This window comes from Cydia amplana, chromosome 24 (assembly GCF_948474715.1).
Source record: "Cydia amplana chromosome 24, ilCydAmpl1.1, whole genome shotgun sequence".
Classification (NCBI taxonomy): Eukaryota; Metazoa; Arthropoda; class Insecta; order Lepidoptera; family Tortricidae; genus Cydia; species Cydia amplana.
Window position 1 is genome coordinate 2244666 of NC_086092.1, and position 124080 is coordinate 2368745.

General features: G+C 37.3%; 2 protein-coding genes, 1 long non-coding RNA gene and 2 other non-coding genes across 6 annotated transcripts; 3 read left to right on the forward strand and 2 right to left on the reverse strand.

The window, feature by feature from the left end:
• Positions 1-14933: 14933 nt before the first annotated feature.
• LOC134659178 (serine proteinase stubble) lies at positions 14934-41122 on the forward strand. 2 transcript variants are annotated; one of them, XM_063514810.1, is made up of 9 exons: positions 14934-15599; positions 23885-24064; positions 30839-31162; positions 32572-32749; positions 34489-34588; positions 37207-37299; positions 37732-37836; positions 39111-39218; positions 40909-41122. In XM_063514810.1, exons 1-9 carry the CDS (start codon positions 15272-15274, stop codon positions 41086-41088), a joined length of 1596 nt encoding a protein of 531 aa, XP_063370880.1. In that variant the 5' UTR covers positions 14934-15271; the 3' UTR covers positions 41089-41122. The 2 variants fall into 2 exon arrangements, with proteins under 2 accessions (XP_063370880.1, XP_063370881.1); XM_063514811.1 differs by lacking the exon at positions 30839-31162.
• A 6751-nt stretch (positions 41123-47873) lies between these two features.
• LOC134659185 (cuticlin-4) lies at positions 47874-120220 on the forward strand. Its single transcript, XM_063514818.1, has 11 exons — positions 47874-48187; positions 89219-89296; positions 99130-99283; positions 101551-101692; positions 115239-115411; positions 116578-116656; positions 117737-117879; positions 118731-118887; positions 119215-119340; positions 119942-120134; positions 120201-120220. Exons 2-10 carry the CDS (start codon positions 89227-89229, stop codon positions 120128-120130), a joined length of 1233 nt encoding a protein of 410 aa, XP_063370888.1. The 5' UTR covers positions 47874-48187; positions 89219-89226; the 3' UTR covers positions 120131-120134; positions 120201-120220.
• Positions 79336-79407, reverse strand: Trnad-guc (transfer RNA aspartic acid (anticodon GUC)). Its single transcript has one exon. It is a non-coding gene; the product is annotated as a tRNA-Asp (tRNA).
• Positions 88859-88930, forward strand: Trnad-guc (transfer RNA aspartic acid (anticodon GUC)). Its single transcript has one exon. It is a non-coding gene; the product is annotated as a tRNA-Asp (tRNA).
• Positions 120026-120259, reverse strand: LOC134659193 (uncharacterized). Its single transcript, XR_010097787.1, has 2 exons — positions 120201-120259; positions 120026-120134 (listed from the first exon to the last, which is right to left on the reverse strand). It is a non-coding gene; the product is annotated as an uncharacterized LOC134659193 (long non-coding RNA).
• Between the last annotated feature and the right edge of the window lie 3821 nt (positions 120260-124080).

Below are 124080 nucleotides of genomic sequence, written 5' to 3' on the forward strand. Positions count from 1 at the left end.
TTACGTGTGAAATATTTTATTTTTGGTTAAGGAGGAAAAAGGTTGCGCGCTACTGGTTTTCGGTTTGTTTTTGTTGTGTTGTGTGCGGTAAGTTGTATCGATTTTAGTGTGTGTGATGTGAAAATGATGTAATAAATAATTTATTATGATTATTAAAATGAATAACCATGAACAACATTCTCAATATAACTGAAAATCGAAATTAATCTAGTCCATAGTAAAATAAATATACAATACAAATTACCTATAAACTATTTGAGATCATTCTCAAATAATTTAAAATTACCGCGGTAAATACTAAGAAAACATCGTAAAAAATATAAAATCAATATAATAATATATAAGGGTTATACTTTTAAGGGTAGGAACAAACCCTGGGGGCCTAGACAAGATGACAATAATACATTGATTCTACTAATAATCATGGAGAATAGAAAATATTTAGAAGTGGAATAGTTATTTGTTTTACAAGGAGGCAAAGTTGTTTTTTAACCGCTCGTGCTAATGTTGATACCCGAGCAAGCGAAAGATTCCAAACTAAATCAAACCAAATCAAAAACAAAACCAAATCTTGAGCGTTGCGAGGGTTTCAAAGCACGAGGGTTAAACAAAATCTGTCCCCGAGTGAAACACAAAATTTTTCACCACACCAATCCGAAGAAAATATTAACTGTTAGATATCAAACAAAATCAAATTAAATGAAATCCAAATGAATGTTATTAAATATTTATCATTCCAATTCATCATTTAAAAGTCAATTCTACCAGCAAACATAAGAAAACAACTCAAAAATTGCATTTGATTACTTTGCCTCACATGTGAATAAAATGCAACTTTGCTATCAGTTTTTGAACAATCAAGAGAGCCTTTACCAGTTGGTGTGGTGAAAAACATTTTCTCTTTTTGTATTAGACGAGTAGGTTAAGTAGGTATAGGTACTTACGTAGTATTCTTCCCTCCTTAAGGTAATATCGTAAGTTTATCAAGATAAAGCAATTTCACACCCAGCTATAAAAGCATCCTGAATAGGGCCTGGGCCGTATAAAGTGGTCGTTGTAAATCTTTCATTGGTCGTCAATATCTAGAACGTTTCTAATTTTCTACCATTTACTTTCAAATTTATTCAGAAAACTTGCGGGAAACACTAAATAGGCTATAAATAGGGGTGCCGTTCAATTTTAATACAAACATTTTGCATAATTACATTTAACTACTTTTAAAACTCATAATAAACATAATGTATAGAAACAAAATCCATAATATTATTCGTTATAACAATTAAATTACAGAATGTTCTATGATCATAAAAACGTTGTTTATAACGATCATTAGGAATAATTTTCCTTGTTATAACATACAGTTAGTATTATGATTAAAATGTAGAACCATATTTTAACGAATGATCGGGTGACATCATATAATATATGACATAAATTATAAAACAACTTTAGTACATATTCTACCTTAAGGCAGGTCGCCGTTAGGTACGACGACGAGCGAAGCGAGGAGGAGTGTTAGGCAGAACTGCGACCCTACAGCGCGCGAGCCGAGCGAGCGAAGCGAGCGTGCCGCGGCAGCGGCCGGCGAAGCGCCAGAACCGACTTATTTTATAATACGCTTTATTACCCTCTCGATTAGTCTCGATCATGAGAGGAGGCCTGTGCCCAGCAGTGGGGCGTTTATATTTTGCTTATCAATTTTCAGTAGGCATTTATATTCTATGAACATTATATCGTTATGAGCATTAAATAGTATACAAAGTGATAATTATACTGATTGCCTGTTATGCAAATACATTACTATGCAACTAAATTATTATTACTACTGAAATTATGAAATTTGTTCTTATTCATTTTGTTTTTATACTAAATAATCATTTCTGCTTTCAAAATTATGCAATTCGAATTATGCAAAATGAAAATTCGAAAATAGTTGTTATTAAAAACATTACACACCCTATAAATAGATCTAGTTCATAAACGTTTGATCCTCTGTAACGGTAAATTATGTTGCCCCTGTAAATTCACTGCCATCTTTTGACAAGAGATTAAAACTGTTAGAACGCCATTTGACTTTGACCCTTATTCTTTCACTGATATGTGTTAATTTGTTGTACTTAAGAAGGCCAAAGGTTATGGCGCCATCGCTCGAAAATATTGCACCATACCTTTGGCCTATAGTTCGTTTTTTTAGCATTAGAAAGAACTTGCAAGAAGGTAAGCGATCTTGACATGTCTTTTAATTGAAAAACGCTTTTTAAAAATCAAAAACTATTACTTATGAAAGCAGAATTAAGAATATAAATTTTATTTTATTTTATTTTAGTACATGGAAAACCAACAGCGCTACATATATCCAGAAATTACAATAGAATCACAGAGCCAATTATAGGTTCTCACTTATAGAAATACAATAAATTATAAAAAGTTTTTGCCCAACTTAGTTACACGTATGTGTCTTTTTGTGAACTTGTATAAGTTCACAAAGCATAAGAACAGATGATCTATATGTATATGATCTATGTTTACAAAAATAAGTGAAGAGAAGAAAAAAGAAAAAACCTTTTGCGAGTAATACACATTCAATAATGCACCGAGCCCTGACCTGCGACAGAATTATTGTCACCCATGAAGTATCTAATTAATTTATTTTTTATTACTGGTATGCTATCACTATATATGTCAATATCACAATTTATAAGAACTTTATTTAAACTCATGCCTGCTCTGCATATGAACTGTTTTTTCTATATCTAGTAGCAGCTTGGTAATTACTACTAATGGGACGAAAATGCCTAAGCCTCCTTGACGGAACATTAAAAAATATCTTATTAAGCAAATTTGGACAATCTACATTACCTTTTATAATATTTACTAAGTACACTAGGGTAAAGGCACCAGTAGTCAGCCTTATAACGACTTTTTTAAGTTTGAACGTTCGGCATTTCTACAGGATTAGTCGGATAATTAAACAAATGACATGGTTAGATCAATTGTTTATCATAGTTTTAATACACAATATTAAAAAAAATAACAATCCTCTTTAAAATATATCTAATTAAGTTTAAACAAAAATTGGCACTTTTCTCCAGTAGTCAGCCTCCAAAATCCAGTAAGCAGCCTCTGTGTACCCAGTACTCAGCCTATATAAACTATTCATAATAATTAGATCAAAATCACTAATATTTATATCAAAATCAACGATACCATAATATTTATTTTTTCTTTATAATTTTTGTTATCGTTATTGTAGTTAGTTGTAGTTTTTAATTTTAGTTTATATTTTTTTTGCATATACATATGTATTACTTACTTGCTTGCTTACTTATTTAATAATAAAAATTCTTATGACACGAAATTTGTTGGATGTACTTAATTAACTAACACTATTCTTGTAAACTAAGAATCGCAATATTTATTTTCTAATAATTAATCCATCAAAAATTAATGAGGTAAATCAGGTAATATATAATTATGTTCCTAGTAGGTATTCGGTAAAAAATAATTAATCGAGTCTATGCAGATCTAATTATCATTAATAAACAAAGTCATATACCGACCAGGAAAAAGCAAAATGATAGTTATGTATAGTTAACGTCAAAAATATGTATACACTTTTGAACCTTACTTCAATGAGATAGGGTTTAAAAATGTGGACATATTTTAGGCGGCGACGTACCAAGCAAGGTCAATGGCTGAGTACTGGATCCGCGAAACCCAGTGCTCAGCCGCATTAAAACGTTATTTCAAATGGGGCTGACTACTGGGTTTTACTTTAAATTGACTAGGGCATGCCTAACTAAATTTGAAAATGTAAATTTAACGGTCCTAACGGTCGCATTGGCTAGAAAATAATAAAATAAACGAATAACCCAAAGGTCAGCCGTGGGGGGCTGGGCACTGGATTCTTTGGAAAAAAGTGTTATCCAGTGGCCAGCCCCCTCAATTTATAAGTGAAATATTGATATTTTCATTCAAATATAATGCAATTTAATAGATAAACTAATAAATAAACCAATCATATACAAAAACAATAACTTTTAACATTAAAACATAGTTTTTCTTGCCTGTTAAGAGAACACCACGTGCAGTAAAAAATATGGCGGACATGACACTATTGCACTCGTCGACAAACACCACCTCTATGAACGAGTATATTTCTTCCCCCCGTTCCCTCACCGCACCTGTCGTGTGACGTATTAACCAATAAGGAATCAAAGCTCCTATTTGAGTACTCGCGATTTGTTTAAACGAATATACCAGATATTTATGACCAATAAACGACTCAAAAGGCTGACCACTGGTACCTGGCTGGCCACTGGTGCCGTTACCCTATATCTGCAATTTCACGGCGCTTAACAAGTGGGATCAAATGATGTTTCTTACACAGCTTGAAGTAGTTGGTAGAACTATAATTAATTCGCATTTTGTAACAAAGAAATTTGACGAATTTTAACTGCAATCTCTCAACCCTATCAACATAAATTTGATATTGAGGATTCCATATCTGAGATGCGTATTCTAGTTTGCTTCTCACGTAAGCGCAATATAAAATTTTGAGAGTTTTGGGACGGGTAAAACAAACTGAATTACGCATTAAAAAACCAAGTGACCTGGAAGCTTTACCTACTATACTATCAATATGCTCACTAAACATAAGTTTGGAGTCATGAATAATACCTAAATCTCTCATGCTTGCTACTCGCTGAAGTATGTTACTTTTTAGTGAATATGGGGTACAAATATTATTTGATTTACGAGAGAAGGTTACTGTAAAACATTTAGAGGGGTTTAAATCTAATTTGTTTGTGATACAATAGGTATCCAGTCTTCTTAGATCAGATTGTAGCGCGTATGCATCAGCCGGTGAGGCAATTTTAGCAAAAATTTTCATGTCGTCAGCAAAGCTGAGCAATTTAGAGAACTGGAAACAAGTACTTATGTCATTAACAAAAATGTTAAATAGAAGTGGGCCCAATATAGACCCTTGGGGGACTCCACTTGGTATAGATACCCAGCTCGACATGTAATTATTAATCACCACTGACTGACACCGATTTTTTATGTACGACTTAAACCATCTTAAAAGATCCCCTCTAATACCAATCAAATAGAGCTTAGATATTAAGATATCGTGATCAATACGATCGAAATAAAAAAAATCAAAATGATCGTATTAGATTCATAATTGTTACATATTTGCCGTTACTTATTTTTAAAATGTGTTTTTCAATTAAAAGACACACCAAGATTGTTTATCTTATTTCTAATGCTAAAAAACGAACTATAGTCGAGTAGATGGCGTGAATTTCAAAATTAACAAATCAACACATATCAGTGAAAGAATAAGGGTCGAAGTCTAATGGCGTTCTGACAGTTTTAATCTTTTGTCAAAAGATGGCAGTAATTTACTGGGGCTATAAAGTCTATTTTTTTATTCGGTAGACTGAAATTACATTTCATAGTATGAACATAAAATGTCATTTCATACTATGAAATGTCATTTTAGTCTACCGAATAAAAAAATAGACTTTAATTTACTTTATCTAATTTCACAAACGGGTCTACCGCGATATAATTCAAGGAAAACCGTTTGTGAAATTAAATGTGTGTATACAAAACGCGAGAGTATAAAGTGTTATAATTTACTTACTTTGACAATCCGCCTCTATTTCAAATTCTCCTTGATAAAACTATGGAAAACTAAAGATAAATGCCACTAATAATATTTTAAAAGCATGATTAGGCATGGCATGGCATGAAATCAGGGGCAGTGGGGACCCGAAATGCTCCGTTTCGCCGCCACGAGAGGAAACAGAGTGTGACAGACAGATGTGTAACTAGTGGCGTAATGTAATCTTTTCTTTTTGCTCTAAGGGCTAGGGTTCTGCACAATTCATTTACCATGGCAGCTAGTAAAGGTATTCTTTAAATGTTGATGAGAAAGTTTTTATTCACAAGAGTGGCAAAGTGGGTAATTATAGTTGGCCAAACCAAATTGTCAGTAAATAAGAACAAAACAACTATACTCATCCTTTTCTTTTGGGTGCTAGTACTAGTGTAAGACAAAGATAGTATGATTCTCTCTGTCTTTGTTTGAAATGAGACAGTCCTTTGACAAACTATAGATATATGCTACTAGAATTAATTTTGTACCAAGCAGAAACGTCTGCGAACGATGCTATTAAGCTGAGAAACAAATTAAAAGTGGAAAAATTCACTGTCTTGGGTGGGACTTGAACCCACGACCATACCCAATACAGCGAATACAGTGAATTTTTCCCCGGCTCGTACCAATGAGTTTTCGGAACTTATGTACGAAATATCATTTGATATTTACCAGTCGCTTTTCGGTGAAGGGAAACATCGTGAGGAAACCGGACTAATCCCAATAAGGGCCTAGTTTACCCTCTGAGTTCAAAGGTCAGATGGCAGTCGCTTTCGTAAAAACTAGTGCCCACGCTAATTCCTGGGATTAGTTGCCAAGCGGACCCCAGGCTCCCATGAGCCGTGGCAAAATGCCGGGACAACGCGAGGAAGATGATGATGACTAATATGTTTTGTATGCTACTAGAATGTTCATAACAATTCACATCACATGCAAAGATCTAAACTGCAGAGATTTTCGCAATCTCCCGCGGAACCCCGACGCGAGAGTTTTGCAAATGTCATTGTTTGTGACCGGATGCGCAAACGCACGTCTTGTTTCGAACGCCCCCTGAGTAATAGTCAAAACGTTACTCATGAACGCCTATACGTAAGCCTAGCGGCCTAGGTGTCTTATATAAAGCACTAGCTTTTGCCCGCGACTTCGTCCGCGTGGTGTTAGTAATTTAGATAGTTTATTTTTGATCTAATCTGCTTTTTATCGATTCCCCCTACAAACTTCCACCCGCCTTTCCACCCCCTTAAAAGATAACTTCTGGGATAAATACTACCATTATACTACCCTATGCCCTTCCCCGGGACTCAAACTATCTCTATACCAAATTTCAACTAAATCGGTTCAGCGGTTTAAGCGCGAAGAGGTAACAGACAGACAGACAGACACACTTTCGCATTTATAATATTAGTATGGATTTACCAATGGTTAAGTACGTTTAAGAAAACTATGTAAATGGCTTATTAACTCACATTTATAGACGTGATCAAACTTTTTCATACACTTTTCGTCGGGTAGCTCAAATCTCTGTTTTGACATTTTGCTGGGACATCAGTTAGCCACGACCATGACCAGTGAGACCTGTGTCGAAACGTCGGTAAATAAAGGTAATAAAATTAATTTCGCGATAGACCCGTCTATAAATGTGAGTTAATGTGTTCAAAACGCGAAAGTTTTAAATACTAAATGGCTTACTTAGGTAATTTTGAAAACAGTACGACATAAGTAAAAGAAAAAAGATGATGCATATTTGGGCCATTATCTATGAAAAGGGACCTTATTGTCGATGGCGCTTACGCCGCACAGCGACAGGCGGCATTGTATTTGTATCTGAGCATCGTTAATAATGGCGTAAGCGCCATCAACAATAAGGTCCCTTTTCATAGATAACGTCACATTTTATTTTCGCAACCTCTCACATAAGCTCAACGCTAGAAGGCGAGAGTTTTGCCAATGTGATTGTGTTACCGGATGCGCATGCACATGTGTTCCTATCGCTCGCCGAGCTAACGTAGTCGTACGCGCATCTCAACCAGTATACATTTGGCTTCAGATTATCATCTTCCTCGCGTCCCGGCATTTTGCCACGGCTCATGGGAGCCTGGGGTCCGCTTGGCAACTAATCCCAGGAATTCGCGTGGGCGCTGGTTTTTACGAAAGCGACTGCCATCTGACCTTCCAACCCAGAGGGTAAACTAGGCCTTGTTTAACTCACATTAAATTTATAGACGGGTCTATCGCGAAATTTATTTTATTACCTTAATTTACCGACGTTTCGACACAGGTTTCACTGGTCGTGGTCGCGGCTAACTGATGTCCCAGCAAAATGTCAAAACAGAGATTTGTGCAGGCCTTGTTTGTAGACAATGTTTTCCTTCACCGAAAAGCGACTGGTAAATATCAAATGATATTTCGTACATAAGTTGCGAAAAACTCATTGGTACGAGCCGGGGTTCGAACCCGCGATCTCCGAATCCCGTAACGTCACGTCACGCTATCGAATAAAATTTGCACACAGTTTTACGATCACCGGTGGCGTAAGAAGTGACCTCATGGCAGGCGTGGCTCACTCCGCGATTTCGTCGCTTTGCTACAGGTAGCTAAAAGTACATCCGTTCCACACCAATTTTGGTGGCTAGCCACAAGCCGCGCGTGGCGCTGTCGCCACCTAGCGGCCATATCTGTCCTGATCGTAACAGACGCGTTTTGTTAGAGAGTGAGTCTTCTGTACCTAGTACTATTATTTATTCTGTGCTCATGGCTCATGGTCCGACTCTACTTAATTTAGCCACTATTTATGGTTGGAACAACATATGTATGTCATTTCATTGTTTTATGTTTCGACACAAAACGACCTCGGAAGGACCTTTTCTTGAATAACATATTATTATACTTGAGAGAAAATGACGGTTTGGTAGGACTATGTCCGCTTCAAAACTATTTATTTGTGCCAACAATCCATAATTATGTAAATGTGTACTTTAACCTTTTCAACGCCAAGAGCCACTAAAGTGGTCGAGTGCTGTCGTGCCCATGACGCCAACAGCCACTATAAAGGCTATGACGGACGCTGTCAAAGCAATTTTCCTGCTGACAGATAAGGTTTATTTTCGCTCTTCATATTGCAACCATTTTGCATTTGGCGTATAAGCCACATTTTAGCATTTTTTTTAATACCACATAGGTGGCAAACAAGCATACGGGCCGCCTGATGGTAAGCAGTCAGCATGGGACGAAAAGCGTTGAAAAGGTTAAAAAACATAATATTTACATAAACATACTACCTGACGATCATAATATAAATTCGGAGGTATATATTAGTGTACAATAGTGAGAGACAGAGTGAGAGATGTCCTTAAATCGTCTGATATAGACACATGTCATTTCAGAAAGTCTAATTGTATCTCACACCAATCAATTATCATTCATCATTCACACATTCATTCATCAGCTCAATCATCTCAACGAGCACATTAATCTAATTTTCTAGTAATGCAATGTTAATTAGGTGATCGTATTTAATGACGAATTATGCAACATCATTAGATGTTGTGAGAAATTTATCGGATCTTTTGTTTAGTTTAAAATAATTAATAAAACGTAGGAAAAACAAGCAATATGCAATTTGTATAACATTCTTACACGAGAAATAAATGCAAGAAAAAAATTGGGGGATTAAAAAAAATGTTTTTAATATTATTTAATAAATAAGTACGTATGAATTAGAAAAGTAGTTGAAATGTGTAATAATGCCTGTATCTATTAAGGTATTGACATATTTTCATTGTTTGCTAAATTTAAATTTCTGAGCACTTTTCCTAAAGAAAGTTCGGCAACTTCTAACAATGTACCTAAATAGGTACCTACCTTATTTATTACCTGGACTAATTTCTGTCTCGGAAAAAAGTAAATTGTAATTACGCTCTTTTTTATTTAAATGGCCTCTTATACCATCTAATTTCGATAGCAATCCTATTTCAATTAAAAAAAAATTTTTCAACATCGATATTAAATTGTTATTTATTAGACAAAGCCAGAACATTCCATTATGAGACGTAACAACATACTGTTAAAATTGATTTTCGTTTAAAAACCAATACGCAGTTGATACATATTTTCATTGGAGGATACAATTTGCGAGCGAAAGTGAAAAGCAGTGAATCAGCTGGCGTGTTATTCCTAATGCATGCATAATCCAGGCGATTCAATTCTTTCGTTAAACCAGCAAAGCGCTCCAAGGTCAAGTCGCTTTCGTAAAAACTAGTCTACTAGCCTACGTCAATTCCTGGGATTAGTTGCCAAGTGGACCCCAGGCTCCCAGGATGAGCCGTAGCAAAATGCCGGGACAACGCGAGGAAGATGGTGATTGTCTTTTAGCTAGGCCCCCAGAAGGTCTTAGGCAAGTCTTAGTGTAAGACCTGAGTGGACGCTCGAAGCGGAGCGTTCGGCGGGGCGTGCAGCGTGGCGTCGGGAGGTCAGGAGTAATTTGAGCAGCGTACTTAGTAAGGCCAGGGCCCTGTTTAATAAACATTACAAATTGTAAATTGTAGTTGTACCTGACAGGTTACAACTCTACAAGTTTCTGTTTAATAAAAATTATAAGTTACAAATTTGTCATAGTGGAAAATTTACAAAATTGTTTAATTTTAGCTACAATTTTACATAATTCTGTTTAATAAACATTTTCACCTCACAGGTGATTGTTTACAATTTTGTATGGAAATTTACTCTATTAAACACATAATTGTACTGACAAGTTTACATATTTTGTAAATTGTAATATAATTACGACAGGTGTTTAATGCTGTGTCAAAACTTGATTTGAAGTGTGCTTTACGATCGGAATAAGAAAAAAACATGGTTCTAACAACAAGTAGTGACAGTAATAGTGAGGATAGTGATAACGAATATGTAATTCAACGGAATCGGCGAGTTTTTCGTAAAAGGATACATTTTACTTTTGATGTAACGGATTTTTCGTTCAACGAAAAATTTCGGGTGAGCAAGACTACCGTCGAATATTTTAAAAATAGGGCATGATCTTGAGCATGATACAAAAAGAAATGCAGCCCTTACGCCGACTGAACAGATTTTGTGTACATTGCACTGGATGGGCTGTGGCTCTCAGTACCATGTAGTAGCAGATGCACATGGAGTAACCAAAGCAACGGTACATAACTGCATAAAAAATGTGTCTAGATTATTGGTCAGTAAATTATTTGGAGAGGAAGTCCGCTGGCCTGCAAATTGTCTCGATATCCCCAGATCGTTTATGAAATATAATATACCAAGAATAGCAGGCATTGTGGATGGTTCGCTTATTCCAATGGATGCTCACATGTCACAATGGATGTCACAATTCTCATAATATGAATGGATTTTGACTAAAATATTAGTTACGCAAATAAATAAAAATACGGGTACCATTAAATAGTTAGTGCCTTCTTTCAAGCCATACAATAAAAAACAGCACTTAAAATATGAAATGTTGTCAATTACGGTTTATGACTGTACATATTCGCCTTACTTAAGTATAATTAAATTACTTACGATAGTCCTTTTTCTAAAATTTTGCCATGTTGTGTCACGTAGGTACTTCCAGTCTTTGTTATAAATACTCAACGATTTTAGTTGTTCGGTAATATCTTTCCACTTCGTGATTTTCATATCATGGGTTAATTTTTCGCTAAACCGGCCGAATAATATATCTTTATTCTCGTATATTAGAGATAAAATTGTAATTTTGTTGTTGTTCTCCATGATTTCAATAGGTAAACCAATTTAATAATTTCTTAATGAGTAACAAATAAGTCTACCCTCATTCATTAAGAACTTGTAGAAAAAACTTACATTTTATGTAAATTGTACTTCACAATTACAATTTTGTAAGTACAATATTGTAATTGAAAGCGACAGGCGTTTTCTACATATGTAAACGTTTATTAAACAATGTTTGCAATGGTAATAATTGTAAGTTATTTACTTGTAAGCTTCTTACTTATTTGTAGGATTTATTAAACAGTACTTGTACATAAATTTAACAAATATGTTACTTTTTAACAAAATTGTCGAATTGTAACGTTTATTAAATAGGGCCCTGAGTGGACGCTCGAGTTGGGCGTGCAGCGGCGCGGGGCGTGCGGCGTGCATGTTAAACAAATGCAAGCGTATAGGAGCGGCCTTAGTACACGCTGCTCAAATTACTTGTGAGCCCGACGCCACGCTGCACGCCCCGCCGAACGCTTCGCTTCGAGCGTCCACTCAGGTCTTACACTAAGACTTGCCTAAGACCTTCTGGGGGCCTAGCTAAAAGACAATCACCATCTTCCTCGCGTTGTCCCGGCATTTTGCTACGGCTCATCCTGGGAGCCTGGGGTCCACTTGGCAACTAATCCCAGGAATTGACGTAGGCTAGTACTAGTTTTTACGAAAGCGACTTGACCTTCCAACCCAGAGGGTAAACTAGGCCTTATTAGGATTAGTCCGGTTTCCTGACGATGTTTTTCCTTCACCGGAAAGCGACTGGTAAATATCAAATGATATTTCGTACATAAGTTTCGAAAAATCATTGGTACGAGCCGGGGTTTGAAGTTCAAACCCCGGCTCGTACAACTTGAACCCGCGACCTCCGGATTGAAAGTCGCACGCTCTTACCGCTAGGCCACCAGCGCTTCCTAGCAAAAGGACAATCGTTGATAGAAAATGCTCCTTACTCCAGGCTATACTGGGGTCCATTTCTCGAACTGTATTAGCGGTATTAGTCTAATATTATGTATTTTTTTCTCTATGAATATTATTAGAGTCAGTCCATGAAAAGTCTGCAGCGGATTTGATAGCCCACGCAGTGCACGTGTTATTTTAAACGTCAAACTTCTATGAAATTATGACGCATAAATGACACTTGCACTGCGTGGGCTATCAAATCCGCTGCAGACTATTCTTGGTCCGACTCTAGTGTGTTTCCATAGTCCCAGTACGACTTGACAGTTCGTGAACTAATATTATTAGTCTAATACCGTTCGAGAAATGGGTCCCTGGTTTTTAGTCTTCTGTACAAAACTTTGTTCACGGAACACTTATGGGATCACTCTGGTCTTGCAAATCGGTTAAATGTGTTTTTCTCAGAAACCGTTTGACGTAGATAGCTAAAATTTGGAACAGTTATAGCAATTACCACCACTAAACATTATTAATAAGTCAAACCCGCTTGTTTATTATTTTAGGGGAAAATTTGGGGGTCGGGTCAGCTGAAATTATTTGTTAGTGGGTTGGTTGCGTGAGTTTAGTGAGTGATTGGAACATGGTTCGTTTATTTTGTCTGAGGTGCGTTCTGAATTCAAATCACTTTCGATTTCTGTTCGCGGTTACGTAGTGGTGTTACATACATTCGGCCACTTGACATTGTTGTACTACAACAGTGGTGGGCAAAGTAGGGCCCGCGGGCCAGATCCGGCCCGCGAAAGGATTTTATCCGGCCCGCCGCCGGTCCTTCGAAAAAATGTGTAGGTATATGATCTATATGACCAGCGATATAATAAAAATGCCTTTTTGCTGTAAATCTGGCCCTCCTCTGAAATTCCTTCAAGTATTGGCCAATTTGTCAGTAAATAAGAACAAAAAAACTATACTCATCTTTTTCTTTTGGGTGCTAGTACTAGTGTAAGACCAAGATAGTATGATTATCTCTGTCTATGTTTGAAATGAGACAGTCCTTTGAACATTGTTATACTAGGTGATTTGTCATATTTATTTAATCTTTTAATATAATGCCATATGATTTACAGGTAGAGAATGTCTAGAGGCATTAAGTCCGCCTGTTGTACTTTTTTACGTGCAATAAAGTATAAAATAAATAAATAAATATGCATTTTTAAAAGCCTAAGCTAAGGCTTTATAAATTAAATTATTTTTAATTAATAATTAAAATTTGGCTCTGTTGGTAAAAAAATTAACCCAAATTTTGATTAGAAAAGTATGATTTCAATTATTATAATTTTGAAAGTTGTGCACGGTTAAAAAGTCGAGTCCTTCAGTTGCCTTAATTACGATAAGTAAAACAAAGTAAATAATTACTATGAATGGGCCTGGGCCATATTACCTATACCGAATGATTTAATATTTAAAATTTAAGACTCGAAAACTTATATGACAGCTCAAGGTTTTAATAACAAATTAACCGTTTATAAAACGAAATAGAGCTTTACATAAGCAATTATATCAAATACAACCACGGGTACCTAATATATTATACAAATTAACGCTACAGAGCCTTTTATTGTCACTCTACCATAACACCTTTGCCAATTCCTTCAAAATTGGACCTTATTCAAAAACGTCTAAGGTCCAATTCAAAACGTATCTAACAAAAGACGCAAGCAGTTTTGAAGAGTCTCGCAAGGCGCCAACTTTCGCTCAGCTTTCCAAAACATTCGAACACTGGCCTACTAAACGTAATAAACGCATTAGTATTCAATCAGAATTCAACCTTAACGTTAAGATAAGAGAGTACAATTTTCATTGAACTATATTCTCACTTAATGTCTTAATTTTCTAAATTGTCATTCGAATTTCGAATTTCAACTTTATGGAATGGGTGTAAAGTTGATCATCAGTTGGTGTTTTAGTAAGGCCTTTTTTTGTTGACTTTATTATCGGTTTGAATTGCGTAAAATTGGCAGCTAATTGGTATTTGATAGGGCCAAAGAAATTGGCAGGAAAGGGGCCAATTTCACAAAGGTTCTGTGGAATTAGTGAAACCGGAAACGGTCGTTATTGTCTTTTTAGGCAATTATAGGGCCCAGAAAAGTGGCATGTGTTTTTCCATTGAACGAATACTTAGAAGATTTTTCGTACAACTGTTATACTTTATGGTTAAATAGATTAAATATAACGTGTAGATAAATGGGCAAGGAAGATTGCATAGTAAATAAATAATGCAATATGGAATTATCTTATACTTTTTATTTATTTATAAAACAGTTTTTAAAGTAAGACTTACTGCAAAGAGGTAGCACTACCATTGAACAAATTGAATGTAGGTATGCCTACATATAAAATTGAAGATATATAATGCAATATAATTAATATACGGCCATTCAGCGACGTAATGCCGCCAGTATTTTTGGGACATTTGGTTCGGGGGATAATCACAGTGGGGGGAATATTTTATTCGTTTAGTTATTTAGTTTTACTCATTCATAAATTTCTTTGATAAATAAATATGTTAATACTTATAGAGCTACTGAAATAAAAATAATAATTAAATTTGCGACAATTATGCTAATCACATCACGCACACTAAAACACAATTATCAAGGAAATAAAACGAAAGCGATTTACCAACCTCGTTAATTTTACAGGTAATGTTATAAGCCATTAAATAATTATACTAAATCAGTATGGCAACATAACAGGAAAATAAGTCAAGAAAGTGAAAAGGAACTCAGTCGCAGCGCGGCTGTTACTTCCGATTTCCCAAGCCTAGCGCGCGGACGCATCGCTTTAAAAAAAATAAAAAGGTCTTTTATAGTCCGCACTCCGGACGGCCGACCGCGCGAAAACCAACAAACTCACCCTCATAAAAAGCCTAAAATGGAACGTTGAACAGTGATGTGTTGTGAAAACCGAACCAATGGATACGAAATTAAAAATAAAAATTTCAAAATTAGAAGAAGAAACGGTGCAATGGGTATCAAGGTGTTTTTGTTGTTCGCGATTTTGGGTGTTGTGTGTGCTGAAATAGAGAATGATGTGTTGACGCTGCAAGACGATTTGGACCTTAAGGACGAGGAGATAAAGTCGGAAAGGAGACGGCCGGCGAATGAGCAGGAGAAGGATATTTTATTGTTGGATGCTTTGGGGCGGAGGAAGGGGTCATACCATAGTTCGTATGGCGCCTCGCAAGAAGATGACTCCATTATGGATTTGTTGGGGAAAAGTGAGTATTTATTTATAAACTTCAATATTTTGTTTTAATATTAATATAGTCAATAATAAAGTAATACATAAGGTTTAAGAAAAATATTATAACTTCAATTCATACATTAAATTTGAATTGAATTTGAGTTAATATTATGTGACAGTTTTGTTACGTATGTTACACATACGGATCGTCTAACTAAACGGACATACAATAGGTACATTTTTATATTCTTCAATTATTAATCTTTTAATCAATTAATCAATCAAGTGATTTTTTAATCAATTAATCATTCTTTTATTATTTTAATCAATTAATCAACACCTTCTTAATTCTCGTCTATCTAAATTTCACGCAAAGGCCATCAAAATCATTGTTGTCATAAATAGTTCTAAATAGCAATTTTTTTTATCATCACAATTTTTATTAGTATTTTATCCTCTAGAGTCTAGCTCTAGGCTCTAGCTGCCCAGAGTCCTATAAAAAGGCCTCCCATTTCACTCTATTTTGAATCTATGTTTTAACAAATCCAAAATTGCATTAAATTGCTAAGATTTGAATTGTGGACGGCAAGAGGAGAATACCTATATGTAGATGTATTTTATATTAATAAGGCCCACTTGCACAATCCCAGGGGTTAAGCGGTTAAACCGTTAACCTAGTGCCAAATTGTACTGGTAACATGGTAACCCCATGTTTAACCTGCTAACCCCGGGTAAGTGGAATGGTGCAAGTGGGCCTTAATGTATTAGTAGAACTATAACTGCAAATTTTCACTACTAACCTGAATACTGCTTTTTATGAACACAGTGTTCCTTAAGAGGCAACAGGAGTGGTCATTTCTCCATACAAACGTACTCGACTGTTTCCTCCGTGGGTTTTGAAGCTAGAGCAATGATTTTTTCAACACAGATTAATATTGTCAATATCTGTGTCGGACCGTTTTGCTTTTTTTGATATTTTTGTTTTTTAAGGCGCTAGAGCCCTTCAAAAATGGCCAAAATGACCTAATTGACTATGCCGCAATGAGAGGCGTGGTATTCAAAACTGATATCAATTAGCCAAAAAATCAAAACGGTCCGACACAGATAATTTCATAATCATTTAGATTTCCAAATTTGGTTACGATTGGTTAAGTTTTGGAGGAGGAAACAGTCGAGTACGAAACCTCGATTTTTGAGATTTTTACGCAGGATTTTTCGCCTTGTCCTTATCGCACTAGTTTTAGCAGCCGCTTCCGTTAGCGCGACGGGTATATTTACCTAAAATATTTAAATCTCAGCTCCTGTTTCGTCTTAAGAGCCCATCAACGTGCACACTAGCGCCACTGCTAAATAATAGTGATTATTTTAATTTAACGAAAGATATTTAAAAATAGGGGGCCGCTACGTACTGTATCTTGTATTAAAGTAACTTTTGAATACATCAAACTCGTTTCTATGTTGCTGGATTCGTCAATCTATAAACTCAAAACAAAAACGGCCGTTTTAACTTTGGACGCAGCAGTGGCGCTCTTAAGGGTTGAAACACCCTGTACGTAAGAACATATATAGAATGCGCACATTATTAAATAGGTAACTTTAATTTACAACAACCTTATTAAAACTATATTAGCATAACTTTCACATAATAATGTCATTACGAAATTATCGGAATCGTCTGGATTGCACAATTAAAATCGAATTAGAGCAAATTGCGAGTAACGACATCCTTTCTCTAATTTGTTTATAGGAAACAAATGTTTTACAACTAGATAACAGTAATCTAAATCATCCCACAGAATAAATAATAGTACTATCATCCCTACAAATATTACGAATTCGGTAGTAATTTTGTCTGTCTATCTGTCTGCCTGTCTGTTAGCTGTTCACGATTGAATGCACGATTTACTTAGAGCACAGAGTTAGAGCCACCCCACACTAGCGTCTCTCGAGCGTCGGCGTCTAGTCAGAGGGGCTACCGCGAAAACCGAATTTCGCAAATTGCGGGGATCTTTCTCCTCAAAAAACTCAATGTTATTTGACATTTATGTTGCGGACTCCTTTTCAAGACTCTTTACCTATGTTCAAATAATTTGACGTTGTCATGGCAGTATGTAAATAAACATGTCAATGAAAAAGTGTGATCTTATTTGAGAATGATAATAATATATAATAAATAAATAGAATACCGCCTCTAAACGTATGTATCGTGTTACCGGGCGTCGATAACATAGTGAGGTGAGTTTTCACTTCTATCGGCACTCCCGGAGTGCAACCGTTGTTGCTTGTTTATTAGGGCCTCTACAAACGTTACCGATAACTGCACTTATCAGTGGGGAGACACCCCTGACTTCGGGTATTCTCGGCTTTGTTCGGCTTAGCATTGCTCCGAACAATTAATTATAGTTGACACAACTTGACGTCCCTTAGCGTGCACGACCACAGATAAGATAATGACTTGAATTTTGACAATCCTAAATAGCCGAAAGGGATAGTTAAGTTTTTTTTTTTTATTATTTATTTAATTAATAAAGTACAGTGATATTCTTAACTATAATCATAGCCCCGCAAAACTCAACAATGAGTTTGACTGTGGGGTCATCAGTCTCTGGTTAATATGTAACTTAATGTAACTTAAAGTAGGTAAATTAATTACTACAATGTGTCATGGTAATGTTTTTTTAACATAGATTTAAATTTGGACTTCTTGTTTTCGCGTCTTATAGCTTCAGGCAAACTATTGAGTAAGTATGGAATTCTTTTTCTAAGTGTTCTATCCCCGTAGTAGTTATTAATTCTAGGAACGGATAGTTTGCCTGTAGTCACAGCCTTTGTGATGTATGTATGATTAACTGGTGTTAAGGAATCCGCTGAGTTAGACTCTTGGTAGCTATGGTTATTGATCGCGAGTAAGTATTTATGTTTTAAACTAACTGGTAAAATATTGCAAATTTTAAATAGTAGTCTGTAGTTACCTTTACATTTGAGTTTAATTTTATGGTTGACAAGTAATTTTAAAAATCTGATCTGCATAGTCTCTAGTTTATCGATATTGGTCTTAGTTGTGAGCCCATAGCTGTCAAGAGCATAACTCAATATTGAATCTACAAGTGACATGTATAGACATCTAAGTGTGCTAATAGGAACTTTGAATTTTAAGTGATAGAACTTACCTAATAAGACTCTAAGTTTTTCATAAATAAAATTAACATGATACGACCAGGATAGGTGCTCGTCTACTTTGATTCCAAGGTAAGTAATACATTCTACTTGTTGAATAGGTTCACAGTTACAGTTATAGTTGTTAAGGTGAAAGCAATGGAAAGTATGGGCATATAGTTTGGAAGGGATATTCTTAATTGGTAAGTACGGTGAATGAATTAGCAAGAACTTGGTTTTATTGGAGTTGAGAACTATTCCATTGTCGTGAGACCACTTAATGACCGAGTTAATGTCTTGCTGAACTAGACGGAAAGTGTCCTCAAGGTCAGTGCCCGCGCGCAAGGCGCATAGGTCGTCTGCGAACATGTGCGCTGAGCAATGCTGCAGCACACCGCACAAGCTGTTAACGTGCATCAAGTAGCAGACAGGACCACAGCCCGAACCTTGAGGCACCCCACACTCCACGGCGCACTCACGACTATAGGAGTTCCCGACCCTGACCTTGTAGGAGCGCGAGGCGAGATAGTCGCGGAACCATGTGTTCAGCGGCTCGCTCACTCCGCACTCGTGCATGGCCTTCAATAAGGTGTTCGATTCTAAAGTATCGAACGCCTTTTTGAAATCAAAGAATACGGCTAATACAATTTTTTTATCATTCAGGTAGTTATTAATTTCATCTGTGAAATTTGACAATAAAGTTGAGGTACTTTTTCCTCTTTGAAAACCGTGTTGACTGGGAGTTAAAACATCATTTTTACTAAGATAGGTACTAAGCTGGTCGGTTATACATTTTTCCATAATTTTATCAATGCTGGATAATATTGCAATGGGTCTATAATTAGAAAAAGATTTACGATCTCCTTTTTTGTAAATTGGACGAATTATAGCTTCTTTTAGCTTACTAGGGAATTTATGATGTTTGACAGATAAATTAATCAATCTGGCAAGAATAGGACTTATTTTGTCTGCGACGAGTTTTATGTCAGACATGCGTATCAGATCGCTGCCCGGAGATTTGTTTGCGTTCATGTTTTTGACAGCTTTTCTAACTTGGTGACTCTTCACGGGCTGCCATCTCATGCACACGTCTGACTTTTTAACATAATTATCCCTATCAATCCAGGTATCATTACACATATGTTTAATCTCTTTGATCTCGTCCGTATAAGTAGAGGCGAACTTATTACATATATATTTGTCATCTCCCATATCTTGCATGTTAGAGTGTATTATATCATCTAAATTTTTACTATTTTTTCCCAACAATATATTTATCCTTTCCCATATTTTCTTAATATTATGATTACACTCTATAATACACTTTTTATCGTAAAATTTTTTACTTTTATTTATGGCTTTAGTACATTTATTCCTATACCTAGTATAACTAAGTCGCTTTAGCATATTCTTTGGCTCATGGCACCATATGTGAAATAATCTATCCCTTTCTATTATCATATTCTTCAAATTATCGTTAATCCAGGGTTTATGATTTCTACTTGTGTTACACTTGACCGTTTTATTTACATAGCAATCGTTGTATATGTCATAAAATATTCGTGTTAATGCATTATACAATTCTACTGGGCAATTTAATGACATTAAGGCATCAAAATTAATGTCTAAAAGCATTTCTCTGACCTTGCGGTTGTCAAGGACACGTCGCGACTCAGCGCGGGCTAAATGTTTCCGTTTTGTGCCACCCGTACCACCGAGGGCGCCACTGCCGCGCGACACCGGCGAAGCGCCGTTGCTATGGGCGCCGGCGCGGCCGGAATCGCTCGCCGGGGCGCGGTTCCACTGCACCACAGCTGACACAAAATAATGGTCCGATATTTTATGCTCTATAACAGCTGAGCTGAGTTAGAAAGGGATATCATGATTCGACCCTGATTCGCTGTCAAACTTCTGTTTTGCAGGAAGTCTGGAAGTGTCCTCTCTGTACGGCAGTACAGTCAGCAGCAGAAGTTGCTAAGCGGGCGAGGTGTTCAAAATTACCTTGACGCCATTGACATATATATTTCAGGACTAGCCTTACGGGCAATAAGAGTGGAGCGTGAATGGGGCCAGTATACAGCGGTGTGAAAACACTGCAACGCGATTGGTTGATGAATTCGCATCAACGCGCGCGCGGCCGCGCGATTGGTCGCAACTAGTTGCGTTAGACTACACGATTGGCTCGCATTCGTGAGTGACACCGCTGAACCAGTACCATTTTAAATACACGTAAGGCCAGTCCTGAGATAAGTATATATATGTCAATGCTTGACGCGCTCTTATTCTATTAACAATAAAGTCGCGTCAAGATCATATTGAACACCTCGCCCGCTTAGCAACTATTGTTCCTGGCTGTATTATTACTTATTATGAGCCATTACGATGTGTTACGAGTGATTACGATGACAGTTCGGTCATCCGTCACAATTACGAATATCGGTAAAAGTTGACAGGCTCTAGTAGTTAGACAATAGCAGAAACAAAATAAAAGGTTGGTTAGCAAAAATGTGAAGACCTAAAGTCTATTTTTTTATTCGGTAGACTAAAATGACATTTCATAGTATGAAATGACACATGATGTTCATACTATGAAATGTCATTTTAGTCTACGGAATAAAATAATAGACTTTAGACTTAAGGCGATAGTGATAGTTTTTATACCATTTTGTTTATTTTCAATTTTGATTCCCTTGAGAGTGTCGAAATATACGTTTTCTGCGGTATAAACGGCCGTATCTTTTTCTACGTTAACTTAAAAGTTAATTTTTTTTACAGCTTCAAGGGACTGTCGACTTGAGTATATTGTTTTAATTTCAACTAGATACCTCCACGCGTTCTCGAGATAAAGGGTCTTGACAGACAGACGGACAACAAATTGGTCCTATAAAAATTCATTTTTTTTTCCTTTTGTGGTACGGAACCCTAAAAAAAGTCGATTACAATGACACACACAAATGCCATCTTTAAATTACGTAACAACGTGTACAGTCAGCAGAAGTTGCTAAGCGGGCGAGGTGCTCAAAATTACCTGGACACACTGTTATTCTCTTAACAATAAAGTCGCGTCAAGCTCATTTTCAACGCCTGGCCCGCTTAGCAACTTCTGCTGCTGACTGTACCGCAAATGTGAGTGAACATTGACATAGATATCTAGGGACTGGCTTTACGGGCAATAATAATGAGGCATGACAGGGCCGACAGGGGCCAGTACAGCGGTGTGAAATCGCTACAACGCGATTGGTTGATGAGTTCCATCACGCGCGCGATTGGTTGACGAGTTCGCGTTACGCGCGCTATTGGTCGCAACTAGTCGCGTTAGACTGCACGATTGGCTGAAATTCGTGGGTAGCACCGCTGAACTAGTACGATTTTTAGTGCCCCATTAGCCCGTCCTTAGATATTATACCGCAAATGTGAGTGAATCATCTTTTTGCTGTCACTCGTTGCCATAGTTACTGTCTCCTGGGTCACTCTTAAAACCCTGTACGGTTACCATCAGTTTGTCACTGACATAAACGCCGTCGAGAACGTAATTTACTTTCTAACATCTCGCTCACACTCGCATATTCGTGCAAACGGGATGTATAGAAAGTAAATTACGTTCTCGACGGCGTTTATGTCAGTGACAAACTGATGGTAACCGTACTGTTCACTATGTACTTAGTAAACGCGTAGTCAGTATTTTACATACGTTTACTAATATAACAGAGCCCGTACCATGAGTCACTGACAGTGTCAAAACTGACATAAACGCTTTCGAGAACGTTTTTTACTTTCTATACATCTCGCTTACACTAATATGCGAGTACGAGCGAGATGCATTAGAAATTAAATTACGTTCTCGATTACGTTTACGTCAGTGCCAAACTGGTGGTAGTGGTACAGGAATCGACCATAACCATTATTACTTAAATCACGTAACGCTATGCGCACGCAATGATCTATAGATCAATATGGCGGTGAACGACCCTCGTTCGTTTCACTATCGCGCGCACGGGCGAGAGTATTATGATCTATAGATCTGTAGATCATGCAAATTATAGGATAATGAAGTTATAGGCATATTTTATGCTTGATGGAGCTTGAACTTTTCAGGTTGTAAATAATGGTATTCTAAATTACTAGGTATATCGCCTGAAAATTTCCGATAGTGTGAAATTGCCACGGATAAATTTCGGAAATTTCTCATATTACTTAAACAATTCGAGAATTTCCATTTCTTAAATGAAAGTGGCCGTTGTTTCCTGTGAAAATTTCGTGAATAATTTCCTAATCTCTGCTCTAATTATTAGCATTTACTAAAAGATAGTGAAAAAGTGGAAAAAAATCACGATTTCGGGTGTAAATTTAACTCGTGACCATTAACAAAAACGTCACTTTTGACATTGACAAGTATAGATAGAGATCTAATTTTTGATGTTTATTAATGTTAGAATCGTGCCGATAACTCCGATAAGCACTTTATGTTATACCTACTTGTGCTTTTGTTATGATTAGGTATTTTTATTGTTTATTATTTTTTACTTTATTATTTTAATAAATTATTGTTATCTTCTACAATCTGACGACCTTTTTATGAGTTCATGTAATTTAGAAACATTTTGACATTGTTAAATATAGTCTGTCAAGCCGGGTCAGTAGCAATGTAAAGCAACCTAAAGTATGGTATCCCTCAGAAAAGAACAAAAAGCAGCAATGTACATCGAACAACGATGAAATGTAAACAAAACAGTTCCACAGATAATATATAAATGACACCTTTTTCTACTGACTCGATTTGCTTGACCAAGTATATCATGTTTCGTAAAAACTAGAGCCTACGTCAATTCTTGGGATTAGTTGTCAAGCGGACCCCAGGCTCCCTTGAGCCGTGGCAAATGCCGGGATAACGCGAGGAAGAAGAAGAAGTATAATTATCATGTAATTTTTAATAAGAAATCAATTGATCTATCTACGAGTATCTATCTACAGAAATATACTGTACCTATATATACTTGGTCAACCAGATCTTGACAGTAGAAAAAGGCGGCAAATTTGAAAAATGTAGGCGCGAAGGGATATCGTCCCATAGAAAATTTGAATTTCGCGCCTTTTTTTACTGACAAGATTTGGTTGACCAGCTATATATTACATTTTATAATAACCCTAATATTCTCTTTCCAGTGATCCCCCAGACATGCCGTTACCGGGGCTCTCGGTACCCCTGCGGCCTCAGCATATCCTGCGTGCTGGGGGGCGGGAAACCCATGGACCTCTGCTCTGGAGGCATGATATGGGCCTGCTGTGTGGATAGGGAGACCACGGAACGGCCAGCGGAGGTCGCTCCTACCATTCATAATGCTAGTAAGTCTTTAAAGTGTTTTATCCTTCTAAGGCCTAGCCATGTAAACGAAATATCCTAAATTTGCCACTTAAATTTGAACCTGAATTGTAGGAAATAGAGTTGATTTTGCGTTGTTTGAAAATTGAACGAAACAAAGCAAAAGCGACTCTGTTCCAATTGAACATGGTTTAAATTACATAGAACTGAATAGGTACTATAGGTAGGCCCTTGGGTCTTAGGAGGATAACCTCCTAAGGCCCAACATAAGATAAAAGATAGTTTATTCCTAATGAAGATAAATGAATAGTACATTACGATAGAACAGAAGTGCGAAAAGTAGAAAGTGCGAATTACCTTTTCGCACAAGTATTGTACAGCGTTGTACAGTACATATGGCCCTTTTTCGACATACGTATAGTGCTAGTTACCGCACTAGGGCAGTAAAGTAGCACCATATTACGAATTACCTCCCGTGGTTTGTATAAAGTTTTACGTCTTGCCTTGGCCAGGAAGCGAGATTTTCTTCTCGCGTAGCACCTCTGTGCTGTGGGCATATCCTGCGTACTAATAGGGGGAGTGGGGATCCCTATGGATCGAAGTGTATTCACATGGGCCCCCGAACAACATAAGATAAGAATAGGGGGAGGGAAACCCATGGACCTGATGGGTCTATGCTCTAGCTAGGGGTATGATATGGGCGTGCTGCGTGGATAAGTAGACGACGGAATCTTTTGTATATGTCTCTCGGAATCTAAGAAAACACACATAATATGATACAATTGGTCTCTGGGCTATCTGTCACTCACTTTCAATAATATGGCCCTAAAGTAACTCATATTTAACTTAAAGCTAATATAGAAAGAGGCCAGGGGCAGAAATCGTGCCCTATTGTTCTGAATTTAGGGCACAGATTTAAGAGATTCACCGAATCTTATGTCACATGACACGTGATGTGCAAAACCATTGTTTCGCAATGAAGAGACATTTGCACACAACAGGTGTATAGTAAATATAAGTTCGAGAGTGAGTGCTTTCTTGTGGTGTAAATTAAGAGAGGTAGCGTGTTCGTGAGTCAATAGTTTGAGTTATACAAGGAAGGAAACTATTAAAACGGATTATATCGCGTATCTAATCTAATAATATGTATGTATGGAATGTTATTTAATTTTATCTTTTATTTAATTTTACCATGTTATTATTATTTGACTATTTCTTTTTTACACACTGATTACGATAGATATGTTATGGATATGTTATGAAATGTTTTATAGGTGTTAGATAGTAAGCTAAATATTGTGTGCCCTAACAGGGTGTCATGAATTTACCAACTTAACTGTAACATCTTATTATATAATTTATGTTCATGACTATGCAATAAATGAAATATGAAATGAAATATGAAATAAGTACCTTTAAACGAGCAATTCTTGCTTATTTATTTATTTATTTATATGTTTATTTATATATATATTTCGGGGATCTCGGAAACGCTCTAACGATTTCGATGAAATTTGCTATATGGGGGTTTTCGGGGGCGAAAAATCGATCTAGTTAGGTCTTATCTCTGGGAAAACGCGCATTTTCAGTTCAGTTCAAATATATTTATTTCTCTAAGATTATAAATCACTTATACGAGAAACAAACAAAGTTTTAGTAATATTAACATAAATTACAGGTAATCCATAAACGAGCATAACATTTTTTTTTTTTAATAAAAATGGATGTCGGTATTTTTAAATTCACTTAATTATAACAACTTAGTAACATGTTGGTTAGCGACAGCATAGCCGATAGCGCGCGGCGAGCATGCATTGAACCGGTTGTAGCAACTATTATAAGGCGGGATGCATACTAGGGATAAGTGCATTGTTATGATACTTGTAAATTATATAGTTTAAGATGGCTTATACGTTATTAATAATATTTTAATAGTCATTGTTAATATTTTAATTAGTAGGTTATATTATTAATGGTAATTAGGTATATACGTTAAATATTATTATTGTAATTTTTACTTGATTAGGTATTTAAATATATATTTTTGCTTGATTTTTTATTGCACTTATGATTATTATGTTAAGTATGTCTGAAGTATTATTAGATAGGAGTTTTTTTTTATATACATATATTTATGAATAGCTAGGAAACGAGGTCTCATCTAGTCATCTTACATGGGGCCTTTAAAAATGTGGCATTTAAGTTTCTTTTTGAAAATAGAAATTGACTTAGAATTCGTTATATCCTTTGGTAGATTATTATAAAACTTAGCGCCTTCATAAGCAATACTTTTCTTGCCATAGTTTGTTGTTCTTGGCATTTTCAGACAAATATGGTGAGCACGTCTCGTTAGGTGTTTTAATATGTTTTTAGTGTTAGCTTTTATTTCGAAATTAATTTGTGTGTGGATGCTCTTTTGCAATATTTTATGTACCAGGATGCATGTGTTGTATTGATAATTTTGGTTTATATTCAGAAGTTTTGTTTCTTTGTATATTTTATTGGTTGATGTTAAGTGATGATAGTGAAATAGTAATTTTATAAGTTTGTTTTGTGCTACTTTTGAGTTTTTATATGTTTTCCGAGCAAAGCTCGGTCTCCCAGATATTACTGAATTTATACTACATCCCGATAAGCGATATAATCCGTTTTAATAGTTTTATTTCATGAGTAACTATCGCGGTAACCGAAGACAATACTTTATTCAAGGAAGCTAAGAAGCTCCATCGTGCGAAAAATCGATCTAGCTAGGTCTTACCCAGGGCCGGATTAACCCTAAGGCAGAGTAGGCAACTGCCTATGGGCCCCGCCTCGGCTAGGGGGCCCCGGCGGCCCCGCGCGCGCCAAAAAAATTTGTGTTTCATATGGCCAAAATTCATAAATAATTTTTTATGGTACCTACTTATACCTAATGTCCAATATCAGTTTCTCAGACACACAATCATCAAATGATTATGTAAATTATGTTATTTTATAGCTTTTAAAGTCTGTAAATCGAGCTCGATTTTCAGGCTCCCGAGGGCCTAAAACCTCATTAATGAAACTTCGGCCCTCCGAGTAACTGATGATTGGTTCGTATCAGAGCGCTGCTTTCTTACAGTTCGACCTTCGGCGTCGCTTTTTAACAAATATAAACATTGATTTCAGAAGCTTAGCCTTTTGCCTCGCATGAAAGCTCACCTCGCTGGTTATAAGTACGCTTCGGGCTTGTTAAGTATGTGGAGATTGCTGAGCTCGATCTTCAGCCTCACTTTTTACCTCAATTTTTGGTTCGTCTACCAAATCTCTTCTTCAGCTTAGCCTTTGGCCTCGCTGCGCCAAGCTCGGCCTGTCGCTTTTTAATACAATGGACATTGGTTGGCGTCTGTGATCTAGCTGAGCTTATCCTGAAGCACGGCTTTGACCTCGTATGAAAGCTCGCCTCACTGGGTAACTTCGGATTTTTAGGCTTTTTTAACACGCTTTCACAATTTTTTCACAAAAAATTTCGCGCTCGCTGTGCTCGCGATTTTTATTAATTTTCCGATTTACCCTGTACTTACATGCTAGTTTGACTGGTTAATGAATAATCATTTAAACACATGTAAAATATTTAGGTATTATTAGGTTAATTTGGTGGCTCGTATGGGCGGACTATCGCTGTTCAGCCTCGCAAAATATTTAACTACTTATTAAGAAAAAAAGAGCTCTCCTAACACTGGACGCAAGGAGGAATCGGCAAAAACTAATATTAAAAACCTTTATGTCCATGCAAGAGCGAAAAAGACATCGTTCGGCATGTTCGGATCCGCTCAACCGACACCTGAAGGTTGAAATTAAAACCGCAAACTTACTTGACTGTACTGAACAACTGAACTTATGTATGCAGAATTAATTGTAAGGGGGCCCCGAGCATTGCACTGCCTAGGGGCCCCGACATGCTTAATCCGGCCCTGGTCTTACCTCTGGGAAAACGCGGATTTTCGATGTTTTTGTATGTTTTCCGAGCAAAGTTCGGTCTCCCAGATATTAGTAATAATATCTCAATGGTCTCGCTTCAGCTTCTAGCTTGGACCGACAAAATTCACGGGCCGGTAAACACCGCCATTACCTTCCGGGCACTAATTCAATCCATTACGCAACTCTTTGTTTACTTTCGCGTAAGAAGACTCTTATAATTCGCGAGTTTTATTTTAATATTAGATAAAAATCGGCAATCGGCTGAATTGTATAGCCAAAAACCTCACCAAATATCACAAAGGGGTCAAAAAGTAGCCGAAAACACCGCGCGTGATTTGTGCACAACCCCAAACATGCAGATTTTTGTACAAATTTTTAACAAACTGTAGCTCACAAACGGTTAGAAATATTAACGTGATTAGTAAGTAAAAAATAAAGTAGGTACGAAGCCTAAACAATTCCCCGTTTGCATAAAAGACCCTCATTCTGTTCCACCCGATATATATATACATGGCGGACGCAGCAAAACACCTATTATAGTTGGTCAAACCAAATTGTCAGTAAATATGAACAAAAAAAACTATACTCATCCTTTTCTTTTGGGTGCTAGTACTAGTGTAAGACAAGGATAGTATGATTCTCTCTATGTTTGAAGTGAGACAGTCTTTTGACAAACTATACATACAATATATATTCCCGTCTCCCGAGCCTCGAGCAGTGAAACCGAGTGAAAGTACTCCAGTGGAGCGTGCTGGATAGCTTTATTGTTCCGAGTATCTTACTCAGCTATTAGTCAGACTGTGTTGTAAGTTAGGGCAATTACTCAGACAGTGTTGGGAGTTAGACTGCGTTTCGACCAGAGATCCGGGTTCTAGCAAAATTATCAGTGCTTCACCCGAAAGAGTGGAGCGTATTACTGAGCCTGAACCCTTTTAGTTTACTGCAACGCACACAGCAAACCTAAAGTGTCATTCAATAGAACTTGCTAACTATGTAAACAAACCGCCATACTAAAATTGACACTGAATATCAATTTACTAGTAACTTTTGTTTACATAGTTAGCAAGTTCTATTGAATGACACTTTATTGATGCTTCTTGTACTTTATTTTATTTTTAGATTGATATTGTTATGGTTTCAATTTTTGTTGTCAATATGTGTGTCTTGTGGCAAGCGAATAGATGGTTTATCTATCAGATGTGCAAAGATGCGTAGCGAGGGATGTGTTTGTTAAGAACTAAAAGAATCACTTCATTTGTTTTCCTCGTTCAGCGATTCTATTGATTCTTAAAAACACATCCCTTGCACACCTATCCTTGCACATCTCTGGTGGAAACGCAGCCTTAGGGTGCGTACAAAACGTAAGGCGAGTGGAATGGAAAATACGAAAAACTGCATTAGGATATACGATGGGTGATGGTTATCTTGGAATATAAATACTTGACATAATTATGATTTTCGTCACGTTTTTGATCTTTTCACAGGTTGTACAATTTTGTAGCCATGCTTAACGTCCTAAGATTCTACAATAGTTACTCTTACCATAGAGAAAATAATACATAGATTGCTCACTCTATACATCAGTTTTGGTACCAAAAAGACTATTAATTTCAGTGTCTACATCTAGCATCGAGTAGCGGAACTATCAGTACTGCTACTTGACAATAGATGTAGCACCGACCGGAAAGTCCAATGCTCAACAACATAGACTCTATTGTCAAGTAGCATTATTGATAGTTCCGCTACTCGATGCTAGATGTAGACACTGAAATTAATAGTCTTTTTGGTACCAAAACTGATGTATGGAGTGAGCACTCTTGTCTTACTATATTTCTCTATGCTCCTACACAGCTCTTAGTCACAGCAGGAAACTAGCATAACGAACCGTAACGATTGCGTTGCTCTTGAATAAGTCGAGTAACGCGTTTCCCGTTCACGTAACGTTACGTTATCTGCTTACCAATAAGTTCCGATAAGTATGTTTATAGCTTAATTACTCAATTAGCGTGGTTTTAGCAAATTTTGCATGTTAACACTTTTGGTTACGTGGAGTGAAGTCATGTGTGATCCTGATACTTATTACGATACAAACTTATCTAAACTCAGTGTTAAGAATAATAGTGGTTCTGTGAGCTGTAGACCTAGTAAGCCCCTGCAGCTCCGCCATTTTGGAAATAATTTGAAAAATTTCAAATCTACATTCAGTTGACATACAAACTGTACTCCTAGTTTAAATGTCATTCTATAGCGTGACGTGACGTACCTACGCGTTTGCGTTGTGTCATTTTGTATGGGATTTTGAGGTTCCAAAACGTCCCGCTTGGCGCGCTGTCAAAATCCCATAACCCAACGCGAACACTCGTCTCGCCATCACATGAAATTTACACTAGGGGTTCTTAAAACTGTTTATTTATAATCTCTAGGCTAATCAATAATCATTCATGTATACTTGTCAATAACATCAAGGCGCCCACAGCGCTTCACAGTGACTTACAACCTAACAGAGGGATCGGCAAACTTTTGAGAACAGGACTCAATAAAGGAAGACTCACGCTAGACCAGACCGGGCCCGTACCGAGGCATCGACATGTCATTTTCTATGACGATGATGGCTGATCGGTGATCACGTGGTGCTTTCCATATTAAACGAAGCGCCGGAAGCTCCGACCAGGCCCCGGCCCGGTTAAGCGTGAGTCATCCTTAAGTCACCAGTTCTAGGAATGATAATGCGTAAAATGTGATAATTATTACTTTTCTGGGGCTTAAAGAGCCACAATCGTAGGTACCTCCAAAGATCTGAGGTTTGCCGGTCCCTGACCTAACATCACGCACACTACAATCATAACAATGAACCACAGGTGACCTAATCGAACTCATCGGAACATTCCCCCACGAAATCGACTACCAGAACACAAACCAGTTCGAGGACCCGGTCATCGTGTACACAGACCACCACAAACCCCACAGACCCGACAAATGGGACACCCAGAAACCCTGGGAGACCCAGAAACCCGACAAATGGGACCAAAAACCCTGGGACACGGAAAAACCGTGGGACACAGACCAAAACCACTATTTTCACGTGAAGCCTTCGTACCATGAGAGTACGACGAAACCGTATTATGGTGATGATGATTATGTGCCTGTAGTGACGAATGAGCACACGAGACCTAGTTATCCGGGTGAGATTTTGGGTTTTTTGGTTTTTTGGTGGCGGGTTTGCTCAAGTGTTTAGTTTTTTATTACGATTTTTTATACATATTTTTTGGCGATTTATGATTATGCAATTACTTCAATTGTCAGCACTTAATAAAAATAGGAACTTAAAAAAAATCTGCCACATTTTATATACATTCGAGTATCAACAAGTAATACAATTCTGTTCTTTCTCATTTAAAATTTTATTAAAAAGATATCATTTTTTACGTACCTAAGTTTTTTAATACATCAAAATATATTAGAAATTTAAAAAGTAAAAAAAAAATATACCAAAGAACTTTTTTTTTCTTTAATATTTTTTGACTTATTTATAGCAAAACACTTGAGACAACTCGCCATTTTCTTTCTCGCTTTACCTTCAGCACTGCGTTTTCATAATCATCACGCACCTATTTTATTTGTACAGTCAGCACCAGAAGTAGCTAAGCGGGCGAGATGTTCAAAATTACCTTGACACGCTCTTATTCTCTTAAAAATAAAGTCGCGTCAAGATCATTTTGAACACCTGGCCCGCTTAGCAGCTTCTGCTGCTGACTATAGCACATACGATAAATGCACACGCACTGACGGTTTTGGGTCAACGGTTGACTTTTGAAAGATTTTTTAGAGTCGGGTTCGCGGGTTGCAAATCTTTTTTGTTTTTAGCACGCTTTTCTGTCAAGTCTATTCCAGGGTACTTACTTATTTATTGCTAGTAGATTTTATAGAATGGTTTGTAGTTATACTAGAATTCTTGTTCTTAGCCTATTTGAATGTCCCACTGCTGGCCATAGGCCAAAAAAATTTGTTGAAAAAAATATTTAAAGTAATATAGTAAACTATCACCTGGAATAACCTAGACAGCTTTGTTTACGTGTTGCTTGGTTGTATTTTGTAATTAAAATATTAATTTTGGTAATAATTAAATGTGTTTTATAGAAGGCACGAAGTAGATACCTACTAGTTTTACGTTGGTTCATGTAGGATATGATATGTAGTACCTAGGAGTTAGGAGTATTTCTGTTTGCTTGTAGTAAATAAGTACTTTTATATGTCTGTTTTGTATAAACGTAAATCCACTCAAGCACAAATTCATGAATGTTTGCAAAATCTATCACAGTATTTAAAATTTTACATTTCAGACTCAAAACATACAAGCATATTACGAAGAAACTTATACTTTTACGCTACCCACACACAGATATTTTCAAATAAAGTATAATTTTGCAATATTGTTTATTCTCTGTATTTTCTGTAGGTATCTCATACTTTCCAGTATGACATCTATATAAATCTTATATCTCTGATTTTATAAGAGATCTCTTTTCTTTCTAAACGAAGATCATGGACATATTCAAGTCCTATTTACTAAAGGACCCCTCACACGTTCCAGGTTGCGGCGAGCATTTCACACGCTCCAACCGGATCGTCGGCGGGCACTCAACGGGTTTCGGGTCGCACCCGTGGCAAGCGGCCCTCATCAAGTCGGGTTTCCTCAGCAAGAAGCTGGCGTGTGGAGGCGCCCTTATTTCCGACCGATGGGTCATCACTGCGGCTCATTGTGTTGCTACGTAAGTAATAACCCGACTGTAAAAAAATATATTAGAAAACTAACAAAAACCCGACTGTAAAAAATAGAGTTAAATTTAGAAAACGAACTAAAAACCCGACTGTAAAAAATAGTAATTAATTTTAGAAAACAAACAAAATCGGATCCAGTAGGTACTAAAGTCTCATGTTATCGAGTATTAGCTTGACTCTGCATGGCATTCGTAATGACGAAGTGAGCAAGTGGCATTATTAATGTCAAATTTATATGATAGGTAATATTTTCACAATTAAAACCATCTTTCTTCAGTTTTCCGATGGCTATCATTTTAAATTCACAATTCTTGTTTCCACACTATTTAACCTATAGCCTGACCAGTAATATATGATAATTGTCAAGAGGGCGCTGTTATTCTCATGTATAGGGTAACAATTCAGTGTAGTATGAAAAAATTAGTTCCAGTGAAATTCCGCAACATGGCGCACCCGCAATAGATCCTGGTTCACCTTTACATGTGTTCCATCCATTTATCACTCACTCCATTTGCTTCTTACTAAATTAATAGTACATTACGAGACAAGTGCGAATTACCTTTTGGCACGTGTATTGTACAATGTTTTACAGTAAATATGGCCCTTTAAGTTTTCCACATAGTCACAGTCACATACGCATGTATAGTGCTAGGCGCACTAGGGCGGTAAATTAGCACCATTGTACTGTAAAGATTGTTACTCACAACACCTAATAACCAATAGGTACTCATTACCTACGACGTAATTGCCAGTCACTTTCACACTCCACTAATGGACGTATTACCGAATGCAATTGTAAAATACGATTTGCTATACTTTCTCCATTACTGTTTCGTAACGCTAATTGTATGAGAGGTATAATTTAAGCTAATTTATACTTATTTATTTGAAGGAATATTGCGAAAGGAATGTGTGCAAAATTTGATATTTTGCAATGTCTTTGTATTAGGTAACATTAGAGTTAAAATAATGATAATGTGAGAATATGTTGGTCTGTCATTCTTTTAATCAACTAGTCGCATCATTATACAACTTAAAATTAAAATACTTACTTACTGCTGTGGCGCAACGACCCGAAGTGGATCTTGGCCTCCGACACCAAAGACCGCCATGCTACTCTGTCCAAAGCCGTTTCTGTCCAGTCGAGGGCGCCGAGTTCGCTAAGGTCTTTCTGCACTTCGTCTCTCCAGCGGTACCTAGGGCGTCCAGACGATCTTCGGCAATTGATACTCCAGAGCAGGGATGTTGCGGATGCTGATTATTTCAAATCCGCGGATGCAGATGCGGATGTCAAGATAGATACATAAAAAACGTCAAATATTACATTTTAGTAATTTTTATTTCAAAATCCGGCCAAGTGCGAGTCGGACTCGCGTTCCAAAGGTTCCGTACATTAAGTCCTACTCACGCTTGACTGCTCATTTCTAATAGGTTTTTTTGGCTAATGACTAAATTACCTAGCAGTCTAGCATTTACGCCGATGCTAAGACGTTCCTGTACCGACCTATCCGCATCCGCATTAAATCCGCATCGATTTTATGCGGATGCGGATGCAGATGCGGATGTTGAAAATAATGCGGAATTTCCGCGGTTGCGGATGCGGATGCGGATATTCGCAACATCCCTGCTCCAGAGTACGCCCTCCAGACTGTGCGTTCTTCACCCATACGAATAGCAAAATTAGAATCGATCTGCATGTAATGTACTGATGAAATGTTTTTTTTTTCAGCACACCAAACTCCCAGCTCCGCGTCCGTCTCGGCGAGTGGGACGTCCGGGATTCCGGGGAACGATATTCACATGAGGAGTACGCCGTGCAGAGGAAGGAGGTAATCAATAAATAACAATCTATAGACAAATCTTCGTTTTTTAGCATTATACATCAATATCTGGGAGACCGAGCTTTGCTCGGAAAACATACATATGACCCAAAAATGCGGGGTCTCAGAGATAAGACCGATTTAGACGACCTAGCCCACAAACGGGTCAGAACATGGATGTTGTAATGATATGTACGGTCAATTATTCTCAAAAGTAGTAGTGGAATTTGAAAAGAGCTTTCCAATCAAAGTAATAAAAGCAAAACAAACATTTAAATTCAGTGATTGGGCGACTCCAGGGATTAGTAAAAGCAGGGAAAGAATGTTTGAATTGTATGAATTAAAGAACTTACTTCAAACAGAAAGCTGCTCCGAGTATGTCAAAATGTACTCAAAAATTTATAAAAAAGTATGTAAAGCGGCGAAATCTAATTATATTAAAAATAAAATTAAAATGTCTCAAGACAAAATAAAAACAACTTGGAACATTATTAGACAAGAAGCGGGAAAGATAAAACCGCCTTGTAAAGATATTGTCCTCAATACTTCCGATGGATTAATCAGTACAAATTTCGAGGTAGCTCAAGCATTTGAAACATTCTTTACAAATATTCCAATTGCAACAACTAAATCGTTAAACTCCTCTCCAAGTAGGGCTATCACCATGTTGAGTGCTCATGTAGCTGAATGTAAAAATAAATTTAAATTTGAGTACATTGATGCCAAGGTTATTATAAAAACATTTAAACAAATAAAAGTTAAATCTACTGAGGATTTATGGGGAATGTCTGTTAAAGCTTGCACTGCTATTATAGTTACCATTGCATCTTATTTAAGTTCAATATTTAACAAATGTATAGATGAAGGCACGTTTCCTGACCTGATGAAAGAAAGCAGAGTGATACCTTTGTACAAAGCTGGTGACGCCAAGGATGCCGGTAACTTCAGACCTGTCTCTATCTTGCCTGTACTCAGCAAAATTTTCGAGAAGGTTATGCTAACACAACTTCTTAGTCATTTCAATAGAAATAAATTGTTTCATAAACATCAGTACGGATTTACTAAGGGTCGATCCACTTTGGATGCTGGCGTAAGTTTAATTAAACATATCTTTGAGGCATGGGAAGGGAAAAAAGATGCCATTGGCATTTTCTGTGACTTAACAAAAGCGTTCGACTGTGTGAATCATGAGACACTGCTATCAAAATTAAATTATTACGGGATCGAAGGACAGGGTCTGGAGTTATTAAAGTCGTACCTGGTGGGTAGAAGTCATAAAGTAACCGTAAATGGAGTTATGTCTAAGGGGTCGCAGGTTAAGATCGGTGTCCCTCAAGGATCGATATTGGGCCCCCTTTTATTTCTCATTTATATGAATGACCTTCCATTTATGGCAGAGCAATTTTCAAAAATTGTCCTATTTGCTGATGACACGTCACTTATATTTCATGTCAACAGAGATTCCGAAGACGTTGCCAGTATAAATCATGCTATAGAACAAGTACATGAATGGTTTACTGCTAATAACTTAGTTTTAAATGCAAAGAAAACTAAATGCGTACATTTTAAGCTACCTAACGTAAAACAAGGTGTACAAGGATTGGCAGTTAAAAACGAGGCATTAGATATTACGCAAAAAACCATTTTTTTAGGAATAACGGTAGATTCTAGTTTACAATGGGATCCTCACATTGAGGCACTGTCAAAAAGATTAAGCTCAGCTGTATATGCAGTAATGAAAATTAGGGAGCTAACCGATGAAGATACTGCAAAGATGGTATACTTTTCTTATTTTCATAGCTTAATGTGTTACGGCCTATTACTTTGGGGCAGAGCTGCTGATGTTGAGAGTATTTTTATCTTACAAAAACGAGCAATACGTGCGATCTATGGCTTAAAAAGCCGTCAGTCTCTAAGATAATTGTTTAAAACAATAAATATTATGACATTGCCTAGTCAATTTATATATGATAATATAATGTATGTGAGAAAGAATCTTACACTGTTTAAAAAAAATGTGATGTACACAATTTTAATACCAGGAATAGGAATAATTTATTAGATATAAGAACTAGGCTAAGCAAAGTACGAAAATCATTTTTGGGGCTTTGTACACGTTGCTACAATAAGATACCCGATCATATTGTGAATATGTCAGAAAACAAGTTCAAAACTATAATAAAAGATACTTTAATAAAGAAAGGCTATTATAGAGTAGACGAATATTTAATAGACACACACGTATGGTCGGATACCTTATCTACAATCAAGCGTGGCATATATTAAGTTATAATTTTAATACACATGTATATTCTATGTAAATTATTCTCTACAATTTTTGACTTTCAAAAAGTGTTCTGTAAGAATCTATTTTGAATAAAAATATTATGATTATGATTATGATTATGATAGCTAGATCGATTTTTCGCCCCCAAAATCCCCCATATAGCAAATTTAATCGAAATCGTTAGAGATCCCCGAAATGTATATATAAATAAATAAACAAGAATTGCTCGTTTAAAGGTATTAGATAGATTAGATGATTTAGATGTAGCATTATAAACCGCACCATAGAGGGTCTATGATATGTACTTAAATAAAATTGGTAAAATGTTGAAAATTTTCAGGTTCACCCGTCTTACGAGCCAGCCGACTTTAGGAACGACGTGGCGCTAGTGCAGTTGGATAGAGGGGTTGTGTTCAAGCAGCACATATTACCGGTATACCATATTATAATTTATAACTATTACATTATTTTTTTATATCCCCTACAGTATATGCCAATAGCTAATACTTTTCAAACTGCTGGATCTATTTCTATCATACATAGCTAAAAATTACCGCAAGGAAACTCGCTTTCACGTAAACAAACCGCATCGAAATCGGTCCACCCATTGGAGAGATGCCACAGACAGACAAACAGGCAGACAGACAGACTTTGGCGGTGCTCTATTTATTTAAAAAGAAAACCCGCTTAAGGATCCAAGCCGAACCGCGTCATAAATCGTTTCATAGTGTCGGATATTCATTCATTTCATTCATTCTTTCATTTCAATCATTCATATTAAAAGTGACAGTGAAAATTAGCTATTGTTAGTATCACTCACGAGAATTAAAATTCGAAAATAAAAGGCTTTTTTTAATGATTCCAGGTGTGTCTACCTCAGAAGCAAGTCAAATTAGCTGGCAAGATGGCGACTGTGGCTGGCTGGGGCCGCACGAGGCATGGGCAGAGCACCGTGCCTTCAGTGTTACAGGTAATGTTCATTTGTTACAAATTTTAAAACCTGTGTGCTCGTCAGCACCCCTAGCACACGTCTTTTTCTAACTATGTTAATAAAAAAAAGCGGCCAAGTGCGAGTCGGACTCGCCCATGAAGGGTTCCGTATTTAGGCGATTTATGACGTATTAAAAAAAAACTACTTACTAGATCTCGTTCACACCAATTTTCGGTGGAAGTTTACATGGTAATGTACATCATATATTTTTTTTAGTTTTATCATTCTGTTATTTTAGAAGTTACAGGGGGGGGGGACACATTTTACCACTTTGGAAGTGTCTCTCGTGCAAACTATTCAGTTTAGAAAAAAATGATATTAGAAACCTCAATATCATTTTTGAAGACCTATCCATAGATACCCCACACGTATGGGTCTGATAAAAAAAAAATTTGAGTTTCAGTTCTAAGTATGGGGAACCCCAAAAATTTATTGTTTTTTTTTTTCTATTTTTGTGTGAAAATCTTAATGCGGATCACAGAATACATCTACTTACCAAGTTTCAACAGTATAGTTCTTATAGTTTCTTATACTGTGACATACGGACGGACAGACGGACAGACAGACAGACATGACGAATCTATAAGGGTTCCGTTTTTTGCCATTTGGCTACGGAACCCTAATAGGGACGGGTAGTCTACCTCGCCGCGAGATACTGTCGCGCCAATCATGTGCTAGCCCGGCAGAACTGTCCAGTTTTCTCACCTGTGGACAACAGTTAAGAGCTTGTGGGCATGTAGATTATGATTTTATCATACTTTTCTTATACCTTTAAACGAGCAATTCTTGTTTATTTATTTATTTATTTATATGTATATATATATATATTTCGGTGATCTCGGAAACGGCTCTAACGATTTTGATGAAATTTGCTATATGGGGGTTTTGGGGAGCCAAAAATCGATCTAGCTAGGTCTTATCTCTGGAAAAACGCGCATTTTTGAGTTTTTGTATGTTTACCGAGCAAAGCTCGGTCGCCCAGATATTCCAAATAAAAGGAGTACCTTCACGTGGTTTTTTTTACAGCTTTTAATTTTTGGGCATGTCTACAGGAAAGACGTGAATACAGTTTTGTGTTTGATCCTTAAACTATAGTTTGTCAAAGGACTGTCTCATTCCAAACATAGACAGAGAGAATCGTACTATCTTTGTCTTACACTAGTACTAGCACCCAAAAGAAAAGGATGAGGGTAATTTTTTTTTAATTCTTATTTACTGACAAATTGGTTTGACCAACTATATCTTTGTTCCAGGAAGTGGACGTAGAAGTGATTCCGAACGAGCGTTGCCAGCGCTGGTTCCGCGCCGCCGGTCGTCGAGAGACCATACACGACGTGTTTCTTTGCGCGGGATACAAAGAGGTACAACCAACTAAGATTTATACCTTTGCACTAGATAGAATAGAATAGAATACATTTATTCGTAAGATAAGATAAGATAAGATAAGATAAGATTTCTTTATTGTCAAAGCTGGTACATAGGTCTTATTAATATCACAAAAGTCCATCAGCTTGCTCATTTCGGGCGTACAATTATAAACTAACCTAGTGCATGCAAAAAACAATAACAATAACATAACATCATAATTCATAACGATTCATTGTCTATGTACATAAAATATTCATTTAAATTATAGAAACTTTTTGTTATCAGCCATTTCTTGAGCTTGTTTTTGAATCTAATCCCCTCTTGGCACACATACGAGACAATACATAATATATTATAAAAGAAAACATAAAAGATGGAAGTGCCACGAAATGGCTTCATCTCAGCATGTTGCTGGTGGCTTCCAGCGCTGATCTTCCGCTGAGACCATCAAGTGAGAAGAATCACGGAGGGAGGGAAGAATCAGATAGAGGTACAGTCGCCATCAGATATATCGGAGCGGCCAAGGTGTTCACAATATCTGAACACGCACTCTAACGCCCTGACAATAGAGGCGTGTTGAATATTTGTGAGCGCCTTAGCCGCTCTGATATATCTGGTGGTGACTGTACTAAGGACGCTTACACGCTAGCGTTTCTGCGAGGCGTTTTCTCGGAGGTTCCATACTAATCGGCACGCCACGTGAACGCGGTGGCTGCGTATCTTCAAAAATTTTGGCCAACCTGTTTAAGCGAACGAAAAGTCACATAATCATTTCAATACCTACATTATTTAAGTATCGTGCATGGAAAAAGAAAAAACAACAAAACACATTCTCCTAGACTGCACACAGGTAGAAGTATACGTGAGCAAATACCTAGGGACTCCGTGCACACTAAAAGTGGCATTTAGCAACCTGAAAACATTGTTAGGCTTCATGGACGAGCTGGGAGGGTTAGAGTAGCGCTATCTCGTTTCACGCAAAATAGGCACAATGGTTGTCGATTTGCGGAGAATGCCCAGAAGCACTAAGCACTAAGTATCGATTGTCATTTTCTACACCGTGTTTTTTTTGATTTCCGTTAATTTCAAGGGTGCATTCCTGAGCTTAAATTACGTAAGTTTCTCAAAGACACCGATATTCTAATTAACTCCATTTCGGAGATAATCAATAATTTATTTTTTTCCTATAAGGCCTCTACAGGCGTGTACACTTGCCTTAGGGCCGGTTTACATATTGATTAGTGTTTAGAATAAGTTCATACATTTGCTACTAAACTTAAGTACAATCTCGGTCGATCGATGTTCGAAATGACATTGATATGTCACAGATTTCAATTGTTTGGTTGAGTTAAATGTAATGCCCATGTTACAACAACGCCATATGCTACATTTAATTATTTTTCAAACTTATTTTTTTTTTTTTTTTAAAAGCAAAAAAAAATTTTTTTTTGAAAATTAACTATACCATTTAGTTCTCTTAAACGTACTTAACCATACCCCGAAGTTAACGGAATTCAATAAAAACACGGTGTATAGGTATGACAGTGATACTTGGGTAGTGATCCAGATATCTAATACTTATTTTAAAACTGGATCATCTCATGTGATACCGACAGGTGAAAATATTTTTTGAAAATACATAATTTAATTTGTTCTAATACTTCTAAAATTTTTTGTTTCCAGGGCGGCCGCGACTCCTGCCAAGGTGACTCCGGCGGCCCACTCACCATGAAGATGGACGGACGGAGCACGCTCATCGGCCTCGTGTCGTGGGGTATCGGCTGCGGCCGCGAGCACCTGCCGGGTGTATACACTAACATACAGAAATTTGTGCCGTGGATCGACAAGCTTATAACACCTTAAGAAGTCAAAACCCGACAAGAAAAAATCACACCTTAGATGGTGTAAAAAAAACCCGAGACAAAAAAATTGTTAAAACTTGGTTTGACAAACAATTAACAGCTTAATAATTACCAGATGAACTGTTAAAGTGAAAACCCGAGGGGAAAAAACATGAAAACAAAAACCCGAGAACAAAAAATGTACATGGATTTGTAAAAGTCATGTCGCTAGTGACATTTATTATGTTAAGATATTTAAATGATATTTTGTTAAAAGTCCTAAATTAGGATTGGACTATGTGGTCCTATTATTGTTTTAGTTATAGATTTTTACATTATTTATTTGTAGAATATCTTTATTTTTAGCTTTTTATGTTCATAAAATAAACGATTGGAAAAATATACTCATTGTTTTTGTCACGTTATTTAATTTTATTTTACAGTACATATGGGGCTACTTTTCCGCACTAGTGCGTATAATAGCACTTTTCGTGCGTATGTCGAAACTTTAAAGTGCCATATGTACTGTAAAACGTTGTTCGATACACGTGCGAATAAGTAATTCGCAACTCGTGTCGATTTAAAACACTCCCTTCGGTCGTGTTTTAATTTATCGCCACTCGTTTCGAATTTCCTCTTTTTCGCACTTGTATCGAAAATAACTATTATTTATTTATTCCATAGAAAATACTTATGTCTAAAATCTTACCAGTCCTGAAAGAAAGACCGTCCGCTCGCTTACCTAATTTTAACTCTTTTCTTGGCAACTTATCTTACTAGAGTCCCTAGCCAAGGTGATAATCGCGGGCGCTACAACAACGAAACGCTTTGTGTATTTCTATCACTCTTCCATATTTGTGCGACAGTGACGGTTGCGTTTCGTTCGCTACGGAGAGTAAACGATTGGCATGTTGGCTACGCACCCAGATACAGAATTAAATAAGTACCCTTTTTGTACTTTTTTCGTAGAGCGTTTTTGCTCTACCAGGTGCAAGCGAGGCTTAAACTCTTTTTTTAACTTTGCCTAGAAGATTTGACGAAGACGCCATGTTTAATCAAAAACGTGAGGATTAAACGAAAGAATACCCCTAGATCCCTACACTAGAAAGATTAGTATACCTACCTGAAGCACTATAATGCGTGTTGCCCCCTGGTGTATACATCCAGAACTACGTAAATGATAAGACAGCTAGATCTCGAAACACTCGCGCCATCTATGAGCCACTCTTGAAACTCTATCGACTAATAACTTGCACAAAAGCCTTAGAACGGGTTTATTTTGAACAAAGCTATCATTGTAGCTCTGTTTTAAACCACTAGATGGACCTACCGTTTATGATTGAAATTATTTTTAAATTTCGTTAAGATACATGGATAATTTCCAAATTTTTGTAGTCTCGTAAATAATAGTATGATTTTGTAAAAAAAATGTAAATATTGAATGAGTTTAAAGCTGATAGATAATCGCGTAGAATGTAAAAATGTCGTATTATGTGCTCTCCATAATATTGTGCGGATATAAAAAAACCGGCCAAGTGCGAGTCGGACTCGCGCACGGAGGGTTCCGCACCATCAACAAAAAATAGAGCAAAACAAGCAAAAAAAACGGTCACCCATCCAAGTACTGACCCCGCCCGACGTTGCTTAACTTCGGTCAAAAATCACGTTTGTTGTATGGGAGCCCCACTTAAATCTTTATTTTATTCTGTTTTTAGTATTTGTTGTTATAGCGGCAACAGATATACATCATCTGTGAAAATTTCAACTGTCTAGCTATCACGGTTCGTGAGATACAGCCTGGTGACAGACGGACGGACGGACGGACGGACAACGGAGTCTTAGTAATAGGGTCCCGTTTTTACCCTTTGGGTACGGAACCCTAAAAAACAGGTCATAAAATATATTATGAACACAATTTTTACAAATTTAGGAATGGACTAAGGAGCAGTTCTGATGATTTTAATATTTTATCAATATTATTAAAGTTATTAAATAAATCATAAATTGAATATTACAAAAGTGTCTCTAAAATTTTACATAATATTATTAATATTATTTAAACAGCATTGCAATAAGTATGCGCACGCGCATGGCATTGAACTTGCGCGTTGATGTCTTTTCTAAGAAGGTGAGACATCCGCCATATTGGATATTCATTCTGATGTTAACATGTCTTGTTGTGTGAAATATTGTTGTGACACAAGAAGATTTTGTGCGGAAATTATTAGTCATCTGTTATTCGGCATATCTACGCAATTTATTAATGTCTACATGCTGTAACAAAAATAGTGGGGATCCGTTTAACGTATTCGGTATCCAGTTCTGATTAGGAAAAAGTAGAAGAAAAAATCGCTGGCGCCATCTATAAAAACCTTTGACAGTTGCCAACTCCTTTGTGCCGCGAGCGACTGAACTGTACAGTCAGCAGCAATAGTTGCTAAGCGGGCGAATGTGTTCAAAATGATCTTGACACGACTTTATTGTTAAAAGAATAAGAGCACGTCATGGTAATTTTGAACTCCTCGCCCGCTTAGCAACTTCTGCTGCTGTCTGTACTGTGCACATGTTGATACGTCAAATTTAATATTGTTATGCCGCGCAAATTTTCATTTTAGTTAATCAAAACTTTTATTGACCAATAACAACTATTTTTATAGCAGGACATGGGCGTAGGCAGGTACAGGTAATTTTACATACAATGCCCCTCTGTGGCCTCTGCCCCCCCCCCCCCCCCCAGGCCTATCAATTCGCCACCCCCTAGTTGACTGGCTGGCTACGCCCTTGTAGCAGGAAGTTTTGTTTTGGGTAATATTACAATACAATACAATACAAATACTCTTTATTGCACACCTCATTACAGAAAACAATACAGATAATACAGGAAGAAGAGGTTAAACAACAGGCGGTCTTATCGCTAAAAAGCGATCTCTTCCAGACAACCTTTAGGTAGCGGAAATTAATAAATTTATGTGATGTCAGTAGGTGTTTCATATTCAATATAAGAATTTTAGCACAGAAAAACACAATACAAAACAGTATAACACAAATAAAAATAAAATAAGATAATATACATACACAAATACATACATATATATAACCATAAAAATAAACGTAAATATTCACTGAGTTATAAACTGAAATAAATGTCATATACTCAGAAAAAGTGACCCAAGCCTCTAGTGCCCCAGGCTGGAATCGAACCAGCGTCCTCTGCTATCGCGGCAGGTGCCTGTTACCTCTCGGCCACCGGGGGACAGCGGCATAGGTCGAACTTTCCAAGTATATGCACTTCATACTGAAGTGGTTTTTTTTCTGAGTATATGACATGTATTTCAGTTTATAATTTATATAGTAGTGTGACTACTCGAAATAATAACAAATTAAAATATTTTCTGAAAATAATTTATTATATAATAAATTAATAAATTAATTATTTTTTTTATTTTTATTTTTTATTTTTTTTTTATTTGTATTCACTGAGTTAATATAAAAGTTATTCTATATCAATGGTAATATTAAAATACTCTTTTTCTACTCCAGCACTTAAATGTGTCAATTAAATGACTGACAGTGATATCTAAAGCAATGTCATTTGAATGATTTGTCTATAGGCTCATAAGATGACTGCTTATTATTATGACTGTTTATTTTTTTTAAAGATACAAGTTCCGATCATCTTGATTGAAAGAGGTATGTTTTCATTTACAATAATAACTCTTTTTTTTTAAAATAATAACTCAATTTTTTTTAAATAATAACTCTTTTTTTTTAATAATAACTTTTTTTTTTTTTTGCTGCAGCTGTCAGAAAAAGTAATGTATGCAACAGCTCATAATTGGTTCTTAAAATTCTCGGGTCTTTTTTTACAAAACTCGGCTACGTCTCGTTTTGTAACTTCGACCCTTGAATTTTAAGAACCCTTATTATATCACTGTTGCATAAACTACTATTATTGCACACCTCAATAAAAGAAAACAGAAACACAAGCAGAGATAAACAACAGGCGGTCTTATCGCCTAAAAGCGATCTCTTCCAGACAACCAAATACATTCATGTTATGAACAGATAATTTTAGTGTCAGTCATATCATATCATATGGACCGTTTTTCTTAGTCAAAAATTTAGGTATTGAGAGTTGCGCCAATATGTAGAATACATACGTGTATAGTCGAAATTATACATAATATTTACAATACAATACAATACAAGCATGTACTTTTTTTTGTACACCTCACAAAATGTATAGTCCATTCTGCCATCTAACAATTTGTCACAACAATCAAACGATTTATATGTAGGTATATGTAAATCAATCCTAATAGGTACTCATAACATAATACATAAAGTAAATAAAGTAATGTAAAATCTATTTTTTTATTCGGTAGACTGAAATGACAGTTCATAGTATGAACATAAAATGTCATTTCATACTAAGAAATGTCATTTTAGTCTACCGAATTAAAAAATAGACTTTATATTTCCTCACACACCTACTGCTTTTTAGGGTTCCCAAAGGGTAAATAACGGGACCCTTCCGTACCCAAAGGGTAAAAAACGGGACCCTATTACTAAGACTTCGCTGTCCGTCCGTCCGCCCGTCCGTCTGTCACCAGGCTGTATCTCATGAACCGCGATAGCTAGACAGTTGAAATTTTCACAAATGATGTATCTCTGTTGCCGCTATAACAACAAATACTGAAAATAAAATAAAATAAATATTTAAGGGGGCTCCCATACAACAAACACGATTTTTTTGCTCTATTTTTTGTTGATGGTGCGGAACCCTCGGTACGCGCGTCCGACTCGCACTTGGCCGGTTTTTTATTATCACCCAATTAAATAATACCTTAAAAGTACATTTACTAATATAAAATACTTAATAGCAATGATCCGAGCCGCATAAAGGCCGCCATACACGGCGCAGGACTCCGCAAAAAACCCGTTAGTGCGGGTTTTAAATATCCTTCTGACATCACTGAGGGCTAGCATGATACACGGTTTATATCTTCTTCCTCGCGTTGTCCCGGCATTTTGCCACGGCTCATGGGAGCCTGGGGTCCGCTTGGCAACTTAGCCCAGTAATTGGCGTGGGCACTAGTTTTTACGAAAGCGACTGCCATCTGACCTTCCAACCCAGAGGGTAAACTAGGCCCGTATTGGGATTAGTCCGGTTTCACCGAAAAGCGACTGGTAAATATCAAATGATATTTCGTACATAAGTTCCGAAAAACTCATTGGTACGAGCCGGGGTTCGAACCCGCGACCTCCGGATTGCAAGTCGCACGCTCTTACCGCTAGGCCACCAGCGCAGATACAAGGTTTATACATGTAAGGAATTTATTTATTTAATCGTATGGCGATATGGGCACATAGGCAAAAACTGATCTATTAGACTTGACGCCCGATTCTGTGCAGTGGTTGCAAAACTAGGATGTTGCCTTATAAATATAAATATAAGGAATGTCAAAATAAAATAAAAAACCGGCCAACCGCAAGACAGACGCGTTCCAAGGGTTCCGTAAATTAAGTCTAACTCACGCTTGACTGCACGTTTCTAATAGGTTTTCCTGTCATCTATAGGTAGAGAACTAGTATTTTGTGTATTTTTTCTAAATCTTAGACACAGTAGTTTCGGAGATAAAGAGTGAGGAGGGGGGGGGGGGGGTTGGACAGACAGACGCACGAGTGATCCTATAAGGGTTCCGTTTTTTGGCCTCATAGTAAAAGTTGTTCAGTATGACCTACTTATTCACCCCTCAGAGTTTGATCATAATAACAAGAGCATCTTGTAAGTAAGTAAGTATGTATATGAGCCTGAAAAACCGAGTCGAGTCTTAAAGCAGTGAACACAAAATACTTGAATCTTAACTAACACTACTATAGCCACTTGACAAATCGTAAATATATTGATGCGACAAAAAAATCAAAACAACTGTTTCAAAAACCTGTGAACCCAAGATTTACATATGAAAGAACGAGACAGAAAACCCGACCATGCTAGCCCGTCCGTCTGTAGAGGCGAGAATCGTAGGAATCGTTCACCGCCGCAGCCTTCGATGGCGGCGGCGCCTGCGCCGTGTTGCCAGCACAAGCAAAATTAAATAATTTCTGGATTTTCTAATGTCTAAAAATCGGCCGCAAAATAGATTTTGATCATCTTAAAATATTTTTCACAAAGGTTGTCAAAATCATCCATACAATTTATAGCCTTAAAATACAAAATCTCGTAAAATTGCAGACGTTAATTTGTACCCGTCTCTCTATTTAAATTTTTAGAATGTTTTTTAATTTCAATCGGTGGCTGCAATTTATTTGTCTACCCCGAACATTTTTATAAACTAATTTCGGGTAGTTCAGTGTTGTTTTACTTATATCTCGGTTGACATTTGCTGGAACGTCAGTCTTTCCGTGACACAGCTGGTGCAATTTAAGGTAAAAACAATGAAACTATATCGCGGTAGACCCGTTTGTGGAATCAAATTTGTGTAAGAATGTCCCTATAATATATATTAATTTAAAAATCCTCAAATTTTTCAAAAATTTTACCTATTTTAATTGATCTAAACAATCAGTAGCCATGTGTAGAACGATTATATACTTGGTCAAGCAGATCTTGTCAGTATTAAAAGGTGGCAAATTTGAAAAATGTAGGCGCGAAGGGATATCGTCCCATAGAAAATTTGAATTTCGCGCCTTTTTTTACTGACAAGATTTGCTTGACCAGCTATATTATTATATTATATTGACACTTGATTACCATACGTGTATCAAATTTCCCCCATAATTCCACCCCATCGCTGGCAACACCGGCGCACGCGCACAGTACCAACCCGACCACCGCCCGCGCGGCCGCGATGCCCATCGCAACGACAACCGATAACGAAACGCAATTAAAACTAAACTAAAAACACCAAAAACAAAACGCGCGACTACTCGAATCCATCAAAAATTCAAATTTCGAATTCATACTTTTTAAAATCTCACAACGAGTTGAGCATATGGCCAGTCCAAGGATGTGAACTTTTTTTTGTTTCGGCACAGTGCATTGAAATGTGGATCTTAAGTGTATAGTGTAAAGTTCAGTTTTAAAGTGTTAAGGATTAAAATAAGTTTTTAAAAAGGTAAGGTTGACCTTTCGGAGTATTTTAATGATCTTATTGGTTTTAATTGTTTGGTATGTCGTTGATTTTACCGACTTTGAAGATGGCGAGATAGAATTGTTTTGACAATTGAGCCCTTGATAGGAAGGGCGTTTAAAGGGTATTGTTAAGGCAAATAGAAAATTAATTTAATGGTGAATTTAGTCAAAAATGTACGTAAAAACGGGTGTCTTTCCTGTAGACAGTATACAAGTTAATTATTTGGGTAAGTAATTTTAAACCATACAGCTTTGACGAAGTACTTACATATAAAGTTCTATCATACCAATAAGAATCAAGGAAGAAATTTAGTCTTTAATTTAACTTTCTGGTCCCGCTTAATATGACATACGAAACCATCGACACGAGGAGAAGAAAAAGTTTTATTTATGATTCTTATTTATTTATGATGTCCACAGGAAAGATGAATATGTAGTCAGATCAAGCTAAAACTGCAGCGATTTTGATAGCACAGATTGTGCAAGTGTTATTTTAATATTTTAAACGTCACAATTTCATAGAAGTTTATCGTTTAAAATAACACTTGCACACTCTGTGCTATCAAAATCGCCGCAGAGTTAGGTCGGTCTGACTCTAACCATATTTTTTTCATTTGTTAGGAAAATATAATCTATATATTTAAATAAATATTTAACTTCGTAGAGTACATACTTAGAAGCGATGAAGTTAGAAAGACGTAGAGTGTATAGTCTATAAACTATAGTAGGAAGAATGTAGAGTCATATTTATGGCGTGCGTTCACACTGTAAATTAACGCTTGGATAGTAATGTATGGTACTATAAACCGTAAATAAATTGACGTTTTAATTTTTACATTCTTATGGTGTATAGTAGAGCTTAATGATGTTGAGTGATATGTATATGTTCATAATTAAACTTACTTCTAGTTCAAATACATTTTGATTGACTAAGTACATTATGTACTTGACATAATACTTATTGATTATTATTTGGTTGACGAAGTTATACGTTTTAGCCATGTTTTAAAACGAACTTATTTTTGTTCAATTGCCTCAACTAGGGAATGCAATCTCGATCTCGCGAAATCTACGAGATCTCGAGCGAATTTTTGAGATTCAATCTATACATTTTTGCATTCTTGGTCGACATCTCGATCAATATTTTCGAGATCTCGAATGAGATTGATAGATTTTTGAGATTACATTCATCTTATTCAGGTAGTGCTACTGTATCTGACCGGCTTCAACTGACGATGAGGGCTCTGTGGTGCGCTCTGTGCAGAAGTGTTAGCGTACCTACAATTATTTATACATATTATTATGATTTTTGATCACTTAAGTTACATTTTTATTGTAAGTTGTGTTTTATTTTGCAAATATAACAGCAAGACAAGTAGGTACCCTAAACAGGTAGTATATACTGAATTCTTAGGGATCTATGACAAAATAACTAATTTTTAATTACTTTGTCAAATTTCGATCTCGAAAGTTTGACGCTCGAGATTTTGAAACACCCAATCTCGATTCAGATTTTTCACGCGAGATTTCGAATCGCCAATCTTGACTCAAGATTGCATTCCCTCGCACCAACCTATCAACTACCAATACTACCATATGCGATTGTATCTTACGTGAGGCCAATTGTCAGATAATAGTCTAAAACAATACATTAAGTTTATATTTCCGCCGGTTTGAGAATTACTCAAATAGACAATAACAGTTATCAACTATCTCTTGGTTACGTAATAACAAGGTTTTCTTAAAATGTAACCTTTTAACCTGTGAGTGTGTAACCGTGACGTATGTTCCATTCTTATATTTTAGTCATATTATTTGAAGTGACTGTACACGCCATCAGATATATCGGAACGGCCAGGGTGTTCACAATATCTGAACACGCACTCTAACGCCTTGACAATAGAGGCGTGTTCAGATATTTGAGAGCGCCTTGGCCGCTCCGATATATCTGATGGCGACTGTACCTACACTACGGTTTTTTCATATTTCTGATGTTTTATGATACTACTCTACACAAGCTCTTTCGATCCTAATAGGAGAAAACAGATCCAAAATGTCCACAAATTTTTCGTACATTTCCATACAGAATATTAGTGAATACTTTGGGCCATGGTCATCAGACACCGGACAAGTTGTGAAAGAAATTTCAAATAAACTTGTCTGGGTGTCTGATGACTTTCGGGCGGGCGAATATTTCGCTCTGCGGCTAAGTCCGGCAATTTATCCAGCGGGGAAATGCAGCAAGCGTCCTGGGGACGATGCCCCAGGCAACTTTAGGTTATCTTATAATTTATATTGTAGGTACAATAAAATATACTTTGGCCGGTCCGATATTGTCGACATTTCGCACTATAGGTACTTACAAGCTATAGGCACTATACGAACGAGTCAAGGCCCCGCCCACAACATTACGTCATAGACGGAACTGGCATTCGATTTGCGTTCACTCGGAGATAGGTATCTGTCTTTAAGAAATAGGTGACCTAGGTGACTGTCCATTGGGATTTGTAGTAAAATAACTCGATAAAATAAGACTAAACTGGGCATTAATGATGTCACCTCATCTATACTTTGTGGGTGACATTGTCACCCACAAAGTATAGATGACGAAATGTTATTTGCACCGATTTGGTATATTTTCGTATTAATATTGTTTTACACAAACGCAAACATTAGTTAAAATTATCAATAATATGCCCCAGTAAAATCTTTGTCAACAAATTTTTGGAGTATGATACGAGCAATCTTTAGAGCTTAGTTCCGAAATAAGTAAAGTTCATTCCTGATTTTTTTATGCTAAATCACTAAAATCAGTTTAATACAGTTCCATATACTTTAATAAATAAATAAATATTATAGGACATTTTTACAGAAATTGACTAAGCCCCACTGTAAGACGGTATACTTAGACATTTGAAGGGTCCACGAAAAGAACATGTCTAGGGGCGCTTTTTTTTGTTCTCCCCTACACTTTTTTTTCAAATTTGGGATTTTTTATGTTATTTCTACTCAGAATCACGAGCTCTTTCTATCCTAATAGGAGAAAAAAAGTGTCCTAAGGTTTTTATTTCCATTACGTCACGAAAGAGATCGAAAAATGTATGGAAATTTTGGGACACTTTTTTTCTCCTATTAGGATAGAAAGAGCTCGTGATTCTGAGTAAAAATAACATAAAAAATCCCAAATTTGAAAAAAAAGTGTAGGGGAGAACAAAAAAAAAACGCCCCTATAAGTCACATTTTTCGGAAAATGAGATTTTTATCTCAAAACGAAGAACTCTTAATGAACTATAGTTATATCTTTTGCTACCACTGTATAATAAATGTAACACAACTTTATTTTTAGTTAAATAATACCTGGTCACGGAATTACCATACGTTTTGACATTGTTGCAAATTTTAAAACCGCGATTACTCAAAATGTCACTAGTGTGACTAGACATGTTCTTTCCATGGACCCTTCGTTTATTCCAATAGAAAAAAGTAACACTAGCCTTTTTCTACCGTAAAAATTCTTACGTACATAATATTTGGATAATTCAGAAGCTTATTTTACAACAAACATCTGATACAAACAACTGAACAGGTAGATGAGAAGCGACCTTCACGAGATCACTGCGATCTTAATAGCTTCACCTTCATAAATAGCTTCATAATAGCATACCTAATATATATTTATACACGTATTATACTTCTTGTGGGTATGTTTTGTTGTATAGATCATTGGGATGACGTGTTTCTAAATCCGGTTTAATGGTTTTCCTTATGCAAAGGTTGTCCATCGCGGTTCAACGTGGCAACTCGGCGAGCGTGATGGGCTCCTTTGCATCTGGAGGGACGCGGGGCGAATTTGGTGAAAAGGTTTTGAATTTGTTAGATGTTAGTTTAGATTAAGATTTAGTAGTCTGTTTAGTTTTACGAGTTATTTAAGTACCTATAGTTAATTTTAATGTAATTTATTAATTGAAATAAAATAAAATGGATTGTTTAATAGTTAGATATAATTTAGAAGAAAAACGGGCATGCATTGTAATAAAAATATATTTTAATTTGGTAAAAAAACCGTAAGTGTTTTAGCACGGTCGGATTAGGACGAACTACAAACTTACGTACGAAATATCATTTGATATTTACCAGTCGCTTTTCGGTGAAGGAAAACATCGTGAGGAAACCGGGCTAATCCCAATAAGGCCTAGTTTACCCTCTGGGTTGGAAGGTCAGATGGCAGTCGCTTTCGAAAAAACTAGTGCCTATGCCAATTCTTGGGATTAGTTGCCAAGCGGACCCCAGGCTCCCATGAGCCGTGGCAAAATGCAAACGATTAACATCTTAGCTAGGCTATGATCTATTCTGCATGTTATCTACTTACGATTGTGCAATCTAAGTGTATGTTTGTCTACTCTCACTTGCAAAAGGCTTACATTAACATTAGCATATCGATTAAGCCCTGGTTTAATCAGTGATGTAAATACTTAACAGGTTATACTCGTTCCGCCTTCGCAAGACTTTATGTCCCATGGGAATATTAACTTTTTGATTGAAAAACGGTGAAAAGTTACTGTAGGGTTATAGTTTGAAATAATCCAGGAGAAAAAGTTTACAAGTCCATGACCAAATAATAAATTTGAGAAACAGACTACCGTAAAATGGGGTGAGTAGGTTTCGCGGTGAGAGTTGGGTTATGAATGGGGAGAGAAGGGATGAAAGGGGAGTGAGATGGGATTTTAAAGCTACTGCTACAAAAATAATGTATTCCAATTTAAAATAGAGCTATAGTAATACTCATAATAAAAAAAAATCAACAATCTTCCAAAATCACCTTTGTATGAAAACCCAACTTACTCTAAATACTGTTTATCGTCAAAGTTATGAAATGGACTACCCAAAATAAAATAAAAACTAAAATATAAACGTCCGGAACACTTATTATATACAGCATGCAGTTTGCATATGTAAAAATAAAATGTTATCGAGGTTTCAATGTCAGTTTTGACCCTACTCACCCCTTTTTACGGTAACATAATTTTCATAATCATAATAATTTATTTGCACATAAAAAGGGCTATAAAAATTACATGTCCTATCCTTTCTAGCTGTTTTTTGACAGCATGAAAATGGGTCCTTATAATACCTACATTTGCACTACATAAGATAAGACTACCTTAAATGTGATGTTATCTATGAAAAGGGACCTTATTGTCGATGGCGCTTACGCCATTATTAACGATGCTCCGATATAAATCAATGCCGCGCGACGCTGTGCGGCGTAAGCGCCATCGACAATAAGGTCCCTTTTCATAGATAATGCCCCAAATTAACTTAATTACTAACTGCATTCACTTATAAGTTTATTAAGGTGACAGTCCATTTCCAACCGCAGCTGCACTACTGTTCATTTTACTATGGAAATTGACAGTAACAGCGACGCGTTCAGTACCAGTAGTGCAGCTGCGGTCAGAAATGGAATGTACCCTTAAACTAAAATAGAATGCATAATAAGTTAACTTTACAATATACACATACAGTCCCAGCAATAGATAATGAAATAATTAAGTATGTAATGTCGTGGTAATAAAATATTTCACTCTTTAGCGATAAGGCTAGGGTTGCCAACCGTACTATATTATATAGTATTGTACTATATTTTGGCTCTCTGTACTATATACTTTTGGAAAAATATATAGTACGCTATAATACTATATTTCCGATTAAACGTATGTTACACTTATGTTTAGTATTTTATCTAAAAGTACCATATTTTTTTGAAATGTACTATATTTTTGATGCCCTATTCTGGAAAATACTATATTCTACCAAAAAATAGTTGGCAACCCTAGATAAGGCCCACACACATACAAAGAGATAACATATAGTTGGTCAAACCAATTTGTCAGTCAGTAAGAACCAGGAAAACTATACTCATCCTTTTCTTTTGGGTGCTAGTACTAGTGTAAGATAAAGATTAGTATTATTCTCTCTGTCTATGTTTGAAATGAGACAGTCCTTTAACAAACTATATCAAATTACCTACATATTTATAATAATAATACAATACAATACAAATACTCTTTATTGCACACCTCGTTACAGAAAACAATACAAAGAATACAGAAAAGAAGAGGGTAAACAACAGGCGGTCTTATCGCTAAAAAGCAATCCCTTCCAGACAACCTTTAGGTAGCGGAATGTATAAATTTATGTCATGTCAGTAGGTGTTTCAGATGCAATAAAAGAAATCTAGCACAGAAAAAATACAAAACAATACAACATACCATACATATAAAAATTAAATAAAAATACATAAAAATACATATTGTTAATAATGTTAATATCCAGTCAATATCCATAAAAATCAGGACTACCTACGCTTGTATGAAAACAGTGACTGTAACATGTGTGCAATCTATTAATACGTCAGAGTTCACAAAAGCATTAACTTTTGATCTATCGACGATCAACACTTTCGTAATAACTGTAGGAGGCTTACATTTACAACATCTTCTAAGCACTTGCTACTAAATGAATAGTGAATGTTATGCGAGTAAATTAAGCTTCTGAGCATACATTATACATTCTAAGGGACTTTTAACATTGTATCTTAAAGTTTTAATCAATATCTATAGGTCATATTTAGGTTGCCCGCGCTGGGATATACAGCGCGCGCAAGTTTTTTGCATAAATCGCGAAGCGTCTGGTTGACGTAACGGTGACCGAAGAGCTGGCGGCTACCTCGCACAACGTATCAGCATTGCGATACAGCGAGGAAATGTCGCCAGCATCCTTGGTACAATGCCTCAAGGGCCTATTTTGTCTTATAACTTTAAACGAGCAATTCTTGTTTATTTATTTATTTAATATCTGGGAGACCGAGCAAAGCTCGGAAAACATATAAAAACTCGAAAATGCGAGTTTTCCCAGAGATAAAACCTAGCTAGATCGATTTTTCGCCCCCAAAGACCCCCATATAGCAAATTTCATCGAAATCGTTAGAGCCGTTCCCGAGATCCCCGAAATATATATACATATAAATAAACAAATATATAAATAAATAAATATGCAAGAATTGCTCGTTTAAAGGTATTAGATATGTATATACAGGGTGCTTCCTGTAACAAGAGCAATAAATTAAACTGTAGGCTGTACTCCTCAAACTGACCAACATTTGTTCAGCAACTTTTGAAAATAACTCATGTTTTGATTTTTATTACACTTTTAAGTTTATTCTAAGACGCAATGTATTGCAAATTTTGTAAGGTTTAAACCGTGACAAGCAACGTCAAACACGCTGATGTCAGCGTACATTAAAGGCAATATTTATTTTGTATGAAAAAGAGGAAATCTAAACGATTCATAATTTTTAAAAGTTGCTGAACAAATGTTGGTCAGTTTGAGGAGTATAGCCTTTAGTTTAATTTATTGCTCCTGTTACAGGAAGCACCCTGTATATTTCGCGGATCTCGGGAACGGCTCTAACGATTTCGATTAAATTTGCTATATGGGGGTTTTCGGGGGCGAAAAATCTATCTAGCTAGGTTTTATCTCTGGGAAACCGCGCATTTTTTAGTTTTTATATGTTTTCCGATCAAAGCTTGGTCTCCCAGATATTTAAGATTCAAAGTACATATTATTTGTATTGTAGTACCTCTGTATATTTCATTATGTAAATAAATGGTTCTTCTAGGGCGATGGGCACTTTCTTCGTGGAAAAGACATCGACGCGTTAAATAATTCTTATGAGTATAATAACTTAAGTTCACACGAACTTTGACGCTAATTCAAACTCACATTTGACAACAAGCTAATTATGATCAGTAGAGTCCGATTAGTACGACTTCGCATATAACAACCAACCGCTTATAGCGACGTAAGTATAGGCACTTGTTTGGTTTTAGTACGAGCTACTATGAAAGTACAACCGTTTATTACGACTCCGCTTATAACGACCGATCGCTTTTAACGACGGAAATTGACTCAAAATCCGTCCGTCAAGTCCGGTTACAACGACGAGCGACGTGGTTTTTACAAATAAATAGTTGGTAAGAAGCTTACTCTGTCCCGCGCACCTAACTCCCCTCCCCCTTTTGCCTATACGCAGCACACACGCAGCAAGATGAAATAGTCATGTGACTTTTCGTAATCTTGCAAACTAAATAAAACCCAATTCCCATTATTCAATTGAGCTTAAACTTCACATACATAATTATGTACATACGTTAGGTACAATGCAATATTTTGGTAGGTACCTTCGAGCTGATCTATGGACACAGGAGATGGACATAGAATCTGTGTGATAAAACAATTAACGTTAGCTGGATTAGATCCCCAAGAATTAAGACTTTTTATTTTACGCGATTCGAGTATTTTGCGGATGACGAGTGAGTTGACTACGCGTACCTTGAAAAGTGGCTTCTTCTAAGCACACAAGTCTCTCCATTTAAGACAAAGTGTTGTAATACTAACGTAAATAAATATTTTAAAGGAAATGGTTTTTTTTCTTTGATTGTCGCATAAGTATTAATAAATACAAAATGACGTAATTATTTTGATTAAAAAATATATTAAAATTGGCAGTTCGTTTTGTACGACGTCCGGTTAGTACGACGTAATATCAGCGGTCCCTTAGGCGTCGTTATAACCGGACTCTACTGTATTTCGTTCTCATTCGCCCGTGTGTCTCGCTCGCGCTAATACATGTACGGACACGTACAAGCAAAGTGCGAAATAACTATGTGAATATGATATAAAACCGTTGTCATTACTTCACATAAGGCTCGGCTATTCGTAGGTGTCGCGAGGCTGTGCGCGGGCGGCGCCCTTGCCGGGCCGTATCAGGCGCATCCTTACTTGTGAAACAGATGGCTTTATCAGGCCCCGTTACAGAATAAATAATAGTACTAGATACAGAAGATTCACTCTCTAACAAAACGCGTCTATTACGACAGATATGACCGCTAGGTGGCGCTTGCGCGGCCTATGGCTAGACACCAAAATTGGTGTGGAACGGATGTACTTTTAGCTACCTGTAGCAAAGCGACGAAATCGCGAAGTGAGCCACGCCTGGTTAAGTCACATTTTATATGGGATTATGAACAACGCGCCAAGCGGGACGTTTTGGAAACTCAAAATGAAATTTATACTAGGGGTATTGGGAAATGACCTGGGATAGTCAATTGTACATCGACAAATTCCAAACGAAACCAAAAAACGTATTTGAATGATAGATGCTACGAAAAATCACGAGACTATATCCAAATATCCATGGGCGTTTTTTTTTGTTGTCCCCTACACTTTTTTTTTCAAATTTGGGATTTTTTATGTTATTGGGTTGGAAGGTCAGATGGCAGTCGCTTTCGTAAAAACTAGTGCCCACGCCAATTACTGGGATTAGTTGCCAAGCGGACCCCAGGCTCCCATGAGCCGTGGCAAAATGCCGGGACAACGCGAGGAAGATGAAGAGGAGAAAAAAACTGTCCCACAATTTCCATACATTTTTCGATTTTTCCATTCCGCGACCGCCATACAAAGTCTATGAAAAATGGTGACGTAACGGAAATAAAAACCTTAGGAGACTTTTTTTCTCCTATTAGGATAGAAAGAGCTCGTGATTCTGAGTAGAAATAACATAAAAAATCCCAAATTTGAAAAAAAAGTGTAGGGGACAACAAAAAAAACGCCCCATACAATATTTAAGTAACGATTGGCGCTTTTTATCAAAGATTGTTATCGTGGATAGCCCCCCAGATGTCTAGTATGTTTTTATGGTTTTAAAAACGGAATGGACCTTTAAGCTCAAATTGTATACTTAAATTACTAGAATTCTGTAATTATTTTACTAATTTACTTTTGAAGAGCGCCTTTTTTCATAATTTTTGTTTCTTTTCAAAAGTTTCTTTTCAGAGCAGAAAAAAACTAACGTAATTTTTGAAAAAAAGTTAATATAAGCTGCAAATAGACGTTTACCTCACACATTCCCTTTTAAAATTGTCTCATATCATTGGTCAACCACTTAGATAGCCAATCAGCGGAAAAACCGATTACTCCAATAAGGAGCATGTCACAACATCAACTCAAATAGACATGTTACGACAACCCGCCATGGCTTATCTGTTGCGCAATAAGGACGGATATCGAATTACTGTTTATATAGGTGGTGGCCTAGCCAAGGTGACAATCGCTATCGCTTCGACAACGAATCGCTTTGTGTCTCTATCACTCTTCCTTATTAGTGCGACAGTGACAGTTGCGTTTCGATCGCTACGGAGCGTAAGCGATTAGCACGTTGGCTACGCGGCCTGGATGCGATTCGCGCGTCGCTGCGATGTTTGAGCGAGACAGCATTATGCATGTAGTATAGCGACATCCCGCACGCACATCGGAGCGATGTGCGAATCGCATCCAGTGTGATAACCGCCTTTCTTTGACTAACTGTATGTTTACACTGAACTTTTAAGAGTCACATGAACTTAGCCGCTGCCATACAATCGAATTTTCTTCTTGTACAGTAAGCTCTATAAAAAAATTATTTGATACGAGCGAGTCCAACTACGTATATGCGTAAATGCCATTACAGGGATTTGAACCCAGGACCATCTGCTTCACAGGTAGGGTCACCCACTAGGCCAGACCAGTCATCTTAATATGTACATAATTATAATTTATAAGTTTTGCAACCTCTGTAACTTTTTAAATGCCACTAGATTAATGCCATATAGCCAAATCAGTCTACCTTAATTCATTCACACCAAAACAGAAGAAAGTAAAATATTTTATTATGCAAATGTTAAAATTACATCTACGAACTGTCACTGGATGATATAAATTACATTATGACGTGCTGCCGCTGTCAAAACAAGCGACATATACCCTATGCCCGTGGCTTTACCTGTGTGGAAAAAATCCTCTATTTAATAAAATTCAAGGTATTGGTTTGAACATATATCATCAACTTTCACGATTTTTACACATTATTAAATTGTACAACGGGACTTAATCGCGTATTTAAGTTTTAAGATTTATCTCCGACGACTAAATCATCAACATCTTCTAGCCGCGCGAGATGAGATGAAATGTTGATGTCTACATTAGCCAGTCTTCTCCGAGACCACAGGGACACGGGGAGCCAAAGTGACAATCGCTATCGCTACGACAACGAAACGCTTTGTGTCTCTTTATCACTCTTTCATATTAGTGCTTAGTGCGACAGTGTTGAGTTTCTATCGCTACGGAGCGTAAGCGATTGGCATGTTGGCTACGCGGCCTGAACTAACACACTTAGCCTCCGAGTGAGTTAGTGTCATCATCATCATCAGGCTATATTAGTCCACTGCTGGACATAGCCCTCCCCTAAAGAGCGCCAAAGCGACGGTGGGATGACGATCTGCGAAAGACTGCAGGCAGATGCTGAATGCGGCAAGCTGAAGACAGGGCGCTTTGGAGTTAGTGTAACTAATTACAAAATGCTCGGAACCCGATGGTACTGTGGCCAGAGATGCCACGCCGGATGGCGATACCTATGCTCTGGGCAAGGAATTAGCCAGCCTGGTCACCGCTATTTTTTCCTAGCTGGTTGTTTAACATTAATTAATGTTACTCTAACAGCCACTTTAAAATCTTTTAAACCGGACAGCCACTTATATAAACCTGCAAAATGAATCATATTGCGACACCTGATATGTCCATAAAGAATGTTTACTTAATGTGTAGGATTTAACTTTTAAGGTTACACACCCACGCTGTGTTCATGGAAAACGTATGTTGGCGAAATATATGTGCGAAGTTTTACGTCTCTAATTTATATGAACTATTATAGACGGATGTTTGAATTTAACTAGGAATCAAAAATAGTCATTAAATTAAAATCTCTTTTTACTCACTTAAAATCTTTTTAAGCGGAGAATGGATAGGTATATAACCATCCTACAGTTTTGACGACTGGTCTGGCCTAGTGGCTAGTGACCCTGCCTGTGAAGCTGCGGTCCTTGGTTCGAATCCCGGTAAGGGCATTTATTTGTGTGATGAGCACAGATATTTGTTCCTGAGTCTTGGGTGTTTTCTATGTATTTGTATATTATATATGTCGGAGAATGGTTAAAATGTGCCATCTATTGCCTTCAAGAGGCGTTTCATCACGCAATCTTTGACAAATAGAGCAAACTAGGGTGTACACCTGAGTGGGGTTCGGCGCAGTTCCGCCAAGGCGTCATAGAGTGCGCTGTCAAAAACAAATGAAATCCAGAACAATTGAAGTTATGCTGTCAATCAATCTTCAGATGAGAACATGATGAGAACGAACGGGAGAAGATGACGTCTGTGGCGGTTCCTGGGTCTAATCCACTGGTTTGTCTTGAATAAGAAGTGTAACGTGTGCTATGATTTGTAATCAGTCTTATCCAGTAAAGACTGTGAGTTGAATAACGTATTTCATTGACGAGGGCTCGCCATCCATGATTGAAGATCCTGATGTGCTCCTGATAGTATGATACGCCCACGATTCCGACATATATATATCGTTGTTTAAGTACCCACACCACAAGCCTTCTTGAGCTTACTGTGGGACTTAGTCTATGTAAGAATGTCCTATAATATTTATTTATATTTATAAACAACTGAGCTACGAAAGATTACCAGCTAGGAACCAGAAGCTTACAAATTCATCCATTCCATCATTTTCGCGCGCGTCCGGTATGATTCGGTAGCTCAGTTGGATAAGAGCGATTCGACCGGTGTTCTAAAAGTTTTTTCTTTAAATTTTCTTAACAAACACATCCCTCGTTACGCATCCTCGCTCATCTCTGATGGAAACGCGGCCTTAGACCAACTGATGTAATAAAGCCACTTATAGGTACACTAGTACCAACAAATTTTACAGTTTTATAATAATTATAGATAAGTATCACGGAAAAAAGAAGAATGGCCGCCGCGCCGTGAGAGAAACGAGATCGAAAGATACAATTGTACCTAAAAAATACTTTACTTAACTATGCAGAAGCCAATTTTATTAAATTTTATCACTAAATCAATATACCTGCTTAGAAATTATGAAAGAAACTATCAAAACTCATTATGACGGCGCGATTCGGGAAATGATTTAGAGATTCACTAGATATGAAATAGTAAAGATATGTGACGTTCCACTGCAAAAGGTACCATTGCCCCGGCTGAACATTGGAGCGGCCGCCATAGGGTACCTTTTGCCGTGGAACGTCACATATCTTTACTATTCCATATCTAGTGAATCTCTAATTCATTTTCGGAATCGCGCCGTTAGTATAGGAAACTGTAAAAGATATTAAAATTTAAAAGCATGTAAAATATTAACAAAACCTCTTTGTCTTCTTAATTGTGTATTTAGATATTAACACGGTACACGGCAGAAAGAACCATTGCAACGCTCAAGATTCAATTTTTTAGAATATTTCGCTTGCTCGGGTATCTATATAAGCACGAGCGGTTAAACAACAACTTTGCCCCCTTGTAAAACAAATCACTATTTTTAAATTCAACACTCAATCGTGTCAAAATGTTTTTAAATGACTAGAACTGTTGCAGGCAAAGTCGTAGGCGAAAACTAGTTACAATATAGACAAGTATTTAAAAGTTTTTACAAATTGCCACTTAAACTGCTTATTCAACATGCGGTTTTACAATCGATAATGGGCTTTGAGGTGACGTAATAAAGTCGTGGCTGATGGCAAATTAGCGCGGCCTCGAGGTGAGGTCATCTGTAACCACTTGTGGCTTCTGCTTTGATGTGAATAATAGAACTAAAGAACTGTACCTATAATTAACCTTTTAACCGCCGTAAACTGATATATAAGACATACAAAATCGGGCTCATTTCGCCGCTGTCTGATAAATAAAGACAAAACTTCGTGTAAAAGAATTGTTTTGTGGTTTACATACATAGGTACATAATTATAAAGGTATTTTTAAGTCCTTGAAAAAACAACGGGTTGCACTCCGGGAGTGCCGACAGAAGTGAAAACTCAATGACATCTTACGTCTTATGTCTTACGGTCACGTGATCGTCTTACGCTGTCTCGAGTTTAACATTTTTTCCCCACCTCAAAAAGTGCACAGCGCCGCTAAAGAAGTTTTCTATCTACATATTGCCGTTGTAAACCAAATTTAGAACGATTTCGTCTAAATTTGGTTTACAACGTCAATACATCGTAACATTCATAACTTCTAAAGCTAGTGTGCAACTAAAGATCCAATGTAAGTGTAAGATTCACCTGTTGAGATGACATCACTCTATGTCGTCACTCGTCAGTCGGCGTGGGCCGTCATGTTCTGATTTACCGACTCCACAATAACACGTCTCAAGGTCTGACATGTTTGCAGGTCATCCGTTACTAACATTAGATTAAAATTGATTTATTTCATACTATGCAATTACAATATAAATTACTAGCGACCCGCCTAGGCTTCGCACGGGTAGTTCAACCAATTTACACAAAACCTTTACAAATTATATACTTAAACCTTCCTCAAGAATCACTCTATTGATAGGTGAAAACCGCATGAAAATCCGTCCAGTAGTTTTTGAGTTTATCGCGAACATACAAACATACAGACGCGGCAGGGGACTTTGTTTTATAATATACGTACTAGCGACCCGCTCCGGCTTCGCACGGGTTAACAAATTATACATAAACCTTCCTCTTGAATCACTCTATCTATTAAAAAAAGCCGCATCAAAATCCGTTGCGTAGTTTTAAAGATCTAAGCATACATGGACAGACAGCGGGAAGCGACTTTGTTTTATACTATGTAGTGATGTGTACCTAAAGCGCTAAACTGGGCTATAACCTCGAAAACAAAGTTCGCAAATTACGGGCATTTTTCTCTGTCACTCTAATTACGCCTTCATTGGAATAAAAGAGAAAGATCCCCGCAATTTGCGAATTTCGGTTTTCGCGGTAGCCCCTCAGATTCAAAAACCTAGATGAAATTTTTTAAGATAGTTTGAAGTCCCTTTAGCCAGCCTCCTGGGGCATACAATTTTTTTACACATTCCAAAATCTATTACGAACTTTTGCAGAGTAACTTAGAGCCCCCACTTGCACCATCCCACTAACCCCGGGTTAGGGTCAAACAGATTACTGTGTTATCGTCTTTCCTGTAGACATACACAAGAGTTAAGGGCTATAAAGGTTAATTTTCTTATTTAACCCTTATCCACGTGAAAAGGTCCTCCTTTTATTTAGAGAACTATGATAAAATCATTACTTACATGCCCACAAGGTGTTAACTATTGCCCACAGGAGAGAAAACTAGTGTGTTAGCGCTAACTGTACATTTTTCTCTCCTGTGGGCAATAGTTAACAGCTTGTGGGCATGTAAGTAATGATTTTATCATAGTTCTCTAAATAAAAGGAGGACCTTTTCACGTGGATAAGGGTTAAATAAGAAAATTAACCTTTATAGCCCTTAACTCTTGTGTATGTCTACAGGAAGGACGATAACACAATAATCTGTTTGACCCGTTAAGCAGTTGAACCGTTAACCCAGTGTCAAATCGAACTGGTAACCATGGTAACTTCAGGTTTAACCGGTTAACCCGGGATTAGTAAAATGGTGCAAGTGGGCCTTAGAGTTCTAAATTCAAAAACTAAACGGTTGCTTCTGGTTTTCTGGAGTATAGAGTTTTTTTACCCTTTGGGTACGGAACCCTAAAAATAGCTGACAAGATAAAATTAAAAGTGATAGTGAACTGAATTGCCTGTGCGCAACCTTCGGTATCTGATCGTTTGCGGTTTCAATTCTAACAGCTGTCATTGCGAACAGAGATATGTCAAATTACGATTCTGTGACCCAATTAACCCTTTAACCGCCAGAGTCTGATATATAAGACATTACATATCCAGCTCATTTCGCCACAGTCTGATAAATAAGACAAAGATCTGATTTGGTTTTTACAGCACATTTATAACTCCCGTAACTATGCCAACCTTACTCTGCGTGGTACAATTACTGTCGGTGGCGACACGAGCACGCTCGGTCAAAAATTGCTGGCGGTTAAAAGGTTAAGAATGACTTACGCTAGACCGGACCGGGACCGGGCCGGAGCTTCCGGCGCTTCGGTTTCTATGAAAAACACCACGTGATCACCGTCAGCCGTCACACTGAGCATGGCCCGACATGTTCTTGGTCGATATTTTTTATTTATAGTCTGCCTCTCTCGCACTCATGAAATGTCCATATACACATGATGGCTTCCCTTTCTCACACTTCAATTTCCCCAAGCGTAATCGAAAAGTATGCCAAATTTGTCAGTTTAACCTTAATAGTCGATCCGGAATTGTCATAGTCGTCACGACAACTGATCGTAATACTTTATAGTCTGTCGCTAAACATTACATAAGCGTTGTCACGCTGAAGGCCAAGTACCGAGGCCAACATGCACAGACAATCCAACCTCTAGACATAGCATAGTCGCGCTACCCCCTCCGCCACACATACGGTAGCGTTACTCCATCTTCGAGTCAATCCCGTGCCGTGATTGGTCCGTGTCTTTGAACGGGCCAATCACGGCACGGGATTCGCTCACCTCGTCCCCCCGCACCCCCGTATTTTTGGCAGCATCGGTTTCATGAAAGAATTGGCCTAAGCTCAGTCTAGAGGTTGGATTGTCAGTGCCAACATGTGACACCAATATGAACTTACAAACATGAATGAATGTGTATGTATTTACTTGTAACTAGCGACCCGGGCTTCGCACGGGTTAAGAAATTATACGTAAACCTTCCTCTTGAATCACCCTATCTATTAAAAAAAAACCGCATCAAAATCCGTTGCGTAGTTTAAAAGATCTAAGCACACATAGGGACAGACAGCGGGAAGCGACTTTGACTTTATACTATGTAGTGATAGTGATACAAAAACGCAATGTTGATAAGTACAGCTGATTTTGAAGGATGCAAATCTTGAGAATATTTGTGTCTTTCCATAGAGAAGGATGCACATGAAACATAAGGACCCCTTTTGTGTAGAAAGCCACATTTGATCATATATCGCTTGCGAGTAGGTAGAGTCAGCATCAATAAAGTGAGCTGGTAGTAGTAGTAGCAGTACCGTCTTTACCATAAGGGCACAAGGGGCCCGTGCTCAGGGCCCCCATCCTAAGGGGGCCCTGATCCTCAGGGGCCCGAAGGACAGACAGTATCAGTGAGCAACCGGGTTACGTACATAAGTGAGATCCTACAAAACCATGACTTTGAGGATATTTTTACCTTCCAAAAGGGCCCCAAAATTCTTAAGTGCCCAAGGCCCCAGCATAGTTTAAGACGGCCCTGAGTAGTAGTACCGGTAGGTACTCATTAAATCAATCACAAAATGTATGGTCTGTACCTGTGAGCATGTAGATATTATGTAGGTATTTTTAGTATTACGTTATATATAACCTTGAAATTGTCTTCCTCGTAGGCGGTGATTTTAAATACGTTTTGAATATCATGCGAGATAATAAGAATACAAGTGACATTGGATGCTGCGAATATCTACTTCCTTTGTAATAACCTTCCTTTTATTCGTAGGTTGGTATTTATATAAATACCAATTAGTAAAAATTTTATTCTTAGTTCTTTCTTAAAATTAGACGAAAACATTTTTATTTCTGTTGGTAGCGTTAAAATCGGTATTAAAAATATACGGAACCCTTTGAAGAGCGATTCCAACTCGCACTTCGCACATTTTTTGAAAATTTTGTAGTATTGGTCAGAGTGAACACTATCTAAAATTCTGTCGACTATCCACATATAGCGTTAGACCCGTCTTTAAATGTGAGTTAATATCCACATATAGTTGGTCAAACCAATTTGCCAGTAAATAAGAACCAGAAAAACTATACTCATCATGCATTTTTTTTCGGGTGCTAGTTCTAGTGTAAGACAATATTTCATATTTTTCATATTTATTTATTCATATAACAATTAACATTGTGTTTGAAATTCTATTATAAATAACTTAACCTAATTAAATATTTACATTAAATTATTAAAATTAGATCTTATATAACAATCCATGCTCATTATTAGAACAGGTACAAATAAGGTAGTATGATTATCTCTGTCTATGTTTGAAATGAGACAGTCCTTTGACAAACTATAATTTACCTAAAACCATGAAGAATTGACCTAACAGTCCTAACACTGCATAAATTCAGAAGGCCAAATTAAGAATAAAAACGATTTTTTTTCCTATTCGTATTACCCATTTAAAATAACAAGACAATAACGCCAATTTTTTATCATTGGAAAAGTAACCTTATTATAAATCATTAAAGTTTCAAATCCAATATCACCCTTTAACGTTTAAACTACAAACTAAATTTAAATTTCGAACACCATAGTTAGCCACGATATTTATTGCAGTTTGACAGAACCCTGTTCCCTTAAGATAGGGCACATTTTCCAATGAACTAGGTACGGAACAAGATTTCACACCGCTCAGCGATTGTTTTATGGGAATATTGAGAAACAAAACAAGCTGCTTTATTAGAAGTAAAAGGTCATAAGTTTTATTTGCTATTTTGTAACGTTTTGGTATAAGATGGACATTTTGCAACGATATACTGATAGTCTAATAGCATAGATGAAAGACGAGCAAATAATTCAGAATACAATCTATACACCTTATAAAACAAAGTCCACCGCCGCGTCTGTCTATATGTATGTTTATTCGCGATAAACACAAAAACTACTGAACGGATTTTCATGCGGTTTTCACCTATTAATAGAGTAATTCTCAAAAAAAAATGGTTTATTGTTTAACAGTACAAGTTTTACATAAAAGAAATGTCTGGCGGAACCCAAACTAGGCTGAGCCTGTATCATGGGCCCCTTGAGTGCAAAGCAAGTTTGACATTAAGATTATCAATTCTTGAGGAAGGTTTAGGCGTATAACGTGCGGCGCTAGTATTCATGTAAGTGGCCTTTAGAGTGAAAAAGTGAGTTTTGTATTGATTTGAAGCCCAAGATTTCGGGTTCCAGTTCTGGGTCATCCCAACCCAATGAGATTTATTAGGCACTTACCGAATTCATGTACCTACAGTCAAGTGTAAAAATATAACTTACTCAAAAATATGTCCCATAGTTCTTAATTTGCTGATATAAGAGCCATATTTTTGAGTATGATGTGCGCACCCATTTTTTACACTTGACTATACAGTAATCCGCAAAATTATGGTAAATTAATGAATTCATAATGTGTCCATTAAGTTTTACAGCTCGCTGTATCATATTATAGACTATTAACCTCTAGGTCTAGGTTTTCTGTGAAGAGAAACATCACGTGTCAAAATAACAACTAACCCCAATCCCCAATCCAACTTTGCATGATTGCCTGTTTGGATTGAAACGTCAGTTGATTTTGCAAACTAGTGATTAAGCTGCACGATTAAAGCTTATAATTTATCAAAGGGTGAAAACACCACCGCGTAGGTATATAATGTTGGTCAAGCAGATCTTGACAGTAGAAAAAGGCGGCAAATTTGAAAAATCGTCCCATAGAAAATTTTAATTTCGGGCCTTTTTTACTGACAAGATTTGGTTGACCAGCTATATATACAATCTTTACTGCCAACTAGTCTCTACTAAGAAGTACAATGACGTTGGACCTAATTATATAATTTGTATTTCCAGTACAATTGTTACAAATGAGTGGGTACTTTCGACACGATTGGCATTGTGAATGGAATAAGTTGTTCATTGAGATTTCGGCGAGATTGTAGACTCAGACCACGATAACTTTGCAGTAAGAATGTTATAGTTTGTCAAACGAAATTGTCAGTAAATAAGAACAAAAAAAACTATACTCATCCTTTTCTGTTGGGTGCTAGTACTAGTGTAAGACAAAGATAGTATGATTATCTCTATGTTTGAAATGAGACAGTCCTTTGACACACTATAATCAATAACCTATGGACTATATTTCACTAATTTGTCAATTGTCATCTGAAAATCTGCCCAAGTGCGCAAAAATATAGTGCACAGCCATAGTCTCAAAGGCCTTCGGCAGCGTCTAACATACATATTTTTGCGTAATTCATCGTATGATATAGGTATTATGTCACCATCAGATTTATCGTAACGGCCAAGGTGCTCTCAAATATCTGAACACACCTCTATTGTCAAGGCGCTAGAGTGCTTGTGTTACATATGTATATATTTTTTAGTTTTACACAAACGAATTTAGCCAGTAATGGGAAATTAAATCAAAACTGATTAATCGACTTTGTTTTTACCCTTTGGGTACGGAACCCTAAAAATTACTGTCTTGGATGAGACTTGAACTCACGGCCTCTGGTTCTGGACATCGTTCGCAGACATTTCTGCTTGTTAAAAATTAAATTAAGATCACTGCTCACTGCAATCAGAGGTACTACCGCGAAAACGGAAATTCGCTAATTGCGGGGATCTTTCTCTTTTACTCCAATGAAGGCATAATTAGAGTGACAGAGAAAAATGCCCACAATTTCCGGACTCCGATTTTCGCGGTAGGCCCCCAGAAGGTCAATACCGATGCACACCATTGAGCACGTTACTTACTACGATCAAATAGTAAACATTTTGTTAATTTATGTTATTTCTAAAAATAACCCCCGATGGAAAAAGAGGGGAGTTAATAAGTTTCACAATAAACAGGCCAATTCGAACGTACACTGAGATCAGAATGATAGTTGAATCATGAGTTTTTCGGAACTTATGTACGAAATATCATTAATTTTTTTTTTTTTTTTTAACGACACAGGATTAAAATCATTTATTTACAAACAAGATATATACAGTGTATTACTAAAAGAAATTAAATCATTAATTTGATATTTGCCACTAGCTATTCGGTGAAGGAAAACATCGTGAGGAAACCTGCATACATCTGCGAAGAAATTCAAAGGTGTATGTGAAGTCCGCATTAGCGTGGGGACTATAGCCCAAGTCCTCTCGCGCATGAGAGGAGGCCTGTGCCCAGCAGTGGGACGTATGCTCAAATTATTATTATTGTATCTCCTTTTTTGGATCACGGGCCTATAAATCCCGGTCTTTTGATAGGCTTGCGTGGGGATATAGATCCAACACGTAGAGGCCCTTTGGAGAGCTTTAATGTCATGTAGAACGCTATTAATATAGTATTAATATTATTATAGTCATATTATACAGACAAATAAGCGTGGAGTGATCATAATGATGATGATCCTTCCGGCCGATTTCGGTCATGGCGACCACTTCGACTTCTAGTCTAGTCTCCTAGTTAGTTCGACGCTCGTGCGCCCGAAGATGGCTGAACTTCGAGGTGAACCGCGTACGTTGAGAGCACGTGAGGACAGCAGCCATCTAGTGGTAGTGAATGGGAGCAGGCTGGCGCGTTTTCGCGGAATACAGGATGACTGAATGACATCAGTTAGGTAATTGAAACAATTCTGATATCAGTGTACGGTCGAATTAGCCAGTATGGCTAATAAATCCCCACACAAGTAGGTACCGAAAGCTTAGTCTAAATACTTTAAATACTAATTCCTGGCACTAACCTAACCAGTCAGAGTCGCACGCGCAGGCAGCGATGTGCAACGATCATGACCTTGGGTGACCTAGCTGTTCACTGGGTAACCTGCTCACTAGGTGAACATGTACATACTATGTACTTATTATCTATGTACATGTTCTATTCTATCATAAATATGTTCACGTGCAGTTAAGGGTCGGGTAGTATCAGCTCATAGTATAAAACAAAGTCGCTTCCCGCTGTCTGTCCCTATGTATGCTTAGAACTTTAAAGGCCTGTGCACACCGGCTGCGTGTGCGTGACGTGCACGTGCGCGTGCAGCGTTGTAGTGTACAGATCCTTATGGGAGACGGCACACCGCTTGCGTGACGTGTGCGTGTGCGGCTCCAACAATTTAGCGCACGCGCACGTGCACGTCACGCACACGCAAGCCGGTGTGCACAGGCCTTACAACTACGCAACGGATTTTGATGCGGGTTTTTTTAATAGATAGAGTGATTCCAGAGGAAGGTTTATATATAATTTGTTAACCCGTTCAAAGCCGGGACGGGTCGCTAGTTTTAAATAAGCGTGAACAGAAAGCACTCCGAGGTCCAATCGAAATGATACGTGATGCTTTCCATACAACTATCAGCCCGGAAATACCACGGGTGACAATTCTTTCCCCAGTTCTGGTAATCTCTATAGAATAGTTAGTCATTTCATATTTCACGTCTTACATGCACGCGTTTGGCACACAGTTTAATCAGGTTATTAGCTTGCTATTTTGAGGCAATGTCAGTAAAGGCAAAACCAGTTTAGCTTCGATAATGGCGCCGATAAAAAAATGCAATCTGCCGCGGAGAGTGTGGAATGTTCCACTTGGGGCCCAGACTAAGGGCTCATTTAGTGTAAGGCCTGAGTGGACGCTCGAAGCGGAGCGTTCGGCGGGGCGTGCAGCGTGGCGTCGGGCTCACGCGTGATGTGAGCAGCGTGCACTAAGGCCGCTCCTATACGCTTGCATTTTTTTAACATGCACGCCGCACGCCCCGCCCCGCTGCACGCCCTACTCGAGCGTCTACTCAGGCCTTACACTTAGAGTTTAGACGATGCGAGAACTCGCATGCGAGTTTCATTACATTGCGGTTTTTGATCGGTCGGTTGAATTGGACGTAACCAACAGTCCGCAATGTAACTAAAATCGCATGCGAGTTCGCGCGTCGTCTAAATCAGCCCTATAGTACTACCGTACAGAAAGGACACTTCCTACAAAACAGCGATTCAGGGTCGAATCATAACGTATGGCATCCCTTCCGGCTATTTAGGGTTGGCAAAATTCAAGTCATTATCTTATCTGTGGTCGTGCACGCAAAGGGACGTCAATTTGTGTCAACCCTAATAATTGCTGGGAGCAATGCTGAGCCGAACGGAGCCGAGTTTGCCCGAAGTCAGGAGTCTCTCCCCACTGCTTGGGACCACGGAATAAGGAGCGTGCATGAACTGTAGACTGTAGAGGGCAGCATAGGAACCCCTTCTTTATTGGCGCAAACTGCACTGTAGGGTTCAGAACCAGAACCTGCTTTGGCGAGAAGTGTCAATGTAAAGTTTAAGTTTCCGATGTAGGCCACAAGATGGCAGACCCTCCAACGTGCACGGTCCCTAAAGCTACTGGCACTGAAACTGGTAAAATCTAAAATGCGTTTGCATATCGTTAACATTTGGGTTAAACATATTATATTATAACTAGCGACCTGCCTTGGATTAGCACGGGTTAACAAATTATACATTAACCTTCCTCTTGAATCACTCTAATCTATAAAAAAAAACCGCATCAAAATCCGTTGCGTAGTTTTAGAGTCTAAGTTTAAGTACAATAGGGACAGACAGCGGGAAGCAACTTTGTTTTATACTATATACTTTGTTTTATATGTAGTGATTTAGAAAAAGGTCACTTCTGTGGACATTATGTTTGCACGTTTTATTGTAACCGCAGACGGGTACAGTGAGGAGCAAACCTGTCCGAAACGGTCGTGCGGTGACGTAATCCGTACAGCCTTGTGAAACACACAGGCGCGGTACACTCGTGTACATCAAGTGTTAGGTGAATTTTATTTTGTAAAGATAAAGATAGTTTATTAATCAAGTAGGCATATTACAATGCCCTTATGAACGTCAAATAAAGCTACACCGGCTCCGATACACTATATTGTATGGGTAGGTACGAGTATTTGCCGTACAATAGCTAAATTTTAAAACGCAGCTCGTGTTGTTTTTGCTTTAGAATGTAGCGTCCAAGTTATCGTCTTTAAAATATAACAAACTGACAAAGTGAACTCTATATAGAGTTCGTCTAAACTAACGCTGCACTGACTTGGTATGAAACAAGAGCATAAAAACCCCGCAATAAACTTTAACCCCCTTATTCATAAACGTCTGCTAAGTTAATCAGCTGATGATCATCGTTTCTCCCTCTCTATGACATAACGACAGATAGGGACAAACGACGATCATCAACTGATTAAGTTAGCAGCCGTTTATTAAATTTTACGCCAGATAGTAAATTTTTTTGAACTGAGCTTATTCACTTATAATAATAATTCAGCCTTTATACGTCCCACTGCTGGGCACAGGCCTCCTCTCATGCGCGAGAGGGCTTGGGCTATAGTCCCCACGCTAGCCCAATGCGGATTGGGGACTTCACATACACCTTTGAATTTCTTCGCAGATGTATGCAGATTTCCTCACGTTTTTTTCCTTCACCGAAAAGCTAGTGGTAAATATCAAATGATATTTCGTACATAAGTTCCGAAAAACTCATTGGTACGAGCCAGGATTTGAACCCGCGACCTCAGGATTGAAAGTCGGGCGTCATATCCACTCGGCCACCACCGCTTCACTTATCTGCACTATAAAATGATTTTTGCCATTGCAGAGTTACCTTAGACGGGTTCTTTACTGTTATTTAATATATTCATTCCTGAGTTATAGTTGTTTTCTATGTGTAAGTAGGTACATTTTTTCTGAGTACGCACAACACAAGCCTTCTTGAGCTTACTGTGGGACTTAGTCTATTTGTGTAAAAATGTTTTATTATATTTATTTAACACTTTTCTACGTAACAGTCCCGCACCGGCCTGCGGTACAGTTTCGATGTTACCCACTAATAACATGTGTCTACACAACGTCTGATATTGCTTTCTTTGGGTTTAAAGCAAACTGCTTTATTTGTTTAGGTTATATTGTGGATTGTAAGACATCGATTGTATGGGAGCGGGTTCATGTGACTAATCCTAACATAAAACATACAACACTTTCGTGAAACCATAATAGCACCACACTGTATGACTTAATTATGGACTTTTGATGTAAAATGTAATTGATTTGGTGTTAAATAAAATTTATATCTCGCTCTCTCTCTCTCTCTCTCTCTCTCTCTCTCTCTCTCTCTCAAACACTTTTCTCCGCAACTATCCCGCGCCGGCTTGTGGTACAGTGGTTTCGATATTACCCACTAAATAACTTGTGTCTACACAACTTCTGATATTGACTTTCTAGGGGTTTATCACCTATATCTCGATAGAACATCTGATAAAAGTTTACTAATACCTACAGTGCCAACCACTTAAATAGCCTCACCTATATATTGTGAGTATTATAATTATACGTGATTATTTTTATCAATATATCTTAAATTTGAATTGTACGCCCTGACGTTTATCGAACGACACATTAACAAGTCCGAATTTGTCTGCGCGCGAAACGTTGTGGACGCAAGAGCTAATACGGGCCGTCCACATGAATAGCCTCAGTGTAACATAATCGTCCAAACCGTGCATTTAAGTTTCGCTTTCAAATTTATTTTATTATGATTAGATAATACAGATGGCATTCTATTAAGTACCTGCAGTAACGCGATAAACACAGTGTTTTTGTGACTATGGGACGTGGAAAAAACTTACAAGTTTAGAAATTGAAAAGGTTAATTTTTATTTAACTCTAAAATTATCCCATCGTGAGATAGCTCAAAAAATAGGTCGCAGCCCTAAAGTTATTAATAATTATGTTAAAAATAAGGAAAATTACGGCCACCAGTATAAAGGACGCACAAAATTTGCCACTACGGATCGTGAACGTCGACTTATTTTACGCACTGCTTCAAATTCCACCAAGACCGCCAGGCAAATAGCTAGTGAAATAAATACTAGAGCACCTCTCTCTACAGTTCGACGGATTATTAGAACATCATCCCACCTCAAACGAAAAAAAATCATGAGTAAACCTCCTTTGCGCGAACAACATGTGGCGGGTCGACTGTACGTACATGTGCTGGAAAACCGAGTGGCGAAATGTGATTTTTAGTGATGAGAAAAAGTTTAATCTAGATGGTCCAGATGGATTTAAATATTATTTTCATGACCTAAGGAAAGAACCGAAAGTACTATCACGTCATCATTCAACTCTCGGATCGGTGATGGTTTGGGGAGCAATTTCTTACTATGGTACTGTTGATTTAATTGTGGTAGACGGAAGACTAAATTCTGAAAAGTATTTAAATTTATTAAAAGAAACAAAAAGTAAGATCAGAAAAGTAATAGGTAGAAAAAAAGTGTTTTTTTAGCATGATAATGCTCCCATACACAAGTCAGCCATAGTTACAAAGTGGTTTGAAGAAAACCAGATTGAAGTTCTAGATTGGCCATCCTTGTCCCCTGATCTGAACATCATGGAAAATGCCTGGGGTTGGCTTTCTCGGCAAGTATATTACAACGGAAGACAGTTTAGTAATAAAGAAGAACTCATTCAAGCTATTTACACTGTTTGGGATTCTGTGGACGTTAATTACATACATTCTTTATATGAATCACTACCTAAACGTATTTTCGAATTAATAAGGTCTAATGGAAGGTATACGAAATATTAAACGAGAGTTTTAATAACTAAACAGTATCTTTTAGCATGTGAGGCTATTCAAGTGGAAGGGTCAATTTATTTGTTTGACGTTATTTCTTAAAACTTTGATTAGATAACAATAAATATTGTATTTACTATTACAAGGCTTCTTGTTTTATTTCATATTTAATGTTTAATATATATCTCCTTTTTATATTACTATGAGAAATATTAATTTTGTTGAGTGAGGCTATTCAAGTGGCTGGCACTGTACCTACAGCCATATTCGAACTTTAAGATACGTCAAATATTAGATATCTATTAGACATCACCAAGAAATTACGTGTCAAACAAGTGTCAAAAGTGACGTATCTTCAAACAAAAGGGTCACTTTAGACACTTATTTGACACTGACATATCTTGGTGATGTCTAATCTATAGATATCTACTTAGTTCAAAATCCGAATCGGGCCCCTAGATCAAGTTACAAATAAATTGACATATTGATTACGCCAAACTCACCTTAAATGCAATCTCGTATTTTCCTTCACATCTCAGACAAAGAAAATACCATCAAAACCGGAGATGCGTCATTCTCATAAATATGCAATCTTGACCCACTGCAGGAGACACCGATACTGTGTTCATAACGTTTTACTTTGTATGTTAATTACTCAATACCAAATATTCATTATTTTCGCGAATTATATTAAAATCCGATGCGGATGTTTAATGACTTTTAAAGAAAACAAATTTACCCGACTGCCTAAGACTATCTGTAGTTTCTTTGCTTTTTCATTTGTCTTTGCTCATTAACGTGTCTTGTTTGCCGTTATTTTTGGAATAAGTACGTAATAAATAACACTTAAATTAAAAACTTTTAAATGCCCGGTAAACGGTAGTTTGCCCACAGAAGGCAAATGCAATGCAATGCTGATCCGCTGGGCAAAATATTGGCCACCAGCGCTTTGACAGTTCCTCACAGAGGCTACAGGCGCTAGGTCCCCATGCCAGGGTTTCGATTCGACCCCAAACGCCGCAAATATGTAGCTACCCTAGTGTAAATTTCATTCGACAGCGTGACGTGACGTGTACGCGTTTGCGTTAAGTATAATTTTGTATGGGATTTTGATTTGAACGTCCCGCTTGGCGCGTTCAAAATCCCATACAAAATTCGACATAACGCAAACGCGAACGCTCGTCACGCTATCGAATGGCTACACTAGTATCGTTTACATATGCCACAGAATAAATATTAGTACGAGTCTATTTCTCTCTAACAAAACGCGTCTATTACGACAAATATGACAAGCGTGAGCGGGCGTCCCCGTTCCGTAGCGGTGCGCGGCAACTACTACGGCTAGACACCAAAATTGGTGTGGGCCGCATGTACTTGTAGGTACTTGTAGCGACGCGACGAAATTGCGGAGTGAGCCACGCCTGCTTATGCCTTATGGCAGGCGGGTTAAAACAAGTCGGCTGAAAAGATGGCCAGCCAAATAAACCACTTCGAAATGAATGGAAGTGTGTCAATGATAAGACCGGTCGTTATGTAATAGCTACTTACCTACATGTCGAATGCATCAATGCAGGTTTGTACGGCAGGGTGTTGGAGAAATGTGACCCACATTTCTTACATTGTATCTTCACTACACCTTATAAAACAAAGCCCCCCCGCCGCGTCTACGTCTGTCTGTTTGTGTGTATGTATGTACGCGATAAACTCGATAACTACTGAACGGAATTTAATTTTTATATTAATTTATTTATGTATATTTATAATTTAATTTATATTTTTTTTTTTTTTTGCGTTTATGAATAAGGCCAGGGGCTACCTGCGGTTTTCATCTATTTTTGACAAGTTTTGGCGACTGTACTACTTCTGTGATTACTATAAACATGATGGCGATCACGAAGACATGAAATCGTCTTCCTGTAAAAAAGAACAAAAACTCTATTACCAAATTACCACTGAGTCACTGTGGCACAGTCTACGTTGGCAGTACTTTAACTCTGAATTAGCACAAAATTGTAAACTAAGGAGGTAAATAGCTGTTGTTTTACAAAGGGCCCAAGGGGGCAAAGTTATTGTTTAACCTTCTGTGCTAATATTGATAGCGAAAAGATTCCTAAAATGAACCACGCTACGGCCGTTGCGGGTTGCGGCTGGTTACAAAAGTGAAATCTTAAGCGCTACGAGGGTTTCAAGGCACGCAGGGTTAAACAAACTTTGCTACAGAGTGAGCATAGCCCACGGCATGTACACGTAATGTAAGTAATGTATAAGTTGCTTATGTGAGAAATATGTTACAATGTTGTTTGCCTGCATTATGTTATTGTACCTATTTAAATAAAATAAAATAAAATAAATCATCTTCCTCGCGTTGTCCTGCTCATGTGGGCCTGGGGTCCGCTTGGCAAGTAAACAGACAGATACACTACACGTTTATGAATATCGCCATATATTATTTAGCCGCCAAGAACCCTTTCATACAATTTAAAAAATAGGTACCTTCCATTCACAAGTTATGTTTTCTTTGCGGATAGAGGTTAAACCTATATGTGTAAACAGTGACTTAAAATACTGTCTAGAGGTACAATAAGTATACTGTGGGTAGCGCTAAGTTTTTTGCCCGAACCCGGAAACTGCGGGCTCTGCCAAGCGTAACAACATAGGGTGCGCAAACGCACGTGTGATTATACGCACGGAACTGTTCTTATAAATATATAGCGATGTAGAAACGTAAATACGATATCAAAATCAACAAAAACAGGTTAAAATGAGGTTCATTCATTCTGCAGAGTGCGTGCCAGCTCCAACCCCATCCTGACTACTGTAGCGGGCCGATACGACTCATCTATAATGCGGCATTTTGAGTGTGTCATAACTCATAACCGCTACTAGGTGATAGATTAAGTTATTGCTGTCTGTGTATGTTGTAAATCGCTTTCTGTTTTTGTTCCACTAACACTTAGTTTTTAATCTTAATTGTTACTAACCATTATGGGCCATTGTTGTATTTTAAATAAATAAATTGAAATTGATAAATCACAGAATGTGTTATCATACTAACTTCACTCCATACTTCACAGTTATTTAAATCGTCTTGAAGTATCATATAAAGTAGCTGCTCTGGCTGGTTAATACAGACAGACAGACACACGTGCATGATGTGTGATCCTATGGGTTCCGTTTTTTTCCTTTTGAGGTACGGCGCCCTAAAAATCATGATATCTCCAATGATTTATAACTCAAGATAGGTATAGGTGTTCCAAAATTGAAGCGCTTACCTTGTGACAAATTGGACAAGTTGCCTTTAGTCGCGGCTGGACAAGCGAGAAATGTGCACGTGCTAACGAGCTCCCGCACACCGAAAGAGAAAGAAACGACCTTATGTTTAACAACGAGTGTGACAAAGATGGATGGAATGAGAAAATTAATTAAAAATAACAGATTTCTTCGTAGGCACAGAAGTAAATATGGAAGTATTCTGTGTGCTCCTCGAGTATGAGTATCTATGGTTATATAATATCTTTGGATATCTCATATCACCGACAAGTTTTAGTTTGCAATTGAGAGGGTAATTTGAATTGTATAGCAGAGGGAGTGACTTTTTGTCGGCGGTTTCGTATTACTTTTACAGCTTGGCAAGAAAGGGTAGAAATTAAAAAGTGGCAACACGGTAGTGTCGTCCCTTTCAAACCAATATAGGTATATATAGTCTGTCAAGCCCTTGGAGGATATAATCAAACGGAGACGCCATGTCTGTAATTTTCTGTACAAAACAGTCTGCCGATATTTGAGGGGGAGGGGAACGTCAAATGTATGCGTAACGTAAAAATAGCCATGTCAGATAAACGTCAGTCCATACATTGTGTATGACCGTTGGCCGCCAATTTTCGACAAAGGGGAAAGCCTGTTAATGGCTACTCCGTTTAGTTGTATCCTCCAAGGTCAAGCCGGATATGTCAGTAGCAATGTAAAGCAAACTAAAGTATGGTATCCCTAGGAAACGAACAAAAAGCAGCAATGTACATCGAACGTCGATGAAATGTAAACAGAACAGTTCCACAGATAAGGTATAAATGACACGCGATTTTCGAATAATTCAAACGTAGTGTTGCTAACCCGCGATTTTTCAAATCTGCCGCCTTTTTCTACTGACAAGATTTGCTTGAACGAGTATATAAGAGAACGGGACGACACTACAGTATTGCCACTTTTTAATTTCTACTCTTTTTTGCCAAGCTATAACAGTGTGAACGATGGACACCGCGCATAGTTAACAAAGGCAGGTTAAGCTAGAACTTACTTAGTACCTAAACCATTACATCACACTGGGCTTTCTCTGCCTGCTTACACAATTATTTACCTTCTTACTTTGTTATCTTACTTATATTTCAACTCCTAACCTTCAATACCAAGCAAATCAAATTATTAAATTATTTCCTTGCCATTAATTGGTGGTTTAAAATCGTGGCCTCAAACCTCTGTTGTGCTATTAAGAGCAAAAAAAATCGTACTCGAAAAATAAAGCATATAGATTAAATACTAAATACTTAGTCAGGATCCTAGTAAAGAGACAGATTATATAATAGGTAAAAATTAAATACTAAATACCTTGTCAGAAAAAGAGTTTAATCCTTAGTATCACTACAGAAAAAAAGTTAAAAATTACTTAAAACATTAGAAATCAAGTTTAAACACTATTACAGTGTTAGACAAAGTATACATAGGTACACAAAAAATTAAAAAAGTTTCTCTCCGGCGGGGAATCGAACCCCGGTCTCCCGCGTGACAGGCGGGGATACTTACCACTATACTACCGAAGACTTGCACGTCACGACGAATTTAGCTATTAGTAACTGTACGTAGTACGAATAGCTAATTGTGTTTGCGGGCGAATGGTTGATAAAAACATTATTTACATATGTTTTTGACATTTAACTTTATTTCAAAGTAATAACGTTTATTTTGTTTTGCTTTATTTCTAAATAACAGCTATGTCTGTGGGTTTTCCTACCTGAGTTTTGGTCCATTCTAAAAACATATTTATTTATTTATTTAAACTTTATTGCACAAAATATATTATACAACAATGTACAAATGTCGGACTTAATGCCAAATGGCATTCTCTACCAGTCAACCATAGGGCCAAATAGAGATACCATAACAACACACAACACAAACATAAACACACATATAAACCTAAACATATTTAATTATGTTTTTCCATGTTTTTGGTAAATAATTGAACAAAAATATTTTTGACCAAATCAGTTACCTACTCAATTTGCTTTAGAGTTTTCACCAAATACCGAATATCCTAAAATTAGTGGTCTTCCTACAAAACCCTCCATAATGCGTGGACCGACACGCACTTGGCCGATTAATTTGTTTCCATTTAATTATTTAGGTTAATCTATAACAATGTATCAATAATAAACAATACCGCTATTAATAAGTCTAATGAATTCACCGCCCACATCCCACAAGTGGCTTTCGATTTTATCCATAACGGTTCATCCTTTCATTGGATAATGTGTGTCGAGAGCATTGCGTAACGGTGAAAATACTATGAAATACCCTAGAGTATGAGAATAGGGACTTTAAGGACAAAATATACAGTCGCTATCATATTGGAGCGGCTAGTGTGGCTACCACCAGTTTGGCACTGGCGTAAACGCTACCGTAAACGTAGATAATTTACCTACTTTCTATGCATCTCACTCGTACTGACATTAGTGCGAGCGAGATGTATAGAAAGTAAATTACGTAGACGTTGGCGTAGATGTCAGTGTTGACACTGTCAGTGACTCATGGTACGAGTACCTAAATATGTTCATAAACAAAATGTCTTAACAAAAACCTATTCTATCAAGACTAAGGTTTAAAGTGCATGTTTAGATAAATTTGAGCACCATAACGCCAAGATATAACTGGGTGCCTAGCCAAGATTCCAATCGTTTGCGCTACGACAACGCTATCTACCTCTCTATCGCACTATTGTGTAAGAGTTATAGAGAGACAGAAAGCGTTTCGTTTGATTGCGACTGTTCTTACCACGGCAAATTAAATATTAAATAAAAGTTTTTGAAAGTCGAATTTAACTAAATCTAGCCGCTAGACGGCGCTACAGCCATGCACATAGCCAATACAAATTGTAATTACGACAACTGGACTCGGTAAATTGGGCCAAAATTTGGCGCACACTTGTTTACATACCTACCCATTGTGTTAGTTATAAGTATTACAACTTGTTACAACACACATGTTTGAGTAGGTATTACAATAGCATAGAGAAAAAAGTACATAGAGTGCTCACTCCATACATCAGTTTTGGTACCAAGCGCTTATTATTTTCGTAGTTGACCTCTAGCATCGAGTAACGGAATGACCCTGTACTGCTACTTGACAAATAGATGTCGCGAGGAACGAAAATTCTAATTATCAAATTGTACAACGGGACAATCGCGTATATAAGTTTTAAGATTTACCTCCGACGTTTCGAGGACGGCGTTGTCCCCGTGGTCTCGGAGAAGACTGGCTTAAGTTGACGTCAGCATCTTCTAACCGCGCGAGTTTTTCGAACTACCCGCACTTGGTCTTGTTTATCAACTTGAACATTTTGCGCACTAGGGATGTCACTCTGTCGACACACAACACTAACGATATTCGATTTATCGACTGTCGATATTCGTTTACGCTTACATTTACTAATGACTGGATTCCATGTGGATGAGATCTTGAAACCCTCGTCCCGATTGAAATTACTATGTTTTTTGATTTCAATGGCTTCACGTACTTTCCTGCTGTAGAAATGACGATCCGTGGACAGGATAAAACTTATATACGCGATTAGGTCCCGTTGTACAATTTAATAATGTGTAAAAATCGTGAAAATGAAAATTCTAATGTTTTACAATTTTCAGCTAATATTATAACTCGTGAGTCGCGACATCTAGTACCAAGTAGCGGAACTGATAATTTCGCTACTCGATGCTAGACTACGAAAATAATAATCGTTTTGGCACCAAAACTGATGTATGGAGTGAGCACTCTATGCTTTCCATATTTCTCTATGGCAATATGTACATACATACAAACTATATCATTGCATACAAACAATATATACAATATTATCTTTTGGCCGCGAGCCGCGAGTATGTTAGTCTGGTTAGAAGTTAGAATCATGATTCCCGTGATGAAAAATATCCTATATCCTTCCCCGGGACCGGGACTTAATCTCCATGCCAAATTTGATCTAATTGTAGGTTCAGCGGTTTAAGCAATTAAGTAAATTTTACACCATACAAAAATTTCAAATTCTAATCCACTGGAATTTCTGCCCGTCCGGTTTAGCGAGGTTCTACTGTACCCCTAGTGTTTTCATTCGATAGCGTGACGTGACGTACGCGTTTGCGATACGTCTCATTTTGTATGAGTTTCCAAAACGTCCCGCTTGGCGCTGTTCGAAATCCCATACAAAAATAGACTTAACGCAAACGCATATGTCACGTCACGATATCGAATGAATTTTACACTAGGGGTTCTGTACCTATGTACATGTATATTAGGTTAAACATGTATCTAACGCCATGTGTGTAAACACTAGTATTTACTAAAGTTACAGAATCCAGGTCAATCAAACATACAAACACCCGCGATCCACTTTTGTATTAGTTTAATTGGGTTTGCTATTGACAATACAATAATACAGGTGTTAGTGTTACTCGTATTAAATGTGTCAATTATGAACCATAAGTACATAACAACCGTAAGAGCGTTTAGAAACTCATTCAATTGTTTCATCCTGTTTACCAATAAATAGGGATGTATTACATAAACTATGTAATCAAAACTCACTAGTAAATTCATCATTCCAGACAATTTCAATATGGCGGTTTGTTTACATAGTTAGCAAGTTCTATAGAATGACACTCTAGGTAAATGTAACTCGCATTCTTCTTCGGAATTTTGAGATCTTCAGCAGGTCCATTGTATTGGATTGGTCGACGGTGGTGACTGGTCAAAGTTGTGGTAAGACGACAGCAGCAGAAAACAAGATCCGTTCTAGACTAGAGAACGATGCGATATGTACTAGATACGTTGTTGTTTAGATTTCAACTAGTTCTCTTTTGCAGCTCAATTCGGGCAACAAATGTCACTTTTACGTTAAAATATCGTATTAATATCTTGTTGAAATCGTTCAAGAGTATCTCCAGAATCGCGGAAATGTCAAATTTGACAGGCTAGATCTTAAAAATATCATTATCGTATCTTGGTGATGTCTAATAGACATCTAATAGATGTCTAGTTCAAAATCCGAATCGGGCCCATAGTTAACTGCCGCCTTTCAATAGGAAGTACCTTAACAAGTCGTGACCACAAACACTTTTTATTTGTTTGATTAATGTTAGTTGTTATGCAAACGTAAGTGTGTTTGGCAAGTCACTGCATGGTTTTTTGTCACCAGCATGACATCACAGATGGAGGTAACCGAATTTATTTCAAATTACAAGTTTATTTTTGGTTGTTTATTAAATTCTAATGGAAATTGATATTTTCAATGAATAATACGTGCTATATACGTAGGTAGATAGTTAAAGACTATGGAGTTCTGCAAAAGTTTTAAAAAGAAAAGTGACTTGGAGTTGGAAGTCCATAGGCTATCTAATTACCCCTCGCCATAAACGGGCTGTATGCTTGATAACAACCTGTTGAAACAAGTTGCTACGTCACCAAACATTTATTCTTATATTTGACAGTTATATATGTATATTCTACGATGAACTAATGTTATCTAGTTTGCGTTAGTAAGAGCGCCATCTTTTGTGAAATTTGGTCATCAAACTAAACATACTCCCGCCTTTAATGACTTGACGTCATTAGAAAATAATAAATTAAATTAAATTTCAAACTTGCACATAATTAAACATAATCAATAGCTTATTACGGACGCAAACTATTTTTCTAAATCACATAATAAAGGACACAATTTTGTAATTGAACGTTGTAGCACTCCTGTCGAGGTTCGCAGGTCATACGTTCTGGTAAGTTGGTCTTTTCCCGGGTACTTCTTTATAATTCGTCCCATAGGCCAACGACCAGGAGGAAGTCTCTGGTCCTTTATTATAACTAAATCTCCTTCTTGGAATTCTCGAGTAGGCTGTCTCCATTTAGGTCTCTGTTGCATTCTAGTTAGATATTCGGATTGCCATCTTCGCCAAAAATCTTGTACCATTCTGGTTGTCAATTGCCATTGATCCAGTCTATTCATCTTTACATCTCCTAGGTCTTCAGATGGTATGACATTAATGGGTTCTCCGATTAAAAAATGGCCAGGTGTTAAAGGATTCAAATCGTCCGGATGATCGCTTATGGGTGAAATGGGTCTCGAATTTAGACAGGCTTCAATTTCTGCTAGGACCGTGCTTAATTGCTCAAATGTAAGTGTCGTATCTCCAACTATACGTTTCAGGTGGTATTTGGTCGACTTGACACCTGCCTCCCATAATCCGCCAAAATTGGGAGCCGCTGGAGGGATATATTTCCATTTCGTCCCTTCTCTATCTAGCATCGAAATAAACTCATCTGGTACACTGGATTTTCCTTGACTCCACATCTCTAATAACTCTTTCTCAGCGCCAATGAATGAAGTTCCATGATCACTCCACATTTCTGCCACATGGCCTCGTCTTGATACGAATCTTTTAAATGCCGCTAGAAAGGCCTGCGTTGTCATGTCACTTACAACTTCTATATGTAGTGCCTTCGTGCACATACAAACGAACAAACATATGTAGGCCTTGTATGATTTGGCACCTCTTCCCTTGCTCATTCTGACATTTATTGGTCCCGCAAAATCCGTTCCGGTGATCAAGAATGGTCTACATGGCTTTACTCTGGAATCAGGTAAATCTCCCATCTTTTGCTCTCTATTCTAATCGGCGAGACTTTTGTTTTTGCTGTCACGAGGGATACTCTAATCTCTCCTTCTTCGTCTATAACTCTCGAGTAAATAACTGCCGCATAAGCTAATGCCGAAGCGTCTGCATATCCATGCAGTTCTAGAGTTGATTTACTCGTAGTGTGCATCCATCGATCTAAGCTGACATCTTTCAAGGCTGGCAGTTCTCTCTTATACTGCAACCACTCTTTTTTTAGTTCTGCCGGAAGTTCTTCATCCCACGAAATGCCTTTCTTCCACAAAACTTGCATAAATATTTTTGCTAGTATGACGCTAGGAGCGATCCACCCCATTGGGTCAAATATTGATGCTATTTCAGATAAAACGCTTCTTTTAGTCATAAGTGTGTCATCTATATCTTTGATATGATTAGGTATTAATAACTTGTCTTTCTTAACTTCCCATGTTATACCTAATGTTTTCACGCTCTCTTTGCGTTTTATTTCGACTGTCTGTGTTTCTTCTCTCTTTTCTTGCTTGTCTAATGCTGTCATAAACTCTTCGCTATTTGAACACCATTTCTTTAGTGGGAATCCTCCGGAACTTAAAATTTTAGTTACTTGTTTTTGAATTTCGATAGCCTCTTTTTCTTCGTCTGTGCCGGAGAGCAAATCATCCATATAGAAATCTCGTAATATCATCTTCTGAGCTTTTGGATAGTCAGATCCTTCATCTTTTGCTGTTTGTCTCAATGTTTTTATTGCGAGATAAGGCGCACAGGATGTTCCAAATGTAACAGTTAAGAGTTTGAAGTCTTCAATGGGTCCCTTTGGATCTGGTCTCCATACAATTCTCTGGTAATTTGTGTGTTCATCTTTGACTCGTATCTGTCTATACATCTTCTCTACGTCGGCGACAAAGGCTATCTTGTATGTTCTCCATCTAATGAGAATGGCCCTTAAATCTTCTAACAATGGGGGACCAATTAGTAACTCGTCATTTAAGGATACCCCGTTGCTTCCTTTGCATGAGGCGTCATAGACTATCCTTAATTTGCTAGTTTCTCTCTCCATTTTAATTACAGCTAATTGAGGGAGCCACACGCCATTTTCTTCATCTTTGTTTTCTATTTTCTTCATGTGGTTTAGTGTCATGTACTCTTCTAGAACTTTTTTGTATTCTTCTAATAGGTGTGGGTTACTCTTTAGTCTGTGCTCTGTAGACTTCCAGCGTTTCAGTGCAATCTCTCGGCTGTTAGATGGTAGAACTGGTGGCTCGTGTCTCATTGGCAGATCTACTATGTAACGTCCGTCTTCGTCTCTAGTGGTAGTTTTCTCATATATTTCTTCTACTTTGCTCTCTTCTGCTGTAAGTTTGTGTTTCTCTTCCTCTATTGTCTCTAGCTCCCAGAATCTCTTTAGCATATGGTTCAACTCGACATTTAAATGCATACTAATGAATGGTTTCTCTTCTCGCTCTCGTTCTGTCCCGACTGTGACTTTTCCTGATATTATCCATCCCAAATGAGTTTGTAAAGCTATGGGAGAGCCTGGAATGCCCTTGATCAGACCAGGCTGTATCATCTCGTTGTAAACTTCTACTCCCAATAGAATATCTATAGAACTTGGTTGGTGGTAAGTCGGATCAGCTAGTTGTAAGTCCCTTAGGTGTACCCAGTTATCGATGGTAAGTTTCTCTGAAGGCATGATGTTTGTGACTCGCTTTACTATGTAAGTTGTTATACTCATTTTCTTTTCAGGATTAAGACGTGATGAAATCTCGATATCAGCAGCAAATCTGATGGGTGTGCTCATGTGATCAAGACCCGATACGTTTCCGTTTGCGCGTTTTCTCTTAAGTCCCATAGTTTGAGCTGCAGACTCGTTCAGAAAAGACTCTTGGGAACATGGGTCCAACAAGGCTCTTAATACGAATTCTCTTCCTTGATGGTTCGTCACGTTAATTTGTGCTGTAGATAACAATCCTGTCATGCTTCCTGTTGTTAGATGGGCAACTATCTCTCTCTTATTTTTCATGTCTTGCTTGGGTTCTTGTTTAGAGTCTCTCTCTCGCTTGAATTCTTTGTTTTCTCTCTCTTGGTTTGTTTCTTCTTCTCTGTGCTCTTTCTCTTTGGGTTGGTACGTATTGTTGTGCAACATTGTGTGATGTCTTCTTCCGCACTTTTGACATGAATATTTGCTCTTACAGAAGCGGACAGCATGACCATGGATTAGGCAGTTAAAGCAAACTTGATGGTTTTGAATGAACTCCGTTTTCTTTTCTAGTGTTAGCTCTTGGAATTCTTTGCATTGATTCAAATAATGGTTTTGCTTGCAAAAACCACACTTGATGGCTGGTGACACGTGAAATGACTTAGACTCGACAGTGAAGTTAGGTTCTCTCTGGATGTTTCGGTAGGTACTCTTCATGTTCATGTTCGTTGTTTGGCTAGGTTGCATCATCTCTAAAACTCGGAATCTCTTTTCTAAGAACTTCTTGAACATGACCATTGTAGGTAACTCTGTGAGGTTCAGGTTACTTGCTTCTTCTTCCCACTCTTTATGTGTCTCGTTGTCTAACTTCTCAACAATGATGTGTATAATAAGTGTATCCCATGAACTAGTATTAATGTTTTGTACTTGCAGCTTGTTAAGGCACTCCATAGTTGTATCTAATATCTCTCGAATGGCTTTAGCAGTGCCCGCGTGAATTTTCTTTTGATTCATCAACTTGCTTAAAATTGAATTAACAATAACTCTCTTGTTGTTGTACCTGTTCTGCAGCGTGAGCCATGCCAATTCGTAGTTTGTTTCAGTGACGGCTAGATGATCCAACAGTTGGGCAGGTTCTCCAGACAAGTAGCTTTTTAAATAATGCATCTTTTGAACGCTGCTCAAGTTCTGTTTGTTGTGGATGAGTGACGTAAACATGTCGTAAAACGAAGTCCAATCTTGGTAGTTACCGGTAAACTTCGCTATATCTATTTTCGGTAGCTTCACGTCATCACTGCTTGTGCTTGATGTTGGATTAGTGCTGCTCGTACACGGCGTCGAACCCTCTAGCATGTCGGTCATCTCTGCTTTTAAATCAATAAACATTTCTTCGCATGCTGAATATACATCATCTTTGAAATATTCGTATTTCGCTTTGTCCGACGGTGTTGATATTTTTATCAAGGCTCGATTGTTTGCTACGAACTGACTGAAATAATTTTCTATGGATTCTTTTCTTGTCTTGATGTATCCTCTTGTTAATCTCGCTTTTGGTGTTTTCTTGAAGTTCACTTGCGCTTTGACAATTAAATCACAAATATTTTCTTGCTCCGCTATTAATCCAGGTAATTCTTGAGACATTTTTAAGAAATTTTATTGTTACTTTGGAAAATTCAGATGGAAAAAATATTTTTGTTTTGTTTGACGTGTAAAAATTTTCACATGTTTATTTCTAAAATTGTATTTTTCCAAGTCAATGAATTTCGATCTTGTAAATAACACTAATTTGAAGCGGCGAATTTTCTGCGTTTGCTCGTGGGTTTGAAAATATGCGTTATTTATTTAATCTTTCCGAAATCTTGAATTTTAATTTTGTAATTTTTTATGACAATTTTGATGGATGGCTTCTCGAAATACTTCTAAATGTTCTAACTCACTGACACTTTACTTGATTTTAGACTCTACTAACTATACTTAAAGATCACTTTTGAATGCACTGTCTATGTCACTTAAGTCACTTCTCTTCTCAACTCGAAGGACCACTTTGTTGAAACAAGTTGCTACGTTACCAAACATTTATTCTTATATTTGACAGTTATATATGTATATTCTACGATGAACTAATGTTATCTAGTTTGCGTTAGTAAGAGCGCCATCTTTTGTGAAATTTGGTCATCAAACTAAACACAACCGATGTGATGATGAATAAAGAATACTAAATGTGATGATTAATAAAGAATACTAAAAGCAATTCTTGTTTATTTATTTATTAATTAATATTTCGGGGATCTCGGAAACGACTCTAACGATTTCAATGAAATTAGCTATGTGGGGGTTTTCGGGGACGAAAATCAATTTAGCTAGGTCTTATTCCTGGAAAAACGCGCATTTTCGAGTTTTTATATGTTTTCCGAGCTTTGGTCGCTCTCCCAAATATTGAATTTTATAGGTATACACACAGGTCTACACTCAAAATCTAAGTAGGGACTTAATAACCGTTTTGAGATGTTTTGCTGTAAGTACCTAGATTCCAAAAACATTACGTTCAAATTTTCTTAAGTTGATTAAAACAAAAACACTAAAAAAGATAAGAAATACGTTAAAGAAACGGCCTTGAATATGTGGTTGATATTGATAGCTTATTTCGTCATAACCGACATATCTTCGGTAGTATAGTGGTAAGTATCCCCGCCTGTCACGCGGGAGACCGGGGTTCGATTCCCCGCCGGAGAGAATATTTTTTGCTTTTTGTTTTTCAATCACCGGAAATAATAGCAAGGGCCTATTACACCACGCTAACAATTAACACCAAACATTGTCAATTTACTACCGTCAATATTTACTTGTTGGAGTAGCATTATCATCTTCCTCGCGTTGTCCCTGTATTTTGCCACCGCTCATGGGAATCTGGGGTCCGCTTGGCAACTAATCTCAAGATTTGGCGTAGGCACTATGTTTTTACGAAAGTAGCAGACGTAGCAGTGTTTGATAATGACAATAATGTAGTTTTCTTTGTTTCAGACTGAGCCATGTGGAGTATACTTCTAGTCTTGGCGCTTCTAGCGACCGCGCGTTCAAAACAACTCCCGACGTCCACAGGTGAGATGATGATGACACAGTATAGACCAATAATACTAGGTACAGGAAATACAAATCACCAATTAAATAATTTCTTTTTTTTTAGGGTTCCGTAGCCAAATGGCAAAAAACGGAACCCTTATAGATTCGTCATGTCTGTCTGTCTGTCCGTCTGTCTGTCCGTCCGTATGTCACAGCCACTTTTCTCCGAAACTATAAGAACTATACTGTTGAAACTTGGTAAGTAGATGTATTCTGTGAACCGCATTAAGATTTTCACACAAAAATAGAAAAAAAAAAAAATTTTGGGGTTCCCCATACTTCGAACTGAAACTCAAAAATTTTTTTTTCATCAAACCCATACGTGTGGGGTATCTATGGATAGGTCTTCAAAAATGATATTGAGGTTTCTAATATCATTTTTTTCTAAACTGAATAGTTTGCGCGAGAGACACTTCCAAAGTGGTAAAATGTGTGTCCCCCCCCCCCTGTAACTTCTAAAATAAGAGAATGATAAAACTAAAAAAAATATATGATGTAGATTACCATGTAAACTTCCAGCGAAAATTGGTTTGAGCGAGATCTAGTAAGTAGTTTTTTTTTTATACGTCATAAATCGCCTAAATACGGAACCCTTCATGGGCGAGTCCGACTCGCACTTGGCCGCTTTTTTCTTTTTAGAGCGTTTCTTTTATTTTTTGCAATTTTTATAATATATTGTGACCTTTTTTGCCACGTTTGTGTTATTTCTACTCAGAATCACGAGCTCTTTTTCGATCATAATGGGATAAAGAAATGTCCCAGAGTTTTTTCCTATTGTGTTACCATTTCTCCATATACTTTGTATGGCGGTAACAAAAAGGAAAGTTTGGAAAATGTATGGAAATTTTAGGACACATTTTTCTCGTATAAGGATGAAAAGGGCTCGCGATCCTGACTAGAAATAACACAAAAATGGCAAAAAAGGTCACAATATATAAAAATGGCAAAAAATAAAAGAAACGCTCTTTAATACTAGACTCTGAACTTGTGTTAAAACCTCAAAAATAAAATAACACATATCTTTACACTTTAGGACGTTTCTTGCGTTAAACGCGTCTCAATAAATATCGGCGCAGGCGCCGGGTCACTGACCTCCCGTCCGGTTGCGGGACCCGCCATTTGATTGTCTTTTTTTTTTCGACGGCTGTCGAGCTCTTTAAGGGGGAGGGGAAGGGGGTAATGATTTTGAGATGCTTTAACATCTTTTATTTAAAAAAATGGCTTACATCAAATTTATGATCATTTAATGTCAAAAGTGTGCTTGTCGAGCATGACATTTTCTGCACAGACTGCAGTGACAAAGTGTGGAGTGTCACTATTATAAACGTCATTTATTTTTGAAGAATGCGACATTTACGGTGTTATTTCCACAATCTGTCGCATGCTAATGACGTCTGTCAAGTTTAAAACGGTGTTAATAATCATTTGTTTCTATCTGTCATTTTGCCATTTGTGTTTGTTAGAAATATACATTTAACAGACGTTTGCAGTTTTAATCAGTAGTCAGTAAACACGCCAAAGGGCAGAACTAAGTTTAGTCCCTATTTCAAACTTGTGACTACGCCTAGCCATGAAACATATCATTATAAGATGGCTGCGGGCTACATTGCAATTTGCAACTGTTGCTACTATTGTGCGGTTAGTTTGCGGTGGTAATGATATTATGGCTCTGTGACCACCCAAAGCGATGTTTTATCAAGCTTTTTATTACACTATACTATGTATGGGTGCGCATAGAGAAATATACTTAGATGATCTGTGATACTTAGTAAGACAAGAGTGCTCACTCCATACATCAGTTTTGGTACCAAAAAGACTATTAATTTCAGTGTCTACATCTAGCATCGAGTAGCGGAACTATCAGTACTGCTACTTGACAATAGATGTAGCACCGACCGGAAAGTCTTATGTTGTTAATGATTATTTTTTATAAATAAATAAATAAATAGATAATTGTTATATGGGATTTATACTAACATTCTGTCACGCATATTATGCGTTTGCGAGCGATGCTACAAATTTATAAATTAAAGGAAAAGTTTTTGGCAAACATTTCATTTTTGGTACAAGATTTATCGCTGATTGAACTTTTCTTTCCACAGGAACTCTTTTTTTACTTTTCTCATTTAGGTACCTACCCCCTAAAAGTAGCCCATGTTTAAAATTCGTTTGTTTACGTTACATGTCCGTCTTTGGGTCACAAACTTACATATATGTGTGTCAAATTTCAACTAAATTGATCAAGTAGTTTCGGAGAAAATAGGTTGTGACAGACAGACAGACAGACGCACGAGTGGTCCTGTAAGGGTTCCGTTTTTACCTTTTGAGATACGGAACCCTAAAAATGTCCCAAAATATTCCAATCACGATCCTGTTTTCAGTCACTGTACATAGGAGTCTATTTTGATTTATAATGACATATCATTCCAGTACATTTTAGTCATTTTATAACCTTTCTGGCTAACAATATTAAACTATAAAAACTGCTAAAAACGAACTACACTGTATCTGAGTTTGCATTTATCGATATATCATATAGGTATATCGTCGCCTAAAAGTACAAACTTTGCTTAGTTTTGGTCTAGGTCGATCTGTGTAAGATTTGTCTCGAAATATTTACCTATTATTTATTATTAAAATTATAAAAAACACTTTCCCGCACGCGTGCTAAAAGTAGCACTTTCCAACCCATGTGCGCTTCATAAGCATAATAATAACAAATGCATTAATAATAATATTAACTTACTAATTGGGTATTTGACTGTATTTAAAATACATTATTTTACACCATACATTAAATAAAGCACCAGAATAATAGTAATGAAACGTACCTACGAGTAGACAGCAGTTATTTTTAGACAAAATGTCTATTTTAAAACCCGTATCAAACTATAAAGAGTAGGTTATTTGATTGTGACGTCACATGATAGTTTTTCATATAAATTCCGTAGTAGTAAAATCGTTTTGACTGTTCGAAAAAAGAAACTGATTTGACTAGTAGTCAAATACCCTATACAATTAACTCTTTACTCTATTTGCTCTAAGGTCGAACAACGGATTTTTTCAACCTAAAATTACGGCAAATTGTATGTGATATCATAATTATGTAGACCGTAGAGACTTGGACCCAGAAAGCATCACAAATTAGTAGCTAGCTTAACATGTGGATCACAATACAATTATTACAGACAGTATAGAAATTTTATTTTTGAAACAACGAAATACAGGTAAGGTTGTAATATAGAACTAGCCTTATGAACCAATTTTGCATGTATAACTGGCCTTAAAAGTTTATGATGGTTCATTATTTTGTAAGTTACCCACTTTATTACTCTTTCCATAGAGGGTCGTCTACCAAGCGTGTCAGAAGAAGGGGTTCAGGCGGAGTATGTCACTTTCTTAGGACGTCACATTCTGAGTTTGTCACTTTCTGACTTTGTCACTTTCTGAGATCGTCACATTCTGAGTTCGTCACTTTCTGACTTTGTCACTTTCTGAGATCGTCACTTTCTGAGTACGACACTTTCTGAGGACGTCACTTTCTGAGAATGCCACTTTCTGAGGACGTCACTTTCTGAGTTCGTCACTTTCTGAGTTCGTCACTTTTTTAGCATAGGTACGATTTAACAGTATAATATACCTGCACGAAAGATGTATACTGCCAGCAACCAGATTAGCTGTTCGACATACGGTCGCTTTTATATCCTACATACCAATACCAATCTCTGTTTGCCTTACGCCTGACTGGTAGAGAATTCCATTTGGCAAAACGTCCTATGTGTCGTGCAATAAAATGAAAATAGAGAAATAAATAATAATAAAAAACAATCTAATTATGTTTCAATCAGAGTATTTAATTCAGAATAAGTACTTTGAAACTACAAGCACCAAAACATTTAGCCACAGATTGGAGTTAGGCCGGCAACAGCTTCGATTCAATACACATAAATGTTTCGCACAGTAGGAACCATGATTTTATCATTCGCCGCTGTGATTAGCTCGTGAAGGTATGACGGCAAGCTCGCTGACACCAGTAGAAGGTCATTCCAACATATTTACATTTAAACGGACTGCCGCTCCTTTCGTGACAACATATTCTTCAGCATACCGCGTCTTCTGTCATGTCTCCATAAACTCAAACGTCTTTTTTTCTGATGATAGTGTAAATTTTGGATACCTATCTGCGTATAAAATCGGCATTGCAGTTTTGTTTCAGACAATATTTCTTCTCGTGTCATTTGTGGAGAATAGGCGTCAATGGATTTTTTCTTCAAAGCGTTGCCGAATTTCAGAATATATGTTCAGCCATCAATCACTTCTGCGTATGGAGTGATCCATACTCTCATAGTTCTCATGTTCTTTATTTGTTTGTTTTCTTCCTATATAGGTTACGCGATGAATTTTTAAATTATTATTACATTATACTTTTAGCCTGACAATAAAAATCTAGCATGTCGCCGATTTGACATCGCTGATTTTTTTTCTATTTAAAATGCGAAACTACAAAAAGGTTATATATAAGTAGTTTGTCAAAGGACTGTCTCATTTCAAACATAGACAGAGATAATCATACTATCTTTGTCTTACTCTAGTACTAGCACCCAATAGAAAAGGATGAGTATATTTTGTATTGTTCTTATTTAATGACAAATTGGTTTGACCAACTATACTTTACAGTCCGTTAACTCTCAGAATGAACTTCGTTTTTCGGGTAAAATCGGACGTAATCGCGTAATAGAAAATAGAAAATATCTTTTTTAATGTTGATCCTAGCGAAAAAAAGTAGCATTATTTTATAAGAAATCTCAAATAGATTATTTACGTAAAAGATATTTTTTTGCTGTGGGCTACCGTTTACGAGTTATTTACGAATAACTAAAAAATAACAACCTTAGAATAAATTATACGTGACTTTCCCACTTTAATATATTTTAAAACATTGATCCTAGCGAAAAAGTGTACTGAATCTTTTTAGGACATCGTGGTTTGTACCACCTTGTATAGAGTAGTTAATACCACCATAACTACTAGGTAAGTAAATATTTAAATTCATATTAAAATATGTGACTTTTAAGTATTTACTATATTTACAAATTAAATTTAAAATTATTGTTTTAATTTATTCTTTTATTTTAGAGTAAATTTGAATTAAAACTAGAGATAAAATAAAAAACACAAACTATAAAATATACTTACTTACCTACAAAAAAAATGTGACTGTTATTACAACTCTATATAATTTCAGCCAGAAGTAGTAAATGACGGTGTGACGTTCTGCTTTCAAATTCTGATTCTATTTTATATAGAATATGACAAAAACTCAAATATCAATATAGTCATCAACCAAAAATTAAGGATAACGTCATTAAATTAGGGCTTATTTTACGTTGAGACAATAGGTATCCCTAACTTTTTGCGGTAAGTTTAAAACTTTTTGTGAGTGAGTAAGAAAGCAGAACAGCAGTATCACTTTCGCGTGTTACCGCCGATACCCGATGTAAGTATCTTTCTAAAATCCGAAGGTCATTAGAGTTAACGAACTGTAGATAATATGTTGCGCTAGCTTCGACCCGCGACTTCATCTGCGTGGAAATATAATGATGATGATGATGATTTATAAACAATAATTAGGTCCTTCCCAGGGCCTCAAATCACATCCATACATAATTTTATGTAAATATAAATAGTGAGTTACTGAAATGTTCTGCCACCAGAGTACAGCACAAAGAGTAGTATAATATACAGCTCAAACCGTAACTTATATAGACTCTGTACGGAAAGAGAAGAGTCGTGGAATGTATATTGACTATATTGTATAGGGCCCAATACATTCACGACTCTTCTCTTTCCGAACAGTACGGTTACCATCAGACTTATCTTGGTCTAACTCTAAAGTCTCTACGGAAAGAGAAGAGTCGTGAAATGTATGAGAATTTTAGCCTTAGAGAATTAGTAAAGTTTTAGTAAAAAATGCTACCTACTGTGTGAAGTATGTAGAAGTAATGAAAGAACTAAGCAAAATGGTGTTCTGTATGTTTTGGAATAGAGAAGTGAATAAAACTATATTTTATTCAAACAATGATTTTTTTTTTAATTCTCTTATGAATGACACCTTTCGACACCGGTATTTGGTCGATCGACTTAAACGAGTGCACTTACTTTTAAATAATATTTGGCGTGACGTGACGTAACGTTCAAGGTCACAAGCAGACTTGAAACGTCAGGCCAAAATATTAAAAGTTACTGCAATGTCTCAATTATGCATATTATCGATAGAAACAGAAACATAATAATTGACACTTTACTGCGAATACTTATTTATTGAATCAACCACTTCCTCCCAAAATTCTTCGATGCCATTTATTAAATGTCTAGAAACAATATAGCTTTATTATTATGAACACAAGAACAATTTGGCAGGACTAATAGTCATATTTTAGTTCTTTATTTTCCGTAGACACAGCACCACCACTTTTTACACCTGAAAAACCATTTACTTTTAGGGATAGCTCGTGGTGAATTATCGCTTCATTTTTTACACAAACTTTCCCTGGTAATTGAGCGTAGTTTTACCTTTTGTTTTATTAGATCAATCACGTAAGCTAATTGTAAATTGGTGCTCTTCTAGATTTCATACAATACCATCTAATAAATATGTACTTAATAATGAATATGGAAACATAATCCATAGCGACTCTATTCATTCCATATTCGTTCGCTATTCACTTTTGACATAAGTCATTTGGGTATGTTACAATTAAAGTCATTGGAATAAAAAGTTAATACTGTATCGCAGTTCTTTTTGCAATTTTGATACTTAGTGTTTAAAACAGTATGTCGTTAGTGGTTTGAATGTTTTTTTTTTTTGAAGTGAGCGTTGTTACCATCAACAGGAGCATCGCGGAAAAGTATTTTGCTGCCATACTTTTTTGTTTGGCTCTAGACGTCCATTTATAAAATGTCATTCATTCTATGTAATGGCGTGGGATGTGTTGATTTGGTTTAATTACTCTTTAACTTATTCTCGTTACTAAAAAGTGTCCCTTGGAATCGAATATATGTATGACATTCTAAGAAATATGATTAAATTTATCGTGTAGGTATATAGCATGCTTATCGAATGGTAGGCCAAATTCGGCATGAATATGATTTGAGGCCCGGGGAAGGACATAATTATTATCATCATCATATTTCCACGCAGATGAAGTCGCGGGTCGAAGCTAGCGCACCATATTATCTAATTATAGTTGGAACTATACTCATCCTTTTCTTTTGGGTGCTAGTACTAGAGTAAGACAAAGATAGTACGATTATCTCTGTCTATGTTTGAAATGAGACTGTCCTTTGACAAACTACTTATATATAACCTTTTTGTAGTTTCGCATTTTAAATAGAAAAAAATCAGCGATGTCAAATCGGCGACATGCTAGATTTTTATTGTCAGGCTAAAAGTATAATGTAATAATAATTTAAAAATTCATCGTGTAACCCATATAGGAAGAAAACAAACAAATAAAGAACATGAGAACTATGAGAGTATGGATCACTCCATACGCAGAAGTGATTGATGGCTGAACATATATTCTGAAATTCGGCAACGCTTTGAAGAGAAAATCCATTGACGCCTATTCTCCACAGATGACACGAGAAGAAATATTGTCTGAAACAAAACTGCAATGCTGATTTTATACGCAGATAGGTATCCAAAATTTACACTATCATCAGAAAAAAAGACGTTTGAGTTTATGGAGACATGACAGAAGACGCGGTATGCTGAAGAATATGTTGTCACGAAAGGAACGGCAGTCCGTTTAAATGTAAATATGTTGGAATGACCTTCTACTGGTGTCAGCGAGCTTGCCGTGATACCTTCACGAGCTAATCACAGCGGCGAATGATAAAATCATGGTTCCTACTGTGCGAAACATTTATGTGTATTGAATCGAAGCTGTTGCCGGCCTAACTCCAATCTGTGGCTAAATGTTTTGGTGGTTGTAGTTTCTAAGTACTTATTCTGAATTAAATACTCTGATTGAAACATAATTAGATTGTTTTTTATTATTATTTATTTCTCTATTTTCACTTTATTGCACGACACATAGGACGTTTTGCCAAATGGAATTCTCTACCAGTCAGGCGTAAGACAAACAGAGATTGGTATTGGTATGTAGGATATAAAAACGACCGTATGTCACAGCGGCAGCTAATCTGGTTGCTGGCAGTATACATCTTTCGTGCAGGTATATTATACTGTTAAATCGTACCTATGCTAAAAAAGTGACGAACTCAGAGAGTGACGAACTCAGAAAGTGACGTCCTCAGAAAGTGGCGTTCTCAGAAAGTGACGTACTCAGAAAGTGACGTCCTCAGAAAGTGTCGTACTCAGAAAGTGACGATCTCAGAAAGTGACAAAGTCAGAAAGTGACGAACTCAGAATATGACGATCTCAGAAAGTGACAAAGTCAGAAAGTGACAAACTCAGAATGTGACGTCCTAAGAAAGTGACATACTCCGCCTGAACCGAAGAAGAAGGGAAGGTGGTGTACAATGTCTTCTAACAAACTATGCTACTATTGTCTCTTGGTTGACCGGACAGAATAACAACAAGAAATAGTGGATCCACCCAAATTTAAATTAAATTTATTTAAGACCAACAAAGGATCAATTTCGTTAGTGACACTTTTTAATTTTACAACTAATGTTAGTAGGCACACACACACACACACTTATTAACTAACTAACTACATATTTACATATTTATTTATTTACTTAAGCACATGTGGAGTGCACCACAGTGGTTCAGGTAGGTCCCTTCTTTATTGTATTCCCTATACTGTGTAGTAACTTACACTGTGGTAGAAAGCCCGCTGTTAGACTGTTACTGCGAGGCGGAACCAAGAACCAACGTTTAATGATGATGATGATGATGATTGTATACAGAAAACGTTACGGCATTTACTAGCTTTGTATAACGTATCCAAAGCCACTTAGCCATGTCGCTCGTTGGACCGGGCCGTGTCCGGGCCGGAGCTACCGGCGGTTATTTTTCTATGATAAGCGGTGATCACGTGACGCTTTCCATAGAAAACGAAGCTCCGGAAGCTCCAGCCCGGACACGGCCCGGTCTAACGTATGTAATAGTACATTACGATACAAGTGCGAAAAGTAGGAAATTCGCAACGATTCGAGATAAATTGAAACACGACCGAAGGGAGTGTTTTAAATCGACATGAGTTGCGAATTACCTTTTCGCATGTGTATTGTAGAACGTTTTACAATACATATAGCCCTTTAAATTTTTGTCATAGGCACGTATTGCTCTTAATCCCGCACTATTAGGGCAGTAAAGTAGCACCATATGTACTGTAAAATATTTTATGTCACTTCCTGGCCAAGGCAAGATGTAAAACTTTAGACAAACCACGGGCGATAATTCGTAAAGCCCCAGATCGCATATTTATGGCCCTCACCTTCGGTTCGGGCCATAAACACCTGCGATCTGGGGCATTCACGAATACACCTCGCTAATAGGTATGTAATGTACTTACCTACTATTAAACATACACATAAAAATAATTCATAAATGTCAATATTTTCAATGTAAAACTCATTTAAAACTACTTGGTTCGTATGAATTAGTGACATTATTAAAAAAAACCATAACTCACTCGTGAGTTATAGCTTTTTTTTTTCAGAATTCATAACTCCCGCGGGATCAATATAGGCCTTTGTCCTTCAGTACACCTGCATGAAATAAGATCTTTTTCGAGCAAGTGTGATGAAAAATATTTAAAAGGTGTATTTTTTTCCAGAGCTATCCACAACAGCGATAGCGAAAGCGACAGACGAGGACACAACGCCATGGCCCGGCTCTCTCGCTCCCTTAGATACGCTTGCCGTCGCGTGCGAGCGAGACAGCATGCACGTGACCATCACGCTGGCACATAACTCTGTGTTTGGAGACAGGTTAGTTCTAACTCTCTCGCTCCTTTAGATACGCTCGCCGTCGCGTGCGAGCGAGACAGCATGCACGTGGCCATCACGCTGGCACATAACTCTATGTTTGGAGACAGGTAGGTTCAAAATCAATGTAATTTTCTCAGACGAATCAAATTTTAAACTATTTCAATTTTGTTACTTTTAATTAATAAACATAAAAATATAAAAACAGAAATAATACCTACTGAATTAACTAAAAATATCTACCTATAACTGGTCAAGCAGATCTTGTCAGTAGAAAATGGCGGTAAAGGGTATAGCCGGGTAAGCATGGCCAAACTGCCCTTAGCGAAAAAAACTATTTCCTTTTACTGGATTATTAACCTATGTATATGTAGTGCTTTCACCAAATATTAAGCCTCAAATGCTTCAGATTTAAAAAAAAAACGCAAAAAAAGAAAAATATTTTTTATTTTATTACAGCCAAAGTACTAATCCGATTTCTTTGTAATTTGGGTATGTTGTATATACAATTAAGGTCGCTTTCTGAAAAAAATAATATTGAATTATCTCTTAAAATAATAGTAAAAAATTGAGATGAAAATTTTCAGAAAAATAAAAAAAATACATGCGAGATAGCGACAGTTATCAAATTTACATATTTCATGTAAATAATAATCTTTAACATATATTTTTTTCAAAAATTAAAATCGGGATTAACAGTGTTAAAAACTCGAATTTGTAACATCCCATAATACCTTCTCTTCATGCAAAATAACTTGTACGTTATACTAGAATAGTTATTTTCGATACAAGTGCGAAAAAGAGGAAATTCGAAACGAGTGGCGATAAATTAAAACACGACCGAAGGGAGTGTTTTAAATCGACACGAGTTGCGAATTACCTATTCGCACATGTATCGAACAACGTTTTACAGTACATATGGCACTTTAAAGTTTCGACATACGCACGAAAAGTGCTATTTTACGCATTAGTGCGAAAAAGTAGCCCCATATGTACTGTAAAGTTATATTCCCAACGCAATTTGAATTTAGAACGCTACTTATTTTGCTGAGCGCGGACCTTAAACTCCGTGGCTGTATGCGGCTAGGGCGAACGGCAGTCAGAGATTTAAAAAAAAAAAGCGCGGGAACAGGAAAATAGGCTCGAATTTTATACACAGCGTTAACGATTGAAAAATATCTGTTCCTTTGATGAATAGAATACGTCACATTCTAAATTCAAATCCGTAAAGACTGCGTTCACAATATACTTCATTCGTTTATGACTACTTAGCTTTGCTTGGTATGAAGAGAGAGTATTATGGGATGTTACAAATTCGAGTTTTTCACACTGTTAATCCCGATTTTAATTTTTGAAAAAAATATATGTTAAACATTATTAAATTCTACATAAAATATGTAAATTTGATAACTGTCGCTATCTCGCACGTATTTTTTTTATTTTTCTGAAAATTTTCATCTCAATTTATTACTATTATTTTAAGAGATAATTCAATATAATTTTTTTCAGAAAGCGACCTTAATTATATATACAGCATACACAAATTACAAAGAAATCGGATTAGTACTTTGGCTGTAATAAAATAAAAAATATTTCTCTTATTTTGCATTTTTTTTTTAAATCTGAAGCATTTGAGGCATAATATTTGGTGAAAGCACTACTTATATATAGGTTAATAATCCAGTAAAAGGAAAATGTTTTTTTCGCTAAGGGCAGTTTGGTCATGCTTACTCGGCTATTACCCTTTGAAAAATGTAGGCGCGAAGGGATATCGTCTCATAGAAAATTTGAATTTTGCGCCTTTTTCTACTGACAAGATTTGCTTGACCAGCTATATATACCTACACATATTAAAAAAAATGGGAGCTAGCGAAGCGTCTGACCGATGCTACGGGTCCTAAAGGGCTGGTTACTTCCTTACCCAACGAATCGGCATCGCCATTTAGCGCGGCAACGCCACCAGCCTTCTGGGCACCCTACCGAGCTAGCTCCCATTTCAATTTCTTAGTTTTTCTTTATTGATTTAAATGCCATCTAGTGAGTTTCGCTCTAACTGGTATTAATATAACTCGGGTACTAACAGTGATGTGCTTAGGGGTTTCAAGTAATGCGACGAAATAACGCTAGACGGCGTTAACCTCAATTATACATAGTGCATTTTTCACTAGTCATTGAGTTTTCACTTCTGCCGGCACTCCCTGAGTGCAACCCGTTATTTTTTTACACAAAAACCAACTGTATCACTTGTTAAACTCTTCATTTATCCACAGCATCTACGACACGTTCAACGGCATAGTGTACCCAGCAGGTCTGGGCAGCAACTCCTCCTGTCTCCGAGAGTACGTATCAGCCCGGGGAGACCTGCAGTACACCCTGCCTCTGAAGGGCTGCAATACCATGTCCACAGACAACGTGAGTAATCTATAATATGGGCAAGCGGATCGACAGATACAGTTTCCTAAAAACAACTGTATTAAACTTAGAGGATATAATCAAACGGAGACGCCTTGTCTGTAATTTTCTGTACAAAACAGTCTGCCGATTTTTGCGGGGGAGGGGAACGTCAAATGTATGCGTAACGTAAAAATAGCCATGTCAGATAAACGTCAGTCCATACATTGTGTATGACCGTTGGCCGCCTATTTTCGACAGAGGGGAAAGCTTGTTAATGGCTACTCCGTTTAGTTGTATCCTCCAAGGTATTAAAGGTTGTTAAAACTTCCCCAAAATTTAAGGCCGTATCTTAAATTAGAACTAATATAACCAAGATAAGCGAAAGCTTCCTTTGAAGGGATGAAACACCATGTCTACCGACAACGTGAGTAATACCTACCCTTAGGCCCAAGATAGACTTCTAAGTTTTACTTACGTAAGTAGGGTAGGGACACAGCTAAGATACTATACAGACTAAGAGATGAATATCGTTATCTCATTCTAACAAATACCTGTGTCCCTACTTATTTACGTAATAAGTAGAACTTACACGTGTATCTTGGGCCTTAAAAAAGCAATTACGGTCAACAAAAATTATTTAGATAATTTTTTTCTGAAATAATGTGTTGTAAAATTTCCCCAAAGAAGAAGGCCGTAGCTTAAATTAGAAATAATGTAACCATGATAAACGAACTCAGCCTTTGAAGAGCTGCAACACTGTCGACTGACAACGTAAGTTTTATTAAATAAGGGCAGGGCAATAATACACTATTTCTGGAAAATTATCTATGAATCACTCTAAGCGGAGCGTAAGTGGAGCGTAATAAGCGGAGCGTAATAAGCGGAGCTTGGTGGAGCGTAATCGGAGCGTAAGCGGCTTTTGCCGGCAGATTCGTGTGACTGTCGTTTCGTACTTAGCACTTGATTTTCAAAAGCAAGAAACTTTATGGTTTATATTATAGCTACGGTCGAAGATTTTAATTTATAACCCAGTTCGTACCTTGTCACAGAGACAATCTATATGAAAGTCGCTAGAAACCTCATACTATTGTCACTGTGACAAGGTACGAAATGGGTCCGAAATTAAAATCTTTGACTGCACATAAGTTGCCGAGTACCTGTTAGTCAGTCAAGTTAAAATAAAGAGGCACTGGCTTGTCTAATTCTATATTTAGTAGACAGTTTGACAGACGCGTATATTAGCGGACATCTTGACAGCGCCCATTGTGCTGTCACGCTGCGCGCGCGCATGTAGGCACGACGCACAGTGAATGCACTATGCACATTCAGAGGGCCTACCGCGAACCACGTTCGACGTGTTGCCTCCCTGTCACACTTACGTACGAATTTACAAGTGCGACAGAGAGGCAACACGTCTAACGAGATTCGCGGTAGGCCCTCTGTTGCTGCATTATACTTACGTCTAGGATTATATGTCTTGTGTTCTTGACGCTCCTTTTCATGGCTGAGTACTTCTAAAAATATGCCTGAACACTAGTAAAAGCCTGGTTTTATGGTTTAAAAATAGCATGTTATGCTAAAAAATTAGATGTCAACTACGAAATAACTCGCGTTTTTGTAGGAAAACTGATGTATGGAGTTATCACTCTTTCTTTACGTATATTTTCTCTATGGCTTAGACCAGCCATTCTCAAAGTGTGTTCCGCGGAACCCTAGGGTTCCGCGACACCCCTGCAGGGGTTCCGCAAGAATTTAGAATAATTTAGAATAATAAAATAAGCATAATTATTATGCTTATTAATAAAAAAATACACTTCTAAAAACTATTGTTTTATTGTAGGGTTCCATCAAGTATTTCGCTTTCCAAAAGGGTTCCGTCAAAAAAAAAGATTGAGAACCGCTGGCTTAGACAGACTCTACACATTATATTTAGTGTGCGGTGCCCTTTGCCGGGTTCGCGACGGTCACGTTACGTAAGCGGGAAGCGTGATACGCATCGCATCTACGCAAGTTTTATACAAGTAGTAGATGTTACTTGCGTATGCGCAAGTGAGGCGAGTTTTCGATGATCCAGTATTACGTGACCGGTTGACCAGAAACAAGATTGTCTCTTCTGTTCTTAGAGAAATAATATACCTAGCATCATTTTTGGGTATGAGCGCCTGGAACTGGCCATATTTTTGGTCCGAGAATCGTACTAAATTTATACACGGCTAAAATGTATAAATAACTATAATCGTACCTAAGTGAATTTTTGATTCTCGCATTTATAGATAGATAGAATACTCTTTATTGCCACACCTCAGTACAATATACAGTACGTATTAAAAAAACAATTTACTAAAGATAGAGGCATACAACAGGCGGTCTTATCACTAAAGAGCGATCTCTTCCAAACAACGAAAGACTTAAGGTAATAGAAACAAAGCATTGTGTGTAGAGATTTTTTTTTCCATATAATATGTATAAGTAGTTTTTTATAATAAATAATTGCCTGGAAATTATCGCCTATACCGCCGACAAAGTCATATACATATACGTTCGACTTCTCACCCCAGAACGTACGAGAAACTCTTATTTTGTGTAGTATACGAACCTTTAACCTTTACGTCCTGTCTGTCGTCCGTAGACAGTAGACACATCTCTGTATATACTGGATCGTCTAAGGGCACGACTCGTTCTTGCAGTACAAGCATTTGAAATGCGCCGGCGCATCGTTCGAGTAATCGTTATGCGTGGAATGCTGGTTCTTTGAGATGGCATGCGGAAATACCTATAATGATATTTAAATTCAACTAATTTTTAACGCAACTAGATATTAAGGGCAACTTTATGTGACTACTAGATCGGTGGCATACAAGCAAGATCTACGCGGATTGTAAGCGGTTGCCGTAAATAAGGACGTTGCTAACTATTTTATTACATGTACTAGCGACCCGCCCCGGCTTCGCACGGGTTAACAAATTATACATAAACCTTCCTCTTGAATCACTCTGTCTATTAAAAAAACCGCATCAAAATCCGTTGCGCAGTTTTAAAGATCTAAGCTTACAGACAGACAGACAGACAGCGGGAAGCGACTTTGTTTTTATACTATGTAGTGACGTAGTGCGATGAAAACTTCGGCAGGGGGTTCATTATATAGCCGGAGCTTATCGATAATAAAAATCTTGTTAGAGTTAGACCAAGAAAACTCTGCAGCGATTTTGATAGCCCACGCAGTGCAAGTGTTATTTATACGTCATAATTTCATAGAAGTTTGACGTTTAAATTAAAATAACACGTGCACTGCGTGGGCTATCAAATCCGCTGCAGACTTTTCTTGGTCTGACTATACCTGCCTCTTTATCACTCTTGCATATTCTAGCGATACAGATAAAGAAATTTTAATTTTCAATTCAATTCGTTTATTAATTTTTAAGACAACAGTGATCTCATTTTTATTAGTAGTGCATAAAAATAAGACTTTGTTAAATCTTTCAAGTTATATTAGACTTAACTTAACTAAATTAATTAAAGTTAACATTAAATTAATTAAAGTTAATATCTTAAACGTACGAGTAAGCCCTATTATATTGCCAAATTTGCCAGTGCCATAGAGCTCTTATTCTGTTTTTTTTATTGTTTTATACAAGTACCTAGTTCCTACAGAAAATAAACAACCCGTCAAGTTTATTGTAAAACGTTCTCGATTGACGAAATGTTTGTTCCTTTTGTTTGTTTTTCGTAATCGTGAGTCAAGTCGGTCGGTTTAGGCGTTTGTAAACAATTAGGCTGTTTGATTTGAGGTGCGAAGGCTGAGAGCCGAGGTAACAGAATATTATACTTACTCATGGATAACTTTAGAGGAAAACGCCAAAAAAAACGGTTTAATATTGCTGGATTAATAGCACCTAAATTAATTTCAAAATAGTTACTAGGTAGGTACTCTCTAGGCAGGTAATTAACTTATTTTTTTGCGTTGCTCTAAATTCGTCCATGATATACCTACCTACGTGTAGTTTATTTAAAACGTTTTTAGAATTCATCTAACCTAACTTTGCATCGACTTGGTCAGTTGTAAAAAACGAACTGGTGTAAAGGATGACTCACGCTAGAACGGTCCGGGCCCGGGCCGAGTCGCCCGACACTTTTTCTATGACAGGATTGATAGGTGATCGGTGATCATGTGATGCTTTCATAGAAAGCTGAAGTGTCGGGCGCTCCGGCCAGGGCCTGGACCGTTCTAGCGTGACGAGAGTCATACTTTACACCTTTACACGGAAGACTATCTATATCTAACTGTTATACAACAGAAGACCTTTAAGCGTAGGAGCCAATTGATTTAGCCTTGTCTGACTCTAATAATTTTACATAACTGACGGGATGTTACATGACATTATGTCATAAATGGGTGCGTCATGCATACACTTTATAAAACATTATAAAACAAAGTCCCCCGCCGCGTTTGTCTGTTTGCGTGTATATATGTTAGCGATAAACTCAAACATTACAGAACGAATTTGTAAATTTTATATCGTGCAATAAAGTTTAAATTAAATACATAAATAAAAATAAGTAATATGACCTGTTTGTTTGTTTTTCCACATAGAAAAATTGTGGCAAAAACTACCTAAAAATGCCCTATTTAATACATGCACATACTTAGTACAGTCAAAGAATTTAATTTTCTATCCATTTTGTACTATGTCACACTGACATAGTATGAGGTCTCTAGCGACTTTAATTGCGATTGTCACTATTATCATGCCGCGATCAGAAAGGGATTAGAAATAACAGATTTCCATACACTTACGTCAAAATCAATATGGATTGACAGCTATCTCAATCCCTTTCTAATCGCGATTCAGTAATATGACAAGGTACGAAATGGATCGAAAATTAAATTATTTAACCGTAGAGTCAGCAGCAGAAGTTGCTAAACGGGCGAGGTGTTCTAAATTACCTTGACGCACTCTTATTCTTTTAACAATAAAGTCGCGTCAAGATCATTTTGAACACCTCGCCCGCTTAGCAACTATTGCTGCTGACTGTACAAACGTAATCCTCCAAAATGTCAACAGCACATTTATTAAATTGCAATTGCGGCTTGCATTTTAAAACTACTTAACATAATAAAGCCTTTCGTCGGCGAGGTCGTTACGTGATTCAAAAGTAGGTTGTGTTGTACAACGTACGTACGGTCAAGTGCATGGAGGTGAATGTAGACTGTTTTATTTTACCCGACTACGTTCACCTATGGAGAATAACCGGACAAGCACCCGTACACAAGGAGATCGAGACGCGGAAATGGCATTGGATTGGGCATATCCTCAGGAAACCCGACATCCACCCACAGACAATCCAACCTCTAGACATAGCATAGTCGCGCAACCCCCTCTGCCACACATACGGTAGCGTTACTCCATCTTCGAGTCAATCCCGTGCCGTGATTGGTCCGTGTCTTTGAACGGACCAATCACGGCACGGGATTCGCTCACCTCGTCCCCCCGCACACCCGTATTTTTGGCAGCATCGGTTTCATGAAAGATTTGGCCTAAGCTCAGTCTAGAGGTTGGATTGTCAGTGCATCCGCCTATCCAAAGTGGCCCTGACTTGGAAGATGACGGAAACATGGCCGCCCTAAATCTACTTGGCGCCGTTCTGTGGAGCAAGTGCTGGGTGTATTGGGGATGGGGTGGGAGGCTACCCAAGCTGCCCGGAACCGGAGTCAGTGGAAGGAAAAGATTCGAGCCCTACACCCCAGCAGGGGGTAACAGTATGGAAAGAAGAAAAAGACGCTTAAGCAAAAAAGGGTTTGGATTTTATCGGGATTTCCCGATTTGCTCTTGTGTTCGGATCATTTTATAGTTTACTAGCGACCGCCCCGACTTCGCACGGGTTAACAAATTATACATAAACCTTCCTCTTGAATCACTCTTTAAGTATCTATTAAAAAAAACCGCATCAAAATCCGTTGCGGTGGTTTCATGCTATAAGCATAGGTACATAGGGACAGACAGACAGCAGGAAGCGACTTTGTTTTATACTATGGTTAGTGACTAATTATAACTAGCGGCTCTCTGAGCTGTAGACCTCACGAGCATAGCTTAAAACTGAATAAATGTACCTATGGATCAGCTATTTTGAAATTTTCTAAAAACTGAATCAACATTAAAAATACATTAAATTTAATTATTGAACCAGCTCATGAAATTTCACGATAATCGGTACCTAGAGCTGTAGAGGAGAACATCCGAGCCTTCGTGGGACTTAGTTAATTTGTGTAAGACGGTCCCTATAATATTTATTTATTTTATCCGGACATACGAAAACATTTTTGCCTAAGCTGAAACGGAGACCTTCGCTTACGCGCGGTCAATTATATGTATAGGGGTTGGTCAATATTCAGCGAAAATATACGCTTTCAGAGAAATCTTCGAAGAAAAATTCTGAATCCGACACCCTGTATTAATTCCGGATCCCAGCCCCAATAGCTCGTCTTAGGGCCACTTGCACCTTCCCACTAACCCGGGGTTAATCAGTTAAACCGGTAACCTAGTGTCAACTTGTACTGGTAACCCGGGTTAGTGGCGCTTTCGGTGGTATCGCTAGTTGCAAAAACTAGTGACCATCAGATGAAAAAATGGCCGAGGCCGTAATCCTTATTTAGCCAGATTACTCACGATGACTTCAACTGGCGCCAAGATTCACCTTCATTCCACTCACGCGCACGCCCACGCAATCGCCATTTTGTCAGAGCTCTAGGGGAGTCACATGTGAGTTGCTGACCGTTTAGAGCAGGTGTTTATTACAATACAATACAAATCCTCTTTATTGCACAACCACAGAATAAATGTACCTACATGGAAACACAAATAATACATGAAGACAGAGGTAAACAACAGGCGGCCTTATCACTAAAGAGCGATCTCTTCCAGACAACCTTTAGGTAGTGGAGAAATGAAACTGATATAGGTATTAACTAATAAGGAGGTGCAAAAAAACTAAATTTGAACTAGAAAGAATACCTTTATAAATTTTAAGTCTACAACAATAAGACAATACATATACATACATACTACTAAAATTATTTATACCTACATATATATTATACGCAACACATAGTTATACATAAAAAATATATGTATATACGATAATAACTTAAGTATGTAACCAAGGAACAAATAGGGGTAAATGAAAGAAACCAACATGTAAACATGAAATTGGAAACAAGCCGGTCTAGTGCCAATCGACCCTCGCCTAACAGACGATTGTGTAGGTACATTATAGGTATAGTTAGACCAAGATAAGTCTGCAACAATGTTGATAGCGCAGTAGCATATATACGCACTGCAAGTGTTATCTTAAACATCAAACTTCTATGAAATTATGACGTATAAATAACACTTTCACTGCGTGTGCATCACAATCGTTGCAGACAGACTTATCTTGGTCTAACTGTACCTTTGTACAATAAACGAAAATACCATAAATCTATCATAATTTTCGCGGCACTTATGTCTTTTTATTAAGATTTTTTTAGGAATAAAACTCCAAAACGACGCATCGTTTCATGAAGATTATTGTGGGTTAACGAACTAGAACTATTTTGGGTGTTTGAAGCGATTATTCCATAATTATTTACCTTATTTGTACCTACATAGATATAAATGGCGTCATGATCAGGGATGTTGCGAATATCCGCATCCGCATCCGCAACCGCGGAACTTCCGCATTATTTTCAACATCCGCATCCGCATCCGCATCCGCATAAAATCGATGCGGATTTAATGCGGATGCGGATGTGGAACAGGTCGGTACAGGAACGTCTTAGCATCGGCGTAAGTGTTAGACTGCTAGGAAATTTAGTCATTAGCCAAAAAAACCTATTAGTAATTAGCAGTCAATCGTGAGTGGGACTTAATGTAGGGAACCCTTGGAACGCGAGTCCGACTCGCACTTGGCCGGTTTTTCTCTCTTGACATCCGCATCCGCATCCGCGGATGTGAGCCTTTTAAAATCCGCATCCGCATCCGCGGATGTCAAAAAGTAGGCATCCGCAACATCCCTGGTCATGATGACTTAAGTGATCCTTCATTCAACTCACGCGCATTGCTTAGCTACGCTCCTACGCAATAGCCATTTTGTTAGAACTTGTAGGGTGCCGACGAAACGTTCCAAGGCTCTATTAGGCAAGGAGTCTCCTAACCTAAACAAGTCTTGACTAACGACGGATACGTACAGGTGTCTGTCAGATCTGTCTGGCAGTGTCTAGCGGACTAATCTGTCAATCTGTCAGTGTAAGACGAGATTTGGGTACTGATGTGTCTATCGGACATTTCGGTTAACTTGGGAACAAATATTTAAGTGGAATCCAGACGAGACAATTTTTAGGGTTCCGTAGCCAAATGGCAAAAAACGGAACCCTTATGGATTCGTCATGTCTGTCTGTCTGTCCGTCTGTCCGTCTGTCTGTCCGTCCGTATGTCACAGCCACTTTTTTCCGAAACTATAAGAACTATACTGTTGAAACTTGGTAAGTAGATGTATTCTGTGAACCGCATTAAGATTCTCATACAAAAATAGAAAAAAAAACAATAAATTTTGGGGGTACTTACAACTGAAACTCAAAAAAAATTTTTTCATCATACCCATACGTGTGGGGTATCTATGGATAGGTCTTCAAAAATGATATTGAGGTTTCTAATATCATTTTTTTCTAAACTGAATAGTTTGCGCGAGAGACGCTTCCAAAGTGGTAAAATGTGTGTCCCCCCCCCACTCTAACTTCTAAAATAAGAGAATGATAAAACTAAAAAAAATATATTATGTACATTACCATACAAACTTCCACCAAAAATTGGTTTGAACGAAATCTAGTAAGTAGTTTTTTTTTAATACGTCAAAATCCCCTAAATACGGAACCCTTCATGGGCGAGTCCGACTCGCACTTGGCCGCTTTTTTTAACTTAGGGGGTTCAAATATCACCATAAATCTTAAATTGGATATTGGCGCCAATTACTTTCCTGATCAAATCGGTCGATTTGCCCAGCTCGTCTGGACTCTACTTTAGATCGATACATAGAATTAGGTATACCTGGTCAAGCAAATCTTGTCAGTAAAAAAAGCGCGAAATTCAAATTTTCTATGGGACGATATCCCTTCGCTCCTACATTTTTCAAATTTGCCGCCTTTTTCTACTGACAAGATCTGCTTGACCAGCTATACTTACTTACATTTGTTTATTACACACCTCACGGAAAAACACAATTAAAGATAGAGCAGACAACGGGCGGTCTTATCGTTCAAAAGCAATCTCTGTAACCTTTGGATAGCGAAATTATTAATCAAAAGCGTTTAATGAAACACACAAAATAATAAAAATTTAAGTTTAGAAAGTGAAGTAAATATTTTATTTTAAGAATACTTTAAACAAGACAATATTCTTTCATATAGCATTTTCTCATTCTTCACCTAGTGCCATAAATCAAAATCACAATACTCATCCATAAAGAGGAAATACCCAAACGCTAATGACCATAGAGCAATTAAGGTCAGCGAACTTTAGATTGAATTGGGTACAGTTGTCATTAATATTGGTGCACTGAAAAGTCGTGACTTGTCTATGGTCTATCTATTGTTCGACGGAGTAACGTTCCTTTCCTTTAGTAGTTTCGGTCAGTTTTAAACGTTATGCAGTTTTCGTGACCGTTTTATCACTTTATTTAATACTAGCGACCCGCCCCGGCTTCGCACGGGTTAACAAATTATACATACTTAAACCTTCCTCTTGAATCACTCTATCTATTTAACACACACCAAAATCCGCTGCGTAGTTTTAAAGATCTAAGGATACATAGGGACAGACAGACAGCGACTTTGTTTTATACTATGTTTCTATAAAAATGTGTAATTTTTAATGATACCTCACTTATTTGTTCTCTTCAAGTCGGTGCGAAGTTAGCCTAGACGGACTCTGCTATATTTGGTTTTTGAATATTTTTCATTACACTATTTTATTTATTTATTTAAATTTTATTGCACAAAAGAAAACAAAAGGCGGACTTAATGCCAAAAGTATTATCTACCAGTCAACCTTAAGGCAAAACAGAGCTTTTATGACTTTATTTAATAAATATCTGGGAGAAATACTTAAGCATGTTCAAAATGCTTAATTTAATACACATACATTGACTTGATCTTCCAGAGTCTGACTAAACTAACTCTGCATGACATTAGTAATGACAAAGTGTAAAATGTCATAATTAATGTCAAATTTCTATGAACATGTGTCATTTTTAATGACACCTCACTTCGTTCTATTCAAGTCTGTGCGAAGTTAGCTTAGGACTCTAGTACATACCTATATATTTGGTTTTTGAATATTTTTCTTTACACGATTTTAAGCCCTTAATCTTATCTTATCTTATAACTTTAAACGAGCAATTCTTGTATACGTATTTATTTATTTATATGTCTGATATATTTCGGGTATCTCGGGAACCGCTCTAACGACTTCGATGAAATTTGCTATATGGGGGTTTTCGGGGGCGAAAAATCGATTTAGCTCAGTTTTATCTTTGGGAAAACGCGAGTTATTCGAGTTTTTATGTTCGAATTTAAACTGTTGTGAGACATACTAACATTGAATAATTTTACGGTTTAGACTCACTTGTCACATGCCGCAGTACGCGATACACGGCCGTCGTATCGTCGGCCGCGTATTGAGTATTGGTATTGAGTATTGAAACATGTCGCGCGAGTGACTTAAAACAAGTGATTCTAAACCGTAAAATTATTCAAAGTTTTTATGTTTTCCGAGCAAAGCTCGGTCTCCCAGATATTAAACTACAATGTGAGCAAGGACCCGATAACTTTCCAAGCAAACTTTAAGTCGCAAACCGGACCGCCTACCACAAGGCCGCACCAAAGGTCACTCACTCCCACCGTGTGACTGTATGTAATGGCTACTGTCTACTGTGTTACCTTTTAAGTCTAGTCAATGAGGCTACTAAATTGGTACGCCATCAGATATACCGGAGCTGCCAAGGTGCTCAAAAATATCTGAACACGCACTCTAGCGTCTTGAATCCTTGACAATAGAGTCGTGTTCAGATATAGCCAAGTCTAGTCTATATGGCTACTAAATTGGTACAGTCGCCATCAGATATATCGGAGCTGCCAAGGTACTCAAAAATATCTGAACACGCACCTAGCGCCTTGAGTCCTTGACAATAGAGGCGTGTTCAGATATAGCCAAGTCTAGTCTATAAGACTACTAAATTGGTACAGTCGCTATCAGATATATTGGTGCTGCCAAAAGGTACTCATACATTTCTGAACACGCACTCTAGCGCCTTGAGTGCTTGACAATAGAGACGTGTTCAGATATAGCCATTTTCTAGTCTATAAGGCTACTAAATTGGTACATGAAAGAAGCATTCAAAATAACTGTGTACCTACTGGTAACTCTGTACAGTCGACGTCAAAGATATATTTGCACTTTGGCACCTTACACCTTTGTAATAAGGCGAAAAATGTAAACATATCTTCAAACCGGCCAAACCGGTAGATACAGTCGACGTCAACGTCGACTGTATCTACCGGTTTGGCCATTGACAAAGTAGGAAAGCGCCACCATACTTAAACGTGAAAATTCTTTGAAAAATATGAAATCCCTTTTTCTTCTACTTCTGAAAACTCCGGAATACTCGGGTTACAAACGCCTGGTAAATATGAAATTATACTTCAACTAGCGACCCGCCCCGGCTTCGCACGGGTAGTTCAACGAATTTACTCAAATCCTTTACAAATTATACACCAAAACCTTCCTCAGGAATCGCTCTATTAATAGGTGAAAAGCGCATGAAAATCCGTATAGTAGTTTTTGAGTTTATCGTGATCGGCAGGGGACTTTGTTTTATAATATGTATTGATGTGTACTTACTACTAGTACCACTAGGTTTAATACCTTCCCTGTGTAACATTAGGTACTATAATGTCTATAATGTTATTAGGGTGCACAATGGGTGGATGTGACGTCACGTCCTGCGCGGGCGCACGTCGGGCACGATGGAAAAAACCGTTCGGAATTTGAATTTGGTTCGTTGTGATTGTGAATTTGTGACTCAGTTTTGTCGTGTCAGGATCAGGATGTGACATAATTAGTAGTTCATGTGTAGAATTATAAATATACTAGCGATCGCCCCTGCTTCGCACGGGTTAACAAATTATACATAAACCTTCCTGTTGAATCACTCTATCTATTTAAAAAAAAGCATCAAAATCCGTTGCGTAGTTTTAAAGATCTAAGCATACCTAACATAGGGACAGACAGCGGGAAGCGACTTTGTTTTATACTACGAGTATGTAGTGATATTCCAAACCGTAAAATATTAATAGTAATTTATGTGACCGCTACATAAGGAGAGGCATTAAAATACGAGTGTGGGTTTATGAAACGAGCTGAAAGAGAGTTTTATAATAAACATCACACAAGTGTCCTAACTAAAAGTTAAACCTAGAATCATCTAAATATTCTAAATAGGTACATACTTACTCGTATTACTTAACATAGCCCATACCTCCCAGATAATTAGGACAATAGATATAGGTACAGATTTTTTTTTATGTTTGAGCATTGATTGTTATATACTTAGAGTTGGACCAAGAAAAGTCTGCAACTATTTTGATGCATAAGTACGCAGAGTAAGTGTTATTTATACGTCTTTATATCATAGAAGTTTGACATTTAAAATAACACTTGCACTGCGAGTACTATCAAAATCGTTCAAGGCTTTTCTTGGTCTAGTTAACTCTATTAGAGTAGATCGTTAATTGTACTGAGATGAAAAAAAAACTATTTATATAAAAAAAAACTAACACAACTAACTGTGGTTTGTTTTGGTCTTAGCAAAACTAATGACCAAAAATAAACTACAGAAACAGGTTAAGAAGAAATTATAGAACAAGGTTCCGTGAAGAAACGCTAACTCGCGTGACCACAACGAAACAATACAAATTAACATTAAAAACTAACAATTATACAAAAACAGCCTTTATTATTTGTAGGCTAAAACCTATGTGAGATGCTTTTGTTAACTTGGTTTTGAATTAAAACAATTTGATAGGAATAAAACATCGAATGAAAATATGCTTTATTTAACTGAAAATAGAGTTGTATTTTTGTTTTTTGTTTGGATTGGAATGTTGATCTTTAGATTTTTAAGCTTGTGATGAAATTCTTGTAATAGATAGAATTACATAGACCTTGACCTTGGGTTAGAAACGATGATTTAATGTAAAAGTATTTAATGGTGTAACAAAAATAAAGAAGATACTCTTAGCTTACCTCTGCTTGATTTAAGACACCACTTAAAAGTAACTTGCGGCGCGATTCGGAAAATGAATAAGAGATTCACTAGATATGAAATAGTAAAGATATGTGACGTTCCACGGCAAAAGGTACCGTTGCCCCGGCTGAATATTGGAGCGTAAGCCCCAGCCGCCATAAGTACAACACTTTATTCTACAAAACAAATAGCAACAGGAGAAATAACCCATAATTGTCTTTCTTTCCAGAACGATGGCACCGTAGAGTACTTCAACAACATCATAGTTCAGCCCCACCTCCGCCTGGTCACCGGGCAGGGCCGTGGCTACCATGTACGGTGCAGATATAGACGGAGGGACTTGGCACAGTTCCACATCTACCCTCGAGCTTCAGCGCTTAGCTCCAACACTCTCGATGAACAGTAAGTACACATCATAGTTCAGCCCCAGGTCCGCCTGATCACCGGGCAGGGTCGCGGCTATCATGTACGGTGCAGATATAGACGGAGGGACTTAGCACAGTTCCACACTACCCTCGAGCGTCAGCGCTCAGCTCCAACACTCTTGATGAACAGTAAGTACACATTATAGTGCAGCCCCACCTCCGCCTGGTCACCGGGCAGGGCCGCGGCTACCATGTACGGTGCAGATATAGACGGAGGGACTTGGCACAGTTCCACATCTACCCTCGAGCTTCAGCGCTTAGCTCCAACACTCTTGATGAACAGTAAGTACACATTATAGTGCAGGCCCACCTCCGCCTGGTCACCGGGCAGGGCCGCGGCTACCATGTGCGGTGCAGATATAGACGGAGGGACTTGGCACAGTTCCACATCTACCCTCGAGCGTCAGCGCTCAGCTCCAACACTCTTGATGAACAGTAAGTACACATTATAGTACAGCCCCACCTCCGCCTGGTCACCGGGCAGGGCCGCGGCTATTATGTACGGTGCAGATATAGACGGAGGGACTTGGCACAGTTCCTCATCTACCCTCGAGCGTCAGCGCTCAGCTCCAACACTCTTGATGAACAGTAAGTACACATTATAGTGCAGCCCCACCTCCGCCTGGTCACCGGGCAGGGTCGCGGCTACCATGTACGGTGCAGATATAGACGGAGGGACTTGGCACAGTTCCTCATCTACCCTCGAGCGTCAGCGCTCAGCTCCAACACTCTTGATGAACAGTAAGTACACATTATAGTGCAGCCCCACCTCCGCCTGGTCACCGGGCAGGGTCGCGGCTACCATGTACGGTGCAGATATAGACGGAGGGACTTGGCACAGTTCCACATCTACCCTCGAGCGTCAGCGCTCAGCTCCAACACTCTTGATGAACAGTAAGTACACATTATAGTGCAGCCCCACCTCCGCCTGGTCACCGGGCAGGGCCGCGGCTACCATGTACGGTGCAGATATAGACGGAGGGACTTGGCACAGCTCCACATCTACCCTCGAGCGTCAGCGCTTAGCTCCAACGCTTTGGATGAACAGTAAGTCTTAAACCTTCTAATTTCCAGGGCACTTTAGCCCTAACTAGTCATACATACAACATTAGATAATATATTATTGTTTCTCTCTTATTACAGAGAGGACTTCGACGAAGACTCCGGTCTGCTGCCGTCCGTTACGATGAAGATTTACAAAGGGGACCCGAAAGATAAACAGGTAAATAATATACCTCCTATACATTATTATGTAATCTTAAATGAAGATAGGTAAAAGTTCGATAATGTCTCTTCCATTTAATCATATGGTCTTATATTGTAATTTAGTTCACGTCTCGACCAAACTAAGTTGTTGTGTCCATCCTTGTAGCCTATTTACTGAATAAATGTTGAAGAATTTTACTTACTTTATACTTATTTTATCCATCTACGTATAAAGGGGGTAGGTACTATACTTTTCTATTAATTGTGTGATAAAATCATTAAGAATATGTAATACATATACCTATGCATACCTATAAGCTGTAGTTAACCTATATCCACAACAATTCAAACTTTTATTTTAAAATCAGTTATAAGTTAATGTGTTAATATTGTTGTGTAGTACTATGCCTTATGGGAAACGGTCGAAGAGATAGTTCAGATCCGGAAACCGCTACCAACTTTTAGTATGTTGTTGGGCATGGTATTTAGTCTCCATAACTGCCGGGAGACAGCGGCGCCGGCCATCTACTTCAGTGTGTTATCTGTTAAAGTAATAAGTATGTAGGTATATATCGTAATTTTTTTTTAATCATCAAAATGTCAAAATTATAATATAAAACATTATAAAATTTATAAATTTAGAATCGTAATTATATATTTTGACGTGGTCTTTTTAATACAGATCGTAACATAAACCGTTTACCCCGCCATGAAAATTCTTTTATTATATTTTTTAATTTTATAATTCAGTGTGTATTTTATATGTTATTTTATTACTTAGTATGAATCTTTTTTTCTTTTGTTGTTGTTTATTGTGTATAAATTTTTGTGTTACTTACACTTATGTCTGTTTTTTGTGTGTCCTTGGCGTATTGGTCATCCGCATCGCATAGTTTTAAGTCAGGTCCCCACTGAAAACCAGCGCCACGGATTGCCGCGGCATTATAATATGCTGAGTGGGTCCTAGGTAGATTTTAGTGACCAATGTTTTTTTTTATGTCTGTATGTCTTCTTTTCTATATGTTGTGTCGTTAAATACATGTATTTTCTTTCTTCTATATTGTAATTTTATTATCTTAACCGTTTCACTTTCAAGGTGGCGTCCAACGTACGGATCGGCGACACGCTGACCCTAGTGGTGTCTCTAGAGAAACAGAGGCGTTTCGGCCTCCTCGTCTCCGAGTGCTCCGTCAGGGACGGGCTAGGCTGGGCCGAGCAGAGCTTGATAGCTGACGATGGGTAAGACTGTTATGATAACTAGCCTTAGTGCTGTCTTTGGAGCCGATGTTTCAGTTTCCTCGTCTCCGAGTGCTCCGTGAGAGACGGGCTAGGCTGGGCCGAGCAGAGCTTGATAGCTGATGACGGGTAAGACTGTTATGATAACTAGCCTTAGCGCTGTCTTTGGAGCAGATGTTTCGGTTTCCTCGTCTCCGAGTGCTCCGTGAGATACGGGCTAGGCTGGGCCGAGCAGAGCTTAATAGCTAACGGGTAAGAATAATGCGAATAACCCTAGTGGCGTCTTTGGAAACAGACGTTTTGGTCTCCTTGTCCTCGAGTTTCCGTGAGAGACGGCTCAGGCTGGGCCGAGCAGAACTTAATATATAATCGCTGACGATGGGTAAGACTGTTATGATAACCAGCCGTAGTGCTGTCTTTGGAAACCGACGTTTTAGTCTCCTTGTCTTTGAGTTTCCGTGAGAGACGTCTCAGGCTTGGCCGAGCAGAGCTTAATTGCTGACGATGGATAAGACTGTTATGATAACTAGCCTTAGTGGTGTCTTTGGAAACTCGGACGTTTCGGTCTCCTCTTCTCCAAGTGCTTCGTGAGAGAAGGCTTAGGCTGGGCCAACCACACTAATCGTGTAACGTCAGACTAAGGGCGCGAACTCGTATACGATTTTAGTTACATTGCGGACCATTGAGGTTACATCAATTCAGCCGACCGATCAAATGACGCAATGTAATGAAATTCTCATGCGAGTTCTCGCACCGTCTAAATGAGCCTTAAGGGTGTCGGATGATGTTCGATACTATCATCTAGTTTCTTCCATTTTCCAATACCGCTAAAAGTAAAAATAATTCTGTTTCAGTTGCCCGTTAGACGGCGAGATAATGGGCATGTTTCAATATGGCGACGAACGGCAGGATGCACGCGTGTCGTTCCCGGCACACAAGTTCCCATACACCGCCAGCGTGTATTACACGTGCGAAGTGAAATTGTGTGACTTGAACCATCCCACCGACTGTGTAAGTACTGCGACGCATACGTGTCGTTCTTGGCATTAGTTATTTATTACTGCTAGCTTTCATCATATATGAACTATGACTTGAGTCATCCCATTGTAATATAACGCCATATTTTCATATATGTTCGATTTGTATGATGACATTTCATATGCAAAAGTTAACACATTGATCGCTGAGCTACGGTTGTAGCCAATAACATGAGTTTTCTGGTGTGTAGCGGAAATGCTTCGTAAAGACAAAACGACAACGTGTCGTGACTAGCGCTGAATGGGTTAACTTTGTTCGACTCTACATTAATAATTATATTTACTTTTAATAACGTTACAGGAGCCATGCTCTCACAAGCGGCGCGTGCGCCGGCAAGAAGAAGGCTCGCCGGCCACTGTGGAAGTGTTCTCTGGACTTTATGTCAACGAGCAAGACTCGCTGGACAACGAGGTCACTAGTGAGAAGGTCAGTCATATTCACTCATTCATCCATTCGTTCATACCACTAGCTATGCCACTAGCTAGTGTGAGAAGGGTCGAATCTTCAGCCACCGTGGAAGACTCGCTTGACAACGAGGTCACTAGTGAGAAGTTCAGTCATTAACTCATTCATTCATGTCATGTTGATGAAGTATTCTCAAATAATAATTCTCTGGACTTTACGTAACGAGCAAGACTTGCTTGACAACAAGGTCACTAGTAAAAAAAAAACGCACTACTTGGACTAAATCTTGTAAAACAAGCGGAAGTATATTTTTAATAATAGTTAATCATTCAGCGAGGATGGTTTATAAATGTAGCAAACTCTTTTTTCTCGGCGACCCAGAATTTATTCTCTCATGTAGGTACCTGTGCAATAGTTTATAACATTTCTTATAAATCTTAACCTCACTCAATTCAGACGTCGTAGACGTAGAGGCTCCCGATCGTTATCGATAATCAAGAAATGTACAAACAAATTTCTATGCAGAGGTTCCTCTCTCTGCAGCTGCCTGTACACCGTAACTAATTAAGAATTTCAACGCCTTAAAAATTACAATTACAAATCTTAACATTTCCACTTCCAGAAAGACGACGAGATCTGCATATCGCAGCGTAACTTCGCCATCGGAATCTGCATCGCCGGCGTCATTCTCATGGCGTGCGTCATCGCCGCCATTGCTTTCATCCTGGCGCGCAGGCGCGGGAAGAGCCATTCCGGTAGCTCGCTGTATAGTGGCCCTTATACTAATACTGGGTATTCACATGCTAGCTAGACAGCTCGCTGTATAGTGGCCCTTATACTAATACTGGGTATTCACTATTCACATGCTAGCTAGATGATACTTCCAAACTGTACTTCAATTTGTTTGCTTCTGTTACAGCCTCCCCCTTTATTTTAACCCTTAATTTCGAAAGTGAAGGTGGTGAGCTCAGATTGAGATTCAAATTCAAATTTATGTATTTATTTCTCAATAGCGATACTAAATTTTCATTATACAAACAGAAATATGCACACAGTGAGATCATCAAGGCAGGTACGCTAGTATACACTTTTCAAACTAAAATTTACATTATTTTACAGATATAGAAAAGAAACCTCAAACCTTCTAGACGCTCAATCCTAATGATTTTGAAAGCAAATGCAAAAGGGTCAGTTTAAGGGTTCTGACTGTGAAATTAAGGAATTTGACAAAAATGACAAATATGGGAATTCTAAAGTAAAGGGGGACGCTGTTACGGAAGCAAAAAGAAAGAGTAAAATGTTTAAATGTTGGAGGGCAGGCTGTAACGAACTAAGATATAGTTTAAAACAAACAAAACATCACAAAAGGGCAATCGTTGTCGTATCAGTATAAGTATTAAAACAATTTGAAGGTGCCTCGAAATAAAATTTAAGAAATTGGATAAGAATAAAAGTGGGGTGAGGTTGTAGGGTTGTAGCAAAACCAGTGAAATTGACATTTCTTGCTCATGTCATTATTATTGCTCAAGGCATATTGGCAACCTCAAAATCTATCAATTTAAAAATTAGGTACCTAGAATGCTATTTCATAACTTCTTCGTGTAAAAACCTTAGGAGTTATGTTTACAAAAAGAAGTTATGCTTAAATAGCCTTGTGAAATAAATACTAAATAACATTATATCACAATTTCTACGCTTTTGTCGGTTTCAAACACATCGAATAAATTAGATAGTGGATAGTCGGGTTGAGAAACGAATTAATAATGTAATGATATTAAAATAAAAATAGGTGTTCCTTTTAATTATTAAAAATTGCGAGATATTTATCGCAATACAATTTTAATTTTAGCTACATTTTTTAAATGTATTCATATATTATTATCATGTCTCGTGTTCTAAGCACTGGCCAACAATTTGATAGTCAAAAAACAACGAAATTTCGAAAGAACGAACGAAGAATATAATATATTTTAAAATAAAGTTTGTGTACATAATTGATGTCAAAAATGTCACTAGGTGTCAAGAAACTTTCAACTTCGTAACCAGGAGCAATCGTATTATTACTGATTCGTAACTGTTTACTAAAATTCGAAAATATGTTATTTTCCTTGAAATTAGAAATATCGGTATGATGTAGGAACACCTCATTCAGTCATATTTAGCGTAAGTTTAGTTTTACAAATATGTATTTAGCAGTACCATGGAATTTAGATATTTATGTTGTGATAATGATATCGAATCCGTCCTGTAGCAATATTTATAGTTGCAATAATTTTCATTTACAACGTAACGTTATATATTAACATTTACTTACTATATTAAGTCAAAGTTGACGTGAGCTAAGTAAATATTTAATTTTGTATTTTCTTATAACCAGGGACTTGTCATATAGGCCAGTTTTGCATACTTATATGCAAATAGGGCCTTTTACCTCCAAGGTGGTGGGATACTTTCCTTTATAGTATTTCAATTACTCATTAACGGTAACTGAAAGATTTGATTTTTTTTTTCAATTATAAACTAATAACTACAAATATATAAACAGTTTTTGCTAAACGAGTACTGACATACTTAAAAATGTTTCTTCTCTATATTTTTCAGCCGTTTTAAATAATTTGTGGATGCCATATTCCTTAAGTTATCATTAAGTCCTTCTTATATGCCATTTAAGTGATTGGTGCTAAAACTTTATTCACACTTATTTTAATACATGACAAAAACAAAAATACTCCTGATTGTAGAATTAAGGTTATGTTCTTCTGTAAATCAAAAATACACAATTTCGTAACTTGTTACGAAACTTCGAGTTGTTGCGTTGTTTTGTCTTATATTGAAATAAGTAGTAAATCGCTGCTTATCCTGTGTATTTGTGTACAAGAATGAATATAATCGGTATGTGTTTCATACTTACCTCATTGTGTACTAATCCCGATCTTAACTAGATTTTAAAGACAATGGGGTTCTGGAACCATATCGGCATGAAACTGTATGCAATATTTTTTTAACAAATATACTGACTTAATTAAAATATTTTGTTTTTTTTTACCTATATCCATGTAAAATACCTAGTAAGACTGATTATATATCTATAGCTAGGTATTTTTTGTTTTATTTAACACCTAAGGAGTTATAAATACCGAAAGAGAAAAGTGCAAACCAAATATGAATTATTAAATATCAAGTGATTGAGTGAATAATATTGTGAAGTCGCTAGTACTCTTAGGTAAAGTAAGTACCTACCTATTAATAAGGGAAAGTATTTATATAAATGAAAACCATTATTTTATTAAAACTGTAGTATATTAAACCAATCATATTGGTAATAAAAAAGTATGGAAGCATAAAAATGGAATCATAAAAACATGAAACACAATACATTATCTTAAGTAACACCACACAAATGCATATGATCTTTAAGATATTCCTTCATTTAGGAACTCTGACTGAAGAGGGTCATTGGTTACTAATAAGGACATATTATTACAATGATTTTTGAATAACAAATTTTCATTGAAATTGTCTTAAGGAACTAAATTTTAAATAAATGTTTATTGCACTTTATTCCAAACAAAAATAACGACAACTGATTTATCATAGCCATATTGCATTTTTTTTACATATTTTTTTTTCTATCCATTTTATGCTAGATAAAGTATTGCACAATAACAGAGAACTAAATGGTTTGGCAGTCTAAAATAATTATTTTTTAAAACCTAACTATCACTATCCCATTTAAATTTAGTAAAGTAAGAAATGCCTCGGTCGACAATTACATGTTATCCGAGGCTTTCTTATTAATATACTATTTTTCTGTTCAGCGGATCTGGAAAGCGGTAACATCGTTTAGAGGAGCGAAAGTTGACGCTTTCCGGCCGGAGGGCAGATAAATTTTGTAGTGTCCGACCGAAACATGTTTTTTTGCCGAAACCGAAACCGAAACCGAATGTTCGGCTTTGGCTCTAGTTTCGGCCGAAACCGAAACCGAAACCGAAACTTTTGAAGACTTGTTAAAATCGTTGAAATAATGTCATATAACCGCTTTTAAACTCATATTAAGGGGCTGTCAACACCCAATGTCCTTGAAATTTATGTTATTTAAGGCGCTCCGCCACGCCAATGACCTTCGAACTGAATCCCTTAGTTTTCTTATGTTTTTTGTAGCTTATCATATTAACAGGGACGGCTTTAAGCAATATAGTATTCCATATTTACTTCAAATTCTTATGTTTTTTGTAGCTTATAATATTAACAGGAACGGCTTTAAGCAATATAGTATTCCATATTTACTTCAAAGTTCATTGTCTTCGAGATATTTGGCATCAAAGTTGAACAATTTAAGGCCAAAAAACTGGTTTTCTGGCCATAACACAAATGTTAATTCGTTTAAATTTAAAACCCTAGACACGTTTTACGACACGTCAAAAACGAACCCAAATATGTAGATTTCGTATAAGTAATATCCTTCACAGCAATCTAGATACGAAAAAAGTGTTATTTTAGACAATGTTTAATAAAATCATAAAATAGTATCAATTTCTTTAAAAATCTGGTAGACAATAATGGAGATAAAGATCGAAGAACCGATAGCCGTTTGTCTTATAAAAATCTATCTGTAGTGCAAAAGTAGGAGATACGATTCAAAACTTGTCACATAAATCGATGAAAACCGCAGGTAGCCTCTTTTAAGAACAACTATTTAATTTAGTAAAGCAAAAATATATTTATACCTATGTTAATATTTATTATATTTTAAGACCGTGG

What these genes read in the sequence shown, in the direction of transcription:
- LOC134659178 (XM_063514810.1), top strand. Translation starts at nt 15,272, where the DNA reads ATGTGTTGTGAAAACCGAACCAATGGATACGAAATTAAAAATAAAAAT. An exon ending in ACGCCGTGCAGAGGAAGGAG is followed by an intron (nt 34,589 to 37,206) that starts GTAATCAATAAA and finishes GAAAATTTTCAG; the next exon opens with GTTCACCCGTCTTACGAGCC. An exon ending in TCAAGCAGCACATATTACCG is followed by an intron (nt 37,300 to 37,731) that starts GTATACCATATT and finishes TAATGATTCCAG; the next exon opens with GTGTGTCTACCTCAGAAGCA.
- LOC134659185 (XM_063514818.1), top strand. Translation starts at nt 89,227, where the DNA reads ATGTGGAGTATACTTCTAGTCTTGGCGCTTCTAGCGACCGCGCGTTCA. An exon ending in AACTCTGTGTTTGGAGACAG is followed by an intron (nt 99,284 to 101,550) that starts GTTAGTTCTAAC and finishes ATTTATCCACAG; the next exon opens with CATCTACGACACGTTCAACG. An exon ending in ATACCATGTCCACAGACAAC is followed by an intron (nt 101,693 to 115,238) that starts GTGAGTAATCTA and finishes CTTTCTTTCCAG; the next exon opens with AACGATGGCACCGTAGAGTA.